General features: G+C 42.9%; 3 protein-coding genes across 11 annotated transcripts; 2 read left to right on the top strand and 1 right to left on the bottom strand.

The window, feature by feature from the left end:
* Window positions 1–13994: 13994 nt before the first annotated feature.
* On the bottom strand, window positions 13995–35900 carry COTL1 (coactosin like F-actin binding protein 1). Of its 2 annotated transcripts, none has more exons than XM_075101253.1 (4): window positions 35441–35900; window positions 35077–35207; window positions 25038–25195; window positions 13995–15372 (listed from the first exon to the last, which is right to left on the bottom strand). In XM_075101253.1, exons 1-4 carry the CDS (start codon window positions 35515–35517, stop codon window positions 15262–15264), a joined length of 477 nt encoding a protein of 158 aa, XP_074957354.1. In that variant the 5' UTR covers window positions 35518–35900; the 3' UTR covers window positions 13995–15261. The 2 variants fall into 2 exon arrangements, with proteins under 2 accessions (XP_074957354.1, XP_074957355.1); XM_075101254.1 differs by having other exon boundaries at window positions 35077–35159; window positions 35441–35547.
* KLHL36 (kelch like family member 36) lies at window positions 35539–56453 on the top strand. 4 transcript variants are annotated; one of them, XM_075101251.1, is made up of 5 exons: window positions 35539–36114; window positions 40527–40605; window positions 44482–45555; window positions 46392–46549; window positions 53009–56453. In XM_075101251.1, the coding sequence occupies exons 2-5, from the start codon at window positions 40546–40548 to the stop codon at window positions 53562–53564; spliced, it is 1848 nt and encodes a 615-aa protein (XP_074957352.1). In that variant the 5' UTR covers window positions 35539–36114; window positions 40527–40545; the 3' UTR covers window positions 53565–56453. The 4 variants fall into 4 exon arrangements, with proteins under 4 accessions (XP_074957352.1, XP_074957349.1, XP_074957353.1 ...); XM_075101248.1 differs by having other exon boundaries at window positions 40524–40605; XM_075101252.1 differs by lacking the exon at window positions 35539–36114 and adding an exon at window positions 39533–40246.
* A 5436-nt stretch (window positions 56454–61889) lies between these two features.
* USP10 (ubiquitin specific peptidase 10) lies at window positions 61890–118679 on the top strand. Of its 5 annotated transcripts, none has more exons than XM_075101257.1 (14): window positions 61890–62051; window positions 83025–83093; window positions 86252–86297; window positions 91095–92120; window positions 97920–98011; window positions 99566–99675; window positions 100135–100190; window positions 101610–101713; window positions 102485–102584; window positions 103900–104080; window positions 107728–107893; window positions 112955–113099; window positions 114393–114458; window positions 117581–118679. In XM_075101257.1, exons 1-14 carry the CDS (start codon window positions 62031–62033, stop codon window positions 117766–117768), a joined length of 2370 nt encoding a protein of 789 aa, XP_074957358.1. In that variant the 5' UTR covers window positions 61890–62030; the 3' UTR covers window positions 117769–118679. The 5 variants fall into 5 exon arrangements, with proteins under 5 accessions (XP_074957358.1, XP_074957361.1, XP_074957362.1 ...); XM_075101259.1 differs by lacking the exon at window positions 61890–62051 and adding an exon at window positions 76128–76151; XM_075101260.1 differs by lacking the exon at window positions 114393–114458.
* Window positions 118680–120639: the final 1960 nt, after the last annotated feature.

Genomic DNA, 120639 nt, shown 5'->3' with positions numbered 1-120639 from the left:
CTTTCAGCTCCTGTTTTCTGGCGGTTTGGGCTGTCGGACAGTACGTGAGACCTTGCATATTTTTCACTTTGCCAATTTTCCTGCTTGTGAAGTGACATACAAAGCCTAAAGATTTCCTCTCTGAGACACGGATTGCTCATCTGAGGGGGGAGTGATGTTTCTGCTTGATGTAAGCCACAGCTGAAGAAAGGACAGCAGAACCATGTCTCAGGAGAGCCCAGCGGGCTTGGCTTTCCACGGGCACATGTGCACACAAGCAGGACACTAATATCACTCGAGGGCCAGAAATACCTGGCCAGAAGCACCTGCTGAGGGAAAGCGTCAAAATGTTTCATCTCGACCTTTAAGAAAAGAAATTCTGAAGGCTGGAGACTGTGCTCAGCAATTATAAGATGAAGATAGCAAATAAATAAACAACTCGACTACCAAAGTGCCTTACATGAACAAGGGCAACTCTCCATAGTACAGAATAAAATGCAAACCGGTACCGGTACAGACCCTGCAAACTGTCTGACACACGCGCGGCTCCTTTGCTGGTTCAGTCCGGAGCAAGACACGGAGCCAGAAAACGCGAAGTCGGTCAGTTGGAGAAGCCGAGCGCAGCTACCATTGCCTGTGGCTGGGCAAAACGAAACCCTCTGATTCTGCCAGAGCCAAGCCACGGCCCTCAACCTGGGGACCTTTCCGGAACCAGCGACCAACTGAACTCTCGTGTCAGGCTGGCAAATTACGTTCCAGTCAGGCCCACTCGAGATAAGTATATTTGCACATGTGAGGATACACCACTCATGAGGATCTTCTGTTAAACTGGAGGAGGCAAAGCAGGTTCCTCGGTTACTTACCCTTGCTATTACCACCAAGGGGTGCAGGCAGGCAAACGAAAGCTGTAGCACAGGCCTCAGCTCTTGTTGTGGCGCTTTAGCAACCGAAATAAGCTGAAACCACCCTCAGACAGATCTGAGGGGGTGCAAGGACGTTACAGGGTCAGTGGCAATGACGTGGAACAGAATAATGAAATTCGGGGGTCTCCAGATGAGCCTCAGTGATTGCCAGAGTCATATATCACACATCACAGCTGCTCCTCGTCGCTTGTGTTCGGGGCAGATAGTCTGGAGCCCTGTATCCTGCCCTACTGAGAAAGGGACTAGGATGATCAAAAAGGGTTTTTCCACATCTAACTTCTCTGATGTTGTTTCTTTTGAAAAGGACTGTAGGGTATTGCATTATTTCCACCTTTGTAGAAAAATCTTATCTTAAAAAGATTCCTATTAAATAATCTCCTGCTGGGATTGAGTTACAGGGTTGGGTTATCTGAGCACTGCAGAGTGCTCTGAAAATAGAAGCAGGAAAATGCTTCAATGAGGAAGAAAATGCATGCCCGTTCGTAAACGTTAATGTGAATTTTCCTGGAGTGCTGCACACACAGAGAATTGTGGCTATTGAATTATTTTTCTCACTAAAAATCTTCTAGTTGATGCCAAACAGTCTCTTTTACTCATCTGTGTTTCCAAAAGTCTTCTGAAGATTTTCTCTTCAAAACCAACCTTCCTGCCATCTCCTCCTTGACCACCTTTGGTGATGCTGTCGGGGTGAGTTATTTTTTCTGAACGCGTTTCGTTCCTTTGGCAGGCTGGCTCGCGTGTAACCGATGCTGTGCCTTCCACTGAAAACAGGCATGGGTTGTGAAAGCATCTCAAAGTCACTCATGAACAACACCTATGTGGTTTAAAGCATTGTACAGCCATGGAAAAGTAGTCCCTCCACCAAGGAATTTGTGATCCAACCCCCAATCAGGAGTCGACCCCTAGACCCGCTCCACCCAGTCTAAACCTAACAACCTCATTTGCAATACAGGATGTCAGATACAAACACCTAGAGACAAATTTCTGATTACGTAGCCACAGACTGCCTTCAGTGTGGCATGGAAGTCTCACTTTTAAATCTGGGCTGCTGTAGGTTTATGTCATACTAACGATTGAATCCTTGCGTTGGTGCTTAGAAATATTCAAGGTGATCTGGTAGCAGCGTCTGCACGTACTGGGCAGCTGGGCTCGCGGGGCAGCACTTGCCTACTGTGGTGACGTTGAAGAGGCTGTGCCTCTAGGAGTTCAGTTTGCTCTTATGAGCTGAGGGGGTACGTATGCCGGCACTCTGATCTGTATCGTTTTCCTCACTCATTTTGTCTTACGAAGGGAGAAAATGATTGAGTAAATGGCCTCCAAGGACACCCCTGCTAATTGCTCAAAGCTAATCTGAAACGTGGGACAGGAGATATTGAGGCCTCTGATAAAACTGCGTATTGCTCATTGCTCCTGAAGGGAATGATTATTTCCTTTTGATGAACTGCATTGAGAGCTTTGGTTTTTATGTGTGTCTTCAACACTTTGGGGAAATGGACTGATCCCTAACCGTGTCAATGTCCAAGCGCTGAAGTTAAAGAAAAATTAACTGCTAATTTAGAGGCTCTTCTTGTGTTCTCTGAATCCAGCTACCTCCCGTCACTGATCCATGGGTGAGCTGAGGCAATTAGCAACTAGAGAGGAGGGTCATCCACTCTGTGCCATCATTTGTCCTGTGATGCACTGTGATGTCCAGGTGGGAAGGAAACATGGGAACTCTGTATGTCCTCTTCTTTATCACCAGTATCCTGGTTTCGGCTGGGATAGAGTTGATTTCTTTCACTGTGGCTGGTGCAGTGCTGTGCTTCGGATTCATATGAGAATAATGTTGATAACACACCGATGTTTTAGTTGTTGCTAAGTAGTGCTGTCATGGTTTTAGCTGGGATAGAGTTGATTTTCTTCTCTGTAGCTGGCATAGTGCTGTGCTTTGGACTTAGTATGAAAACAATGCTGATAACACACCGATGTTTTGGTTGTTGCTGGGTAGCGCTTGAACTAGTCAAGGACTTTTCCAGCTTCCCAGGCTCTGCCGGGGGCACAAGCCAGGGCGGGAGGGGGCACAGCCAAGAGAGCAGATGCCAACTGGCCAAAGGGATATTCCATACCATGTAACCTCATGCCCAGCGTGTTAATGGGAAGGAACTGGCCGGGGGAGGGAGGCAGCAATCGCGGCTCAGGGACGGTCAGCGTCGGTCAGTGGGTGGTGAGTGGTTGTACCGTTTGTGGTTTGGGGTTTTTTTTTCCTTTTTCCCTTTTTATTATATTACCATTATTATCATAATCATAATTATTTTAATTATTAAGCTGTTCCTATCTCAACCCACAACTTTTCTTACTTTTGGCCCTTCCAGTTCTCTCCCCCATCCCACAGGGGTGGGGGAGCGAGCGGGCGGCTGCGTGGTGCTCGGTTGCTGACGGGCTAAACCACGACAACGAGGTAGCAAGCAAACACAGAAAATATTGTTGTTCTTTAAAGCCTTTCTCATAGGCCTTGCAAAGATTGATGCCTGAAGAACACAAAAAAGCATCTTATCACTCGTACATTCTTAAGTTATCCTGAAAAACTATTTTATCGTGCAGGATACTTTTCAAGGAACTGCATCAAAGAGGAGATTACAGCTACTAGAGAAATCGCACTGGTGGAGATGACCCATTGTCAATAGTAAGCTGCTCCTTAAGTCAATATAAAGCCGTCACACTGAAAGAATGGCATAAAAATACAAACACACTGCAGTGATGAAGCTGTCAAAGTCAGAGCACTATAATACATTCTTTTTAGTGATCGTTTCTTCCTGAGCTCATCAAGTAGAACATCTTGGCTCAGTGATCTTGCTGAGAAACACCATATAAATTTAATAGATACCCAGCATGGTGCCCAACCTCCAGCCATCGTTTCTGTAGCACTCGCTGCTTGAAAACTAGTTCAGGACACCTGGCCCTGTGCTCTGAATTAACCTGATCTTGTTTGTAACCAGCATCGTGGGGAAGCTCTGCAGCGTCGCAGATGTGTGCTTGATGCACTGTGCGAGTGATTTATTATGGTGAAACCAAATGTACCTTCTGGTGTGAGAGGAGGTAGAGGAAAGATAATGTTACTTCTGAATCCAATTATCCTTCTTTTTTATACTTAATTAAGAACACAATCTTGCTCGAGGCTGAAAAGCTTTGGCTTCAGTTTACACAATGTTGTATCTGTCTCCCTGTCCAAATTTTTTACCCTTCCATATGACAGCAAAATCTCTGTGCCTGGTCCTATGAAAATTGGTGGCAAAAAGCCTATTGACTTCAGCTGAGCAGGAGCCAGTAGGTGCTGATTTTACCTGAACAATGTTCTTTAACAGATGTAGCTCAGCAATAACTCATGTAGTTGAATCCAACATAAAACTATGAATGCACAGTAAAAAAATCATTGTTCTGAGTCTGGTTTTTTCCTTTCCACTTAATCGACAGGAACAGAGAGAAGGGCCAGATGACCTGTAACAAAAGGTCTTTATGATTGCTTCTGTACTTTATTGCCGAAATGAACACCATCTTTCTCTCTGAAAGAGCGAGAGGGTAACACAGTACCCTATCACTATTTATAAGGCATTTTCTTTGGTGACACTTTTGCCACACTGCATTTGTAACGGTTGAAACATGACCTGGATCAGGAAGCCTGGTAAAGTGAAAAAGGTGGTCGTTCTGCAGAAGAGGGTGGGGAGGTACCATTTCAATTACGGGGCAACAAACAGCTTGTGTCAGACAACACAAGGATAAGAGACATTGCTGTAACTAACTTACCTGCACGGAGTAATTGTGGAATTACTTCAGTTACGCACCCTGCGTGGTATCCAGCCGCAGGGAATCTGTAAGTGCGTGATGAGACAGATAAGAGTTCACCAGTTCTGTCCTGGAAAATACTGGACATCCCTGGGACAGTCTTGAGTATTATCAGGTCTTTTCAGGGCTCCATGCATGTTTATCCTGAATCCATCTCACGCACCGATCGATCTTGTACGCCAGGCTGCTGAAGCGGGCGCTCGCCGGTCCTTTCTGAACGGTCAGTGGTTTCTGAACTGGGTCTGAACATAAACCGTGAATGTGTCTTTCCCCCCTCCTGTGAAATAGAGTGGAAGGTCAAATCTGGCTGTGTATTCAGATAGTGACTTTCAGGTCGATCTGTGATTTATATTGGTCTGTCGTGCTTGTAACATGAAAAGTACTCTGTTTAATGAGAAAGTGGACCCTGTTCCTATTCCAGCTCCCATATCCCTGATTCAATCTAAACCACATTTCCCTCACAAAGAACCTTTCAAAAGCAAAGAATTTCAAAAATCACTATGAACGCTCCAAGAACCTACATTGTAAAGAGGTCCCCAAATGATCTATAGCCGTTGTGGATTTGTTTGTTAGCTTGGATTTCTTGGTCCAGCAATGGGTCAATTTTCACACACGTACAAAAAGATCTTTTGTTTTCTCAAGTATGTGTGAATCTCATGGAATCTCCATTTAGCAAAAAAGCATATCTTTAGTTTCAAAGTGTAACATGGCAGAACCAGTTGCTTTGAAAGATTCCTTGCCTCTAACGTATTCTTCATTAGGAAAATGTATTCCCAAACTGAAATTAGCACCAGTTTTCAGGAAGGACTCAAGCGTGTTCTTGCCTTGACATCTGTTGGTGTAAATAACATAGTAAAATGTGAATTCAGAAGAATTATTTGTGTACATTTGAGAAGGTAACTTCTAACTGGGTAGTAATTCTGACAGCCTGCTTGTAAATGCAGAGCTGTACTCAATTCAAATACTAAACCCTGCGTAAAGGGACAATATAATTATTGCTGGATCCCACTTGCAGATCGGTTTTACAAGTTGCAACCAAATAAAAGAGAGAAATTGCAGACTGGCTTGGAAGTGTCACCAGGGAGCAACCTAGGGAACTGTTAAGCTTGGAAAGGAGGTTTACAGTGAAAGCTGTTTTGTTGTTGTGATTTGCATTTCCAATAAAGCTAAACCCCAGGAGGATTTTGGCCTGTGGGGGGTGTTTGCAAGCTGGGGAACGCAGACTGTGGACTTCCTCTACTAACCAGATCTTAAAACTCACCAAAAAAATATCCTTGCAGAATGAAAAGCTGTAAGTTGTGCATTAATATTAGGGATACTTGCATTAATAGGTCAATATGAATAGGCAGTTGCCCTAACAGAACTCTTCTGACCTTACTTTAAGATTTAATCATTATCATTTTACACAGGATTCGCTATGCAAAATAGCTAGTAAGCAACCTCCTCCCTCTTCCTCATGTGCCGCATAGGGATTGGTAAGTAACACCCATTCTTTCTGCAAACAGTGAGATTGACTTGTCGGGAGCAGTTCGAATGCTTGAATGGAAAAGACAGAAACTTGAGCGTACATTTCGCTGCTTTTACTTCAATTTTTGAGCGTTGTGCCCTCCTGCCTTGAGCGAAGGCTCCTACTTCGTGGTGTCCGTAGCAAGATTATAACCAGAACCTCTCCACCCGGATCCACGGGCACTATTTGGGGTTGCTGCTCCGTTTTGTGCCTCTGGGTTAAGTGAAGGCTTTGTTCTTGCTGTTTATCCTGTTCAGAGAGCTTCCGTTTCTATTAATCTGCTGAGAGGAAAACTCAGCGATCCGCACGCAGATTCGGAGGCGGTTGTCTGGGGTGGCAGCGTTTGCCAGGAGGGCAGAGCAGGTGGCTGGGGCCAGTGACCAGTTCTATACCTTGTTTTAATCTGCCCTTATGTTTCTATCAGAGCTCTTTCCCAGCACATCATTCAGAATCTTTTTTTATATTTTGGTCTATCATGCACTAAACCCAAACTTTCTTGGTTTCTTGCCTGGTTTGGATTTGAGAGGATGAACTTGTGCTGGTTTAATTTAATTCTACATCAATTCTTAAATTCTTGTCCCACTAAAGGCTTCAGCTTTTCTGGCTGTGTTGAAAGTAGCATTTGGCATAAGTCATAAACCCTACTTCAGACAACTTAATTTGTTCACAATGGTGCTGAAAGGGAAAGAGAGCACTATTGCAAACAAAGGCTTGTGTATCCTTATCGAAGGCTGAGAACCTTATGGCTATGAGAGACAGGTTGTGTCTCTGCAACCAGCTGTAACACTTTAAGGCATTACTATTTCAGCTATTTGCTGCATCCCTCCTGTCTAGAGTAGAGATGGCTTATTTATGCCTTGCGACTGCGAATGCATCTGAGTTCAGTGAAGATGCACTCTGAATCAGTTCTTGTGTTATTGTACCCGAGGCAGTGAGGATGCTTGAAGTTCAGAAGAGAGATGAGATCAAATCTAATCATCTGCGCACAGCAGACAACTGTATTCCCTGTTTGTTAAGCCCAGTAATTGGAGTTTCGTTCAAGCATCTATTCCAGAAAGAGAACGTTCTTGCTTTGTGTAGTAGAAGTGGTGAACCAGTCAATTGCCTTGACTGTTTCTTCCCGAGGTTAATCACCTTGCCGTATAAAAATGTGCGCCTAGTTTGTTGTTTCGACTGTTTTCAGCCTTTAGCCACTGATTCTCTCTACGTCACGCTGCGCTCAGCTACGAGATACCAGTTCATCCCCCCGCAAAACATCGTCTTCTCTCTTCACCCCCCAGCACCAGCTGGTGTGGTTCCTATTTATATAGTTCGATGCCCCATCACAGTAGGTTTTGTTAGTTGGATAAAATTGTCAGCGGAATCTCTTCGATATCGCAGGTCCGTGATTCTTCTTGGAATATGCCATCCCATTCACTGCAATTAAATTACCAGCTAGGGCAAAAATGTGCTTAGTTTATGACTGACTCCTCCGTGCACTCGTGTAATAATCCTGAGATAAACTGATCATGAGATTGTACTGCTTAAAGCCAGTGTTTATCTTTCCAAGCACTTAAGGCATTAAGTATCAGTATGAGAGGAAAATGAAATGCTGACAAGAGAGTTTTCAAAAGCAAACATGAACTGGAATATTAAGAGGCTTGATGCAAGAAGGGCCATCCAGCAGATTTATGGTTTCATCTGAGAGGTTCTAGCTTTTAAATATGGAAGATAAAGATAATAAATTTTCTAGTGTTTCTGATTTACAGCTCTGATGTAAGATATCTTTTCCCTGGAGACATTCACCCCCCGCCTGGACGCGGCCCTGTGCCCCTGCTCTGGGGGTGCCTGCTCAGGCAGGGGGTGGGACGGGATGAGCTCCAGAGGGCCCTGCCAACCCCTGCCAGTCTGGGATTCTGTGATACGCTCCTCTGTACAGATCATGGTTGAGATTCTCCATCAGATCACTCCATATTTGCATCCATATTAACCCGGTGGCAGCGCGATTCCGGAAGCTTAAGGATTCTTCAGAAAGTTTGCCTGAGTGTGTTCGGAGGAAGATACAGCTAGATGTATGATGCTTCCTGGAAAACAGCTTAAAAGAGAAAGGAATTGGTTATTTCTGACTTGAAAAGCTTTTTGTGATTCTGTCTGAAATGTTTTCTGTTAACCCTGTAATTCCACCCAAACCAAACGTGTTTGGGGAAAAAAAAGGCTCAGCATTTTCAAACAGAATATGGTATCTGACAACAGCCAGCACAAGAATGCTGAAAACTGCTGCTTCTCTGTGTAGTACATTGCTAAGGATACTGAAACCCTTTCATTGCAAAATAGACAAGAGTCACTTTTAATCTAGAAAAGAGTATAGTGCTTCTCTCTAGTCTTACTAGCTATTTTCAAATGGTTTTAATAGCCTATGGATAACAGAATAATTTGTCACTTTATAACACGAATATAATTTTATGATAAAGATTTACGATTCTTCTGAAAGAATGCTAGTAATTTTTGCCTAAAACTTTAGGGGGTTTTGCAGGATTTCTGCTCTCAAGAGTTGTGAAAGCTTTTATTTCCTTTGGTTTGGAACCCAGCAAAATTGAAACATTGAAATTTTAAGTTAAACACACTTTTCGTGCTCTTTGGTATGGTAATGCACCCTTTGTTGCTACATTCTAGATGGAAGAGAGCTGAAAATTCAGTCCTTGTCACAGCACACTTTAAGTCTTTTCTGAGCCCTGTATTCTGTAGTCAGATTTCATACAAGTTCCTTCACATGAAACTTTTCTTGGTGCGTAGTAACCTAGAAATCAGTGTGAGAAGGCAGCATTCACACCTTTGCATAGGGGCGATCTCACCACAGCTCCTTTGCTCCCAGGGTCTCTGACTCGGCCAAGGACACCCCTGCGACCTGTCTGATTTCTGATTTTGGTGAAACACTTCCTCCCATGAAAACCGACGTCAGAATTAACTTCAGTGGGACAAGATTCAACTCTTATTATTTTTAAACCCTGTCACTAATATACTTACTGGAGTCTTGCCCTGGGTGTAATAAAACCTAGTTTAAATTGCCGAAGGGTTCAGCTGCTGCCTTGAACAGCTGCATTGTTGTAATTTGCCAATAGGATGTATTACATCCCGATTAGAGTTTCTGTTGAGTGATATGCCAAAATTACAAGGCAGAAATGTGGCTAATCACGATAAAGGCGATAAGTCTCTTCATCTACTGCCCGCATTTAGGATTTGCAGAACAGATGCTGTTTGTTCCCCTTCAGCTGCATTTGCTTTCATTCTGAAGATGTCTTAAGGTTAACGAAAAAGCTTATTGGACATTTGGATGGGGGAGGAAGGGAGAAAGGTGGAATATCTTGGAAGGTTTCTCTTTGTTTCCCAGCCCTGATAAAATTCCACAAATCAGTCATCATAAGATGAGCAGAACGAGCTATTCCAGGCCAGAAAGAGATGTCTGTGAAAGCTGAAGAGACCACGTTTTTAGCATATGGATTGCCAGCATAGGTGCAAATCACACCAGGAAAGACTGTGCCACTCCAGGGATTAAGGCTTGAGTGGGCTGTGAATGGTCTTTTGTTGCACTCATTGCCACCAAGCCGTAGGCTGTTCATCGCGCTGCAATTAAACCATCTCCCAGTGTTTTGCCTCATTGGTCCATAAAGCCAAGCCTTAGACGAGGACTGCATTAACACATTGCCCCCATTATACAACAGAGAGGTCCCAAGCTTGTGAGATTTGGGGGTGGAGGAGATCTCACTTCATAGCTCAGTAAGAGATATTATATTCCGCTCGCACCAGCCCACAGGTCCAGTCTGGGGAAATCTGTGAGGGATGTCCCAGCTCCCTGCTTTCAGCCCCCACCCCAGCACCACCACGACTGTAAGAGATGCAGTGCCAGGAGTAAGCGGAAGCACGTCCACCGGGGACGAGGCAAGAAAATGAGCTGTTGTTGTCACGCCTGGAACAGAGCTTATAGCTCATGTACTGACGGCGATTGAACAACGTCCCTTTTTGTGCTGTGTCGCGGAGCACTGAACTGAGCCAGACTCATACTGTAATGCACAAAGTATCTTGCATCTGCCCTTCACCCCCCTCTCTGCAGCTCCGCCGGTGCCTTGTTGCTAAATAACTGCAACAATTCAAGCTGGAGAGATTAGATCACCCCAGGGGTCCGTACAGCAGAGCCTACTTAACACCAGCCAGTAATCTGGCATTAGGCACTCTTTGGGACGGCAGTCTATAAAAACACACGCGGAGCACGCCGGCGGTGCCCATGGGCCGGTCTGTGCGGCCAGGATTGCCGGGTTCAGCTATTTTCTGTTCTGCAAAGGCCCACCTACTCCTCGGAGTGAGAATTTGCCGTTCACGTGTTGCAGCCTGCTGTGACTCAGAGCAGCCTTGCTCTCTCCCATGCTCAAACCACGACTTCGCCCCTGGCAACCGAGCCTTCTTCTCCCGGATGGCGACCATGGCCTCCTAAAAATCTCTTGGGGGTTCACCCTTTCAACCCCTCCCTTACTACCATCTGCATAAAAGCCCCCCAGTCTGGGCTTGCTAAAATGAAGTCATCTGCCCTGTCTGACTCTCGGTATAAATCAAGATTTTTGAGAATATTTTGCTCAGCTCTGTTGCTCCTTCCCTGCTAAACGTGGATGCTGCCTGGTGTCTGCTGCACTCGTAATGTGGAGGAATAGAAAATCCTTCGGCGATGCCAAATATAAAGCAGCCGTTGAACCGTTTCTATCTGTTCCTTGCCAGACACAGCCCCCAGTGTGCTGTCGCCACCGCTCACGCTCTCCCTCGCTCTGTTGGAGGCAGAGCAGAGCCTCCCCGGCCCCGAGCCCCAACACACGGCAAAGCCCCCGCCGGGCTGCGGAGCGAGGGACGCCGCAGGCTCCTGTAACGCAGCCCGCAGGCCTTTGTGCCACAGCAGGTCTTTAAAGCCTGATGAAATGGCTGATAAGGCAAAACCAGGCTTTGAATACTAAATGGGCACAAAACAGGGCACCTGGCTGTATAAAAATTACGTTCAAAATGAGAAAGAAAACCTATGTCTCATATGGTCATTAGCATAAATCCCAGGTTGGAGCATTATCAGCATTGCTCTTATAAGGTGGGGAATGCATATATTAAGAGGCTGACTCCCCAGGCCGGGCTGTGGGGCCCTGTACACATAGGCTGCTATTTCTGCTTCAATTCCACGCTAAAAGGCCCTTTCCTAAACAAGGGTATTGTGCTCCAGGAACGTTTATGGTTTATACTATTTCTGAAACACTCTGAGACCTCCTGATGAGAAGTATTACAGAAAAAAATAGGTATTCTTAATTCCTTCTTTGTCTCCACCATGCCGGGTGCAAAATACAGTGCATAATAGAGCCCCTAATACATCCGATCAAAGTATCAGCCCCTTGCAGACATTCAGCTACGCTAATGTGCTGCGCAGGATGATACTGAGGAGGCCTGGAGTCTGAAAATAGAGACAGTTTCCAATTTGTGTTGTGTTATTGTGATATGCCAAGCGTGAGATCCCAACCGCACCACGAATAATTGGTCTTACGCTTCTACTCTTCGTGTCCCAGCCTTCCTTCTCAATTTTTGTCAATTGTTTCTTGCATTCTTAATCATTAGCAAGGAGGGATAACGCATGCAAACACTGTGGGGTAAATACTTTTCCAGCCAAGGAACAGCAGACCCCAGAGATAAGTTTCAGCCTGCAGAGCAGATGATGAGATACCCCAGGCGCATATAGCCCCTGTGACTAGCCGAGCTGCTCCTATTACAAACAAAAGAGTTGGACACAATACCAATAACCTCACTCTCTTGAGGAAAATGAAGACCATTTGGTAATGCTGAATTATAATCAACATTTTATAAACAGAGCCGTTTAATTTCTAATTCAGATTACTCTTACAGGAGTGATGAGTAGAGAGGGAGGGAAGCACTGAAGTCTTGAAACACGCTTTGCCCCAAACACTCATAGGCAGCCACCTGGGATGTACGTTCGTCAGCCTGGGCTGGGGTCGGGCCCGGGTGTGTTTCCAAGACATTCTTTGTGACAAAGATAATCTTATATTCGACTGAGGGTTCAACAAGCAAGTTGATTAACTTGGCTGTGGCAGTGCTGTTAAAGGAAAAAGACTGTACAAACAAGAACTCCCCAGTGGGTTTTTCAGAACCGACCTGGTTGTGCTCCAGTGAGGCCAGCGGCAGACCAGCAGCAATGCTTTTGCACATCTCATCCTGGTTTTTTCCCCACCCAGTTCTTCAGAGCATTAGCAAGATGGTGTAGCCAGGTAGCCTGCCCGAGAAGATGAAATTGAGGCTGGAAACAAAACCAAACCCCACTAATTCTCTGTTATTAGTGTCATTCATTAGGCTAGTTTTTTCCATCAGGATTTGTCCTGATGTCTTATCACAAACTAGCAATTCCTTCTCTTCCTCATTTTTCTCACGTGTATCTAATGTTGCTCATGCAGTTGCTGTACTATTGACTGCAAGCTTGAAATTCCTGTGGTCAAAATGGGACCACGCGTGCCAGTACACCACAGAGGCCATTCGAAGAGGGAATGAAGGATCTTACATGTTCTGCAAACTGGACTAAGGGCAAATGGGATGGTTATCTTGTACGAGTACTTTGGAGTCTCGCTCCAAACCACTGCAGAAGTCAGGAGAAGATCCAAGGGAGGGGCAAGCCCTGTGTCTCCCCTCCCAGCTGGTCCAGCTGCCACTGGTGAGTCAGCCCCAGATTGTACAATCATGGAATCATTAAGGTTGGAAAAGGCCTCTAGGATCATCAGGTCCAACCATCAACCCAACGCTACCGTGCAGGGCACTGGGCGCCAACAGCGGCTCTCACGGAGGGCGCGGAATGGGCACGCCTGGAGAAGTTACCCAGAGGAGACGCATATTTAGAAAAGATTTAGAAAGCCTTTACTAAAAAACTCTATGGGAGGCATATGCTGACTGAGGATAGCAAAGCAACCAAAGAGGCCATCCCTGGAGCCAGCTCACCAAAGGCAGCACAACTGCTCCGCTTTGCCTTGCTGAGATGCCTTCAAGCAGCCGAGAAAGCTGTTTTCCCTCTGTGCTGAGCTCTTTCTTGCATCAAACCCCACAACACAGCTGATGAATTTCTTGAGATACTGATGCCAGGCTTCAAGACCAGACTGAGATTGTTGTCTCAGTACCCCACAAGGTGTCAAATAGAAGTTTATCGTGGTCACTGAACCGGGAAGGCAAAGCCTCAGAGCATCGCAAGCTCTCTGCAAAGCTTCTTCCCATTAGTTATGTCTGCTCCTACTGTCAGTCCTGCAAAAAAAATAACCATTTCGCTTCTTTCAGGGCAAGTGTTAATAAGTTGAGTCCAGAATTGTAACGCCCCATGTAACCCTGTGCAGGAAGCTGAAAAAGTTCACTCTGGAAGTGTCGTTCTCACTCCCAAATCTGTTCCTGACCTCTCTGCATTTATTTTATGTGGGTGTGAAATTCTTTTTGACCTAATTACAATTCCCACTTGACATTTTGGCACTGGAAATTTAGATGTAGAGCTGCTGAACAAAAAATGTGTCAGATGCACTGTGGTCACCTCTGCCTTTCAGAGCAGAGACAAGCAGACAAAAGCTGTGGGCACCCAGATCATTTTACATTTAAGCCAGTGTTTAATTCTCCTAATAGCCCCAAGATTGCAAGAGCTCAAAGACTTACACCCAGGATTAAGAGACCTCCTAAATATAGGCTTCTTGTTGCAGGGAAGGGAAAAGAACAACAGAGTCGGTGAGAACTGTTCTTGAAAAACATTTATTTCTGTAATGGGTTTATAGCGCTGACTCCCAAGCCCCACTACATCACAGTTTCCCCCTACACATAATTCTGGGGACAATTACCTTTGATGGAAAAGAAAAAGAAAGCCATACAAAGAAGCCCCCCAAACAAACAGCTTGGTACCAAACAAACTGTGCCCGGGTTATCTCTGCTGTTGAATGTTTCGTCCCGACTGGGACGGAGCTGCCCTGCTCCATCCCTCGGGCTCTGCTGCAGCGTGGTTCACTGCCCGAAGGCCCCACATAACCAAAGATGTTGTGTTTAACTGCAGAAAACCAGCGGGCGCATGGGCAGAGAAGTCTATTAGGATTCAGCGGCTGCTATTTTTGGAGACATCATTTAAAAAGAAAATCTATGCTTTTCAGTTTCACCTCCTGAGCCCCAGCATTAGGAAAGTCAAATACAAACCCAGAGACCAATGTACACAAAATAGTGAACAAGTGCCCAGCCGTTTCTAAGCCCCTCACTTTACTGTGCCGTGACACGTCCAGAAAACAACAAAACCTCCACATTTGGATCATGTTGGATCTTATTTTTAAGAGGGAGGGGTAGAGATGCAGCACATAGCATAGCAACTGTCAAGCAATGTTTAAGGCAAATTTATTCCCATTTATTAAGAGTTGAAGAATTTTTTTTGTTGGTTCGCTTTGTTTTTTAAGCTGTTAGATAAGACCTCCGCTGGACAATTAAGCTTAGACAATTTATTAAGAGTTTGAGTGAAGTCAACTCAAGTTGATCTGAGCCTAGAACAGCAAAAAACATTATTCCCAAGAATATCAGTGAGAACACATTAAACAAAAAATGAAAATAATCGATGTTCAGAACTCCTCCAAAACTTTCTCCCCTCAGAGACCAGGTTGAGCCCAACTAAAACACACAGACACGCATGCATACGAAGAAGGACACAATGGCAAGCCTCTACGAACACAATGCTGAACGGGACCAAAGCAGAGCCAAACCTAAATTCCGCAGATGAGAGAACATGGACAGAGTTATGAGTAAAAAAAATGGGAAGGGGGGTGTACGGGGGGGACCAGAACCCCAGAGAGGGATGTTTCATGAGATGGAATGGAAAATAAAAGTCCGCTGTACGCAAAGGAAGGGAGTTCTTAGGTGCACACACAGAAAGCTGGGGATTTCAGTTGCCTCATCTCTCAGTTGTGTTAATTTGTTGTGCCTTTCCGCTCCCTTTGAGATCCAAGTGATGGTGCCAGGAGGTTCGTGGGTTTACTCAGTCTGTGCATCATAATTAGCCCCCCCTGCTTTCTTCAGCTCATTCTTGATGTAATCTTCATCCAGCTCTTTGTGGTCACTGATCACAAATTCTTTGGCAAAGTTCTGCAAGAGATAAAGAAAAAGCCTGTTTAAAAAGCGGATACTCGTCCGAGTACCTGAATAAAGAAGCATCATCCAGCTTGCGTGGTTGTATGAGCTCTATACCCTTATCTGCTGTGGTAGGGATGATAAATAGAAAGCTGTGGATGAGACAGAAGACTAGTGATGGCAAAACCCAAGACTTAACCTGGAGAAATGTTATGTTTCTACTTCTACTGTCACTGGCTGCAAGCCCCAATCCTGCCCTATGCAACAACTCTTCCTAGCGATAAATGCACAGGCTAGGCTAGGTCAAGTTTCCTAAGTGGTATGAAAACAAAAAATCTCAGAATTGTTGACCTTCTGACTGCCACGAACCATCAGCATAATCTTCTGCAAGTCACTAATCCCGTCTGTGCCCTCGTCCTTTTTAGGAGCCCTCCTCCCAAAGCAAGAACAGCGCTACACTACAGTACCGTACCTCACCAGCTGACGGGAGGATGCTTCAATTAAAGATTGAGCAACACACAGATGGTGCCAGGACCAAATAAGGCTACTTCAGTAGATTTACTGACTCCTCCTCTCAGCTATCTAACACGCATCATGGCCAAAACAAAGATACTGTGCTAGACAGGCTGCTGGTGGTGTTAATAGGCTCCACTATGCTCTGTGGTCTAACCTCCAAAGTGACCTTTGGGGACGTACTTTATTAATACACTGGTGTACTGCAGGGCAGCTACCTAGCTTCTTGACTGCTCTTTGCAACTTCGGGGAGCTGGGCAAGCCCTAGGCAGCAGGCTGCGACGAGAAGCTGTGAACAGAGAAAACCTTTCTCAGAACAGATCGCTGTGAATGGGATCCCACGGTGCCTTTAGGGCACTTGTCACGGCAGTGTCACTACAGTCAGGGATTTGTTCCGTTGTGGGGGCTGTCCCTCCTGCCTCCTAGCAAGGGTGGCATGCATGTGTGTGCATGTGTATTTCAGCAAACACGCACATTTGCTTCTTGCTTTAGTGTTTTCCTTCCCTTCCTCACCACAACTGAAAACACTGCATGTGTCTTTCCCTTCCCCCCAGCCCACAGAGGTTTTAGACAGCATGAAAAACACAGGCATTCATTGCACTCTGCAGGGCCAGGGACAAACTGACGACAAAAAAAGAAAAAAAAAGAAACAACCCAGAATTAAAATCCCAGCAGCCCTACTGCAATGTCTCGGGGCAGCTGCAATGCCTGGCTCCCTGGGCAGCGAGCTCCCCGAAGGGTGGCAGAGGCTGCCTGGGAGAATGAGGCGATGCTTTGAGCGAGAAGCAGTTGTCTTGTCCGGGTCTCTCCGGCACTGGACCAGCCCCGGCACAACCGCGGAGAGGGGGGTTCTAATTGGTTTCAGACTCTAAGCCATGGGAGAGCTCTTTATTTGGCAGCGTCTCAAAGGTCTCAGTTTGGGATCAGAGTCGAGTAACAGAGGGGGTGGAGAAGGATTCAGCTTGAAAGAGCCTCAGCACCTCTTTCATGCGGTGGAAGGAATGGGAGGCAGAGCAAAACAGCTCCCTCCCCCACGCCAGTCTCCCAGGCTGCGGCTGATCCTGTTTCACACTGTAGGAAATCCTCACTACGGAAGAGTTGCTTGCGGGGGGGGGGGGAAGGCTTCTAGCAGCCATGAGAAGCCTTGTCTGCTCTGCTTTAGTTTGTCAGCAGCTAGACGAAGTCCTACGAAATAACAGCTGCTTCACAGTACCATTTTGCTCCATGCTTCAACGGTCAGCTTCTCTGGTGTGAGGACAGACGGACATTACAGGCACTCATCCATATCTTAGCAGAGTTCAGGGAAAATTGGAAGGAAACTGTTTATTTAGAGAAAAAAAAATCCTTTTTTGAGATGGGAAATGAAGAGGCAAACTGCCCAAGACATCAGACTTGGTCGTGCTCACAAGTGTCCCGCTTCCAGATCTGTGTGAGATCTCTGCAAAGCTCATCTCTTGCTAAGAACAAACAAATGATTTTCAAGATGATGCTCACTGAGGTGTGCTACCTACATGATTTTTGAGCTCAGCCTTTTCAATTTCTTTTCTACGTGCTAACACGTTTAACAAATTTTCCTTAACTCAGGCAGCAGATTATCCAGGACTATCTGACTTCAGTGCTAGCCTTTGCCCTGACTTTAGGGAGAACTGAGACAGGCCCATAAAATCATTTCCGAGAAGGATTCCATGAAAAGTGTGTGTGTTTTATAAATGCAGAGAGGGTTTCCTTCAATGCCCTGCAGAATTCAGCTGATTCTGAAATTAAAACTGCAAGCGCACTCATGCATGAACGGAAGGGAACTGAATTATATGTACGACAAATTATAATTACTCAAATGTCTTCTCAACTAGACAGTTACCCAGATGATTCCTGGGTGATGATCTGTGGGCGCCAGCCACTATTTCATGTCAACGCCACTGAGACACCTTGCTAGGTCTGAACAGTCTCCCCCCAGCAGTGGCCAGATGGGTTATGTTCCCAGCCTCTCTTAAATATCCTCTTAGCTGACTGGGCCACCTCTTGTGCCAGATTTGTACACTCGGAGTGCAATCTGGGTCACTGCTATTAATAACTCTTTGCTTTATTCCTTTCTGCTGGCAGGTGCTGGCAGGGGCTTCTTTGGTTCTTCGCACTGGCTCTTACCACCACAAGGTCTCATCGAGCCTGGCCACAGAGGGAGAAGATGCTGCTGGTGAGTTTGCTGCCTGGAACTCCTGACTTCAGTACCCTGATTGACCCTTCTTCAGCCATAGCCTCCCTCATCACTCCAAATTCACTGTTTGAGCTCTTTGGGGTTCAGCTTTCGTTCAGTGCGCAAATCATAAGGTAGGGGAGGCATATAAGTAGTTTAGAGGCACTTCAAACCGGCCCCTGTATTGTCAGGGCAGGAAGACAGGAGGGACTCCGGCTCTCAGATCAGGAGACTGGGCACCCATGATCACCAGCAGCTCTTCTCAGCCAAGGGCCATCTTATCCAGAGTTCACTTTTTTTCTTGTCCCCACTGAAACTGCCAGAAGGTAAAACTACTCCCAACTGATTTAATTGGGTCTGATGTTAGCTAGACCAGGCAGTGGTCCTTATTTGGCATGACTGTCATCTGCAATTAGAAATAACCGACCGTAGCAAACAGGCTCCTGCAAAGCAGCAGGAAAAGTCCTAGCTTCAAGCAGGTAACGGCAATGCCAACTGGCGCCTGGCTTCAGCCAGATCTCTGCTCTGCCACCTGATTTTCTTTCTGCCCTTAAGAGACTGGGATGGGGAAAGTCCCTGCTTGCTCTTCTCTCACACATACCGATATCTAATGCCTTTCAAGAGAACTGCAGAGGTTATAGCTGCCTAAGGCACAGCGCATAACTCTGATGCTTGGGCCCTCGCTTTGCTGACGTGCATCTTCATTTCACATCCTCCACTTCCTTTTTCTCTTCTCCTCCCCTCATCCCCAAGCTTTTTACAACCGCAGCAAGCCCTGCGAGTGAATTCTAGCCTTTGTATTCACCAGTCACCAGCAGCCTACAGATAACAAAAACAATAATGCCATTTATCTTTATCACTCTCGTGACACAACAGTGACCATAGCCTCTTTGCTTTGCCTCTCAAATCATGGAACATACAATGTTCAAGTAAGGTTTACTCATGGTTTTTCAATACACCTATCTAGCATGTGCCTCACTCTGTGCCTGAGTAGCAGAGGGTCACCATTTTGCAGTCAAGTCCCCTGTGTCAAACCTCATGTGACACTACAGAGAGAAAGGGCTCCCACCATGCAGGTCAGGCTGCAAAAAGTGAGCCTGCATCCCTCCCTGGGAAGCACGAAATCTGTACAGCAAGCTCAGTCCAGCCTTTCTCTTCCAGACAACTTTATGGAGGGAGAAAAAAAAGAGGGTGGAGTAGATTTTCTTCCTATTCCAGGCCTTCAATGTTTAGCATATGAGGCCATAAAATTTCCCTAAGCTGGCCAAGGGAAAAATCTGTCTGGTGCAGATACGGTACCAAAAAAGTCTGCAGAGGCCCTTATAAATCCCAGCACGGGTAGGCCTGGAGCCAGAAGGAAAATCCTTGTATCGTCTACAGGCACTTGGGTTCTTAGTAGCTAGGGACGGTGCCAGGTAGCTGAGCAGCTTCTTGCTGTTTTTGTTTACGTTGGGGTTTGCAGCAGCCTCCACGGATATTCAGAATCCTCAGTTCCACTGTGCTTAACGTCCTCACACCCATCCTCTGCTCATCTTATTTTCAGTGCAGATGCAGTACAGAGGAGATGGCATCTCCCATGTTTCCTTTCCAGCACGGTATGGAGTCCTAGACCTGGGGTCATGGGGAAGAAAGGACATATCCTGTGGCTGCAGCAGAGGTATGTTCTAGCAGGGCTTCTCTTGAGTACAAGGAGAGCTATAAAGTGACAAGCGCCTACAGCAATACAGTACCATTGCCCTCCACTCTACTCTGGCTACACCAAACCCGGTCCTGCAATCAGCTGTCAGAATCCAAGCTATCAGCAAAAACCCTCTTTTCAAATTTACTCCTTGCCAATTTTTACATGGACCAGTTCCAGCCACTGGGAGAAGCCAGCCCAAACCTCTGGCAAACGCATCTCTCGGCAACGGGAGCTACATTTCAGCTGATCTGCAAATTCTTCCTATCTGTGCTGCATCCCACTGGAAAAGTCACAGGGCTGTGTGTCAGATGTGGGGGGATGAAAAGCTGCTTATTCTGGCCTGGAAAAGTTACTTATAAAGTTACCCCCTTCTCTAGGCTTGGACTAGAGGTTCTTGTAAAGCCATACCCATTTGGTATGGTCATTACAGTAAACCAGAACAGGAAAAAACAGTCAAAAAGAACAATTCTGTTCGTCTTCCCAGCAGGATCTTACTCACCCTCCTGAGAAACCCTGTCTCAAAGCCACCATGATATAGCTGTTACCGTATGAGTTTGATTTTCTGACTGCCTCTAACAGTGTTATTAAATCATTTCTGTTTAGCCCAGTGTACTGACGTGAGAAACCTAATGCACATGCATGGAGTTAAATGTGTTGCGTCTGCCCCGAGACCAGGGACAGTAACGCCGTAAGTGAGGGACCAGCACCGTGCAGTGAGGAATCCAGAGGAAAAGACAAAGGTGAACAAAAAAGATCTGGCCATGAGCTCCAAAGCAGGAACTCAATAAACTTGTTGGCATCACTAAAGCCAGGCAAATTCCTCACCAAAGATAATAATGAAGAAAATGCCACAAATATTTGCTTACATAAACAGAGCTCTCTTACTCTGAACATGATTTAGGCAAATAAAAGAGCACATGACTTTGTGGGGGCAGGAGTGCTGAAGAAGGCAGAGAAGAATCAAAATTCATGGAAAATAAGACAAAGTGGCAAAGGTTGGGCAGTCCCTTTGCTGAGACAGCCCTGCAGGGGAATCCAGTCCTGTCAGGAAAAAGACCTCCATGCTGCCTAATGAAGCATTAAAATCTCCTGGTGGGAAATTCAGTCACGAAGGGCCACAAGTTCGCAGAGAGGAAGCAATGCTCAGAGGGAAACCAAGTCCTGTTTTCAGTTCTTCAGCATTTACATCGAAACCAGACCACTTCAGCACGGGTTCCCACTCCCAGCCCCACCGGCTGCTGTGCCTGGCCTTGTCCTTACTAGAAGAAAAGCACCATAACATCATCCCTCTGCCTCTCTCCTCAAAGCGAATGGGGCCGTTCACTGGAAGGCCTGATGCTCCTGTACTTAAAACCCACAGCTGCCAGGTTTCACCTTGCAGGAATTTTTATGGCTGCGCTGAACCTCATACTGGCAGCCGTTCCTAGCCATGACAAGCGGCTTACAATAGCCTTGATTTCTGGGCTTAAGCTGACCGACCTGTTTCTCCTGGGCCTCTGGAATAAAAGAGGTCAAAACAACAGCCTTCAGAGCACAGAGAGTCTCCTGGATGGATTTGTGCTGAGGCCGAATGAGCCTCAGCTTGTGTATATAAAGGAGGTAAAAGGCAAAACCATCCTTACTGCCAGGGACGTAAACCATGGGTTTAAGATCAGCTTTGGATGATCTCCTTTTTAGCCAAGTAGAAAACTTGCCCAAAGCCCTTCCGTTCAGCTGGTACGTGCTGGCAGCTGGGTGCAGCCTTGGCCCGACGGCTAGTGGCGCACAGCGATGCGGCCGTGCAGCGGACACAAACGCGTGGGTCTGCCGCATGCGCGGCTCACCGCAAGCACCCGCCGCTTCACCCACGTGCACGGGGTAAGGCACGCTACTGCCGGCGACAAAATAGATGCAGCCTTGTAGTTTAAGTCATCCTGGCTTACTGTTTCATAAAGCTCCCCAGCTGTTAGGTTTGGATCATTCTAGATCTAGGTTTAGGATGTACCCCTGAGATGAACTCCTGAGCACCTCAAGCAACAGTCTGCAAAGCATGGGAGGTTGTGTGCTACTACCCCCACCCCTAGGTCTGTCCTTGGCCTAGGTGGAGCTCAGAGGAGGAAAGATGGGATACTGCATCACCTTACTCCATGTCTTCATTTACACAGGAAAGTCTCCTCACATTAGCACTTAGCTATACCCTTAAGAGGATAGAGGTAAATACTTGTTCCCCATCCTGGCCTTACTTCTAACCCGCTCTCAGCTGAACTACTCGGACCACCTCACAGGCTTGATCCAAGATTTCCAGTTGAGGTAAAGAGGAAAGCATTGAAAAATAGTGGCTGTGAAAAAAAGCTACAGAGTGATCCTTAAATGCAAAATGCATTTTTCTACAATCCAAAATAAATACAATAAACGCAAAATCCATTTTCCAATAACATTAAAGAGGCAATAAGTCCCAAATAAGAAAGAAGACCTGATTCTCAGCTGGTACAGATCAGGAGAACTATGGCTGTTTGCACCAGACGAGATCCATCCCCGTAATTTTACAGTTATTACAGCTAAAAATCAATTGTCCTTTCTTCCTGAGAGATTTTCTGGCAACCTCCTCCGCTGACTATCAGCACTGCTTCCCAAGCCACCTCCCTAGATTTCACAGCACCTGCTCCCCCTTCCAAGGGAGGAAAACAAAAGCAAGGGCAACCCAGTTCCTCTCCTTGCTTTATAATATTTCAGCCTTTTGTTCACAAACCCATAATCTACTCTTCAACAGTTAATGTCCCTTACGTTTTCGGTACGCAGGTGCTTCTGGGACACCCTTAATAATCACCATGTGTGAACACTCTTTATTCTACCGTCGCAACGTTGTGGGTTTTGCTTGCTATTCAAGCTGACTGTCTTTCACTTTGAGTGTCTCGGCGGAAGCACAATGCTTACTGGCCTTTGCTCAGCTTTGAGCAGAGCTCAACCGTAGCTCATCAACGCATCTACAACGTAGCAGAGAATACAAAGCAGGCCTCCCCTCACACTGGAGCTTTGGTCTTAAATAAAGAGCCACAGTTAGCTTTTGCAAATATTACAAGATAGTGAGAGCCCTTCAAGTTTTACTGAGGGCTTCTCAGACTGAAGAGCTGTTGTTCTGGAATCCCAACCAATCACTTCTACAGATCACAAAATCAAAGCTGCTACCTGCTGTACGGAAACCCTCCTTGTGCCACCCTCCCTCGGAAGGAGGGCCACGTCGCACACGCCGGGTGCACCTTCGGGCCGTGCACGTGACTGACGCTGCCGAGCCAAACTGCATCGACAGCCTGGATTCTCTTCAGGGTTTGCAAAGAAAAAAAGTTCCCGCTTTAGGGCACTACTTATTCCAAATGATGAACCAACACTGAGTCAGATGTGTAGTTTACCATTACAGCAAACAACCAACTGTATTTTTCTATGTATAGCTCATATCTCAGTCTCTGTAAAAATCAGAAGCAGTGGGGTGACAGGGAATGCACTTGAAGGTCAAGGGAACTAGTAGGAGTGAAATAGCTCTGGGATAAATTCCCTCCACTAAATTTCAGTTGGACTGTCTTGTCCTTTTTTGTTCCGACAGATTATCTGCAAGGTTACATGCATAAAAAGAAAATAATTCTCACTCCACTCAGAGGGATTCAGCTGCACACGTAGAACTATTCAAAACAGTTGTCAAGGTAATTTCTTATGGAAAGGAGATCACCGGCGACATTACATTCAGAAATGCTTTGGAGTGGGTTATAGACGTGGCTGCTCAATACAAGTGTATTAAGCGCAAGTATTGCTTTCATATTTTAGTACAGATTAATTGGAATATGAAAGCTTTTAAGCAACATCCAAGAATGGTTAATGTTCCACCAGATTATTAACTCATATAGACTACTAATCAAAGATGAAACAAGTGAAATTGTAAATTATATGTAACAGACCTGAGGGACAGATCTTGGAACAGCATTCAGGAGCGCTATTCAACTCAACAGGAATCAACTGTCTAAACATATTTTTAAAAAAAATCTTGGGCTTAGTGACTCCTCTATGAATCATTCATTAGTACTCTATAATTTCATCCTCAGCTACAATTACGCAGTTTCAGCTGCTTCACACGCACAGAGGTTTGCTTTCCTGTCTCTCAGGTGTCGTTACAGAAGTTTCTATTCAGAATGGACCCCTCTGCGTAGTTGTCATTTTGAAGGATTTAGCACCGGTGCTTATCTTCTGGAAGGGTAGCAATTTGTTATATCCTTCATGCTTCTTACTGAAATATAATCTTCTGTATCACACAAACTACCAATGAACTGAGGAGGACTTCATTCTCATCCTTCATATTGTCCTACTGGGAGATTTTCCTTACATAAGCAAGAACACAGTTACTGAGGGAGATTATTTCAATGCTCAGCCTGTTCTCCAAGCACATAAGAAAGACCACTACTCAGGCACTGGAGAGCTGGCCCTAGATTTAGTTGAAGGAGCTAATCTTGCTTTAAATAATTCTTCAGAGGAAACATGCTAGACATTAGCATCTTCTCCACTGAAGCCATCCTTTTGGCAGCAGTTCTTTGCAGCCTTCCACAATTCACTTCTCTCGTGGCTGTGGCTTGCTTTCATTCGCTTGGACTGAGCTTGGAGCCCAGCAGAGCGAGCCCGGCTCAGGGTACCCTGGGAGGCCTCAACAGAGTTAAATGATGAGCTCAGCTGGGGCAGGCAAATCCAAGTGAAGCCTTTCCAAGGTGTGTACTAAGCCCGTTTCTCTTTTTCCCCGATACGCCCAAAGCCAAACAGAAGACTATTCAAATCTAGTTAGCTATTAAGAGCTGTTAGTTAATTGGTACTGATAGGGACTTCAGACTTTAGTTGATTAGGTCCATGAATTCATTGTGTTGCGATAAAAGACCTCAAGAGAAAAGTTTAAACAAGGGCGTGGGTTTTTCTGTTTAATTTTACCTGCTTAACTTAATACTGCCTTGTTCTCTACCATTCAATATTATGTTATTTCCACATTGAGGAAGGAGATGGCAAACATCTTAATGGGGACAAGGAGGAGAGTGCATATATTCCCTCTTCATGAAATAGTTTAGACAGCTTTAAGCTCAAAGGTGCTTCTTTATGCCTGAGTGCTCAAAGGGCAGATGTTAAGTCTTTCTAATAGGAAGACGGGCAATAGGAAACCCTCTTATTTTTAAAGGATTAACTACTAAGTTGAAGGATGATCCAATCCTTCCCCCTCTCTTACCCTCTGCTGGTGTTTGTAGAGCTAAAAGCAATGAGAACTGGTGGTTAGAAGCAGAAGGAAGAGGTTACCTGTACTACTTCTTTGACCAGAGTCTTGTCGGTCCCAGTTTTGGCTCTCTGCAGGCCACTGACATCCTCTCCAATCCAAGTGATGAGGGCAAACTTGACTCGCTTGCTCATGGCATCGCCGGTCGTGAATCGGACAAAGCCAAACAATCGAACATCATCTGGAGAGACAAAGCAACACGGGTAAAGTGACTGGAAACAGAAACACCCGTCTTGCCATTTGCCGCGGTGAGACTATTGCTCTCAACTTAGAAGACCACGTCAAGGCACTGATCCTCTGTTACAATAGCATCGTTCTGGATTAACAGGGTCTCTTATCACACGCCCTTCACTTGCAAGGTTCACTTTGCCAGTGTTAGGCCTGCCTCTTCCAGGGGTGCTCCGAGTTATTGGGAGGAATCTGGCTGTGCCGGCCACCCCGCGCCACATTAGCGTGCAGCTAGTGAGTCTGGAAATGGCTAAATACAGTCAACAGGCAGCTCAAGAGCACAGAGCTACCCGCCCCGGCATTCAGCCAGATCATTCATCTGCAGGTCGCTGGTCAAGAAGGGAAGAAAGTGACTTCCCAGCATCCCTTTCTTACAGGATAGCAGGATTAGGGTAACATTTTATAACCTATACCCAGGAACTGGCCATTGTGCAAATCTGATCCTTTCCTCTCGTTCCCTTCAGCAACTTTTCTGGCTCACTTGTGATATGAGTTTACAAGGAGGGGTGGGGGGACAAGGAGCAAAAGAAAAACCTACAATGACTTCCCCAGATGTGCTTTTCTACTCATTCCAAACGCCTTGGATTTTAAGACTGTTCTGATTTTTGTTTCACAGCTGGTTTCTGCTATGTCACACCATGCTAGAGTTATTTAGTCTGGCCATATGTGTAAAAACCCTTGTAAACTCCTTGTCTCAAAGAGTTCGTTCCTTCATTGCAGGGTGACTCATCAAGCGAGGCAGTTGGACGCCTTCACAATCACAGGCGCTTAGAAAGCGTGTGATACCATCCACTCATATCCCCAGCCTCGGTGGCACGCACGATACTGGAGCCTTCAACCAGGATTGTGCAGAAAAGCAGAGCAGATGGACAGTTGTGCAATCGTGGAATACACCTAATCATAGCTACTTCATCTGTTGCAAGTCACTCAAGACCTTGTAAATGAAATGAGATGACTCAAAACAGGAGAACAAACTTGCTGTTTGAAAAGAATCATGTTAATCCTGGTTACACTTGTTGCGACCAAGTTCAACATGTTTTATAGTTATTTGCTGTCTCAGCTCCTGCAGGCTCCAGGTGTAGCAACGTCTGCCCACGTCCCCATCCCTGGATCCGTTACAGCACGCTCCGCGAACGGTCAGGACAGCCCCGGGAGCGCCGGGTACAGGGGCGAAGCAGCCCTAAATTGCTCATCCTCAGAAAATAAGCTGCTAGAAATCAATGCAAAAAAAAGGGGGATTTTCTCTGAAAGCTGACAGATCTCAGAGCTTCTGTTAACACTTTGTTTTGCCAAAGTGCGAGTAAAGACAACTTCCCCTTGGTAAAAGGTTAGAAGTTTTTATGTCTGAAAACCCCCCACCTATGCTCCCCCTCTTTTGTTCTCTATGTACTTTTTGCCACTGACTGGAGACTACTAGGGAAAACGGAAAATGTATGTAGGGGGGTATGTGACCCAGTGCAGTGTTTAAAACAAACTCCTCTAAAGATTTCAAATTTGAAACAAAGAGGAAGAGATCTTACTCAAAAAAAATATCCAGATGGATCTTTGGAAGGAGAATGAGAGTCATATATCAGCAGTGCAGGCAAACAAAACTTCTCTCTCAGATACCCTATTACTTTTAAGTACAAGAAACACACTGAGAGACTCCTGTTTCTACCAGTAAATCCTCTTCCCAAGATTGATTAGAACCATAAATGAACCGACAACCAGGAAATACCCAAGGTGAAGAGAGACAGTAAATCCCCTAACGTTACTATTAACGGTTCTATGAAAAAACCTTGCTTTCCCAGATCTGACAGTAAAGGAGGCCACGCTCTGCTAAGAATTATGCTGTGGTTCCTATGGGAACACAGCGCTGAAGGCACTTTAATGTCATCAAGTCCTGGCCCCTACAATACTGTAACCGTGTCACAGCCCTTCCCAGGGACCCATCACTTTCCACCTTGAGTGTGTAGGCTTTTCATCCCTGCCCCTTCTACCAAAGGCTGTTACAGATCCTGAAGACTGCTTTGGAATATTCCCCTTTCTTATAAAGATAATGCAAAACCATAATGAATGTGAAGAATTCCAAGTTTTTCTGCAGTGCTTTTTCATAGCGACATAGAAAGGAGGTTGAAGGAATTTATCTGTCAGCATGAACTTTAATTTGACCTGAACCCACAGATCATGGGCAGCAGCAGGATTTGCTTCTCAGCAGAAGAGTTTGAGTGCTTTCCTGTCCCGTCTGAAAGCCGTGGCACCACAGAGAGCCAACGCCAGCAAATTCCACACGGGCTTTTATCTATTAGATCACCTGCTACTCAGTGATTATGAGCAACTCTTACTTCATCGTACTAAATCCCAGTAAGTGTAATGAGCAATTGAGGTTGGATGTGGGGCTCTGAGTCACTTTCTTGGGCAGAAGTTACCTGGGGCAGGTTTACCTGTGGGGGCTTGAAAGGTTACGCCCGAGCTGCCGCCTTCTCCTGCCTCCCCATGGAGGTCGTATCCCCACGGTAGGCAGAACAGGCTCTTCAGCTGCCAGTTTTCAGCCCAGTGTATTTAATATAAACTACCAATACGTGATGCTTTAACTTCACGTGCCAGTCTGTGACCTGCAGTAGCTGAGGAGCATTTCAGCAGCTGCAGATACAGCCCAGAGGGAACGTGAATTGCAGCCCTTAGCAATTAACACGGCTCTGGTCCTAAAAGGGCAACAGGGACAGACATAGAGAGTTTTAGCACTAGTTCAGCCTGGGTATGTGCCTCTCCAACTACTGCAGGTCAAAATCCCTGAGCAGGAGCGATGGACAATTCCACAATTATTCTGAAGCACCTTCAGAGCAATAACGGGATCGAAACACAAGTTCTTTTATACTCCCAGATTTGCTCTTTCACAGTAAATCGGTTCTACCCTACCAGAGGATCTCGCTGCGCTGGAAGCCATCAATGCCCTCAGTGCCAACTCCCCTAGAAATCTCAAGGCATTAATATCCACCAACCCTCACCCCCAGCCCTTTTCACACAAAACCACTTATAGTGGTTTCAGGAATTGCTGGGTGTGTGTGTGGGGTCCAACAAATCATAGAGAGACAGTAGATTTCCTCTGAAAGAGGAAATCCTGCCTAGCTCTATGCAACCACCTTCCTCGTCGCTAAGCCTGGAATTTCAGGGCAGAGAGAAGCAAATAATAGATCTGGATAGAACGGAAATAGCGGCTTTGCTTGAGAAGATCTCACAAGTTACAAACAGCAGAAATTAACGTTAATTCCTACTAATATCACTACTCCTTTAACTACGGTTGTGCAGCAAGACAATAGGGCTACACAAACAATGAAAAGTACAATTAATGCCTTAATGAGCATCATTTAGTGTTTTCCTCCAAACCCCTTACTTAGCAGTAGGCAGGATTTTCCAAATACACTGATTAAGCTGCCCCTGGCTGTCAGCAAAGCTCGACGCCAAGCTGCAGAGATTTCCTTGACGGTATTCTCTTTTTCATCCCCTCAAACCCTCTGGTTTAGCTGTACTACAAAAATTCCCCATTAGATTAAAATGCACTGACTCATCAGTAAAAGATAATAGCTGCAGGGAAGAAATACGCTGTCAAGAGCTTCACGGTTCTTAGTCTTACGGCTCTGAATGGCCAAGCCAGAGACATGCCAAGATAAGGCCGCCGCTCCCGGCTTCACCTGCCTGCTAAATCAAGGTCACATACAGCAAGGCAGCTGACGGAATGATCTGCTTTTGCGTTCTGTCCAACCATGAATTACTGACAGCGTGCGACGGATTTCATTGAAGATTTGTTTGTTTCAATCAGATTCATTTTAGATTAATTTGTCAATTTTCCATCTCTTCAGTCACCCCTGGCTGGAAGTGTGGACAGAAAACCTTCCCTACCTCTTACTACAGTGTTTTTTCCCTCTCTAACCCCGTACTGGTGTCCATATCTCTCTGACGCAACGCTGCCTTGCACCATGCGGACATGTTCATAAAGTCATCTAAGATAAACACAAAATGTTTGACCTCAGGACCATAATAACCACAGGGTGTCCTGCATCTGGGGCACCAAACCTTTCCCGTGCAACCCGGGGGGGCTGACATGAGTACAGGCTGCTCGGGACACAAGTGCGTGGGGAGGATGAGCTCCCCCTGACTTGTCTGGTGTTCTCTGGTCCCATGAAGGCCCCAAAACAAAGGGCATGCAAAAGATGCAACGCTCCTCTTTACCTGCTCTTACGCCTAGCACAGGATGGTAAAACGCAGACCCACAGCCATGCCATTTTAATTAAGCATCACAAAACTAAACTGAACGCGAAGAGTTACTATTTCAGTGCAGAACTCGACCTGATATGTTACTCCCACAAAAATGAATGAGAGTATTCCCTAAACTGGCCTCTGGTGCAAGGGACGGTCTAAGCCACAGCTCCAGCTAGCAGCCAGGAGATCGCTGTCAAACACATGCCTTCTCAGCTGACCCTCCCAAGAGCGAGCAGGGAGGGCACGGGGGCAGGGGAACGCTGCAAAGACAGAGCAAAGAAATTCCCGTAAGCCACCCATGGCCCCAGGTCTTCCTTTAAATAGATGTTAAGAGAAAGCAGACAAGACAAACGTTAAAGAGGGAAAAAAAAAAAGCAGTCGGAGGCTGATTTACAAAGCCCATTTTAGCAACTTAAGATGTAGCCAAATGCAGATAAGCACCTATCTCATTATATGTCCTCGCGCATTTTTATGAATCTTCCCTACAACCCACGGTGCCAACGTAATCTTGGTGATCTCTCAACTCGTAGCTCCTAAATTTTCTATGCAGGCCAGGCCTTATAGGGCAATTGTCATAAGCCCAAAAGAGATTGCATTTGTCTTAGGAGCCAATTCTATTTTCTTCCTAATATTTTATGTCAACCAGAAATTATTTTATAGGGAATTTATTTCAGACCAAAGGTTTTCAGTTCTTCCTCATGCCGAATGCACAGTGTGGTTTTGGTCTGATCTTTTCAGACACATGAATAACTATCCCATTTCATGCTGTCACTGCAATTATTTATCTGGACCGGGGCTTTCCAAATAAAAGGCTCATTATTTCTTTTGTCAGAGATGCACTGAAAAACAACTGTTCACATGTGGCATGGAGGGGAAGCACAGTCTTCCGACCTCTCCATTACTTAATGGCAGAATACGCTCTTTAAAGTAAACCACAGACGGAGACAACGCAATGCTCTGCTGCTTCGTAATAGAGAAACTGAGGCAAGCTGGGTGGCGTAGTGAGGTATTACTGACACACACTAAAGTTTAAGTGGATGTTTTTGGCCTGACTTTCAGTTCAATATCTCAGTTGTATGTTGTTCTTCTCTTCTCAGCAACAACATCACCAGCCCAGTTATGAGACTTTGAAATGAAAAACAACAACAAAAAACCCCAAGAGCCTTCACATCCTTCTGTACAATAACCTTCAACTCTTGTCGGTGTTTCTGGCTTCAAATCCACCAGCTCAGCTGTTTTGTTAGAGGTGTACTGATGGCACGTACTGCTAAACACCAAATTAACGCTATGTCTGGATCCATGCCATCTGCAGAGGCAAGAGCTGGAACTCTGAAGTAAAATGGATCAAAAGCCATGAATTAAGTCCTTGTTTAATGCAGAGGTAGTCTGGGCTGTTAAGCCCATCCAAAGCAGTCCTTAGCCAGAAGACACAGGGGGTGCCCACACCATGTGTTTAATGACCCTGACGCAATTAGCATCCTCAACTTTGGTCTCCAGACTCTTTGGGTCAGACAAAGGCCAATTCAGTCAAGTACGCTGGTCATTACGCAGGGCTGCAAGAGGAAGTGCCACCAGCAGCCACCTCCTCATCGTATAAGGACTTCACTGTGCCAGCGGTTGAAACCAACCTCCTCGACTTTACTTTGGGATAGGCTGGAGGAGAGGTGTTCACGCATCTGGGGCTGGTCTTTGGAGGACAGAGCAGACTACTGCCTGAGGCTAAAGCAGAGTCTACTACCTCCCATCCCAAGTGTTCGAGTCGTGTTGTGGCTTGACGCAGGCCTTGACAGCAACAGCATGACAGCGACTGATATGCAGAAGTCCAGGGTTCAGCCTGTGCTTACAGCATAACCCTGGGACCCTGAACAAAAGGGCACTGAAGAAGCTTTTCTTACCATGTTTTCTTCCTTTAGCAGTGGCAATTGCTGTCCCCAAACGGTGGGATGGGAAAAGGATAATAGTTTGATTATGCAGTTCCTTGAACTTTTCTGCTGGTACACAAAGCTTAGCAAAGAGCTTGGGAAGAAAAGGCCTCCACCCCAGGATATGCAACGTGTAGGTCTGAGGTGCAGCGCGCGCCTGAGAGTAGAGCAGCGCGGGATGAAACCCGCACACGGCAGACCGGGTGCAGCAGCAGTGCCTGGCTCACGCGCCTCCGGACCCCCGGAGCTCAGCACCTCGGCCTGTCGCGTGTTCATTCACCGGCAGCCCACAGAGCGTCGCCGGAGGTTTGCAGAGAGCTGGTTTCCAACACGGTATTTTTGAGCTGTTCCTTCCATTAAAAGAAGCAATTTCAGTTTCTTGCTTTTTCCCTTTGTCCTCAACCACTCTCGTTCCCCGGGGAGGCTTGCAGGACCAGTAACAGGCTGGGCCGTGGACTGCATGAAAAGGGTTATGCATGGGGGGAAGAAAAAGCAAACATAGAACCCTGCTACCAACAACCCCCTCCAGCCCTTCATAACCTCCGTCACTGCAGGAGGAGGATACCCACCACAGGCTTCCCAACTGGTACAACACACCTTCTTGGTCTCAGAGCCACATGAATTAGCACACGCTGACACCGCCTGCTCTGTAATTTCATGCCCTGGAGGGAAGCAATATGTACCGCATGCCCAAGGTGCTTTTAATAAGAATGGTTATTAAAGAAAGCGGGGCGCATAGACGTTTGCCACTCAGAACGGCACTGAAAGAGGCGGTGCAGAAAGTAGAACCGAGCAAGCTCGGACGGAGGGGCTTGGTGGCACTTTGCACACTGAGGTTTTCAAGCCCAGCTCCCGCTCTCACCTTCAGTTGCCAAATTACACTCAGCTTCTAACAGAGGCAGCTGCAGCACTTTGCGGCTTTCAGGGCAGTGTTTTTCACAAAACAGGAATTTGAAACAAGGAAGGAAGTTTATTCTGATGCCATTTTTTAATCTTTTAATCACATTTTCTCAAGCTGATAGTAGCTTTTCTCCCCTCCAGCAAAACGTAGAAGGAGGTGGGGTATAGGCCAGGAGGGAAGAGATGTAGCATTGGGAAGGAATAATGTTTAGCAGCTCTTCCCATCCCTTCCTATTCTTTCTTACTGACTTTGTTTCAAGTAGAACTATTCCAGCCAGCTCTACTTCATAGTAACATCTGGTACCTTTCTTCCAGATGGGAAGGAAAGCTCTAACTTCACTGCTGGCACGAGCCTTGCTTTCTGACCACGTCTAGCAGTCCAGGCGAAGGGTTGCTGCACGGATGGAGGCACCGAAACTTGCATCTCTTGCTTCCCCAGCTGCTGCACCGTAATTGACAGGTGGAGGAAGATCCCTTCCAGGACTTAGCCAAGCACCCCGTACCTGAACTTGCCTAGTTCCTTAGGCCTCCAGCAGCTGTGCTCCAGGGGTAGGCTTGAGGATAACCTCTTTCTTGCCTCTGCTGTGCCGAGGAGCAGCCCATACCAGGTGCGTGGGGAGGAAGAGGGAGAGAAGGAAGACGGGACGGGAGCAATTGAGTAGCTATAAAGGACTTAGCTCCACATTAATGGCTAACAATAGGCCACAGCCTACCCCACAGATGCCCTTTATTTAACTCCTCCATCTCTGTGCTTACGCTTAAAATATGCAAAATTTCCTTTTTGCCATGAAAAAGCTTCAGTATTGGGGCCAGCTTGGCACTTTGCTGGTATAAAACAAGGTTTCCTTAAACCCTGTTTTAATACCCTGCTTATAAATAGAGAGTTTGGCACATGCAAACGATGCCAAGAAAACAAAACTGGCCATATTCCAAAGTGCAGTATGTGCCTCCATGAGTTGTTACACGCACCCTACCCGGCCCAACCAGTGACTGCTCTCTGCCAAAGCCCCTCTGCCTGCTCAGCCACTCAATAAAGGTGCTCCCTTTGCGACAGAAGGGAAGATAGGAACTGTTCTGGAGAGGGCACCATTGCAGACAAAACATTAAAACTCAGTTCAAACTAAGAGACGGACTCCTTCAAAACAAGGAGAGAATATAAATGGGGAAGGGCTTCCTCTGCAAGCCTCAGATGTCTGGAGGCGCTGGAGATGCTCACTTATCTTGGCCACAAGAGCAGACAGGGAACATGGCACCCGGATACTGAAGCTGTTGCCCTCCCAGAAAAACTACTAACCCTTTAGATAACATTGGCATGAACTTCTGAAGTGCTGAGCCCTGGGTTTCCCCGCATACCAGGGAAACTACGTTTTCCTTATGTTGCCCATCAAGAAGAGCTGGGTGGGAAGGGGTTCTTGCGCTACAGGGCGTCAGCTCCTCTGACATCAACTACAAGAGGATTCTTTTCGGTTTTGAGAATTTTCCCTGCAAAGGGCCCAAGAACAGCTGGAAGCGAGTAGCCCTGTTAATCCTAGTAAGACCCCACTGCAAATGTTGTGGCAGAACAGACTAAACCTTCTTGATTTAGTGGCTACTTTCCACGGACTAAACCATATTTTTCTCCTGTGATATTTATTGACTAGATAAATATCAGTCCAGTCCTGTCCTCATTTGAGGTACTGAAGTCCTCCCCTACAACTCGGTAGAATACAGCCAAGCCCTAGGACTTGGCAGGCCAATCTGGACAGGCACTAGTGATTCAATAGCTGTAGGACTCTGACTACAGCGCCTCCAGGACTCGCCCCACCTTGAGAAGGGAGAGACTGCTCGATATGCAACTCCTTCGCTGCACAGATCCATAATTCTAAGAACACAGGTTAACTGCAGTACTTGACTGGAGAGTACCTAGATGAGTGAGGAAGGCTTTGTTACAGTCCAGTGTTAGTTACAGATGCTTCATCTCTCATGTCACTTGGTGACATTGTCAAATAGCAGCCCAGACAGGGGGAAAAGCTATACAATTCCCCCCTTGAAGTCATTTTGAGAAGAATCAAAGCTCGCTTTTGTAAAACACATCAAAAGTTCTGATCAGATGAAGTTAAATATTCCTCAATTTATTTTCATTTTCCCCAGGCTTTGTTTCTCCTGTTAATATCCTACAACCGACAGTTAAACGATCAACTGCCACGTTTAGACCCGGAGCCGCAACCCTGGCGGTTGTGCAACGCCACATATACGATTGTTTTCAGCGCTGTATTGTTCGAGCCCATCTTCGGCATAACCACTCTCTTCTCGGGTTTCACGTTCTCAGAAAATCCGAGCAAGCCTTCTAACTGCGGTTACTTTAGCGCTATGAGTACAATTTACAGAAGAATTCCATTGAAGATGATCTGTATGAATGCATCTTTTTAGCCACCAAAAAAAGAAAAAAAAGTCTTTTTTGCTCTTCAGCGGTGATTTGAAACTGCGGCGCTGAACAAGGGGACCGTTGCTAATCGAGCGTTTTACCTCATTTATAACCCAGAAGCAGTGAAAAAAATAGGCAAAGTGGGGGAAAAAAGCCCAAAGGACCTTAAGCATGAGGGTGAGACAAAGGAGCGGCTGGACTACGGACTTGAGTGAGTTGCACTCCGTGGCGGCTGGAAACGCGACCATGCAGGACAGGGCAGACACGGGGCAGCACCGGCACTGATTTACCCAAGTTTTCTCCTCTCCCCCCTCGCACCGGGCAGCGAGAAGCGCGGTAAGGTGCCAGCGCAATCGAGACGGAGCTTACCTGTGCACTTCCTTTTAAAGGTTTCATAGTCTACCCCTTGGTCTCCGGGGACGATTGTAGAGCCATTGTATTTAAAAGTCACCCTTTGGGAAGGGGAAAAGAGAAGGGGAATAATACATTTAAAAGTCACCCTTTGGGATGGGGGAAAGGGAAGGCAAATAACATATTTAACAGCATTTGGGAAGGGAAAAGAGGCGGTGGGGAAGAAAACACTGTAAAAAAGCGTCGTTTGGGAAGGGGTGGGGGGGGAAGAGGGGAAGGGGAATAAGGTCTGTACCAGTCACCCTTTCGGGAGGGGACGGGGGGGGGGGACGGGGGTCCCGGAGCACCGGTGCCCGTCCGGGAGATGCCGGGGGCCACCTACCAGTTCACCTCGGTGGCATCGTCCCTGACGAGGTTGTACGCCTCCCTGCACGCCTCCTTGTCGATTTTGGTGGCCATGGGGGCGGCCGGGCCGGGGGAAGGGGCGGGGGGGGGGAAGCCCGCTGCCGGTGCCGGTGCTGCTGCTGCCGCCTCCGCTCCGCACCGCTCCGCACCGCACCGCCCCGCGCCGCGCAGTGCCCAGCCCGCCGCCCGCCGCCCGCCTCCGCCCCGCCGCCGGCTGCCAATGGCTCGGAGCCTGCGCTGGGCCTGCCCCTGCGCCCGCCCCCCCGGGCCCGGCGAGGGGCTGGGGGTGATGCAATAACCGGGGGAGCGCGGGGGGGAACACGCAACCCCCGCCGGGGCGGGGGGCACCGGCCGGAGGATGCGCAGCCGGGGCGCCGCCCGGGCCGGGGGGCGAGGGGCTCGTCCCGGCGCCGAGGGCCCGCCGCCGTGAGGGGTTCGTGCGGCCGCTGGTATTTTTCCAACACACGCCCCCCCCCCCCCCCCCCCCCGCGCTCTCCCGATGTTTTTCCAGCCCCTGACGGGCGGGAGGAGGAGGAGGAGGAGGAAGGAGGGAGAAGCGATGCGCAAGATGGAGCAGCCGCTGCCGGCGCGGCGGGGCCGGGAGCCGGGCCGGGCGCACGGGAGGTAGCCGGGAGGAAGCACCGGGAGCAGGTAGGCGAGGGGCCGGCGGGGGCTGGAGGCCGGCGGGCGGGCTGGGCCAGCCGCCCCGGCCGGGCCGGCAGCCGGGAAGAGCTCCCCGCTGCTCCCGCATCGCCCCGCACGGCCGCGGGTGGGAGCCAGGGAGCGGGCCCCCGCCATCCGGGGGTCTGCGGGGGTGACCGTGAGTCGTGACAGCTCGCTGCTGCTTCGGGGGTGTGGGGGGTGTGCGGGGGGCCTCTGCCTGGGAGCCGGTATCTGGGTGCCTGCGCCTGTGTTTCACCCCGATTCGGATGGAGCGATCTCCCCCTACTGGGCTGCACTTCCAGCGCTGCGAATTAAAGATACAAAATCTAACCCAAGTCGATACGCTGATGAGAAATGGTGGGTTTTAGGCAAAAGTCTGTAAGACTGCACTTCAGTCCTAGGTCCTGAGAGACAAGCCCTTTGCTTTGCAGAACCCGGCTTGAAATAAATGTCACCAGATGTTCCTGTGCCCACGGACCGGAGGTTTAAAAACCAGTCCTTAAACTTGTCAGGGGGTTTCTACCCTAAACGTAGGGGGCCAGATACTGCAATTTTAATAAAAAACTACATTCCGTGATAAAAAGTATCACATTTTGTTTCTTTTCAAGTTTGCAGCGGGATGTTAATCATTTATTTCACGTCAATAGGTTGTAATTGTGAACCGAACAGTAAGCAACCTCATTACCACATACAGTTACTCAGTGTTTCCAGACATCTCGAGGAACGAGGTCGCCCGAGCACGCGTTAATTGTCAGCCACATCACTCCCTGCCGTACCGTCTGAAACCCTAACCCTGCACGAAGCTCCTTGCAGAGAGCCGCTGACTGCCGGGGGGTTCCCTGTAGGCTCAGGGCCCAGCCACGGGCGGGCTGCTGCAGTGCAGCTCTGCCGCGTGGGTGAGGTCATAGGGAAGAGGGAAGTATTTCTCAAGTCGGTACAAGTGCGGGACACGGCATCCGGGTGAATCGCGCTCAATACCTCTGAGATCGCAGGCTCTAGATGGTAATACAATCACACATTAACAGCTCTGAATTTCTATCGATTTTTCTTTTGGAACTGTCTTTAGGAAGACTTTTTCTTTTTTAAAAGCCTTTATGCTGACCATTATCTGCTCGTATTTTTTTTTTCGTAGTCTGCATTTATCATCCTTTGGCACTACCTCGCTGTTTATACCTGGAACAACTGCTGCTTGTCCTTGTCTCCTCACACTTGTTCCTCAGCTCCTGAGGTTTCCTAGGGGAGAGGTGGGTGACTGAAATGTCACTTCCCTTAGAAGGAGAAAACCTCAACCTCGTTTAGGTCTCTGTGACCCAGTGGCTGGAGCGTTCGAATTATATTCTTTAGGGACTTCGCACTTTCCAGTGCCAGATTCAAACCTCAGAAGTGCACACCTCCCTCGTGGGACCACACCTCTTCTCTTTGCTTCTCTTCCTTGTCTTTGACACATTTTCATGTTGGTTTTTTTTTTCTTTTAACACATGGAGGAATAAACATTGTGCTCTGTTTCATCAGGCTGTAACTGGAGAGGGGGAAACACCTACTTTTCTGGCTTCGGTGAGCTCTGACTTGCTTTTCACTTGGGGGTTTTGAGACCTCCACCTTCCGCACATGGGTCTTTTCTTCCTGTGCAGGAGGATGTCACCAGCCTGGCAGGAAGAGCAGTCCATCTCCTGGGAGTCCTCGGAGGGGAAGCCCAGACAACAGAGAAAGTGAAAGGACTTAAAAGAGCACTTAGGGACTTCCTCAAAAAAATGTCTCCAGCAAGCACAAAGTCTTGGATATCTGGACTGACCTTCAGCTGTCCAGACTGTACTAACGCAGTTCGGGAAGGGGCTCAGAATCTGTGGAGGGAGCTGAGGAAGAGGATGGTTCAGCCCAGCCATGGTCCCCCAGGAGGCTTAGCTGCTCTCCTAAAATATACTGCTCCTGTGGCTCTTTGCCCTCACACCTTTTTGCTTCTTTTCTGATCTTTCTATATGGCTGTCCCCAATCCTGCATCTCCATCTGTGTCTTTTCTGTGCAGGAGCAGAGAAAATAATGGAGAGAATAATACCCCCTTCCAGGAGGAGGCTGCTGTGAAAATTCATAGATTCACAGATCACGGTTAGCGTTAGGGTTGTCAGCGGAGTACGTTTTTCACTCAGACAGTCCTGGAATTGTGGGTCTTTATCCTGGGTCCCTGTGGTCACAAGGGCTACAGGAGAGACCAAAGCTAGCAAAAATGCTTCTCCTTTTCAGACTCCAAAATCAATTAGGTTAGTAGGAACCCATCATCATCGCCAGTTTCTCTGGGGTGGCTGAAGAGCAGACACAGATGGCCGCATGCTACTGCCCCAGCGCTGGAGTGTCACCTGCAGCGCGGGGCTGGGGGACGGCTGTGGTAGTATGAAGGTGCTAACATCCCAGGCAGCCCTGGCACGCTCCCCGTGTTTAAAATTGGCTCTTCCCTGTTGTGCATATCGTCTTCTGGCAGCAACCGCTGCCCCGTCACCGTGCGGGACACGTGTCCGAGCTGGGCTGTCCTCGGTGAGAGCGGACGGAGCTCGGATGCACGCACGCTTTTGCTGGCTTCTGCTGTCCTCGATGCAACTCAGTGCACACACTCCCCCCCACTGCACAGTTTATCACCGCTTTACAGAACACGGCCAAGTATCCCGCGCTGGCTCTAACGAACACCCCTGGCTCCCCCTCTGCTCTGCCCAAGTGAGGCCACATCTGGAATACTCAGGTGTGTGCTCCAAATGTTCCACACCGAAATTGCGCAGGGCCGAGGCACAGCCCCGCCGCCCAAGTCATGCCTGCCCCTGAGGGGTCTGGCCTCCAAAATCTAGTCATGCTGGCGGTGAAAAGGAGACGGTTTTACCTCCAGCAGCTGTAGCAAGAACTAGCAGTCCAGTTCTGGGCCCCCCAGTTCAAGGACAGGGAACTGCTGGAGCAAGGCCAGCGCAGAGCTGCCAAGGTGATCAGGGGCTGGAGCATCTCCCTTGGGAGGAAAGGCTGAGAGACCTGGGCTTGTTCAGCCTGGAGAAGAGAAGGCTGAGGGGGGATCTCATCAGTGCTTATAAATATCTGAAGGGCGGGTGTCAGGAGGATGGGGCCGGGCTCTTTTCAGTGGTGCCCAACGCCAGGCCAAGGGGCACCGGGCACAAGCTGGAACACGGGAAGTTCCACCTGAACATGAGGACAAACCCCTTCCCTGTGCGGGTGCCAGAGCAGGGGCACAGGCTGCCCAGAGAGGCTGTGGGGTCCCTTCCCTGGAGACATTCACCCCCTGCCTGGACGCGGCCCTGTGCCCCTGCTCTGGGGGTGCCTGCTCAGGCAGGGGTGGGACGGGGTGAGCTCCAGAGGGCCCTTCCCACCCCTGTCACGCTGTGGTGATTCTGGCACAGACCTAGCGGGGGCCTTGGCAGCACGGCCACGGGTGCCGGCCGGGCTCTGCGCTCAGGCCGTGCCCTCCGCGCCCCACGAGCGTCGCCCCGGCCCTGCCCGGCAGCGGCAGGGAGAGCCCCGAGCCCTCCGGGCGGCCCCCGCCGAGGGCCCGGCCGCCATTTGCTGCCGGCGGGGTCAGCGGAGGCGCCGCCGCGGCCCGGCCCCGGTTCCCGCCCCGCCTCGGTCCCTCCCGCTGCCGCCAGCCGGCATTTCCTGGGCCGGCAGAGCCGCGGCGGGCCCCGGGGGGAGGCCGGTGCCGCCGCCGCCGCCTGAGGGGACGCTGCGCTGCGCCCACCCTTCGCTCCCGCCGCGGGGGGCGTTGCGGCTGCAACGGTGCGGGGCCCCTGCCCCCGGGCGCCGCTGCCGCCTCCCGAGGCTTGCCGTTGCTTTGGGGGGGTTTTACTCCCCCCCCCCCTTTTTTTTTTTTTTTTTTTTTTAAATTTTCCGGGTAAATAAGCGCTGTGGAAAAGCGCAGCCGTTATGTAGCTGCCGGAGGAGGGGCCAGCGGCGGGCGGGGGATGAGCTGCCGCGGCGGGGCTGCGCGGAAACTGCGCGGAAACTGCGCGGGGCCGAGGCGCAGCCCCACCGCCCGGGTCACGCCGGCCCCTGAGGGGCCCTGGCTCCGAAACCTGGCCTTGCCGGCGGTGAGAGGAGATGGTTTTACCTCCGGCAGCTGTAGCGAGAACTAGCAGTAAGTAAATAACTCATCGTCGATAATGTATGTGCCGGTCTGTGTGCCCTGGCACGCGCCCGACTTGTTGACACACCAAGCGTTAATAACACGAGAAAACGACGTCAGGGAGCAAAAAAAAAAAAAAAATTAATCCTTTTTTTTTTTTAACTCAGACATTTTCAAACTGGATTAGCATGCGCGGGTCTTAATTGTGTTATTTATTCAGCACGATATGGGTTTTAGCAGTCTGAAAGGATTGGTGTGCTGCTAACATCTTTCTTTGATTTTGTTCTAGAAGTACCGTGGCTCAGCCTGTCATGGAGGGAACCAGGCAAACCAGGATCTGCCGTCCACACAAGATAAGTGAATCCTCAAAGGTTTGTACGTTTTGTGTTGCCTATCAAAAAAATCAAGTTACAGAAATAACAAGAAGGGGTGCAAAGGCTCTCCTCTGGATGGACTGTTTTGAAGCGATGTGAATATTCTCAGCGTTTAAAAAGAGGTTTGAAAACAGTGGGCTACCTGCTCAAATATTTTTGGTAGAAGTTGCTACCTAGTGATTTAAAAAAAAATAGAGAAGCAGCAGCAGCAGCAGCAAATGGGCATCTGCTCGTTGTGACTCATAACTTAAAAAAGAAACCCACATCATCGCAGCACAGTATCTTCTCTACACCAAAAATTCAGTCATTAAATGCGATGTATTTATTCTGGGGATTTTTCATACTGATCCATCTCATAATATCCAAGCTAGTTACAGAAGCAAAGCTGGGATTACTTTTTAGATTTAGTCTTTGTTTTGTACAAGACGGGATTCTTGATCCTGCGAACAGTAGTTACTCAAGTGACCTCGAGATGTTTTCTTTGGTTTGTGAAGTTAATTTTCTCTGTATAGAATCTGTCTGTACAAATACATAGGCTTAGTTGGGAATCCACACAAGTCCATCTTAGGTAGCTCTTTATGCAGGTCATCAGGATGATGAATTAAGATTTATAAGATGTTAATATCAGCTGTAATTATTATGTTCACTTTGTTTCATACCAGTGAAAACTGCTTTCCTGTTCTAGCAGGAGCACAAGGTTGTATGTAGGTACAGATGCTGCAGGGCAAGTACCTTGTACTGCCAACAACAGCTAGAAGAGGAAAACTTCTCAGTGCCCGTATCTGTCTGTTGCTTGAGACAGATCTCCTTTTCTTTTGCATCACTGACGAGCAGTGGTACTGCATTAACAGTCTGAAAGAAATTAGATCTTTGAATCCGAAATAAGTTAAAATAATGCTCTAATACAGTTGATAAAATAGGACTGATTTTTAAATGCATCCCTACCCATATAATCTTTCCCTGAGTGCTGATCCTGTCTACCATTTAAATGGCTTAGTCTGAATGTAATAATAATTCATCACATTAAAAATTAATTAACTTGACAGCATTGTTTTATTTTCTTGCTTAGGCAGCAGCTGCCACTATCTGCTAAACTTAGATTTACTAGATAATGCTAAAGCTGTTCTACAGAATATAAATAGCTTGAGAAAGATGTTCGTGTTTAGTATAAAATTAGTCTTGGTTTTGAAATGTGCAGCTATCAGCTTTTGTTATTTGCTCACTGAACGAATGAACTTGCTAAGTGGCTGAAATATGTTAATAGATTCTGAGTCCATCCAGAGGCGTACGTAATGATTTTATGCTCGGTTTCTGAAGTAGCAGCAGTTCTACATGGCAACAAGGATTTTAGGAGCACAAGTTGTCAGGCGCATTTGCGGTCAGGATTATGCTGCTGACTCGACAGCCAGCTAAGTAAACAGGGATCTCTGGCAAATCTTACATTCCAGTGTAATCTTGTTATGCACGATGGTGGTATTAGAGAATATTAGAGAGAAATGATCAGCCAATTTACAGAGATGAGAGGGGATATGGTTTTGGTTTAATCCAATAACTGTCCCTCACGAGTCAGATTCAGAAGAGGGTGCTGTAAGATGTTAGTTATTGTCTGTTCATCCTCTTCCCTTTATCGTAGTTGTCACAAATGTGCGCTTTGTCTTTTGCGATGTTTCTTCTTCTTCCCACCTCCTCCGTCCCCTGGTCTCTGCTTGGGCTCCTGTGTGATATCAGCGCCTCTCCACCTCAGAAAATGAAGATAAAATACTTGGCAGTCCTTAAGCCCCCGTATTCTTTTCTGCTACAGATCTCTGGTAGTTTTGTTCCTCAGTGGAAGTTACTTTGTTGCCTGTGCCATAAATCCCTTTTTAAGTTCAGAGATATGATGAGGCGATGAGTATAAGGCAAATTAAAAGAGTTTTCGTCCAGAAAACTTATAATTATTGAAGCCTCTTCACTGAGGTCAGTTTAACTCTGCACACTTGCATGTACAAAGTCACTCCAACAGGCGGCTTTTTGGCTGCTTAGTCTCCATTGTTTAGAGAAGAGCGTAAGCAAAACTGAAGAGAAACCACTGGGATATCAGGCTACGAGCAGCGCTTTTGGTTATTAATGTGGATCTCATCTTTGGCGGTCTGCCTGTTGCCATACCACCGGCTGAAAGGCAGACGTGGGAGGTCAGGCTCCCAAGGCTGGTATTAGCTCAGGATGATTGGCCGCCATCACGTCTGGACAGTGGTGAGCTGCGTGCGTTAATCCTGGTTATCTCATCGTGCACAATTACCAAATTATGTATGCAGAGTGCGTATCTAGAGTGAGGGTTGCGTGCAGGGGAAGGAGCTTGGCTCGAGGACTTGAACCTTTCCCATCCAGGTGGGTAGAGAGGTTGTCTCACTGTGATTTAACCAACCCATTAATGGCTTAGCCAGCCAGCAATAATCATGTGCTTTCTGTTTGGGAAACCAGGAAAGCCACAGATCGTTAGGATTTCTAGGAGAAGCAGCAGTTTGGTGATGGAAAGGTTGAATGCCTCAGAGGCTCGAAGAGACCTCGGGTCATCTGCGTGACTGTTTGCAATGTAGATATGGACTGAGACACCTTTTCAGGGTGTCCCTTCTGGGAATGCAGCCTGAGGGCGTAGAACTGGGCAAGACCCTGGGTCCTACAGCCAGAGCTGTTCAGAGCTAACTTAGGCACAATACAAAGATGTGCTTCCCTTCCACCTCCTTTCATTTCTCTTACATGTTCTTACAGGCTCTGCAACTCTGCCTGTTTTGGATTTGGTAATTAAAATTATGTATTTGCATTTAACTTAACCTGGCTTTTATTAAGAGAGATCACAAGGTAACTGACTGTACCATCAAGCATTCCATTCCTCCAGAAGGATGGTCCTAAAAGCTGCATTGCTTGCCATACTGGGGTGACCAGTACATGTTCTGCAGGACATTCAAGGGGTAACAAAACGTTTCCATTTTGGTTCTTCTTAAGACTGGTAACGTGAGTCTGTGAGAAAGAGGCGAATGCTGGTTGCCTCAAAAGCCCTGTGGCACGTACAGAACTGGTGGGAAGAATGTCTGGACCAGAGGGATCCCAAGAGGGCACTTAACAGACATGTTCTGAGGGCATTTTCCCCTTTCTTGAAAATAAAAATATTTAGTCGTATTCATTAAAACAGAAACTACCCTGGCTTCTGGAAGGAAGTAGAAGTCTTATGGGAATAAGTTATCCACATGTGTGGCTTTGCACATGAATAAACAGCTAATATTTTTGAATGCAGCGTGTGTGCCTGGAATAATATGGAAAGAAAGAGAGGGACTTTACCCTAACGAGCTTAGAAATGCCGAGTTCTGAAAAGATTTAAGAGGGGGTAGCTGTCGAGTAAGCACTAACCCAAACAATACATGGGCTGAATGAAAATCTGGCATGCTGCTGCATGTGTGTCTCCCACTCCGAATATTTAGCGAGTAGCTGAGTTGAGAAGAACTCTGTAAGGAGTCATTTGGGGGACAAGTAAGAAAGGAAATGTCAGCAAGATGTCTCGAAGACAATGTGTGGAAGAGTTTCAGAAAATTGTGCCTGTATAAATCATCGGGGAGGAGGTTTGGATTCAGCATTGTGGAGGAGGTAGGAGTAAATTAAAGGGAAAAAAAAAAGGGAGTAGGAAGCAGTAAAAGTCTGCAGAGGCCTTTCAGAGTGAAGGTGAGGAGCTCGGGCTCGTACTGCGCTTGCCAACTGTTTAAAGTCAGAATTTATTTGAAATGTGCAACACAAGTAAGCTCTCTCTCATGCATGCCTACACCTAACGGGAAAAGACTTTGTGCACACTGAGATTTATCTTGGTGAAGATAACATCTGCCTCACACTGGCTGTTTATTCCAGGTGTACAGGTGGGATGACCACTCTAGTCTAGTTCTTCAGAGCCTGAATGAGCAGAGGCACCGAGGCCTCTTCTGTGACATTGTCCTCGTGGTGGATGAACAGAGAGTTCCTGCCCATCGGAACCTCCTCGCTGTTTGCAGTGACTACTTCAACTCCATGTTCACCATCGGTATGCGAGAAGCCCACCAAAAAGAGGTTGAACTTTTTGGAGCTTCTTATATTGGTCTCAAGGCTGTGGTGGATTTCCTTTATGGCAGCGAGCTGTCTTTAGATGGAGGCAATATCGACTATGTGCTCGAAACAGCTCACCTGCTGCAGATCTGGAAGGTGGTTGACTTCTGTTGTGAGTATCTGGAGAATGAAGTCAGCGAGGAGAACTATTTGTACCTGCAAGAGCTAGCCTCTATTTACAACCTGAAGCGCCTTGACTCCTACATTGATTCTTTCATCTTGCAGAACTTTGGCACGCTGTCTTTCACCCCGGACTTCCTGCAGAACATTTCCTTGCAGAAGTTGTGCCAGTACCTGGACAGCAGCAACGTGCAGCAGGAGTGCGAGCACGACTTGCTGCAGGCTGCCTTGCAGTGGCTTACCCAGTACCCGGAAAGGGAGAACGAGGCTTACCAGGTCCTGGATAACATTCATTTTCCCTTGATACCTAAAAGCGATCTCCTCCATCGAGTCAAGCCTGCTGTCTGCTCTCTTCTTCCCAAAGAAGCAAACTGTGAGGGGTTTATAGAGGAGGCGGTGAACTACCATAATAACGTCACGGCCCAGCCGGTGCTGCAGAACAAACGCACAGCCTTGCGGACCTGCGAGGAGAGGCTCCTCTTTGTGGGTGGGGAGGTTTCCGAACGGTGCCTGGAACTGAGCGATGATACCTGCTTCTTGGACATCAGAAAGGGGCAGTGGGTAGCAGAAACCCCTCTGCCAGCCAGGCGAAGTCACCACTGCGTTGCAGTCTTGGGAGGCTTCATCTTCATAGCCGGAGGCAGCTTTTCAAGAGACAATGGAGGGGATGCAGCTTCAAATCTCCTATATAGGTATGATCCCCGCTGTAACCAGTGGATAAAGGTGAGACTTAAGCTGTATTATTTCTCTGTTTAAAGTCCTTAATGTTTAGAGCTTTTTCTTCTTTTTGGTGGAAGGACAGGGCTCATTAGAATAGCCAACATAACAACGCTTGCAACTGGAAATTCAAGTTATTTGAGTTGAAAAAGCAGCTGCTTGAATCCTTTGTGCGAATGCTTGAGTTACGCACACAGCAAAAGAGTCTGGGGCAGATTTTCAACTTCACTTGGGATTTGGGCATCTCACGTGTGACATTCCTGGTCAGCATCCACCTACAACTCTTCAGGTTACTTTTGGGAATAATGCTAGAATGGACTTACAGAGGTGATTGCTTAGTTCATCTTTCTCAAGTAGGAGCACGTTCAACTAAATCAAAAATGGGTCTGATGTAAAAAGAAAATGTCTCTGACAGTTGTCAAATGTCTCTGTGCTAAATGTCTCTTAGAACAAGCTATTCACTTCCAGTCCCGCTGTAGATCCCTGCGGCCAGTGCAGGTTCCTACATGAGCCAATCCTGTGTGGTTCCGTTGTGGTTTTGAGTGATTCCAATATACGTTTTTTGCAGAGTTTTGCAAGGAGGCCCATGTAACACAAACATTTATAGAGTTACTTGTCTCTTAGATGCTTCCTGTTGTCCCCTTTTTTTTGAAAATGAATGGTATGTAACATGCTACTGCAGAAAACCAGAAGTATTTTATGAATATAACGGTCAAAACCAGTAGCTCCCCTTTCTAAATAAATGGGAAGAAGCAACTAGCCTATGCTCAGACGTGAATGTACCTTAAGTCAGCTTGCCTACCAGATGTTTGAAGGTGTCAGCGTGTTATTTTTTTTGACAGGTTGCCTCCATGAGACAACGCCGTGTAGATTTCTACCTGGGAGCTATTACCGACATGCTGGTAGCTGTTGGTGGCAGGAATGAAAATGGGGCGCTTTCTTCAGTTGAGACCTACAGTCCTCAGAAGGATTCCTGGTCCTATATAGCAGGCTTGCCCAGGTAACAGCGGTGTTTGGAAAGTTATGCTGTGTTTGAAGAATGGTGGTAAAGGGAGCTTGTGTGACCTTAGCTCATGAGTGGGTATCACTAGAAGGGAGGTGGGGGATATACGACCAACACGGCACCAGCAAGTAACACACCATTCCAGCATTTGGTGTTTGAGCGACCGTCTCCTCCAGGCAGCGTGCCTCCTGTCAGCTTGATTGGGTTTAACTTTTGTCCTGAGGTACATCTGAAGGATGGAGGGAGAGCTCTCGTAATTTCGCTCTACTCCTCTTAAAATATTTTTCCTGAGGTCACTCGGAGTTGGATCTTTTCAGAGGCACTGTTCAGATCTTGATCAAAGGCTTTTATAATTTATTTGGCCTTATTTTGTCACCTTGGTGTGATTGTTTTCCTTGTAAGGTGCTTCTGTTTGGCTGCTCAGGTTGGCTGTTGCAGATAAACCACATTTACCTGTATTGCAAATAGGTAACCCCAGCAAATGTGACTTTTCTTTCTCTCAGTCTGAGTTAAAACTTAGCTGCTTTACTTCTGAGAGGCTTTAGTGCTGCAGCTCCTCTCGTAACAGCAGCACAGGACATTGCTGGTATTTTGAATCATCGTTTTGAGTGGTGACTTTGTAAGAATGGTACGATAGCATTTCATTTGCAAACAGCTATTCAGATTTAGTAATATTTCACATTCTTGGAAAATACAGGAATATTGGCTACACGCATGGTATTTTCATGGTGTCTGAAACCTGTAACTTCAGCAGCGGTGCTTGCTTTCCTAGTGACATCATGAACAAGATACTTGCAATTTGATTTGAGAGTTTGGGTTTTCTTCCCTTATTCCCTTAGCTGCAGAGCTGCAGAGCCACAGGCAGCCAGTGAAGGCACAGAAGCCTGTTGCCCAATTCTATTTTGGGTAGGTGCTGCAATGCGAGTCTGATCCAGGCTAACAGCTGGGCTCGAGCGCTCTTCAGAAGCGGGATGCTTTTTTCCATTTTATTTCTGCTCGCACAGGCAGATCTAGCAGTTGAGGCTAAACACCACAGTCTTTCCTGGGAAGCTGTGTATGAGAGTTCCTAAGCCCTTCTGTTAATTGGGGTGACCTGTGAGATCCCAGTAACATCTCCTAGAAATTGTAGCACAGCTTTTCTTTTTTTTTCCTTTTTTTTAAAAAACATTTTTCAAAGAAATGTACATGTGCCCTGACTACCTTGTATGTTGTTAGAAAAACACTTGCCTTAGAACCGGTATGGATAAGTTTTTCCCAGCATATAAGTGGTCCTGGGGAAGCTTGCAGACTGTACGCTGTCCGAAAAGGGGCGGTTTTTCTCCATGTTCCTACTGCTACCTGTGTGTTGGCTTCATGAATTTTGCTGCTGCAGCATTTAGAAGTGAACTTTGACACGAGGAGTGTTGATTTTTTGTTAGATTGCCTAGCCGATCTGCTTGGACTAGGCAAGAGTCCCCCTTACGGGACAGACGCCCCTTACGCTGACTTGGTTGCTGAACCGCAGGGTTAGGCTCTGGTACAGTGACTATTTTAAGTGATTGCTGCATCCCAAAAAAATAGTTCTGCATCCTCTCTTCCTGCCTGCTCTGTCCTCGTCCCATGCTCACTGCGCCCTGTGCCAGCTCAGGTCTTTGTGCAGCTGCGTAGCGAGCTAGATAGTTTCCCACTTTTCCACATAGCTGCTCTCTTGCGTGTTAATATGTCTTTAGTTAGATCTTAGTGGACACTTACTACCTTCAGATTTTCTGCCTTCTCAGCCCTCTTTCTCCTGTTGGAGAACTCCTGCATCAGGCAGTATATTGTTTGCAACAACCATTTTTCTACACAGAAGGAATAAAGTTAAAGGAGCCTTGCGCAGGTTGCAAAAGGCAAAATCGGCACAGAGGTGGATGATGGGAAGAAACTTTCTGAACGCTGGGACAAGCGAATGCTGCTTGAGCTCAGAGAGATGTGGCTCTGGCAGGTGTGGGTGGCTGCCCGGAAGGATCTGGGCAGGCCTTTCCTGGCGTACTTCAGGTGGATTTGCTGACAGCAGAGGAAGGAGGAGAGATAATTTTGTGATAAATTCAAGACTAGAAGGAAGCATGCTAGCTACAGTTGCTTCTGTGTCCTCCTGTCTTCCCTTCAACATACTCTTGATCTGATCCCTGTTTTCCTCTCAGCTTTTGTTTCTCAAGCTGATTTTAGTTACTGTTTTCACCTAAATAACAACTTCCCCAGGTCTATTCTAGCAGCAGGTCTTCTCTCCTTGTGTAGAGCAAATCGGAAGGTCCAATCCTCTGCTTCCTGATTGCCCGATCAGGCAACACATCCCAACATAGCCGCCTTGTTTCCTGCATTTTTCTGTCCTCTTCCCTCTGAAGAGAAAACATGCAGGTTTCTTGTCCTGTTGGGTGCATGGCCGCCAGAAGCAGGCTCCCTGCCCGCAGCTCTGGTGTTGTTTCTGACTGCTCTAATCCAGCAGCTGCCTGGAAGGCTGTTCCCTGGAGTGATAGGCACATGTTGAGGTCATTCTGGGGTGTAGGCTTGCGTAGTTCGATCTGAGCTGTGTGGGGTTGGACTCTCAGAGATTATATTTATTAAAGCTTCTGCTCTGAACATGCAGAAAATGTTTGGGGTTTTTTTTTTCTTCCCAAGAGTTAGAGCTTGCCATGTGTGTGGAGATTTTCAGGGGAAAGGCAGTGGTTGCGTCCTTGCGTACACATGGCTCCCATCCACTGCCAAATCCTGTGTCCGTGTTGCTGTACGCAGGCACAGTCGTGCTCCTCTAAGGAAGAGGTTTGCAAACTCTTTTTTTATCTCTTCTTCCCACCGCCCCCTCCTCACCCCAGCGTGGTCAAAACAACACGTTGTTTTCCCTAACCACTTTCTTGGAAGGAGCTGCACTGTTTTGACTGAAATAATGCTGCCTTACTGAAGAAGAAAACACAGCCTCTTGAGGCAGATGCTTAATGTGGAGAACTTCAGCCAAACTATCTAAAGGGTGGACCTGGTCCAAGTTTGCTACAAGTACATTTTGCCTGACTCTCATTAGGGTCCTTGGCTGTGGGATGCGTTTCCCATTCTTCGGAAAGGTCGTATATTTTTTTTTCACCATTTTCCCAGGCTTTTTGGGAGCAGTTGCTGCCATAGTTTCTAGCCCGGAAGGGAGCAGCGGTGGCTGACAAGCTTGGCAGAGCAGAAGTTGGTGCAATGTGTTCTCATCTTGAATAGACCATGAAAAAGTCTGCCGCAGACATGAGTGAAATTAATGGAGTGGCCCTAGGTTAAAGTTTGGCAGAACAACTGAAAGCAGTTGTATGAGGAAATGTGTTGGAGCAGGTTAAGGAATGATGGTATCTGCTCTGCTAGTTGTGTCATGAATAATCTCGCAGGGTTGCCAACAGGTGGACACTGAGATTCAGAGCAACCACAGCTCGCCTGGACTTCTGCTGGAGTAGGGGATTCCCAAAGCTTTATCGAGTTAGGCCAAGTGTTCTTCTGTTTAAGAAAAGAAATGGTACATTTTCTAGCATTTACTGAATGGTGTTACTGTGTCAGAAACTGTAATTTTTGCAGCAGTGTATCTTGGTGTGCTGGTTTTGGCTGGTCATTCAAAATTGGCAACTGGCTCTAGCAGATGTTGTGACTAGAAACATCCTTCTCCTTAATGCCTCTGTCTCTGGGCACTCTTACAGACAACGCTGCCAGAACGCTTGCTGCTTTCTGTTGGGGGATGTCTGGACCCACTGTATTGAAGTGTCCTGGTCTGCTGGACTTTTAGAAATGCCCCTCTTTAACCACAGGGCTTGCAGAAAGGATTCTTATTGATTGTTTTCAATTTGTGCATTATATTTCATGCAGCTTTCTATTAATATGAAGCAGGCTATGTGCAATTTCAGATGAGCTTTTCAGAAGTCAGGCAAAGTGAAGCACCTCTAGCGTATTTCAACGGGTAATCTCCCTGTATTGAAAAATAACAAACTGATGGTCAATTTAATGCTCCAAATATGATTGCCTCTTTCAAATTACTCTTGCAGCTATTGCTGCTCGCTAGACATACCCATTGATTGAGGCAAAAGAAATGCATCAGTGTTTTTTCTGTAGCTGTCTATGCTAGACTGCTTGCATGCTCTTGAGAGAAAATGGCTATTGCTTGCTTGTTTACCTGTGGAGAATTCCACTTTTCAGTTAGTGTAGGAAAACATTTAACCTACTTTGCCAAAGGTCACTCAAATTTTTCTTAACTTACAATCCTTTTTTTTTTTTCTTTCCCAAATGCTGAATGTTATGTGGCTGCTGTCAGCAGTACGATAACCCTGGGCTTTGTGTTGGATTCAATGTCATTGCACCCTTCTGCTTCTCACTCCTCAAACTATCTCTTATCTGACACTACCTCCACAGTGGAGTCTGCTGCACGTCCTTCAGGTAGCTTCCTGGTTAAAAAGCTTCCTGGTTTAAAATCTAGTGCATTTTGAGAAAGGAGATGAGTTCAAGTTGTCCATCCCACTTCCCAGATAGGTAGTCTATCCATAGCCACATAACATTAAGACCCACTCCTGTGCATATAGAGAAGCAAAAATCTCTAGCAACCAGACCGGGTGCCACTGGAGACATACGCTCCTGGTTCTTGTCTGTAAGAGCACAAACCAGGTAAAGCAGCATTTGTGGCAGGTGTGAAAGCCGGAGTGCATGTGCTTAGGGTATTTCACATCAAACAGAAGCACCGAGCATGAGTTACGTGCTTCCATGGTTAGGCAGATTGTGAGTTATGGAATTTTTGAGTTGCCTTTTTGGATAAAGTCTCGTAACTATGCCTTAGTCCTCTCTTTTTCTTTCTTTTTCCTGAGTGGCTAAGGAGCAGTGCAGTTCCGAAGTCACCTCTGTAAGGTCTCCGGGGATCGTGCTCCGGCCCCTATAGTTGAAAGGTCCGTCCGGGTCACTCAGCATTCTTTTGCCAAGTGTGTCAAGGATTTTTCGGTTTCTTGTAGCTAGAGCCTGTTAAAATATCTGATTCAGACACTGGTCAGGGATCAGAAGCTTGGGTAGGCATCTAGAGTAATAAACATCTTTTAGCTTTTCTCAGAAGTGCTGTGCTTTCAGGGTAAATGTGGGTTTTCTTTTCTATTCCACCTTTTCCCTTGGCACAAAAGTGCTTGGCACTTAGGTGTGTGGAAGAAGTTATGATACCATTTGTGTAGCTGAGAGAAACTATTACCATGTGAAATAAAAACAGCTCAAGGTTCTATCCCCGTTGAGTTTTGAGCATGTTCAGGCATGGTTCAAAAGCATTCCAGGCTAAAGTAATGCTAACGTAGGTTTGTCTGCCATAGAGGTTGAGTTGTCCTGAGCCCTTGACTACAAAGGATGGTAGTAGAGGCTCGTGAGTGCAGCAGGATGAGCATATTGCTCCGCAGCCCTATGGATATTAAATTGTTTGGGCTCTTTGTACTGGTGTGTGAGACAGTTTGCTGTGGCTGGTGCTGCAGCTACATTTTTTTGACACCTCCCCGCACCCCAAAAAAGAAAAAAAAGGCATGCGCAGGAAGGGTATGTTCAAAGAAGCCGAGGCTGTCCCTCGCCTTAGCATTCCAATTCTAAGAGCTGAATGGGTTTGGTGAGGATTATCCTAGTGTAACGTTAAGAGCAGCCTCAAGAATCAGGTTTGTAGTGGCGTCATTATAGCTGATCAAAGGGGTTTTCTCTCTGCCCTGTGGGAGAGCATGCATGGTGTTGGTTCTGCCATCTCATTTTGTCTTACTTCAAACATGGACTCTGAGCTACAATTGACTGAGGTCTGTTGCCTCGTCTTGGGGTGACCAAAGAAGTCATCACACGTATAGCAGAAGTGGTAGAGCAGATGGGTAGCTCGTGAAAAGGACACTGCATGTATCGTGACTGTAGATAAACTGGGCTGTGACACTGCTGGGTAAGAAGTGTGATTCATGATCCTGAAGCTGCGGAAGGGGAAGGCAGCAGTAGTTTTCTTGTTGGGTTTTCTCCGTTAATCGCTACTGGTAAGTCTGACAGGCATCATGATTATTTCCTCTTTCTGTCATAGAAACCCGTGCTGAGATGTGGATTTTTTCCTCTCTGGCCCTCTCAGACTGATCCAACCCAAGCACTGGAGCAGGAAAATGGGAGTGAAGGCCATGCCAAGTAGAGCAGGATGGGTTACTTCTGTTGTATGACACACTGTAGAGGATGCCTTAAAAAGTGATTGTCATACCTTAGCGCTCGGTAGTGACCAGGTATGAAAAGGATGCCTTAAAAAGTGATTGTCGTACCTTAGCGCTCTGCAGCGCAGGGTGAAGCAGTGTGAATAAGAATAGTTACTGGGTAACTAACAGGATTAGGGATTCTTCTGTCTTTAGTTACTGTTTATCTTCTTCTGTGGTACCAGTCCTTGTTGAATGCTTGTGTATCCTGATAAAATCCAAAGTACTAAGTCAGATCGGTTTTGTTTGCCTGTCCTAGGTTTACCTACGGCCACGCTGGAACAGTCTACAAGGAATTTGTGTACATTTCAGGAGGCCACGATTACCAGATTGGCCCCTATAGAAAAAACCTGCTGTGTTACGATTACCGCACAGATGTTTGGGAGGAGAAGAGGCCAATGATCACTGCCCGAGGGTGGCACAGCATGTGCACCTTACAGGACAATATCTACTCCATTGGTGGCAGCGATGACAACATAGAAACCATGGCTCGTTTCGACATCCTGAGCGTGGAGTCGTACAGCCCTCAGTGTAATCAGTGGACCAGAGTTGCTCCTCTGTTGCAAGCAAACAGTGAGTCAGGGGTGGCAGTTTGGGAAGGCAAGATTTATATCCTCGGAGGCTACAGCTGGGAAGAAACGGTCTTCTCTAAAACAGTCCAGGTTTATGATAAGGAGAAAAATAAGTGGTACAAAGGCACTGACTTACCCAAAGCAATTGCTGGTGTGTCCGCATGTGTCTGTGCATTGAAACCCAAAACAGAGGACAAAAAGAAAAAGACGAAAACAAAAAAACATCAAGATCGAGGAAGATGACTACTTCTGGATAACCACCCTTCGATGGTGGACTCCAAACGGACCTTGCATTTAGTCATTTCTATCTAACCTTGATTCTTTCTCTTTCTTTTTAAATGGGGGGGAGGGGGGAAGGCATCTTCTGAAGCCTCAGAAAATGTACAGTTGAACATGGTTTTTGAATTAAGCTCATGTTTAAGGTAAAAACGACAAAAGAAACAAACAAACAAACAACACCTCCTACTGTATGAGGGGTGATACAGCAAGAAGGGTTATGCTGCTCTCCTGAATATTAAGGCTTAGTCTTTTAATTCTGTGGTTTATGGCATTTCCACATAGATCATATTATATCAACGTTTTTCAAATAAGGTTGAATCTGTGGCTGAGACGATAACGTCGGGGGGGAGGGGGGCAGAGTAGTAAGGGTCTGGTTTGAAGTTACAGAGCAGTTCAAAGGAGTTCAGAAGCAACTGCTAAGAAAAAATGAAATGGATCTTTGATGTTGGAAATCTTGAATTTTTGTAACGTTAAATTCCATTTACAATACATTCTTGACTTGGTAGTATCAGATCTCTGGAACACATGAGTACTCAGAGAGAATATTGCTTTTGGTGAATGCGGATTAGATCAGCTTGAAGAGCAAATAACTCCACTGTACTCTTAATATTAAGAAGGCCTTACTGCGTGGCTAAAGAATAGATGGGCTTGACTTGGGCTTGCGCTGATAGCATTGTGAACTTTAAAACCTGGGAAAGGAGAGATGCCTTTTGCATCCCCTGTTGTGGCACTTGTCGTATCTAAACACAATAGCAAGTTTTTTCTTGGGCTTTACAACATACCCCAGAATGAGGACAAAAAAAGTCTGTTGAAGAACTTGAAAGAAGATTTGAGGATTTGGATGGAAACAGTTTGCCTTGGGCTTCAGAGCAGATGGAACTGATAGAGCTCACTGTGCGCTGGGGTTTGCTGAATAGGGTAATGGTGGAGAGGAATGGCAGGAGCATCCTTCAGGTGAACTTGAAGCAAGATGTCCCTCCCCAGCCCTACCAGGCTGGAGAAGCTGGGATCCACTCCATTTAACTCTCAGCGGTCACAGCTAGCAGCCAGCGTGAGCAGGGGCCCATACTAGAGTTTTCTGCTGTCAAAAAGCCTATTAACTGAAGATGATTAATTGGGGTTCTGTAGTCCTGAAGAAGAGCATCTTGGATTTTTTTACCTGAGCTAATAGCTCACACTTTCCTCTTTTTTTTTTTTTTTTTTTAAGTTCAAAATGTCTTTTCACAAGCGCAGCCTTTTCCGAAGGGTTTGTGTGGGACTAGAAGCCACGGCTCGTGAGGCATGCAACCCAACACCTGCCCCGGCGAGCCAGCTTTGTAAGGAAGAAACCCAGAATACACTCAGGACCGTGTTTGGGATCTAGACAGTGGGACTGAGCTGAAAATCGTCTGTTAGATCCTCTGTGTCACACCACCCTCTGCATACCAAGTAAAGAGATTTCCGACCCAAGTGTTAGTCCACCCTCTACAAACACAGCTGATTCTGCTGCAGGTATTAAAATTTCCCAACTGTCTGGCCAGCTTTCAGGCATTCGCCCTGGGGCATTTCACAAATGCACCTCTGATTTGCAGGAAGGCGATCACCAGCAATCTGATACAAGCACTTCAGTTATTGTAATAATGCCGGGCCACAGATTAATAGTCCTCCTTCGCAAAAGAAGAAATTTTTAGAAAGTTTTTAAAAACAACTTTTATACTTTTTTATAACACATTTTGCTAACTTAGTCTCTTGTTTGCCATGTATTATATTATTTACTGTAGAAGCCACTGCTCTGCAATTGTGACCCTGTTGTTGCCGCCAGGAGCTCATCATTTGATGGATCTTTAGTCTCTGTGTAGTTGGTCGGGATGCGACGCAGCTGTCAGAGCAGCGGCCGCATTCCCAGCGTTGTCAGGCAGTCAGCTCTAATTGTGACTATTGTACGGCCTCTTCCCCGAGAGTCCAGCTCGCCAGACATGCTCATAAACACACTTTATTTTCAGCTAGTGGGGATCTGCTGAGTGGATTTCAAGGGCTTTGCTTTAAAGTTCTGCTGGGAACTGTGGATCGTTGCTGTTATTTCTTCCTCAGTCCTTATTTCACATCTCCCTTATGCGCCGTTTCAGATTTGCCTTTCATTTTCCCATCTGGTGTACATACAGTTGATGTCCTGCTACCCTCCTTTTTATTTCTTTTTTTTTTTCCCCCCCAACTATTTACCTCAATAATTGGAAAATACTAAGAAAACATTTTTGCACTTAGATTAATTTGAAGCTCTTGTAAATTAAAGAACTCTTAGATATATTACAAGAACATATTTGTACTGAAAGAGGTAACAATAAATTGCTGGAGTGCAAGGAAGTTACAGGTTTCTTCTTCAGTGCTAAGAAAGGATATAAGAAAACTAGTTGAAATTAACTTTGTGAAACTCCTTGAGGTTTTATTGGTGTTAAAAAAAAAAAAAAGCCTCAGGAGTTAGTCTTTCATTTGCATTAATGGATTTGTTTTAAAGCCTTTGTAAACTGCATGAGGTAATGGTTATTCTTTTTTATCCTAAAAATAAATTATAAAAATAAAACCACAAAAACCAAAAACAAAACAAAAAAAGACCAAAACATTTTGGTTACGACAAATTCATTAATGAGTTGTTTGGGGTTTTTTTATATCTGAAACCCTTGCTACGTTGACTGACAACTACTTAACTTTTTGGGACATTTTCATGTGTAAGTATAGAACAAAAATTTCCAAGACTTGCTTTGGTTCTGTTAATGGGTTGCTTGTTACTATATCTCCCCTTTTAAAGTGTTTATGTATTACATTTAATGGCTGGAAACAATAAATCCTGTTTAGAATATTGTGTTCATCACCATCTGACTTGGGTATTGATTTAATTGAGGTTTTCCTTTTTTGATAAATTGGAAAGAAGTAATTCTGTTATTATTTTCAGGTGGCATTGATAATGGTGGAAACAGGTTAATATGCAGAAGATACATGTAACAATATGAAGTAGAAATACAGCTTGTTTGGCCAATCCACCTTTTCTTCATCATATTCCAAACCAGAGTGTCAGGAATTACTTTTCCCATTTTTTGCAGCTGTGAGAAAAGGCCCAATTCAGTTTATATAGTGGTTTCAAAGATAGTATTTAATGGGGAGTAGAGAGATACAATTATGACTTCATAACATTAAACTTAATTGCATAGGCAAAATATAACCTCAGTACTCATCAAAGCAAGCCTTATTTTTCACGATCCATTTATTGGTCCTTCAAAAAGAGAGGCTAGAGGTGAGTATGGGACATCTTTCACGGTGTTAGAGGTCACTGGCGTATCGTACCTGTTGTGGCCGTAAGCATTTTCCCACTATTAAAGGAACAAATGCTTTCCATTTGCACCTATGAGGCCCACGGTAGCCAGCATTGCTAAAAGCAGAGTCTGGCAGAGTGCCCTGTTGTGTTTTGGATATAGTACACCCAGAGTGGCTTATCGTCGCTCGGAAAGCATTAGTAGATAACGCACGATGCTTGAAAGTAAGTGCAGCTCCTAAGTGCTGAACTGCTTTGTGAAATGGGTCTGCTGGAAGTGAAGTGCAGAAATGAAAGGGCGGGTGGATTCCTACTCTGGTTTCTGTGCTGCAAGCAGCCCTCTCGGCGAGTAATTAGGATGGGTAGGGAAAAAGCAAATCCTAGTGGTCTCTGCTCTTAGAGAATCAGGCCCCTGCACCTGTACACGCCACTGCCTTCAGCTGTAAGCTTTGTAAAACGTTTTACTTCTTGTCAGGAAGCACAGCTCTTTCTTCCTGCCCTGGGGAAAAATAACTACTGCTCTACCTCATTTTTTTATAAAGGCTCCTATTGCCAAAATCCGAGCAAAGCTTGTTTTACCCGACACAAAACAGCTACCAATAACCTCAGGTTTTCTCTTCCCACACTTCCATGCCTGTATCTTGGCATCAGCACGTCGAGGAGCTGCTGCTGCTAACACTGATGTTAGATAACATAAATCCCTCGAGATACCCTGAGGAAAAATTACACCGCAGCGCGAGATGCAGTTGTTTTGAAGGCTCGACAAAGAAGCTGGAAATATTTTTGTTCTCAAGTCAAAATCTTAAATTGAGAAAAATGTGCCTGAGTGTCTGCCTTTCTCTGTCAGAGATCAGACCGCTTTCTTCCAAACACTGCCGTTCAGGATTTGGTATTCTTAAGTGATAGTGTCTCACGTCTAGAGAATTTAAATAAATAATTCAACCTTTAGTATGCTTTTTCAGAAGCATTTTAGCTTGCAGGAAAAAAAAGTCTGTGTTCTAACTGTGATTCTTGTCTTGCTCATACGTTGTAATGAAGCTCTGACCCGTAAGAAGTTTCTACAGAAAAAAAGTGCAACAAACTTTAGATATTATTTTGTTTAAGTTTCTGCCATAGTTCAGTTCTCTTCCCATGAAGGTAGAAATGAGCGAGAAGCTAATTATGCCTTCGTGAACTTAATGGCGCTGGGTTGTTTTATGGACCAGGTCGGGGCAGATGCATCCCACCCAGGCGGAGTTGTTCTGTCGCTGCTGCGCGAGTCAGGGCACAGACGAGTTCCAGCTACTTCCAGTTTCCTTCTGCCTTCTGGTAACTCTGCAAGTAGGTGAGCGGCATGCAGCCCAGCAGCCTGTTTGTTGATACCACATGCATTATTTTAGCATCGCATAGGCTCTGTCTGGAACTCAGAATAGCTTTGGGGAAAAATGTACCTTTGTTTTTATCATGATAGTTTTGGTGACAGAATGTGAGAGGAAGGTGAGATAGAGACCTGCGGGTTCCAGAGTGCAGCCCTAAAATAGATGATTGCATGGGAAGAGAGGAGGCTTGTCTTTAATATAAGGATGAATAAGACATAACCGATTCAGCCAAAAGGTCTGTGCAGATAACTGAAACACAGAACATACTGACTCAAGCACCCACACGATCTACTAAAGGCTTGTCCGGGCTTCAAATTTGTTTCAGCTTAACTCGAACTAGTCCAAGCTTAACATCCACAAATGAAATAATGAAATGAATTTGTCACAAATTTTCAGCAACTTTAGGAATACAGAGTTTGAAGTCAGGTTTGCATTAATGTACTTTTGGAATGAAACACCTCCTACTGTTGTCCTCTTGCTGCTCTGCTCCTTGCTTCTACCCACATAACCCTTCCTGCGCCGCTGCTGGCTCAGCTTCCCTTCCTAAACTCCGGGACGCCTGCTGCTGGCCTGTGCAAATCGGGCAAACACAGAAAGCCCAACACTTTCTCTGCAAGCCTGTTTCAGTACGCAGGGTACTCCGAAGTGTGGGGCTTGGGGAAACCTCAAGAGTGACTACCCAGCACAAGCAGCTGTCCAAAAACAAGGTTCGACAAGAAGGACATAAGCAACTTCTATCAAGGAAGAAGCCCTCAATCAGGGTTATAAAACCCAATGGTGTTTTAAAACCCGATTATGTTTTACTATAACCACATGCAGCAAAAGGGACCTCCTTCAGGAATGATTCCTGTTCCTTCTTCATAGGTTCATCACGTAACAGCTTTTGTGCCCCCAGGACCACTGTGAAAACAGCTCGACTTACCTCTGACGACGTTCACGGCGTCTCTGTGGACCTGAGGCTGGAGCAGCACCGGCGCAGCTGATTTGATAGACGATGCTGATGGCACCTCTGTGGACGCTTACCTACAGGAGGCTGGTTTTCTACTGAAAACTTAAAATACAAGGAGCCACGAGCAGAAGCTCCTGCCTGCGATCCACACAGGGAAGATGGCTGCTGCTTGTAAATACTTCATGGTAGGCAACGGTGCAGATGGAGTGAAAGGAGCTTCCGCCCCAACACTATTTTTGTGCCATTATGGGCACGAGGATGGTACCACTATGGTCCCTTGACTCCTGCTGCTTAAAATAATGTTTCTTGTTTTTCTCTACACAGCAGCCACCTTACCTTTCTACATCTTGGTCCCTCCAAAACACAGTCTAGTGCTGACTGTTTTTTTTCTTCACAGTTGAATCTCATTACCAGAATGACTGGAGAATTAACAAAGCCCTTATTGTACCTAGAAAAAAGTCTTCAGAGCTCCTAAAGCTCTTAGCACTTGGAGGAAGCTTCACAGGGACAGCAGTAAACCTCCCGCAGTGATCAACCAGGCCTTGCAACACTGCAGGAAGATATTCCCTTCTGCCCCTGAACGAATGGATGCGAGAGTCCTGCTGGCTGCTTCGGGAAAGTCAGATGTGTAAATCCTTCACCTCCTGGGCACTGTCATGAGTGCAGCTCTTATGATCTAGTGAAATCATGAGGAGCACAGTATGGAAGGGTGAGCCATTCCCAAGCACTTTGCATTTACAGTAGGGTAAGAGCAATTACAGTAGTTACTGGGAGGCAGCTAACTTGGGAGTAGTTTATTCAGCTCACTAGCTAATGCCAGACAATCATTTATTTTCATAGCCATGGACTTCATTTGTTGTTGATCAATTCACAAAAAAATTAAGTCAGTACCATGTTGTTAGGAACTTTGCTTATGTTACTTTACTCTGTGAGTCTTAAGAACACTGAAAGAAAAATACAGCACCACCTTTTTACCATCAAAAAAACAACATGTTGTTTGGGAGCTATAATTCATGGCCACTGGCAGAAAAGACTGAAAAAAATAAAACTGATTTGGGCAACGCAGTAAGCAATAATGAAGTAACAGGCCATTAAAAATGGCAAAAAAAATGAATGATAAAACAGAACCGAGGTGGAAACTTTGCAGCAGGTAAGTTTCTACAAAGCATGCTTTGCACTAAAACTTACAAAACTTACATTATTGCAAAATATTGCGGTAGAATGTTAACAGACATTACAATGAAACTGTATTTAGACAGGATAAAACTGAAGGTGTAAATGTTGCTGAGCTACGAGGCAGTGGCATCCTCTCTGCCCACGTCAGTTTTCACCATCAGCTACAGCTTCGGTTAACTTTGAATTAACCGGTTTTCAGGCGGGAGGCACTGTGCTCATTTGTATTTTCAGCCATTTGAAGGGGCAGCTTTTCCAGCAAAAACAGTCAGTTTACTTAGGCAGTATTGTGGGCAGAAGGGAATTTTGCCTTCAACCAGATGAGCTATGTAAGGGTTTTCACTCCATTATTTACCTTGTAAATTAGATTCCCGAGGGAAGAGGGGGTTTCAGATGTTTCAAATGCTGTATGCAAAAAGTCTATACATTTGTGTCCCTTTTTTGTTTCTCTCCTTTAATATTCAACAGCCATTTTCGCTGCTAGTTCTGCGCCTTAGGACAGAAGAGCTAGAAACAGAAGAAAGGGAGCGGCAGCAGGGTGTGTCAACTAAAAGCTGATATAGAGAATCATCTACTGTCATTCCTTCCCATTACTGTCATGAGCACATGTTAACTGTTGCACTTCATAAAACGTCCTTAAAAAGGAGGGAAACGTCCTTATCCTAGAGAGGTGGATGATTCTTCTTTCCACTTTTCAGCAAACCTCCTCTCTGAACAGCCAAAGACACAAAGTATTTTATTTCCTTTTCTTCAACTCCCACAGTAACGCTAAGCTTCCTCTAGCGCTTCCCAACTGAAGCAGACTTTTGCAGGATTTGGTAGTGTGTTTAAGGAAAAAAATATGGAGTAAATTAGCAATTAATGTAATGGATTCTTGCCTGGGGGTTTCAGTATTCAGCTATGACTCAGTCCTCTCAAAATCATGAGATTGGCTTACTAAATTTTTTTTCCCTGATAAAAATGCTGAACCCATGCCCACTCTGCTTATTCGGGACAGATGTGGGACAACCTCGCCCTCCCACACGCAGGCACGCAGCCTTCCTCTCACCTGCCGGAGTAACCCTTGGCATGCGGCCTTTCACTGAATTTTGAGGTGAAACCATTAACTCCTTGGGGGCAGCCTGGCTGCTCGCATTTTTTCAGCTGCGTCCCGCCTGCACGGGGGTAGCACAAGGCCGCATAAGCTTGCCTAGGTTACTAAGCCAGGGCTAACGGCCGCAGCGCCAGCAGTGCGGGACCAAACTCCCGCCACTGGCTCGGGAGGCGCCTCAGCCTGGGCCCGTCTCACGGCAGCGCCCCCACCCCAGACGACGCCCGGGGTCTAAAGGCGAGGGTGTTTGGCGGCCTCACCCCCCTCTCCGCCCCGCTCCCCCTCGGGGAAACATGCCGCCGCCCCCCGCCGCCGGGCCCCTTCCTCAGGGCCACCCCGCCCCCGGCGCCGCCGCCACTGCGCCTGCGCCGCCACCACAGGCCGCCGCCGCCAGCCCCGCGCGCAGGCGCATTAGCGCTCCCGCCCCGCCCCGCCCCTCCCCGGCGGCTCTGTGCGCAGGCGCACTGCGTGCCGCCTGCCCGCCCGGCTGGTGCGTGTGAGAGAGAAGATGGCGGCGGCGGGGGCAGCGGCGTGAGGCGCCCGGGAGACGCCGAGCTCCCCACGGACGCGGAGCGCCATGGCTGTGAACAGCGCCCAGGTACTGGCCGCCCGTCGTGCTGCCGGCCTGGGGCTGCTGCGGGGGCCTCTGACGGGCTCGGAGGGGCGGCCGGGCCCTGTAGCGCGGCTCGCCGAGGGGGGGAGCGTGGTGGCCGGGACTAGGCCCAGGGTGATTCTGCAGCTTCATTGAATCTCCTCGGGGTGGTGGAGGGGCCGTGCCGCTGGCCGGGACGGCGGCCTCCCGCGCTCCCGGAGGCGGCCCTGCCCCGCGGAGGAGCCCAGCCCGCCGGGGTTCGCCCCTTCGCCGCGCCGGTGGCACCGCGCCTGGGCCAGGGGGAAGGAGCGGAGGGGAGGAGGCGGCCTGCAGGCGTCCTTTGCGGGGCGAAGTCGGTGCGGTACCCTCATCTGAGTTTTTGCGAGGAGAGGATGGTTGGAAGAGAGTCGATAGGTTAGCTTGCCTTTTTTTTTTTTTGGTTGACGGGGAGAGGCAGAAGTGATTCTATAACGAGAAGGGAATAAGGAGATTTGTAAACTAATCCCCTCCCTCCCCCCGCCTAAACACTCAATAAACCTGAATGCATTGGGGTGTAAAGGGCTGACTGTTGCAAGATTGCTATGCATGGGGATGCGCGTACAGTTTCCCTGTCTCTCACTAACTAAACCAGCCGGAAGATTTGTGCACGGAGAAGAAAAAACCAAACCAAACCAACAAAAAATCCCTCATAAAACGAAAGAAAAAAAAAAAAAAAAGCCGTGCAATCGTGGTAGTTTTTCGCTGGAAGTTAAAAGCGCAATTCCTAGTGTGTGCTTAGAGCAAATGATTGAATGAGTTAACTTTACTATTTCTTTTCTGTAAGTTTTTTTTTTTTTTCCCGAAATGGTTTAAAGCAAAAAACGTCAGGTAGGGTGTGTGGTGCACTGAAGTGTTTTTTTGCAAGACTTCGTACAGCGTTGTTTGTATCAAATAATAAAATCTAGAAAACTTTGATCGTGTTAAAGATAATTTTGTCAAGAGCTATGTCTTTTTTGTGGTGGAAAATACCTTTCATAAAATTTAAGTGGTTTAAACAAGGTGATGCTTTATTCTGAAATCTGTATTTTTTTTTTCCTGAAGGGCAGTTAAGGTACACATGTAGTAAAGTTGTGCACCAGTGGCACTGACAATGATTTTTCCATATGGAAAAGTTTGTAATCGGTGAAAACTGTCATGGCGTTTCTTGACCAGCTTGATTTATTTGAGAGAAAGAGGGACGGACGTGATTTTGCTAACGTGGGTGTTCCGAGGGCAGTTGCAGTTTCTGGAGTTCGTTTAAATTTAAAATTGTTTTAAAACTTTGTATCCTTCAACTTTTCTTTCAAAGTGGAGGAAACTCACTTAGTTCTGCACGTTCTTTTACTGCCCTAAGAATGAATGGCACACATATCAAAAGGATTCAGTGTCCAGCTCAGAAGCTGTTTTACTTGCTACTTTCCCCTCCCCTCAGTACTAGTCAGCAGTGCATGCGATCAGTCTGATAAGACTGGGTTTTGCATTCCTGCTTTTCTCTTGATTTAGAAGAATTAAGGACGTTCTTGTGTTTGTACATAATTAAGTTGGTGTACCTTGAAACAAAAAAAAGAGTTGAGCTGCTGATTTAGTTTATGGTGACGCACTGCATAGCTGTAATTAAACCTAGACTGTGAATTCACCTTTAGTAGTAACTCATACATAGACCTCCTCTCTAGGTAAAGATAGATACTTAGGTCTCGTGAGGATTGCTGCTTGAATTTGTATATAATTCAGAAGCAAATCTGCAAGATAACTTTCAGTTAATGCTTGCTTTGTGTCATTAAACACAGCCTATTCTTGTGTTTTGGTTTTCCCCCCCCTAATGTAAACGTTTTATTTAAATGTTGTGTGGGTTTATGTGAATATATATTCTAGAGCAATGCAGTGCTAGATTGCTGAAGGTAACAATGTTTTGGACTTTTTTGGATGGAGAACCTGAAAATAAGTTCAGGGATGCAGTTTGACATGTAGGTGTTCCCTTTTTATTTTAGGATGGTAGTGTTGTGGATCAGTAGAAAAATGAGAGAGTTCTGATAAAAATTGCCTGTTCTGAACACAAGACTGAATAACATTATTTAGTCAGTATGTTCATGTCATAATGCAGAGTCCTAGGCGAAAGTGCTTAGTTTCTCCGTGTGACTGTAATTTGAGTGTACTGCAATTGAGACTTTTTTTTGTCACTCGGGGGGAAAAAAAAGCCTTCAAGAAAATCATGCTCTTCTAAATAGCTAAAATGCATAAGTCAGATTTCTGCCAATTAATGAATTTATGTAATAGTGGGCAGAAATATTTCATCAGTCAGTTTGCACATTCTAACAAATGAATCCTGAAACATGACCATATCGTGTATTTTCAAAGGGGTGTTAATTTTGGATGGCCAGCTAGTCAGCAAGCACATGACTATATAGTGACACAGTTTAGATATTGCTGATCGTTTGTACTGCTGTATTCCATGTCATTATTTCATAATCATCTAATGAGATATTTAAGTGTTGCTGTCAGTTTTCTGGGTGTGCTCTGAGTATATTAAAAATGTAATATTTTTTTTATTAAGGTGAGCTAGAAGTAAACCTGTTGTATCACTACAGGTTTTGTGTGACACTACAGATGTTCAGCTGATTTAGCACTGGATATAGCTGAAACCATTTGTCAGCAAGGTCATCTAAAAATCTTGGAAAAAAAGAAAAAAGACATCTAAAAAACTGTTTCCCTGTTTGGAAAGATTAATACTCTGTAGGAACTGTATAAACAATTGTTTTAGCCACTTTTCCTATTGTTTTTCATAGAAAGAATTAATACAAATGCATCATTTGTAAGTCTTGTGAAAACAAGTTAAGCAAAAGAAAGGATACCATAGCAGAATGAATCATTTATGCTTGTTTTGTTCTTTCACCATTACTGCGGTGTCAGATTAACTCAGTGCCATTTTAAACGTACTGTATTGCCCCAAAAGCCAGCTGAAGTAACAGCCAGTAGAGTTGGAGTTCAGAAAAAGCTGAACAAGCTCATAAGCTGCTCATCCTCACCCAAGCCTGTGTCTGGCCTGGCAACCAGAATAACTGGAACTCGCAACATGGCATGCAATCCGACTCCCTGAAATACTGCACTGCAAACTACCTCTTTTATGGCTGGCTTGGAGTGTTGCTCCCTGGCAGGGTGTAGTTTGATGTTCCCTTAAGCCAGTGCTGTTTCTGGAAGGGGCGGGGGGGGGGAAGCAGCATTCTGTAGGCATTTGTTCTGTGCTGTCTTTGCAGTGTATTGCCTGATGTTTGTGGGTGATCTTGATTAGGAAATCGATCTGTCTCTGAAATAATCTTAAAAAAAAGTGGTTGTTAGGCAGCTGGATGTGTTTCTTGTGCTAGCTTGCTTGCATCCCTGCAAATGTGTCTAATGGTACAGTGTCCTTGCAGGCAGAAAGAAGTGTTCGGAGAGAGCGCAGTGTGGTTTGTCAGGTTCCTGAAATACGCTGAAAAGTGGCGGGCACCCTGAACACAAAACGAAAGGCGCCTCTGGGCAAAGGCTGCCCCTGGGTGGATCTGGAGAGAGGTGTTTGAGTGTATCATGCTGTAGCTGCTGCTTCTCCCATCCTGCTCAGTTGCTGTTCAGGGTTTTAAAGGAGTGAAGAAACTGGATTTGTTCCTCTGCCCCCCCGCAACCCCTTTTTTTTTTTTCCTTTTTGAGTCCCACTTCCATTGCCCGTAAGGGGCTGGGTTGGTCCTTTTGCCAGTGGAGTGAGTAGTGGGTCTAGGTTTCTGTGGTCTGGGACATTCAGGCTGCAGCTGAACCTACGAATTTAGGTAGCCAGAAGGTATCATTTGTCTTTCTAAAACGTGAACGGTGAATCCATGCAGAGTGCAGCGGGTGAATGTGGGTTGGTTAGCTTGAAAGGAAGCCTGGGAAAACAGACATGGAACTTAAATTTGGAACTATATGGCAGCATGCAAATAATGGAATAAACCGTACAGGTTTTGTGAATCACTGCTGTTTATTCTGTGCATTCTAGACTATAGCAGTAATTCGGAGACTTTTTAGAATGGATCCAGCCTTTACTTATTAAGAAATCCAGTTTTTATAGGCAATTGCTTAGGCACACTGCTTTTTCCGTTCATGTAGGTGTTAAAATACCTGTAAAGTTAAGTGGGGTTTTGTTTATAGGTAAACTAAGCAGTCTGATTTCTGTTTAGGGATATATATGCAACATGCTGTGTTGTACAAAACAGCCAAATCTGTTGTAATAGAAGTTGCTGGCCCTGGGCCATTGGATTATAGTCATTTGTCACTCTAATGCCATTTCAGCAATGTAGATGTTCATTTCCAAAGAATTAAACATGCTAGAGCTGCGGTTTTTCTTTTTGATGGAAGTGTTTTATGTGTGATCATTAAACATGCAACTGGGGATTATGGAACAAAGGGTTATGCTTCATGGTGGAAAAAAGGGGGGTGTGTGTGTATGTGTGTATATACATATACACACACGAACTCTCCATAGTGGAGTAGTCTGGTTAAAATTGGGATTCTAAACCCTATTTTTATTTTATGAAATTATAACATATGTGTTCAAGACTACATGTTTTAAGTATTTCCAATAATTGTGCTGTGCTGATTATTTTTAAAATACTTTAAAGGATTTTGTTAGATTAGCGCTTACGTTAACATATTCATTAACGCTCTAGTAGAGTGAAACTTTGAAGTACATTAGTCTTTTTCATTTTGTATTTGACTCTCTAATACCTAATTTAATTGCAGATGTTTTTGATATTTTAAATACATAAGAACTTTTCCTCCTTGTTTGGCAGTGTAAGATTTCTTGACCTTTGGTGCATGCTACAAGATCTTTTTCTCTTTACCTGTAGTTAGGCAGGAGGTAGCTTAAATCACAGTAGCCCTAACAAAGTGTTTGTGTAAAGCTTATTTAAATCATAAACCTTATGGAAAAGCATGTGTTTAACATAAAATTAAGCAAGGCCTTCTTGAGATCCTATGGTAGTAGCAAATTTTAGTGCTGTACAAACTGAAAGAAGTGTGCAGGAGTGCTGCTTATAGTATTGTACGTGAATTCATATCATGTATGGAAAAGAAGCATTGTGTGTTATTTGCATTGAAATCATAGTAGGAAAGAAAGGGATATGGATCAGCTTCTGCTGAATGTAATGTTAACACAAACTGGAAAATCACTTAAGGGTGCTTTAAGTTTTTTACTTTGTTAAAAAAGTAGGTACCCTGATTGGGGTTCAGCTTTGAGGTGGAAGAGAAAAATGCCCTATCTGTAAGAAACTGTAAAAAAATAATGTATCTCAAGGTTGTGTGAAAACATAGTTATAAAAACATACAAGAAAGGAGGTTTTCTTCAAAGAATTCTGTGTATGAAAGACCTCTCTCTCTCTCTCTCTGTTTTGTTTGAACCAAACTGAACATACTAGCAGAAATAGCTGTGCTGTATTCCCTCAGTGCAGCAGGCATGGTTTTTCATACAGCATTTATAGCCTGCTGTAGTGATTCACAGATTTCCTGCCTCGTTTTTCCCCATGAATGTTGCAAGCTGGCAATGGATTTACCAGTGTAACTTAAAATACAGGAATTGTATATCATTCATGCAAAGAAGTGAAGGCTTTGGTCATGAATGTGTTTTGTCTTGTTGGAGTGGGATTCCTTTGTAGGTGGGGTAGCAGCATGTTACCAGTAGTGATTCTTACAGTGTCGCGGTAGTGTTCTTATTTTCATGACTACTTAACAGCTTTGCCATATGCCCATACCTTTCTCAGCAGGAACATGTATGTGGTTTGTTCTTTAGCCTGTATTGCAAAAATATGCATATGTGTTTTAAGTTGGTTAAAGATCACCTGTTATTAGCATAGAAAACTTCTAGAATGCAGGTAGGATTACCAGGTATCGGATGACAAGGGTGACTTTAGATGTGCTGGCTTTCATTGTGTGAAGGTATCAAGACTTGAAATGCTGCACATGGTATCGAACCACAGGTATTCTCGCTCCTGGTTGTCTGGTGGAGGAGAGTTCCTCTTGCACGTGGCTCTCATTTAAACAGGCTGAGTGTAAGTTTTAAAAAGGGAAATTATTTCAAAGCTAACCTTTACAAGGTGGGAGGTAAAGAGATGACACTGACAGGAAAAAGGGGGAGTTAGAGGCAAGATATTGATAATCCCTTTGATCCTTGCCGCAACCATTAGGATGGATGGAGAGGGAAATGGGAACAGTTCAGTTGCTTACTTTAATGGTAGCAAGAGGCAGTCAGATGAATCGTATTCAAATAATGTTTTTGGACCATGCTACTTAGGAGGGTATTTGGTTAAAAATGATGCTATACCAGTACATAATATGGGATAGTCTTGTCATTTTAAATATGAGTAGGTATGATAAAAGGAGAGGGAAATAAAGCAGAGAGAAAGAGAGTCATAGTCAGCAGAAGTTACAGCTGAATTGCAAGAAGAATCAAGTTCTCTGGAGTTCCTGTCTACTTCAATCTATCGCTTAAATCATATGGTCTCTAATAATAGCTAGCTGTTACCCAAGAAAGTAAGAAATGGTACTGTAATGTCATTAAAGCATGGAAAACCTCAGTTTCTGTTCCTCTGCTGCCTTTGGGATACAAAACCAAAGCTGCCACTGTTTGAAAATTTCTGTGGAGCACTGTACTTAATTGATATAAAGTTGGAAAAAAGTCAAAGACAACTTATTTAGGCAATTCCCAATACTTCTTTTCTCAGCTAAAGACTGTGACCATGACCATAGGCTGTTGCCCCTTAAACAAGAAGTTTAAGTTTCCACAAATCATGAATAGTGAAAGCTCCATAACAGAACTTAAGATAACAAAAAAAGGGTTTATGCTGTTAATATGCTTTCTTAGCAAGCAAGAATGAGATATATAAAATTATCCTGGCATTGGAAGTGACAGAAAATGTAAATGCAGCAGAATCATGAAAGTGTGAAAGAAGAGTAGTCAGCTTTCCGGGCAGGAGAAATAAAGCTGTTGAGTTTGCTCATGTCAACAAGTTTGTGTCCTCAGTCTTTTGAACTTCACCTTTGTTCAAACAGAACACTGAATTGTGGTGGTCACTCTTGTTGCTGCGAGTCAAAACGACTGTAAATACCAGATGCTGGCATGTGGTGTTTCAGACGTTGCCAACGACTCAGAGTTTCCTTAATTGGGGAGGATAAAGGCAATGGACATGTATTACACTTAGTACTAACGACTGTCACATAAAGGTCATTATGGTTTTCTGCTTTGGTGTAATTGCATCCTTAAAATAGAGATTCCTCAAGTTGTCATCAGTATTCACCTGTGGAACGATGCGTTAGGGCAGTTGTGCATGGTTTTTCTTTTCCTTTGCTTTGGCTGCTGCTAGTAATGGAGGGTATGGCAGTCAGAGGTTGCAAGGGGCTAGACTGTGTGCTGAGCTACATGTCATGTGCATGTACAGTATTTTCATGGTAGTATGACTTTATAGTTTGATTTCTTCACAGCTTTTTTCTAGCCAAAAATCTTTGGGCTTAGCGAAGAGCTAAGGTATTTTATAGCTGTTTGGTTTGCATAGCAAATTTTGTATAAGTGTTTGTGCTTCAGATTTATTTATTTTATGATAGCCTTTTTTTTAAAAAAAGGGGCTCGTAATTAGTGAATAATTGCCTATTATCTTTGAAGGTCAGCTCCAGGTATGAATGTCCAACACATCCAGTGTGTTTACTGAGTAGCCAGAGGTTGTCCTGTTTGATAATGGCAGACATCACTAACTTGAAACTTAGCTCAGTTTGTATTTTCTGTTTTATTTGCAAAACAGCCATTTTGAGCAATGGTATGAGTGACTGATTGTGTTTGCCAAATGTTTTTGTGATTTGCAAGATTTTTAAATTGGATTTGGGACCAAAGGAGGCAATGTACAGCCACATGAGAAGCATGTTCTTTCAAAAACTGCCTAAATTGGTGGTGTTTGAAAGTGGAAAGTATGATAAATTCACAATACACAGGCTGAAATATGAGGGTGTGGTTTCATCGATGTTGCTCAACCTTGTCAACATTGCAGATTAGATGGCAGTTTACTAGTATTTACGTGGGGTCCCCTAAAAAGCTCTTGCTCCTTTGTACCATAGATGGATGAGGGTGAGGCTAGAAGGTGCTGGAGCTGCAGACGTGCTGCTGGTGCTGAGGGGTGTGAGCAGGGACGCTGCAGACAGCAGCTGCTCCTGCCTCTGTCCTTGCAGTGAGTAAGCTGAAGAGCCAGAGCTGCGTTGTGTTTGTCTCCCCTGCCACATATCGATATTCCCGTTTGTAGGTGGCTGGATGTGCTGGCCGAGGAAGTGGTGACTCCAACTCCTGCCTGGATGGAGGTGTGTACATGAGCTGTTTGGGGGTACATGAGCTATCGGTTGTGTACTCTGATCTCACAGCACTGCAGGCTTTGTAGTAATATCATGTCAGAGTACACTCTGGTTTAGTCCCTTCCCCCCCCCCCCACCCCCCCCCCGCCGAAAGCAGGAGCATTTCAGTGTCTTCAGTATTGTCAATGTGTTTCGAGAGCTCTGTTTTGTGTTCTGTTTGTTGATATGCGCAAAGGAAATCTGAATGCTAACAGAGGACCTTGTATAAAGAAAGACATAAAGACATCAAGTAACACCATCAGTGTTATTCTTTTGAAATGAGCTACCTAAAAAAACCCCAAAAGGTCTTAAAATTGACAGCATTGTTTTCATACAGTAAACCTACTGTCATATTCCAACCCAGTTTTTAATGCTGCCATTTAAGAATATGGGTGTTTAATACGCTTACTATCTGTGTTGTAGTTGCGGAAGCGTATTAATCTGTGCATTCATTTTAACAGCTATCTTGCATCTACACAAAATTGTGTTGCAGATACTTAAGCTCTAAAACCATCTCAGGAGGAGGTGGCATGTATGTGGTGTCCCAATTTTCATTTCAACTTGCATACCACTTCAAAGTACAAAGTTGCTGTCATGGGCAGTGCCAGATCCTCTCAGGTTTCCACCTGCCACTTATCCCATGTCAGGCTGGCCAAGGAGATGGCTGGCTGCATATATACTGAGAATCAAAACAATAGCTGGTGTCCTCAGTTTCTGTCTGCCAGGGGACATTGAGCATACATGTGTGTCATGTGGTGAAGTAGTGTAAGGGGCATGAGTTCCTGCAGAGGGAAACTAGCATAAAAACCTTTGTAGAATTACTCTGAATCTTAAACAGTTACAGAGCTTAAAATATAGGAGATTTTATTATGTGGTGGTAGTTGTGTTTTGTTTCTGTGATCCCCGTGAGTCATTTACCAATCACGGTGTTTTTCACAAGTTCTCCGGTTTATTTTTGGCCGTTTCTCACTAAGATTATAACCTATTTTTGGCATGTCACAACTTGCAAAGGGGAAAGTCTAATTCTCTTTTGCTCCTAGCCACTTGCATCTTTTGCTTTATGCTGGTTCCTCACCTTCTCTTACCCCTTCTTCCCCCAGTGCAAAAAAAATATATCTGGATCACTGTATCTCATTTTGAGTATAATCATCTCATTGATCAGTTCAGTGTGTGCCAGAACTGGCACAGGAGAAGAGGTGGGATTGTGAATCCAGCAAGATAAAAAGGCGAGTAAAAACTGTGTGGCTTTGGTGAATGGAGCAGGTGGTGCTTGTTTTTAATGATCAGCCAGTGTTTTCTCTTACTGTCACTGTTAAATGTGTGGTGCCTTGCTGGGGTGGTTACCCCTGTATAGGCTCTGGGTATCATTAGCTTTTGCATTCTTTTTTAATTCTTGGCAGCCGGTGTGGTTTTAATAGGACTTTGCACCACATTTATATTAATACTAAACTTCCTAGGTTAAATCTCACTCAGCTGTAGTTCTAAGCATTCAGCACTAATGAAATTTAGGGTTGAGATGTGAAGTTAGGCCTTCAAGAAGAGGCATATCAGACCTGGGTAGGTGGGCTGAACTGCATTCTGAAGGTGCTAATCTGTATTCCTTGTCAGGATGGAGTCCAGGTAGCTAATTTTTACCTCACCTAATCTTAGCCATCTTAAATCCTGCCCTGAGTAATTGCTTGTGAAAAGCACTGTGTGGGTGACTTGTCTAGCCCTGGTGCTGTTAGGGATAGATTTTAGTTTTCCACAACATTTAGCTACAGTTATTCAGAGGCTATCCATTCTTTTCCTACTTTTCGTTCTCTTCCAGTGTATTTTTCAGCTTCTGTGACCACCTGGCATTGCAGTCTCCTTACTGCCCAGGGTGGAATTGTCCCCTGGGAAGGGTCTGTACTGATTCTCTGTGAATAAGCAGAGAGAACATCAAACGTATGCAAACTAGTGGGAATCAAATGAAGATACAAGCAGTCTCAATTTTTGTGCAGTTTGCTTTTAATTACTTGGGTTTAGAAGCATATTTTTTAGTGTAATTTCTTAAATAATAGGGTACTATCCCGAATCTTGCTGTATCTGCAAGGTTAGCGCCTTTACATATGTGGAAAGGGTATCTGCTATTTAAACACACGGAACAATTCACAAGAGAGGGAGTATTATTAAAGGAACTGACATGTATACTGCTGTAACTCAATTAGAGAGTTATGGCAACAGTAGAAGGTTTATGCTGTTCCAGAATTTTGGGTGATAATTCAGCTTTTGGGGAGGAGAGTGGTCTGGCAGGCACAGACCAGTTCTTTCCATTCCTTTTTTTTTTTTTCCTGTGCTGTCTCTCCCACTAACTTCAGATCCTGTGTCATCTCTTCTTCTACCTCTTGTTCCTCATCTTTGGCCTCATCAAGCCTGTTGTTGTCTCCTTGAACTACTTAAAAATGTGCTTGTATTCAAACTTGCTTAATTTCTTAAAACTCAGGGTCCTGCTGCACTTTTTCTTCCCAGAGCTCTACCTCTCTCTTTTCTTTTTAATAATCTGATCCAATTCTGTACGTATTATTTTACGTTTTAAAAACATGGATTTGAAGGATAAAAGTTGCCTGTGAGGTAAATTCAGGTATGGTAAGGACAGAAGAAAGGCTTTCCTCTGCCAGGGTACTGCCAAGCACTTCTGAAGCTTGCTAGCTGGAAGCCATTACAGGGAAAGCCTGTCTTTGTTCTGGTAGCCCAGAGCATCCTGCCTTGCCGGGGTAGGAATGTACTGGCTCTTCCATACTACGAACTATGCGGATAGTAGGAGAGATAGTGCATGTGCAGTTCTTCCACCTGGAGGAATTGCGAGAAGCTCATAGAAAACAATCCTTCAAAATCTTAGTTGCTAAAATACCTGCTAAATAAAGATCCTGTAAACTTCAGAAGAATGCTGATTTATATAGCATGTCTGGAATTTGGGTGGACTGCTGTGAGGTTTTCAGAGACAATTTGCTATTTAATGTGGCCAAAGCGGCATTCTCCAGATGCAAAACTGATTTTACTGCAGTGTTCTTAGAAGTTTGTTCTGCTGCAGGAATCTGGCACAAGAGGTTTCAGCCCTAATGATTTTAGTCTGTCAGGAAAAAATGGCTAACACCAAGGGTTTTCTGCTGGGAAGCATTAGATAAAATTAATAAGAGATTGTTTTGCCTGCCCCACCTGTAATAAAATAGTAGTTTAACTGGCTGTGTTCTTGAGTAACTTCATGTTCCAACTTCTCTCTCCTCAGTGCTTATCATGCTAGAATAAATGAGAATAATTCAGGTCTTAATTATTTTTGTTCTTTGTTATAGGAAGAGTTCACGATTTGCACATTAGACTCCGTAACTAGTTCAGTGCAAGCAGAGCTTGCAGAGCTTGAACTAAATGTGCTTGCTCAATTATGAGCAACCAGCTTGAAGCTGGTGTTTTCAAACTCTTTGAGGGTGCAAAGATAGAGGCTGAGCAATAGGTATTTTACCGACCACTGTTCTTGAGTTCAAAACTGAGGAAGGACCAATCTACCCATTTTGGAAGTATTTCTTTTGACATTTGCAAGGACTGCCTGCTTGGAGAATTGAATAGGAAAGTATTTTTGTTTGGCTTTTATTTTGATTTAACATCGCAGGAAAATAAGTTGGAAAATATTACTACTTTGGATCACTGGCAGATGTTCTGTGGGCTTGTGGTGGAGCTGCTGGTTTAAAGGTGTCAGAAATTCCATCTTTTGCTCTCTAAAGAGCTAAGATTTGATGTAGTCAGCTCTGACAATTCAGCTGTCTTCCCTCTTGCTTGCTGTCTGGAATGCACTTTCCAGATAGCCTGCTGTAGTCCCAAAATGACTGCTCTTCACTGCAGCTCTTGCTTGTAGAACAGATCAACGTATATTCTTAATGTGGGTTCCAGTGGAAGGTCCAAGGAAGGTATTTCTTTCTGTCTGAAAAAGAGTAAAGCAAGAATACTTGATGCTGTCTTACGGGGTGCAAATTAAATAGTATATAAAATGTAGATGTAAACCTCTTGTCACTGGGCCATTGCTTTATGATTGCATATAAGAGATACAGCTGCATCATCCGCTTTATACTACCAGTATTTACAAAATAAGATCGTGGCTTATTTTGGGAGTACTTTTGTTGTTGTGTGTGGAACAGAAGAAAAATACCAGTTGGGGAAAGCTTTAGATGTGAAACAGCAGAGGTTTTTTGTTGGGGCAGCCCTGATTTGGAGACCGGAAGCTAAGAGACTTTTTATGGTTGGGGAAGGTACACCGCACTCAAATGCAGTGGTATCTGTGAAGATGATGGGTTGTTCTTTATTCTTCAACCTCCTTTCCCCCCCTACTGACTACAACCAGCACTCTATAGACAGCTTCCTTGGGCTGCTCGCACTTTGTGGCAGCTGCTGTTTGTTTGTAATGGAAAAATGCCAAGAAGCACCTCATTTTTGGTAATAGAACGACGAGAGGTCATAAACAGAATTTCTTTGGGTGTAAGAAATCGTCTGGTGTTTTGACAGTTTTCGTATGGTTATTGTTCAGTTTGTTGCTCTTATTTGAAATATGTAATTGATGAAAACTAATATAATGAAAGAGTACAACCTGCTCTGCTTTTGTGAATGTTTGAATTAGAATCCTCAGGATAAGCTCTTCTGATCCATGTTGTGCCCCCATGATAGTGTGAGGCTGTAGGGGCCGTTCGTTCGCTAAACCTGCCCTTCCAGTAATGCTGTGGCCACAGCTGAGATTTCACCAACTTGTGCTTTCATACTAGCGAGCAACTTGTTTTTTCCCCTGATCAGAAAATGAGCTTTTGAGAATGATCGTTCTCTTTTTTTAATAATGGAATGAATTCCCCTCAGATTAATTCATGTAAAATGTGTGGAAAATGCCTAGCTTTCTTCAGCTGTAAGAATTCTGAAATAACATCCAGTAAACCCTGACTTGGAAGAAAAAAAAGAAGGAAAGTAGTCATGCACTATATTTTTTGAGCCTTTGATTGCTTAAATGGTGGGCAGGCAGAGTTGCACTGACTCATGGGCTTAGCTGACCTACATTTACCTAGCTGATCTTTCTCCAGGCACTGTGTAGATTCGTTACTGTTCTAGTTTTAAGCTGCAGGCTAGTGATAAAGTACCGTAAGCTGTACTAAGAGTTTGCTCATGATTTGTTGCATTTTCAGCTGTTAGAAGCTTTAATATGCAACTGCTCTGCCTTAAAGTACAACTTTATTTCCATACATTTTTATTTATAAAAATGGACTTTATTTTTCCGTAAAGATGATATAGTAATGCAGGATTTTTTTAGAAACTGGTTTGCCTAAAATACTACTATTTAGGATGTGATACAGCTGTAAATATATGGCCAGTGGTCTTTCATAGCTCCTGATTATGGGTTGTTGCTTACAAATTCAGAATCTATAACGAAAAAAAGACGCAAACCCTGGTTTTCAGGGTTTCAACACACACTGTTGTCTCTGTTCTTATAAGCATTTTAGCAACAAGTTTCTTGGGATTTGGAAGTTCAGAAAACCTTGTTGTATCAAAATGGATAATTGTCTGTGTACTAAGACTTAATGGATTTTAGTCTCAAAAGGAAGGAGAACCTGAGGGAAGATTGTCTTTCCCTATACTTTCCAGAAAACAAAAAGTTGACAAACCGTGACAAAGCAAGAGAGGAGTAAAGGCTGACGGAGAAATACCTTACTTGCTGCTGGGATGACTAATGTAAGAACATTTTCTCTGCTAATAAAATCCAAGTGCAGTCATATGCATGTGCCCTTTTTTCCTTGCCAGAAAACAGACTTCAGTCTGAATGGTTCATTTTCTTCCTCTACGCCAGCCTATCCTGATAGCTGTAAGAATAGGTACGCTTTGTGGAAGTAACTCGGTGAGCAAGATTGTATAGCTTTTGGTATACATAAACTAATAATTTCAATTTATAGGTGAACTAGTTTTGACTTGGTAGGCCTTCTGCTTAGATACAGTTGAATTATTGCTTGCCACCATTAAGTAAAAGCTGTATTTTTAACTCGTTTGTGGAAAAGCCGTTGAAGTGGGAATATTTGCAGCTTACACTTATTTGACTGGAAGATCTGAAGCTGTTGGTTATAAGATGAAAGCTACGACGAAAGCTACGTTAATGCTTCTTGAAAGCAGAAGTTGACACTTCATTTTCCTAGCTTTCTTGTAGAACAGGTGATGCCAAGATGATGATGCGTCAGCAGTGCTATTTCTGCCCATTTTTCTAGGACAAGCAGCTGTGTAACACGTACTCTTCCTCCTTGTGTTCCGGCAGGAGAGCGTTCGTGTTGCTAGACTGCAATGCCAGAGGAGATTTCATTACAGGCGGTGGGGTAACATTAGCATTGATTTTTTTTTTTTTTTTTTTTAAATTAAAGTGGTTAAGGAGAGCACAGCAACAAAACAGTCAGCATGAGGAGAGCTTGCAGGTCAGGCATTTTAATGCTTTGGGGTCTTTGGGGAACCCTTTTCCCCCTTCACAGGATTAGTTCTGTTGCTGCTGCTTTTGTCTGTGGTTGAGATGTTTGGTCGGTTATGGTCATCCGAGTTATTGTACAAATATAAAAATACCCTTTGTTCCATCATTGTGTGGTAGGAAACAGTTTTTCTTGTGTAGATTTATTTGGTTAATTGGTTTTATGTAATTTATGTTACAGCCTAGATGCAGTTAGTATCTTGAAGATGTATAGGTGATGTCATCGCTGAAGTGGTTTGTTCAAAGTGGTGTAAAATCTGCTGAAGTGCAGACATATGGTATGCTATTATAATCATATTTTAGAGATTAACTTAGAAACTGATTCCATTTTTGTTGTGACTGGAAGCACCAGTGACTGACAATCAAGAGGGTTTGGGGTGTTGCTCTGAGAGAGGTATTTAACATGGGTTGTTGGTTGGGGTTTTTTGGGTGGTTTTTATATTTTGTTTTTTAAAGAAGAACTAATGTTGGGAGGCAGGTACTCAACGCAGGGCCATTTGGTTGCAAGGCGGACTGAACACTAAAATTGGTGACACCAGCTCACTAGTGATTTTTGGAAACGCAGGCTGAAAGTCCTTCCTGCTGTACCAGCTTCAGTAGTCTCGTTCATTCAGTATTCTTAACTTGTACTATAGAAAAAAAGATATTGCCAATGTGATACACTTTTTAAAAAAATTCTCATCTGCAGAGTATTTGTGTAATGTTCTAGTCTCACAATTCTAAGTTCTTCAAGAAGGCGGCAAAGGTACAGGTCTGTCAATGTCCTCTCTTCAGTCACACAGGAAGGAGTTCAGAACTGCATTTGTATCTGGTTCTTGCAAACTTTTTTGGGGGTGAGGGGAGGAATACTTGCTAAAGCTGTATGAGAATGTTTTGAAATCAGTCCCCGAACTTTAATTGCAAAGTCTTGGTAGGTGGAAATAAGGCAAATAAATTAAATCTGTAGTGCTGGTAACATAAAGTTTCATTAAGAACTGGAGCACCTGTGCCACCAGTGACCTCATGTGAAAAGAGATACCATTTTAGAATTGCACAAAGTATATTTAATTTTGCATTGATTTTTTTTTTTTAAATTTGTGCTAGTTGTGGTTAGTGCCAGTATCTGAGAGACTTTGTGTTGTGCACCATCCCACCTAATGCTGTCTCACTTTTAAGGTTTGTTCAAGCATTGTTTACCTTTGCTTTCATGCTTGGTCTCATAGATGTGAGCATCTGCAAGAGGCAGTCACACTTGAATACTCCCAGAAGTTCAGAACTTGGTATCTTGAAACCAGTATGTAAAAAAGGGTGGAAAGCAAGCCTTGTGAATAACTTACTTCCTTTTTAAAGCTATTTGTTGCTAAAACCTCAGTATGAAAGATACTAGATGGAAAAAACATCCCTTTCTGATCAGGCAGTGTAAGAAAGGCATTTTGTTATGTTGGTTTGTGTTTACTCACATCAGTTAAAATCATGTTGATTTTAATATGTTTAACATATTGTACGCAAATGGTGAAATTGAGTTACGGTTGAGAATTTCAAAATGGAATAGATCCCTCAGTATGTTTTATGTTTACTATTTTGTTTTTCCATTCCAAAGGAGAGGTTTGGAAACACTGACAAGAAAGAGGAAAGGTGGTCGAGGTAGATTCGTGACCCCAATTCCACAAAGCCTTGTCCTCTCCACACCCCCACTCCCCCGCCTCCCCCCAGTGACTAGTATTTTCCATCAGTTTTTCTTACACACCTGCAAGTGGAAGATCATTAAAATTTATATGATACTGTTTTGACATTACTCTTAATCTAGGCAGAAATCAAGCTCACCAGACTGAAGTATCTTAAGGGATCCTTGAATACGCTTAATGCAAGGTTAATGATTGCTCTGCAGAGTTAAATAATCTGGGGAGTAGCGGGAGAAATGCAGTGTGAAATGTGTGCTCCTGAAAAAGCGAGAGAGGATTCCTTCCCAGGAGCCAGAACAGAATGCCTCTATGTCGGTGGCAGAGATGGTTTGAGAAAGAGAGGGAGAGCAGATTTGACTGTGAATTAAGCCTCTTAGGGATTATGTATCTTTAAAAGCAAGTCTTGGGGTAATGTTACAATCGGAAATTTTCAAAACTTACCCCCAGTATTCTCTTAGAGTTTTTCTTCCAATTCCAGTGCCAGCATAAGCCTGGAGACTCTTCTCTAAGCATCATTCCTGCTCTACCCTGTGAGTTACTGCTTAGCCATTGACTACTATTTAGCATGCTTTTCAAGCAGATGCTATTTTTTGTCAGAGGATATGAATCAACATTAATTTTTGAAATATGTAATTGAATGCTAAACAGTATTTTTGCTTGGAGAAAGTGTGATATTTTTTTTTTTCCTTAAAATTAAATTTGTGTAGAGCTCTGAGGAATTAAGCTTCAACTTTTCACTGGTAATATTTCTTCATATTTTGGGTTTGTATGGTGCCATACATAGTTTATATATTTTTGATGGTATAGGCATGGGTTTTGCTAACTAGGCCAATTGAACTGTCTGTTCGTATGCATTGTCATGGCAATTGTGCTCGTCCTTTGCTCAGGTAACTGTGCAGTCGTAGTTACTGTACAGTAAAAGGCTCTTGATGCACCGACAGGCCGGTAACGGTTGGCATGACAAGCAGCTTACCTCCAGGCAAATCTCAATCTCTTGCCTGTGTTAGGGCCGACCATAAGCAGTCTGCATCTGAAACCTGCTTTTGCCTTAGAGCTTGTGTGGTGGCGTCCCAATCTGTTACCTGCGATTGGGACTTCAGAGTGCTGTGAAGTACACACAAGTTTAGAGTTTGAAACATCACAGGGCAGATTTGAGTTTGGCCTTTAAAGGAATAATTTTGATGCAGTCCTAATAGGTATGTCTGTTTCTTACGCAAATGCATACCTGGAGATATTAAAATTGGAATTGAAATAATCTGAAACAGCTTTGGCAAAGTTCTAACACATGCTAGTGTATCTCTGCTGTGTTTTAAATGTTGTTTGCAGAGTGTGGGGTAAACTAATGCTGCTTGTAGCATGTGTGGGAGTTGTGTAAATAATTTAATTAAACTTTTGTTTGACTGTTCCAAGTATTTGATTTTATTTGTCAGTTTGGAAAAAAGCTAACTCAGGCTTTTGAAATTATGTGGAATAACTTAGAGTGTACAAGCTAGGTCTCCAAAAGCTCCTACTGCTTATGAGATTATTTCTTGCCATGGTGTATTGCTTTTATAAAAAACCAGTGCTCTCTTGCTTGAAAATGCTTACTCCTTAGGCATTTCAGTTGCAGGGAGAAACCTTTTAAATTTGAATTAATGGTTCAGAGTAAGTACTGAAGTGATGTCTTCCTGAAGCTGTTTCACAGCTAGAACAAGCGTGTTCTTACACAGAGATGATTTGCATAGCGGCAGGCACACTGATTCATTGGGGTGTAGGATGGACCAACAGCAGGCGTGGAGCTAGCATTTCCAGTTGCTTAAAATGCAATGGCTTCCCAACTGCCCCCCACATCCTTTTCTATAGAGATTATTATACTCTCCAAGTGATGTAATATCTTGCTTCTTATTCATGTCAGCATGTAGTGTTGCCTTAAAAAGGGTAGAAAATTCTGTCGTGCTAGCACAGGGTGCTGTGTGTGCAGCTTGCAGAAATCTGTTCCTTGAGAGTCGAGGCTGACTTGGGAGGCAGTGGACAGGATGGGCAGTTAAGTTGGGTAGGCTTAATGTCGTCAGTCATGGCCTAAGAAGTTTATTTTGAAACAGTATTTTTCTCAGTTTATTCTGCGGGGATCTTTTAACTGGTTTACCTTGTGTTTGCAGGTATAAAGCATTGTTAAATAAAGCGTCATAAGATGAAATAAAATTCTGGTTTCTTCAGGCCCAAGCAGGATGGGGTTTTTTTGCGCTGTAGTCTGACCAGGATTAGTTTTGGGGTTAGTTATTTGTAAATTTTTCATGTCCTATTTTAAAATATGAAGAAACATTTGCACAGGCATAACATTTCCCCATGTGAATACATCATTGTATAGTAAACCAGTTCCGTTAAGATAGTATGAATGATCATTGTGTTTAACTTGTCTTGTGTTCCCTAATTAAAAAGTAGCACTTGCTTTTGCTCAGAAAGAAGTATCTCAGGCCTGTGATACCTTGGTTAAAAACGTTGGTAAATGAGAAGACTGAGCTAGTACGTGGAGGAAGTAGGGTTGAATTTACAGAACTTTTAATAGTCTATAGTTGAGATTATTGGTTTTATTGCATGACTGCATCAAAAATATATCCTAAAACATAATTTAGTTATGAATCAGCAAGTGGGTTTTGTAGGCATGTTTCTGGAATATGATAAATTCTAGCTGGTAAGTTACTGAATAAAAATGACTTGCTTATATTGAGAGCACAAGCTGAGTTTAGGCCCTGTGCTAAGAACTGTGAAGCCATTCATGCAAGTACAGTTTAGGGATCCTGATCTGTTTAGGTGTTGCATTGTCTCGGTAATTAGCAGTTCATTATGTGAAGATTATCTAAAGCATTGGCTGTTTCACTGTGCTTCAGTCGTTTGTATCACAGATGTTCATTTGTTTTGACTGTTAGAATTGTTTGACTAAACCAGATGATAGTAGTCTTTGTTTAAAAACACCAAAGGGCAATAAAATGGTTAAACTCCTTCCACACAGAAAAGTGATATAACTCACTTTTTGTGTAAGAAGGCTACATTTTGTAATTGCTGTGGAATTTAGCTTAAACTTAATCTTTGAAATTTATGAATGTAGATGGCTGTGAGTTATGCAAACAGCAAGTACATGAGTTTTATTGGAATAAACCACCTAAAGTCTAAAAAAACTCCACTGTGATTGAGTTACTGTACAGTTTGTGCCAACAGCCTATACTTCACTAGAGATGAAATTTAAAATTTTGAACTTTTTTCTATGGTTCAACTCCCAATTTAGTTAGTTGTATCTTCATACAGTCAAGCTAAGGATTTACCATGCGCAAGACTTGACACTGATGAAAAAGCTGGTGTCTGCCCCGGTTTTCTGAGGGAAGGGTGGAGGATAGCAAGGAATTGTCTTAAATGACCATCAGAGTACGCTGAAGATGAGTGGCAAGCTGTAAGCACGGGACCAAACAGACCTGCTTTTATCCATAGCCATAATATTTGTGACTAGTAACTGTTAATATCCTTCCGTATGCCAAGAATGTGGTGTTAGTGATATTTTCTAGCCCTTTTGTCTATTGTCAGTGTATTAAATTCCTAGTTCAGCTTCTATCTATCCCAGTATCCCTCTGCTGTCCTGAATGTTCAGGTGCTATTCAGCTGACTACAGCTGGTGGTGGAAGGTTGTAGAAACTTCCAGGTACTATGAGGTGCCAACACATCAGGCTTTTTACTGGAAATGTTTCATTTTCTGTAAACTAAATACAAGCTCTCATTTTAGTGTGGGCTTTTTTTTGTGGTCTTGTTAGGTACTTACTTTTTCCATAAAAATACAGACGCAGAATATCTAAAAGGGTGTAGGAAGATAACATAGGACAAAGATGTTTCATCTTAGGTTTGTTTTGCAGAGTTTCAGGCACAGGGGTAACAAAATTCCTAAGAGCAGCTGTACCAAACTGGGTGATGTTTAGATCTTGTGTATTTTTCTACACCTAGGCAGTTCCAGTTCTGTGCTTGCGCGCTCGGGTAGTGGTACCATTAGTTTCGTGTAACTTGTTAGTGTAGCAGAACCCTGGAGAAGTAATTCTTGTTTTTTTTCTGTTGTGAAGGGTAGGTATCTGTGGTGTTTCAGAAGGTAAACCAGCTTGTGTCTGGGGCTTAACTGATGCAACTTCTCACCCTATGTGTTGGTTTAAAACCAGTCATGGGATGAGCTGCAGTTTGTGCTGTGATTACCTCTAGTGGGAATTTGAAGGAAAATGCACTGTGTACCTTTCTAGAGCTAAAAGTACTTTGCTAAAGACTTGGGAAGGAATTAAGGTGAGAGTTGGGATGCAAACAGGTGAGTTTCTAGCTCCCAACACACAGGTCTCCTTGAATGCCAGTATTTTAATACATTTTACTATGAATGTATTAATTATATTGGAAATAAACCCTTCCTTAACAAACATTCTTCTCTTTTATTTTTAGTATATTTTTGGGGAGTTCAGCCCTGATGAATTTAATCAGTTCTTTGTGACTCCACGATGCTCTGTTGAGGTAAGATCTACTTTAAATCTCTTTTTGAAATAACATTTTAAAGCTACATCTCTCTGTATATTTGAAATATAAAAACACAAGGATTTTTTTTATCATTCTCTTAGTTTGCTAGTTTACAAAGTGAAGATATTGAACAGGATTCTTCTCTCTATATATGTGGATGTTAAGTCAATTTTTAGAAATAAGAAATAAATTACTCCACCTCCTGCTTGTCATCTTTCAGAGCTGGCATAGCAGCCATTGTAGCAATAGGCTGTTACAAGTGAGTTATCCAGCCCTACTACCGTTGCTTTGGTGTATTTTTTAATTTTTATTTTTTAGAGGTGGATATAGAGGAAATTTTTTTCAGCAGTGTTCTTGCTTGTAAGCAAGGTAGGCTTCTAAATCTCGCGAGCCTTTTGAAGCACACGGATTTTTAATGTTTTTTGACAGGTGGAGCACTGCTAACCATCAAAGCTATGCTTACAAAGGAGGCTGTGCGTGAGGCCTGAGAAATGGATCAATAATGAACTAATTACGGTGGCAGTGAGAACCAGAGAGTGGAAACAGTTGTCTGTGTGTGTTTGAGTGTGTAACATACTACAGATAGTACTGTAGACTCTTACTCTCTGTAGTTCTTGGTAGAGAGTGAAGAAACCATTTTCCTGTGTAGGGAGAAGTATTATGCCATTGTCCTAATCTCCAGACTTGAAAAATAATTTTCCTCTATGTCAAGTTCTGGTTTTCCTCCAAATATTTCTATTCAAACATTTAAATCCTGCTTCTGTCCTCCCCCGTCAACATGAAGGAGATGAACAATTCAACTGGGGATGGGGAAGTCCTTTTGTTGCATTTTACACATCAGACAACCAATATGACTTAATTTCTTGTAAATGAATTTTCCAAGTATAATTAGTAGAGTATGTTGCTAAACAATAAAAGTGGGGTGGCGTGGGAGGTGGGGATGTTTAGAAAGAAAAAGATAGCTTCTACCTGCCTTTAGGGATAGCTTTGTATCTTCTCTGGTAGGTGGGAAGTAATGCAGAATAGATCTTTAGGTAATACAGGCTTCTTCTGATTATATTGCTGTTTCCACACCATTAAATACAGTAGCAGCAGTATGACATTTGCATCCTGTGTAGTGTCACCTGAAGTGTCCTACATCAGCTATTCTAACGTTTACTACATTGTGGAAGATGAAAATGTCATATCTTGACTTCTATAAAGCTATTCTCGTAAAATATATTGAGGAAACGTGAACCTACAGCATTTGAACCAGTCTTACTTCATTCTATAACTGTCTCAAGTGTACCACTTACTGGTTAGCTATCAGAATAAAAAACTGTGTTGAACAATGTTCCTTAAGTTTGTCCTTGATCTGGTTCAGTTCAATGTTTTAATTATCTGGATGATGAAATAAAAATTATGCTTATTAGTTTTACACTGTGGAGATACTTCAGAGAAAAGTTGTCTGAAAAAAATAGGATGAAGTTCAAGAAGGGCGAGATCGAGGTTGTAATCCTGCAGTGGCATTTGACATGCATTCTGCTGGGGGCAGTGCCAGCTCTGGGAGGCCCAGCACCTGTTGATGCTGGTGTCCTTCTGAAGTCCCTTACCTATAGACTGAAGGGTGGACTGAGGCAACGACTGGTTAAAGCTAAAAGTTGTCTAGAATGTGTCTTTTTACATGGCATTTTTAATACACGTTCTATCAGAAACCTCCTGACTGAGATGATTCTGATGACCCAGTTGTATGAAACAGGTCAGCTAAGAACTCTCTACTTCGCAAAGGTGCTGTTGATTACCTAAATATGTAGGGGGCCCATAGATGGACTCTTTTTGTGTGTGTATTTTTCATTTTCCTTTTTACTTTGTATTTTCTTAAGCCCTTTGAACAGGAGAAAAACAAGAAATACAAGTTTTATTGTAAACTGTTGACTGTAGACTTTTAGAGTAACTTCTTTAGTTCTAACTATAAAATTATATTGAATCTGTGTTCAATATTAATATGATATTTTAAAGATACATAAATATATATAAATATCTATAGATAAAAAGATAAAGTAAGCCTCTTTCTGACCCATCGATTCTCATTTTTGACCTGGAAAGTTGATGTATTAAGATGTATTATGGTTTATAAATGGATTTTACAGTGTGTGTTCTTTTTATGCACTTTTTTGATAATGGAATTTTAGGAATATTTTTCTTGCTGCTTCCAATGCACTGTTGTCTACAGTGCTTTAAGAAGGCAATATGTAAGTATCCATAGCTTTCGAGAACTGAAGACTTCAATGGAGAAGTCTTTGATATTTCTTACACCATTATAACCAATATTTGAGAATACAGTGCAATTTTAAAATGCTATTCTAAAGTTTTATGTCCCACTGCAGAAACAGTTCAGCTGTTCTCCGGGGAGCTGCTGGACTGCCATGTAGCAATGGCTGCCAGTTCGTGCAGGCATGGGAGGAGGTTATCAGCTGCTTGGGGGAGTTTGGGGGCAGGCAAGGGGGCATTAGAAATTGCCCACCTGCGGTTACACACAAGAGGAGGGTTTCTATCCACGAGTGACTCCATAAAAAGGTGCCAGTGTTTTATACTAGACATCTTTACAATCCAGGTAGAAACGATGTGCTGTGGTTACATTATGCTTAGGCTGATGATAAAAAATTTTTTGTTTTCATTAAATGTGATTAAAAATATACCTTAGCTGAAACTTTTCAAGGGCAGCACTATAGCTGAACCAGGTTGAGAGTCAAAAGGTTTAGGTGTGACTATTGTCTGTGAAAAACTGTGTTTCATCCTTTCACAGGTAATTTGGTCTATCTTCAGCTCTTGTCTAAAAAGAGGATATGTTCCTCATTTTAAAATCGTGGTGAGTTACTGTTGGTGAAGGAAGATCCTGATGCTGTGAGGTGAATTGCTTGAGAAGTTGATGACCCTGTGGTGTGTAACCAAGATAAAGATTATCTTTCAGTAATTGTGGTAATCTGCAAGGACACTTGAAGCTATGGTGTGGGATTTGATAAATATAGAAGCACGAGTTCAAGGCATACTCTCAGAAAATCAAACCTTAAAAATGATGTTGTTTTTTAAGGATTCAGATTTTTCAAATGAAACTGATATCAAATGTTAATAGATTTGGTTTATCTTTAAATAAGTTTCATTTCTTTTTTGTACAGCTCCCCCCGTACAATGAAACAGTTTCATGTGGTATTAAGTCCACAGGTGAGTTTCATGATGGTAAGAAATCAACATCCCTTTTTTTTAAAAAAAAAAAAAATAAATTTAATTGTTGTGACACTTGCCATAGATTTACTACAAACTCTCTTTAAATTTGATCTTTAGAGCTGATTCAGCGGGTATATATGCATATATGTAGCAGGTTAGTTGTTTTTAAACACCTTTATTGAATGAGATCCATGAGAGTAGTTGAAAGTACTTCAGCTGATTAGGATGGACACACTTACTCCTCCTTGACTGTGCTACCACACAGTCCTAATGTCTTGCTGAAATACTGTAGGATGTAGCTATAAAATGTGGGGCTGAAGCTTGCTAGAGAACTTGTACTGAAGAAATAAGTAACTACTGTGGCATTCAGCTGGCCCTCCTGTAAGAGCCATAGCCTGAAGTATTTTCTGGCAGTTGCAACCTGAAGACAGCTCTGTGAGCAGTGCTTTGTTCAGTGTTCCCTTTGACTCTTGTTTCTGTCTGGCTCAGCTATTTTTCTGGAAAATCCTTTTTTTTTTTTTTTTGGGTGAAAGTATGATGCTTGGTGTAAAAACGCATTACAGAGTTCCCCTTTTAAAGCTGCGGCATTCACAGGTCTACTCTGTCTCAACCCATATGCCTTACAACCTGGCCTTACTTCATAGTTTATATAAAGTTGCAGTTAAATAGGAGTTGCCATGTGATCATTACTCTGTATAGTTTAAACTGAACTTTCTCAATATTTTAAGCAGCAGGTAAATTAGTATTTGTCTTTTTTTTCCCTGAACCAGGGGAGAGCGAGGAAGCTGAGACTTACGCAGATGTATATGAGAGTGATAAAATTGACGTCCAGATCTCCTTCAGAATAATACAAGTGTCTGACTGGACATTTCTCAAAAGTACTTAAGAGGACTAAAATGCACATATTGATGTTTAAGAACACCTGATCATTATGCTTAGCAACTTTGGCCTTGTATTTAAAGGTAAATAAGATAGATAGTCATAAAGAAGGTCAACAGGTCCCGTCTGAAAGCAGGTGCACAACATTTTGGAAAATTTAGAAACTTTATTTAATACAAGGCCAGTTTTAAGTAGGAGTTTGAAAAGTTCATTAAAAGGACCATATGGTACGAATTGCTGTTGATGACAGGGGCGTCCAGTGATATATTCCTTTGTCAAACTATGGATTTAAGTTCTGTTCTTTAAGACTGAGCTTTTAATGTTCACAAGCCATACAGAAAGATGGTTTGTACAAATGTTTTTCAGATCATTCCTAGACCCTGAGTGAACCCCTCCCAGCCCTGAGATTAGGTAATGACAGCAAATTAGGTTTTGCCTGAAAAATGTCTTTAACGAGCTTGCACTGTACTGTGCATGCATATTATCACTGTGATGGCTGCATAAGAAGCTGTGGAAACTAAATGGAATGCTGTGCTTATGCAGAATATTTATAATTATAATGAGATGACACACACTGACCATGTTGTCACCCCCCCGGAGTCTGATTTTTTTTTCCTATACTTATCTTCAATGTTTAACTTTATTACAGAATTAGAAGATCTGTTAATACTTACTAGGCATAATCAAATCACGGCTGAAGCTCTAATATGCAAAACTGTTCATACCAATTAGTGCTATTTATTCACAGCTTTTGTTATTGTATGTAGGCTTTGTCCTTGGAGCATCTGTTGATACTTGTTTCAATATGTGTGTCATGTTGTTCATGACAGCTAATATCCGTTTCAGTCCATTCAGAAATAGCACTGTGGACTAGATTGAAACAAAGATGCCCAGAAGCAAAGTGGAAAGTCAAAACAAACAGAAAAAATCACCTCCCTCTCATTTTTTCAAAGGAACCTGACACAATCTTACGGCAAATGAGCTTCTGCCAGTCATCCCATAGACTAACTATACAATAGCTGCTGGTATTTATTATTCTAATCCTGCTGTAAGGTGTAAAGTTTAATTCTTCAGGTGTAACTTGCTAATTCGTATGTCAAATGCTAGAATAACAGTTATGCTCTTGGCAAGATTTTAGCCTATGATGTTCGTGTTGCACCTTCAGCTACGTTACCATTGTGCCATAACTGTAAGGGATATGTTGTGTTTTCTGCTCCCCGCTTGCTCCGAGTTGGTCTTGTGATTGTCTAGCGTACAGTAAGCTGATAAGTCTACCAAAACAGAAAAAGAAATACTGGCTTGGATTATGTTATTTTTGCTAGGTTAGCTTTCATTAACACAAGTGCTGGGAGCTTGCTGGAGTAGTGGAGCAGAACAGGAGTGTGGTGGAACTGAGAACTCTCACTTTTGGCTGTGGTAGACTTAACTTGCCCACAAAGGGAAGCTACGTTCTTTGTTTTGAAGCAGTTATTTTTTTAATGGGGATTTTGGAAGAGAAACAGAAGTCCCAGATGATTTTGAATTGGTAGGGATTTGAAAGGTGCCCAATAATTCATTCTTATTGTGGTTGGAGGAATATTAGGTGTTACCAGTTGTTGCTTGTGCTTTTTACTGTTGCAAACGGTAATGAGCTAGCTTTTAGTTCACGCTCGAACTAACAAGTTGCTCCATAAGTAGATGAACTAATGAGGAACAGTTTTGTTGTGGATTTGTGTCCCATATCCCTTAAAACCCATGCCCTGCGTTGGCAAGCAAATGAAGCCGTGGCTGGTTTCAAGCTGTGTGCTGTCACTGCCAGGTCAGCCAGTATATCGCACTGATAGCCAGTTCGTGTTGCTGCTGAACAGTTAGGTGATGCCTGAGATCTCCCAGCCCTTCCCTCTTTAGTGGGTAGCAGGCGGCAGCTTTCCACCTCCCTGCACTTCAGCTGCTGGGTTTTTAAAAAAGAAACTTAAACCCTCCTTTCTGGTTGGTGATAGCTCGTCAGTGATTGCAGAAGTAGTTGGTGAATGGTGGATTGACAGGCATGGTGTTACGAAATGTTTTCTCATGGCTGTAGCAGAGAGGTGCAGGAAATTTGAAATTCAGCCTCTTGTTAACATGATTTAGAGAAATCAGATGAGTATGGAGAGTTTTTTCTTTCTCCTTTTTTTTTTTTTTTAAAGTTTCCTTTAGTCTGACTGGCAGCAAGACTGATATGTGAAACGTGCTTACTTCTGATTTAGTTAGGTTAATAGATCAAAGCAGAAAAGCAATTAACATCTGTATTATGTATCTTTGTTCATTAATTCGTAATATGTTGGTATTGCATGTGGAAGTCAGACCTCAACACACACTGAATGTTTGCTACTCTTCATTTGATATTAAAGAGTATATATACTTGTTTCTTTCACAGTTTTTTAAAGCCAAAATTTTCATCAGTGGACTTTTCTAGAAAGTATTTGGAGAATTTCAAAACAGTAATGTTGACAGTTACGTATCAAAACGTCCTCCACTAGTCTGGCCTCCCACAGGATTATTTCCTTAGGTGTGCGAGTGACTCTTTTCCCTTAGGAACTGTTACTTGCTTTTTATTGTGTGGGTTGTTTTTTTTTTTAAATAAAACAACAAAAACCAACCTCATTTTCAATCAGTGTGGTATATTTGAAAATATGCAATTGTTGATGTGTCATACATAACGGAAGCTGCACAAAATCTTTAAAGTTTAGTGGTGTATCCACTTACATTCCTTTGGAAATAGTATCTTGGTGGTGTTTGGTACGTAGCAACAGTCCTAAAGATTTGAAATGTGGTTTTTAGTCCCATATCTTTGAGGAAACAAAAATATTAAAATTAATGTCTTTGAAACAGTAGCATAAATATCATAGACCTAAAAATCTTTTATGTACTAAAATGTGAGCTTATCTTTAACATTCCTGAGACTTAGTTTCATTATCTCTTTATCCGATAGTTAGGGAGGTAGCTGTAACTGAAGTATTCAGTGTTACGAGTTAGCACGCATGCATTATAAAAATAAGTTCCATGAAATGGCAGTACTTTGTGACTGGCAATATTTTGTGATACTGCAGCCTGCCATGAGAACATTTCTTACTGTTTCTGTAGAGAGCACGTCCAAGTTCCAGGGGAAATAATAAATAAATAAATACATACCAACAAAACCCAGACCAACAAAAAAAACCCCAACCCAATCCTGTTCACAGATTTTTTCTGTACTCCTTGTATGTGCAAGTTAAACACTGACATATGTTGAGATGCATCTGTTGTTTCCTGTCATAAAATCATATAGTCAAATATATTCTCATATAGTAGTAAATTCAACTGTGATAAGATATTAATGAGCTCAAGTTTCAAAAGCTGTAATTGCAGCGTTTATGTACAATTAAGAGAATATTTTTTGTTTATTAAGGATTATGATAATACCCTTTACCCACCAGGAAAACCAAACCAAACAAACCCCCCAAAACCCAAACCCCGTGTGTGGAAATTATTTTAAAAAGTTAAACAGGTAAAGGCTTGGATTTTGTAATTGTCAGTGGGAGGCTGGCTTCAGAAGTAGTGTGGAGTTAAAGATTGCACCATATTTTGTACGTAATTATCCAGTAATTTATGCCGAATAGTGCTAAAGTCATTGGGCTTTTATAGTTCTTCTTAATAGGTGAATTTAATAGATATTATTTGCAGGAACTATGCTGTGATTCATACTCTGTTTAAGAAAACCTGAATCTCACTCTGTGGTCTTTAGGTAAATTATGTTTTGAAATGGCCTTCATGTTGGAGATAGAGAACAAGAATTATTTTAGTTTGAGGGAATGTAGTTTTTCTGAGTTGCAGGAAAATATGGGGGTTTTTTTCTAGATTTTGTAGGTTTTTGATTAGATGTCATTCACTAACTCCGATTTGCTTTCTCTTGTCCAGGGGAAGAGTATCAGAGAATTGAATTTGGTGTTAATGAAGTTATTGAGACACAGTCATCTGTACTAAATAACACTGACTACAGTATTTCGAGTACCCTGAATCCTCAGGCTCCAGAATTCATTCTCAGTTGTGCACCTGCTCAGAAAGCCCCTGATGATAGTCTCAGTGAAACAAACTACAACTCCATTGACTGCCAGTTCACTGATCCAACCCTTGCTTTGGACAGCGGTTCTAACGCTGAAAACGATGGCTTGTCTGGAGGCCTTGGACAAAGGGAGCGTAAAAAGAAGAAAAAAAGACCGCCTGGATACTACAGTTACTTGGAAGATGTCAGTGACGGCATTGCTCCCACGGAAGCTCTTGTAAATGGCCACGCAAATTCATCGGGACTAAACAGTCTAAGCACGGAGGATACGGAACTGACAGGAGACATTCACTGCCTGGCCACACCAAGGACTTGCAACAGCCCGGACAATTCTGTGGACTTCATTAATGAAGCTGTCTCTGATGATTCTGTTTCTAGCGCACTAGACAATACCAGGACTGCAGGGCAGCCTGAGGTATGCCGTGTTACTAATTCTGAACAGTTTTGCATCCCCTCAGAGACTGGCAGAGATAGCCCTTTAAGGACAGCTGTTGTACAGTCTTATGCTGGTACTGATACTACTGAAAATCTTGGCGTTACTAATGGACAAACACTTGAATCCTCTGGTGAGGACACAGCTGCCAATGGGGTAGAATTGCACACTGTGGAAAGCTCTGACTCAGACCAAGCTAAGCCTGAGGAAGCTTCACCTACTACTGAGGCAACAGTCCCGGTTGCAGGATCAGTCCCTGTTAATCAGCCTGCAAAATCGTGGGCTAGTCTTTTTCACAATTCCAAGCCCTCTGCTTCCACATCTGTGGTCTATGTTGAGACTAAGTATACCCCTCCTGCCACATCTACTCTGGTCCCTGAAAAACAGGTTGAAGTCAAAGAGGGACCTGTTCCAGTTTCAGAGGATCCTGTAGCCATAAAGATTGCAGGTATTGTTAATACACACGAGTGGATGTTACACTGGAAGGGTATTAACTCTGCTTGTAAACAGGAGCATGCGATATGGATAGAGAAGATTCCTCTGTTAATGTTCTTAATAAGATGACTGTTCAAACGCTGCTCTGAGATGCAATTTAAATAAGCTAGTTTTGTATCCTCCTGAGTAGACATTCCGATGAGACAGTAACATGTCATTATCCCAGATGCAGTAAAGCTATTGCTACTTGTCAAACAATATGTTTAAGTGATCTGTGATTTTTAAATAGGTTGGCTGCATTCTGTGTTCTTGCTACTAGAGTAGCACACGTTAGAAAAGTTTATTCCGAAAATGGCGTGTTATCCAGTATTTATGATCTTGTAATGCATTCCATTACAAGAGGAGGAGAATATTGATGTATTTGTGCCAAAGTAGCTGCAATTCCTGGAAACTTGCACTAGCTTAAGTGTAATGTCTAAAGAGATCCTGTTTCAGAAATTCTAATTCAGGAAATAGTTTTTATATTATTGATTTGCTATTTGAGAGATCTATCTCTCAAATTTTGAAGAACTACCCTTAACCATTATAAACAATATTATGTTATTCAGAAACAATGCTAGATATTGCCTGTTCAAGAATAACCATAAGAAACTGCCCAGAGGATACGTCAGGAAAGGCCATACATGATATAAAGGCTTTGACTGTTGGTTCTGTCATATTTGTGGTTCCAATGAGAAATGCTAGAATGTGCATGGGATTGTTTTTGCAGATTCAGTCAGAAAATATGAAGAAAAATACCCAGTTGGTTGCATTTTGTGTCACTGACTTATAAGTGTTGTAACAAAAAGTTGTTATTTTGAATCCGTGAAATGGTCTGTATGTACAAAGGCTGGTGCAAAATCCTGCTGTTCATGCTACAAGCTAATTTGCAAATACAGTGGCATTTTGTCTGGCAGCTTCAAGTCAAAGTTTTCTGCTCTAACAAGAAGCAGACCTGGAGATTTCTATTCAGAGCACCCAGAAGTATAGGCCTGCCCCTCATTCCCTCCTTAATAATGGTTTCATTACTTAAAATTGTCCGTTGAGAGGAAAGCTGTCAGAATAACTTGTGTTTCTGTGTATTTTTCACTTAGGTGTCACAAAGGCAGTTGACCATGTTTAAAAATGTGTATAAGCAGGTGATTATGGTTTGTACGAGCACATACATGCGGAGTATGTTGTACTCTTAAAATCTTAAGCTATCATTTGGTAATGAATTTTACCTTGAAACTGTTTTGTGACAACCATAAAGCTAGAACCGCTTGCCGTAGATGAAAAAAGGTTTTTGCCTTGTCCAAGTTGTTTCAGCTTTATTAACTTTGTAGACTTTTACTGTTTCTGTACTATTTTTTGCCACCAGGTGGGAGCAGAGCTTTTATTTTGTCTTTAATGTATTAAAATAGCTATGTAATTTTTACACGGTTTCCTTCTGCACCTTCACTATTGGCTAGCTGTTTTTGCAGAGGAATAATCTGAATATAGATCCTTTTCCAGTGAAAAGGAATTAATCTTCTCATGGCAGCTGATTTATGTAGGAATTATATTGCTGCAATTTCTGTAATTCAGATGCTACTGATTTTGGTATGAAACGTTTCCTTGAAGGTCTGAATGCCATGATACCAGTGCTTTGCTCTGGGGAAAAAGGCGACTTTTTTCATTGTCGTTTTTTAAAATGTTCTCTGTCCCGTTTGGGAAGTAGGTACATTAGTGCTTTGTTTGTACACCCACACTCAGAAATATGTTAGATGAGTTTCAGTGTGTCATTTCCAGACAGATAGTTTGCTCTGTTCCGTACACAGATCATTTCAGACCTCCTGCCCAGGTTAATGTCACTGTATAAAGGTATAGAGCAATCCTGCATGTTTTCCAGAGTTAGCTGCTGGTGGTGTTCCTTGTTTTCTTTGTGGCCGAGTTGGGAGCCTGTTGTTTGATTTGCTGGAAATTCAACAATTTCAACTCATGCCAATGGGGAATGAATTTTTTACCACAACTGATACAGAGTAGTAAACACGGGTAAAATCTAGACCTACAGTATCTCGAGTTTAGCAAGCAAAATTAGCACGTCTTCTGACTTCTGACTTAATGTCAGAGCTCTGAGGCCCTTCTGGACAGTGTTTATTTCAAACATGTGCTCAGGGCACAGGAAGATAAGATACTTTTCCAGGGACAAATTGCTGATTTGTGCCTTAATTTCACCAGCTGTTACAAGGGAGGTTAACGATTCACAGGCACCCTGAAGATAGTTTAATGCTACTTGACTCAACCTGCAAAGGTCTGTGGTTTCTTAGTCCTCAAATGTAAATGAAAGCTACCAAAGATAAGGAGATGACGATCAGGACTAGAGAATAAAAAAACCAGACAGACAAATTTCGTGTTAGCCTTGATGAGAAAAAAATACTGAGCAGTTAATTTTAGCAAGTGGCTAAGGTGTGTGAGAAAAGCTTTACCAGCAACACGAATGAGCAAGGTAAAGGAACTTCAGAAGCAAAGTATGAACCATTGATGTTTGTTTGGCAAAACTCAGGCAGCTAACATCAGAATGGTAGAGAAGTACAGGTATGGCATTTGCATATTCAGAAAGGGACAATTGTACTAATTATACACCTTAGCCTAACTTAGATGCTAGGAGAAATATTTTAATAATTCATTTCTAAGGGATAGTAAGGCTATAAATGGTCCATATCTGTAAAAAATATGCCTTTCAGGCTTCACTTGCTGTGTTTCACAGTTACTGCCCTCAGATGGATAACCTGAGGATCGTTAATAATGCCTTATGTAGTGTTCTAAGTAAGCTAGGGAAATAAGTGATCGGAAAACCGGCTATCCTCTGAGTAGTCTTTCAGCTGTTCTTGGTAACTTCAGGGAAAACTTTAATGGGATAACTTAAAAAGATTCTGAACTGTGTTTTCACTGTGGATGATAGAATTAACAGTGCATGTAAAATTTGTTTACAGCAGGTAGAATTTCAGATGAAGAATACAAACATTTAAGATCTGACTAAATCTGGAATGATTTTAAATTAGAAGGTGGGGAGTCCAGTAAATGCAAGTATGGAATGATACACTAGAACAGAAATCAAATGCAATCATGTGGTATGAAGAACAAATGGTTGGTAATAGTATTAGAGAATAAAAGGATCTGGAAGCTCTAGGGAGTTGATAAGTGTCCTTAAAGCTGAAGAAGACATTTTATATCCAGTGTGTGTTAATAGCAGTTTGCCTGGGAAAGATGGGACATAAGTATGATTCTGTTATTGCTGTTGAGGACTTGATGAAAATGCCGGTCTTTGGGCATTACTTCTCAAGGAAGATGTAATAGTGCAGCAGAGAAAACAAGTAAGATTTGAAAACTATGCTCTTTTGGCAAAAATGGAAAATGTGGGTTACTTTGTCTCAGATGAGAATGTTGGAGTGATCGTGGATGTAACTTCAAATATGTAAAACAAACTCATACAGGAGACGGTGATTCACTGCTCACCCGAGACTAGTGAACAAGGCAAGAATTAGTTTAGTTTGTAACAAGGTGTTTGTGTTACGCAGTAAAAGACTTTTATTTCTAAAGCTGGGTAAGCACTAGAGCAACTAGTTGTGGAACGGAGGCATGCAAGGTTTGGGGGTTTTTATAAACAACTTCAGAAATTTAGGCTGTTGTACTATCAAACTGCATTCTTGCAGAAACTGATTGCGTGAAGGCTTATCCATCGGTGTTGTCTGGCACTTTTTATCATTGTCCAGATTTGAAGAAAGGCCTGAGTGACGTAATATTTGCCAAATAATGGTCTTAAGCAAGCATTAAAGTGCTGCCTTGTACCATGTGTATCTTTTCAGGTGGAGACCATATCCACGTGGTTTCTCTTTCATTAAACTTTGGACTTGCATGGATTAGGAAATTTCAGGCTTTTATAAATTTGACAGGTATTTGTAATAACACACCTAGTGAATTAACTTTAGCAAAATATTTTCTGTTTACCAACAGAAATTTCTGAACATGATAATATTGTTCTAGCTTATGCTTTCAAATCAAGGCCTTGTTTCACAATTCATTATCCACCAAAGGGAATGGGAAGTCTTCCTGCTTAGTGCCGTGTACTTTATAACAGGTTTTGAAATTTTAACAAAGTTTTCTTATGGTTGCAAGTGTATTTTTCTTCTGATACTTTTGTAAAAGTTCTCTTAGTTATTGTGTAAATGTTAGATGTGGATGAAAATGTGGTATTAAATGTAATTGCTGTACACAAAAATAATCCTTTATGTTAAGAGAAACAAAACTCACTGTAATTACTCTAGGCGTTGTTTACAAAGCAGTTTTATGACCACAAGAGGATGCTAACGGTCCAAATAATATTTTTTTAGTATGATACAAAAATGAGGAAGAATATACTTAACATAAAAAGCTGTTGATAAACATTAAATACTTCTTCCATTATTTTAATCCTAATTTTCAACGGTGTTTAGTTACATTCACAGCGAGATTGTATGTGTGCAAACCTGTTTCAGACTTTGATGCATTAACAATGTATTCTGAAGAGCGTTAGTAATTTAGTAACAAATATATTCCAACATTCACAGAAGGATTTTCATCTGCATCTGTGCTAGGTGCTACGGCTTCCCTTTTACATCTTCTTGCTGTCTGCCCTTTCCGGTGTCAGGTTCTTCATGTAATAGGGGACTGATCTAAGTATCACCTATGTATTTTGGTGTGTTTTTATTTGGTTAGAACTGGTGTTGCCAGCAGGAAATATGATCTTTAGGTGAAGAGATAGTTTGGAAGTAGAGGGGCGTGGATTTTTTTGTGGTTCTGCCACCTCCCTGCTTGCTTAGAGTTTTGCCTCTGCTTTTGCACCACTGTCATGTTCCCTTGTCTGTTCACATAGCTGTTAGAGTGAAGAGGTCAAATTCTTACGTTTATGCAGTGTAGCATCTGAGGCCTTTAGAGGCCCTCACAATTATAAAAATAAATAACCCCTTTGGTAGACAATTGCCATGTTTATTTGCATTTTGATTGTCTTGTACACCTCTTGTCCTTATTTCACAAATTTAAAATATACTGGATGCAATGTTTTCCTTAAACAGTTTTTATTTAGGTACCTAAATAACAGGTCAGCCTTCCTGGAAAAGCTCGCCCCATTGCTCTCAGTTTCACAACTGAAACAGACTTATTTATGTGCAGTGGTTTCTAATTTTTAAACTTGGGCCATTGCGGAAGCTTTTGAAAGCAGGAAAGCAGTAGGCATTATCTTATGTAAGCCTGTTACCTTGTAGATTTTGGAAGTCTTAAAGCAGTAAATAAAACATACTCTTCAGAAGACCATGTTAATGTCAGTCTGCACTAAGATATTTTTGTTGTGAGATAGTGTATGTTGAAACTAGTAAACTGAGACATCGGCTTCATCTCTCTTCAAAGCAGAGTAATTTGGGAGATACTGTGTAAAACTGGTGGCAAGGGATTAATTATAGCAGATGAGAATTTATATATCTATCCCTATAAATAAAAGTATCTAATTTTAGTAAAATAAAAAGAAATAGGTTTCCCCAGTTTTGAAATGACAATAAGTTTTTGTACCAGCATCCTCCTGACCCAGATTCTTCAGTTGAAGAAACACATCTGATTTGAAATATGAGCAGTGTTTACATGGAGCGAAAGATCTTTGCGGAAGTTTTTGGGAATCTTGTTAATTGATGTGCATTATTTTGTAATGCATCAACAGATACTTGTTTTGATGGCTAGCATGTGTGTTTTATTGATGCTCAATTTACTGTTTCTCATTCTGCAGAAATACTGGAAAATGTAAGACTAATACATAAACCAGTGTCTTTGCAACCGCGAGGGCTGATCAACAAAGGAAACTGGTGCTACATCAATGCTGTATCCTTACCTTGGAAAAAATTAATACACTTAGGTTAAAATTTGTATATTATATCTGTCAAAAGTTTTTCTGGATTATTCTGGTAAGTATTTCATAAAAGTTCGTCTTCCCATATCCTACTACTGTGGTTAAAATGTTTAAGGATAGCATCTAGAAATCCCAGGGTAGTTTGGATCATTGAACCCCACGTCCAGGGTTCCCCTGCAGTTGGTTGCACAATCCTGTTTGCATTTTGGCTCTGTTACCTCCTCCAAAGTATTTCAGAACTGTAACTTTCTCAAGACCGAACACCTTCTCGTAATTCCTAGTTAAGTTTACTCATGTCTCTTTGTGCATCAACTTAAGTGGTTATTACTCTTTTGTACTTGAAGTAACTATTCTTATTCTTAGGTGGTGTTCTGATAATTTGGTAAGTGGATTGTTGGGTTTTCTGTTGATCAGGCTGTTGCTGTCATATCATCTGTGTAAATGCAGTGTTTAAAATAATCCTTTTACAACGGGATGGAAGATTAGCTTGCTCTTGATGTATTAGAATTGTATTCCCCTCCAAAAATAACTTTTATCCTGGGTAACAGAAATATTCCTTCTTCAATGCTGTATTATGATAGTTTTATTAATAATAATTTTTCAACTGATAAATCCATATCTCCTATGTTAGCAATGGCTTACTGCAAGTGACAATTAGGATACTTTAACTGCTAGAGGAAAATATTAAGACCAATTTCAAGACTGATCATTGCAGAGCCTAATAACGTATTTCCAGACCAGCAATTGTGCTTTGAACTTCAGCTTTTGTCTTGTATAACTAGTTCTGCACTCATCTGGTTGTATGTGTTAGCCCCCATTTTTTCATTCTTAAAATGTTACGTGCGAATTTCTTACTCAGTCTTTGCATGCTGTAGGGATCGAGTTAATATATTTCTCTAGCTGTTGAGATTGCTGCCTTTTTTTCCTTGCCCTCCAGTCTTCTAATATATTTCCTGTGTCCACTGTTCTTGCCAAGTAACATGGATTTTGATGTTATTAAAGCATTTTCTCCCAACACACACTGTAGTTTCACTGGTTGCTCCAAACTCTTCTTTACACTGTGGAATGTTTCACATCACAGTGGTTTTGTTTTTGGTTTCGTACGGGGTGGATCATCACCTTTAACTTGAAGGCTGTCAGCTAGCTTCTTCCATTCTTTTCAGAAAACATGTTATAACTTGCCAATTTTTAAATTGTTAATTTCATAAGTCTTTCCTATGAAAGTTTTTTTTTTCCCTCTCCTGCTCCTAGACTAAATGTTTCCTTCCGCTTTAGTTAAAGTTTTGGACATTATTAAAATGTCAGTGAAATCACTGCATGTTCTGAGATGGCGGGGTTTTTTTAGTATAACTTCTGTACCTTACTAGTTAATGTTGTGATAAAAGTCCATCCATCTGTCCCAGTTTAGTTATTGGACTAGTCTACATAAGTTAGCTTTGTTTTGCATATAATTATTAAATATAATTGAACATTTGGTTAATAGGCAGATTACATTTCCTGAATATTTCCTTAATGCCACTGCATAGACCCTGCAAGCATTGGTCGCTTGCCCTCCAATGTATCATTTAATGAAGTCCATTCCAATGTATTCAAAATCCCAGCGGCCGTGTACCTCAACACCAATGATAGACAGTTTGTAAGTAGCTTGTTAAAAATAAAACCTGTGATCTGACTAAGCTCATTCAGAAGTATCTAACAAATGATTGTTTACTGCAATTGTTGAAAGTTGCTCTGTCTCCAGAAGACTTTTTGTGCCTTTTTTTGGTGACGTGTGGCTTTTATAATGAACTTGATATTTTACGATTGCTTGGCTAGTCAAGGAAGATACTTCCTGTTGCCTGAGGAATATCGGTTTTAAGAGATGCTTAATATGCAAAAATGATCAGTGAGACCTGCAAGAACTAACCTAACACCTTGGTTTCATGAACAATGATCTGGTTAATTTTTGTCTGAACTTTACTCAAACTTCATTATGATATTCTATGGTTTTTTTCTTTTTTGGCAGCCAATAATGACAAGGATCTGATTGTATTATTTGTCCTTCTAAGTCTAAACTTGCTGCTCATGTCTAGTTGTTCCTTCCGTTCTGTTTCAGTGTTCGTTTAATGAATGAGTTCACTAATATGCCTGTACCTCCTAAAGCAAAACAAGGTGAGTAGGAATAGGGGGAGAAGAGTCTTAAAATCATGATAAGAAGGCTTTGGGGTAAGGATCTGCATTGTGTGATGCGCTTAAGACCTTTAAGTAGTGGTGCTTGATCCCCTTCATGGCTCCTTGGGCTTTTGGGGTTTCTTGATAGCTTAAAAAAAAAATTTGCTGCTGTTTTTCTGTCGGTGTTATGGTTTTCCTTATTGGCGATTCATGTCAAGAAGTCAGAGGTGTTGCACCTTTTTATTTATTTTCTTCCATTTGGTAGACCAAATGTACAAGTGCAATAAAAATAGTTTTTGTTGAAGGCTAGCTTAATTGTTCAGATGTTTTCTAAGAACATGCTCTTTCTAACAAAATCATTTGATACTCGCTGTATTTTACTCCACTTCTTTCCTTACGTATTTCTAGCTGTTCGGTTTATCAACTTGGTCAATTCTATCATTCTTCCTTAAATACTCACATTAATTCGGAACAAAATGGGGCCATAACAGGCCTGTCGAGCAGGTAGAGATTGCCTCCAGGCATGTTATCACGGCTTTTAATTCCTCCCCATCCTATATATCAGTGTGAAAACTTCAGAAGTGTATGATTCCTGCTAATACGTGTTTAGGATCAATGATGATTATGTAGTGAGGAACAGAATATTTTTTTAAAATGCAAATAAATTATCTTGTAGGTTCCTTTTTTTTAATCTCTAGACCACGTCTGTTGTATTACAAATTTATAGAAATAAAAACCAGTTTCAGGAATGTGTTTATGTAACATTATAAGAAAATATCAAGAGGAGCTGGTTGTTCCAGTGATTTCCAAACAGTTCAGACATTTCTGTGGTTTGCTGCTTAAGTTTTGTTTCTGTAAAACAAATCTTACTGTCTTATGCAACTTATTATACTTCTAGGTCATTTCATTCCATTGTGTAGTTTTCAAATATAGTTTCTGAGACCTTGCATTGCCATTAGGTTGAACATTCTGTCAGTCTGTATCTTGGTTGAGTTTTGGGTTTTTTGTGCAGTGAGGAAATGTGATCTATTAGAATTACAATTATATAAAAGATTTAAGGAAATCTTTGAATACAAAACAAGTACAAAAATTTAAATAGAACCAGAATTGTCCTTTTTATGGTGGCTGTGGATATTCTTGTTAATATTCAGAGTGGTGACTATAAAGAGAGTACTAACTTTTCCAGACCATCCTTAAGGCTGTGTGGGGTGATGTAAGGTGGTTTTAAAAAAAAACGTTTCCAGGTAAGAGTCATATCATATGATTTCTGAGCTTGAGTCACTAAAACTGTAATAAAACTATTAATACAAAAATAATTTTGGATTGTAGAATCTAGTGATGTGTGAAGAGAATGTTAAGGTGTATTGTAGAAAAATTTCTGTGTATTGTTATTGATATGTACTTCCCTTTGCCTTGCAGCTTTAGGCGATAAAATTGTGAGAGACATCCGACCAGGAGCTGCCTTTGAACCTACATACATTTATAGACTTTTGACAGTTATAAAGTCAAGTCTGTCAGAAAAGGTGTGACTTGCATATTTTTGACTTTTGTAATGGCATTGTAAGGCAGTCACTGCCATTAAAACAATGCAAAGCCATACACCAGGTTCTGTGCCTAAATATTACTGAAATCAACTAGTTGATAGTTCATTGTAATGGAGCGAGACTGTTTTGGGACTTAAACTATAGGAGGTTGTTAATTATAAGTTTGGAAGTTTGTCAGAATAATGAAAAAATTACAACTGGAACGGAACATCTTTTATAAAGAAGATACCTATTGATTTGTGTTTAAGAAATGAGTAGTTTGTTTCTGCTTGGGATTCAGCTCGGAATGGCTGAAGGTCCACAGAGACTGCAAAATACTCTTTCAGGTTTAGTTTCAATTTAAAGAAAAGATAATGGTTCAAACTATCTTTTGATTTGGCCTTGGTTTGACACCAACTCTTAATACTGCTTTTAAAAGGAATACCAAACAAATAGTATTGCCAACTCACCTGTTAAATTAAATTTGTATTAAGAATGCAGAAATTCTTGTATCCAGGTCAAGCTTACGTGTGTACTTGCTGTTTATGGCAGGTTGCTAATTAATGTATAGGTTCTCTTTGAACTGAGTAAAAATGAGGGGTAGTTATAGCAAAATTTGAACTGTATTTGACTTTACATCATAGACTGAGTAGCTGGTAAATCAGCTAAATTAATAGGAGAAAGCTCGATGTTCAGTGACATGAACCTTCTTTTAAAATGAAAACACAAAAATGCCATGTAATAATGGGAAAAAAAACCCATTTTATTCAGGGCAGGCAAGAGGATGCTGAAGAATACTTGGGGTTTATCCTCAATGGACTACACGAAGAAATGCTGACCCTAAAGAAACTTCTCTCTCCACATAATGAAAGTTAGTGGATGTTTGTTGTTGTTGGGTTTGGGGTTTTTTTTGTGTAGCAAACTTAATTTCTTTCAGATATTCTCATTTTTTTGTGATGATTCTGTAATACAGAGAAGTGTTTGGAGTGGGTGTTGAGAAAGGGATATAATGCCATATTTTAGGGGACTCAGACATTTACAAATAATCGTTTGTTAAAATCTGTCCAAAGGATAAAATCAGTCCATTCTGTCCAATTTACAAATGGTCTGAGGTGTTCCGGGGTATTTGGAAAAGCATGATAATTCTGTAAATGCTCTGAATGACAATAATCATGTCATATACCTGGTCCTCCTAAACAACAAATTTCTGTATTACAAATTTTACTGAGATCAACTGAGCACTGTTTGAGGCTAACTCAAGTTGACTAGCCTTGTCTTAAGCATAGCTGTGTTCCCCATTCATAGCACCTGCAACATCAGTTATTCGTTGGGGCTTTGGCTCTCTCCGTGGTAGTTTAAAAATCAGTGTGTTTTTTCACTGATCTTTAAACCACTGCTGATTAAGGTCATTTTTTTGGAGTGGAAACTTCTGGACTAATGGCTAATATATATCTAATCTAAAACAGAACATATTGTCAATAAGAATTTTAAAATAATTTATTGTTGGAGAAAAATTTTCTTTGGAAGACGTATTAGAATTTGTATGCAGACTGAAAAACTATTTCATTTTACAGTGGTTTTATGTTTGGGTCCCCTATGAAAAATGAAACAAAACACCGCTAGTCTTAGCCAAATATTAGCCAAGTATAGAATTAAGATCACTAGTTATCCAATTTCTCTTCAGTAGGGTAAATTTTTAATGATATAAAATGATCATTCCCTATTTTGTTCTTTAGCTCTGTGCGGTTTATAGCCTCCTGAGTTTGGCACTCTCAAAGAAAATATTTGCTAAGCCTTGGGTTCCCTCTAAAATACCTGTGCAGAAAAGGCGTTGTATTTAATAATGGCATAATTATATTTCCAGAATAACACTTCACTTTCTAATTCTCTACCCCATAAATTTTCTACTAAAAATATATCAAACTTCGCTGGAAAACGACATCTGTTTTCTAGCAAAAAAGCATCTCATCAGTGAGCTGCTTTCTGTTCATACCTGGATGTGTCCAGCTATGAGTGAGCCTGGAATACACTTGTCCTCATTTACTTTATCAAATCTATGATCTATGAAAATATTTTATTTTCTGGAAATTATTAGTATTGTGGTTTTTTCCCTTTCAAATTCCTTATCTGTATACATGTTTTATTTGTAAAGAGTCAAACACATTTTTTTTCTTCTTCACTTGAAGAACTCTCAGTGTCCAATGGCCCTGAGGCTCAGACTGTTCACGAAGAAGAGGAGCAAGATGAGCAAGGGGAAGGCAGTGAGGATGAATGGGAGCAAGTGGGACCTCGCAACAAATCATCGGTCACTCGACAGGCTGACTTTGTTCAGACTCCAATTACTGATATTTTTGGTGGTCATATAAGGTATAGTCGTTTTTCATAAAAGTTGTTGAGACCCTAGGCTGCTTTGCTGTTACAGATAACCTTTTCCTCTGCTTTGCTTTCTGCATTTTTTACTGCTGTTAGGTGGTTGGATAGGAGAGACTGTTACACAGCTTGTTCAGGCCGGGAGGGGTGAACATTCTACCATAAAGCATTTTTTATGCAAGAGAGGCTTCAGAAGATGGACCAGAATGATCAAAGAGATTGATCAATGATCAGGCGATTCTATGACTTATTGTTGAGTCTGAATCTTGTGAAGTGTCTTAAGAGAGCAGATTGTTCAGAGAACAAAAGCCCTGAACTGCCTGTAGAGGAATTTGAAATGTGTATGCTTTGTATATTAACGTCTAAGAGTCCCAAAGAACTTCAGAGCTACCTAATTTTTGTGACCTCTGAGAAGTCTTAACTCTTTTTGTAAATAAGGGATAGTGAGATTTACTGAGAGTTAAATCTGGTCAGTAAACTAAGAATGAAATAAAATTAAAAATTGTAGGCTTTTGGTTGTTCAGACACTTTTGCTTCCGAGAAGTAGGAAAGTTATGTGTAATAGATGATAAATAAAATGTTAAAGGCCAAAGAAGTTTGGAAAATGTAAATTACTGCAAGATGTTGCAGGAATGAGAAGAATGTGGGACATGACTTACATTCAGGTCTGATACCAGATGAAGGCAGAAAGTAGATACTGAAAGAATATTTTTTTGAAAGGAAGCCTCATGACTTGTTTGGAGAAATATATAATTTAAAATGAAAGCAAGGTAAACACTTGCTAAAAACATATTCCAAAACAAAAATGCCAGGCTTGAAGAATTATTTTTAAATTGGAGACAGACACTTAATTGCTAGTGTTTGGCTCCCTGTGTTGCCAGGTATTCAGTCTAGAAGTGTGAATACTGTGGGCTAGTGCCTTCTGCCTATGAAATGCACTGAAATTATTCTTCTGGGATTTGAGTCAGACAGCTGGCAAATAAAATGATATTTTCCATAGAAATTGGCAGACAGATGTTTGTACGTATTGATGAAATTCCGCGTAAATGGTAATGTTCACATACCCAAGGTATTGTTAATATCCTTAGTATATTTATCATGGTCAGAATTGTTTAGATCTGTACATGATTCCATCAGTTTTTAAAAATACCAAGAGAATGCTGTCTTCTGTAGATGTCCACAGAAAATGACATAAAGCAAAGGTAATGCTGAAAAAGGGCAAAAACTTGTACTGAGCAACAGAGCCACAGGGTCCAGTCTGACATCTGTTGTCTGCTGTCACCACACCCACTTTGTTTAGCCTCCAAACCAGGTCACACAATTTACCTCAGAAACAGTATCCCATGTTGTGATGTTGGAAAGCTTCATCCTCCAAGGCTGAGGGTGGAGATAGGAAGGACTGAATACACAATTGCCAGTAGAATTCCACTAAAAGAAAGCGTCAGAAATTGGAAAACTCAAATGGAAAAAGATGCTAGGAAAACATGGTTTGAGCTGGCATCTTTTTGGCTTAGGAAACTTTAAGCTGTCCTCTCAAGGCTTTAATTGACTATTAAATGCCTATTTCGGCATAATTGCTTTAAAAATAAATAAATAAATTAAAAAAAAAAAAAAAAAAAAACAAACAACACAAACCAAAAAGTCTTCCTTAAGCAATGTGAGACTTAAATGTGTAATTATGAAGACAGCCAGTTCTATCAGGATCTGTTTTGTTCATGTGCGGGAGACCCCTTTTGACTTCCAGCTTGTGTGAATTTCAAATATTTATTGTGCAAGCTAGCTCACAAGCCAGTTAGAAGTCTGCTAAATATTTCCATAAGTAGTACCAACTTTTCCCTTCAAACAACTTTTATTTTTAAAAGAAAATACATCGATTACTTTGCTACCCTGCTTAAACTACAACAATGGGCAGTGCCTGTTTTCCTGAGGAATTCTTACTGTAGCGTTTTTACAGTACCCAAGAGTAATTATTCATGGAAAATGATACATTTTCCCGTGACAAATTGAAATTTGTAATTATTCTAATAATTGATATTGTTATAGAAAATCCTAGTCCGGCAAAGGTTTTGCTATCAAATCAATTTCTGCATATCTTTTTTGAGGAAAATGCTTTGAAGAAATGTTACGATTTAATTTCTAATAATTAAAAAAACCCTTAATGTTATATTTTCAGAATATTATCCATATTAATTAGATCTTTAATACAAGGACTTGAAAGCAGTGGGAGCTGCTAGCGTTTTTCTGTCGATTATTGCACTAAATAATGGTTAGCTTAAAAGAGGTTTGGGAAGTGTGTCCAAAAGCAGGAAGGCTTGCACAGTGGAGGGTTTGTTTGTTGAAACATCGTGCTTGCCATGTGTTGAAGGTTTTGTCCTTAAATATAGCCAAGGAGGAAGTGTTCAACTGAAATAAAGATGCTACTGTTTTTCACACGCTCCCTTTCCTCTGAAGGAGATATATTTGCCAATATAAAGATGCATTGGCTTTCTGTTGGTGCTTCAAGGCTTTGCCTGAGTCAAAGGGGCTCTTTTGATACGAGTTTGCAGTACAGGCATTAAACCTGTATGTTAACGTTTCATACGTGACCTGGAGAAATTTCAGCACGCTTACGGGGATTAGAGAAATGTTAATTATCTTACTACTTTCAAGCTTTGTAAGGTACTATAACAAGCATAACAATATAAGAAATGAATTATTTCTTTGGTTGTATAAAACCACATTTTTGTAGCAGCTGGAGCTTTTTAATGTAAGCACTGCTTTCAAAATAAAAAAAAAAATTGAGCTATGTTTGGTTTTAAGTTTTCAACGAAGTTTAAGAAAAACAGAAACCAGGAAGAGCCCACTTAGTGCAGTGGTGCTGTGGCCGAGGAGTGTACTGTCTTGTTGCACAAAACAATGATCACCAAGTCTGGCTACTTAAAGACTGCAACTGAAAACACTTCAAAGAAAAAAATAAACCCAAAACACAGGAAACATGTTCTCATGTCCTAGGTCATTTCTCCTGCCAGTTTTCCGAAAGACTCCAATTTATGTACAAAGGAGTACATGGGCAAAGCCTGGATGCAAAAAACGATGGGAGGAAAAGGAAATGCTAGTCCTTGATGGAGCATAGTTTATATTTTCTATGGCAAGATTTAAGCAAGCAATTTTAAATCACTGTGAAATTGCTCTTAGTGAAGTGACTAAAAAGTTTGTGTACTTTTATTGGGTAATCTGGAATCAGTTGTAATTTTTACAGTAAAACATATGGTTAGATAACCACTAGTACTTTACACTTCCAAAGATCTGTTGGAAAACATAATTTCAAAACTCTAACATGAATAAAGGCATCATCAAAAATGTCACTATTTTGCTTTAAACTGTTGATGCTTACCTAGTAACTGTTTTAGTCCTTGCATAAATAAACCCATTCAAATATAATCCCATTCGGTATGCTCGAAGTGGATGCGAAAATCATTTAAATGGCAGCAAAGTGGATTCAGGTTGTTGGAACTTAGGCTTGACCTTTGCATTTGTGTGAGGGTGTTTTTGGATTAACTATAAATTGAGTTACTAAAGTTGGCTTCAAACCGTTCTTACTGGAAGGTTCTATATTGTTGAAAATTACTCTGCTGTATTACATTTTAACTTTTTTCTTTCTGTAGATCTGTTGTTTACCAGCAGAGTTCTAAGGAGTCTGCTACACTGCAACCTTTCTTCACCCTGCAACTGGATATCCAGTCAGACAAGATACGCACAGTTCAGGATGCGTTGGAAAGTCTGGTGGCAAGAGAGTCTGTCCAGGGTTATACCACAAAAACCAAGCAAGAGGTGTGTTGACCCCTTTTTACAGTCAAATACTGAACCTTTTAACAGGGTTTTTACACAGCTCTTGCTTTACAAATAGTTGCTTGAACACTACTACTTATGTTAACAAAATAGGTACTAACCTTTTCAAAGTGTCCTGCAGCAGTAAAACAAACTGCACTTGAACACATACACTGAAAGGAAGGGAACTAACTCTTAAACAAGACCAAGCCTGTAAATTGGTGTGTTTTCTGGGTTGGTGTAGGAATTGGTTAGAGATTTTACTGGAGTGTGTGTTAAATTAACAGGGTGAGCTCTGGTAATAACACGTACCATTATGAGTAAAATAGCTTTTAGCTGATCTTAGCCTACTGATTCCTGGGGTTGCCAGGTGTTGTTAGTAAAGGAGGAGCTCCTCAGAGTAGCATTTGAAAGCACGCTCTAGGTTGAAGAAGAAAACTCTTGCAGCAGAGCACTTGCATGGTTGTCTGTGTGGCTGCCCTTGATGGGTTTTGATTTACACATTTCACTTACAAATCAAAAACTAAAATATTGGTGGTAGGCCTGGCAGAAGTCCATCTAGAACCTCACTAAAACATCTGATGATCACTGTCTTTCTCTATGGATTAATAATCTGAAATCTTTCAACAGCCAGTAACGCCTCCATTCAGTGTCCTTGGCACTGTGTAGTTGACTGGTTTGCTGTACACAGCCCTAAAATCCCAACTTGTCAGTAATACTACATTCAGGTTTAGGTCATCAGTTCAAGAAAAATGTTCTTCACAGTTGGGAGAATATGTGGAAAAGAGCAATCAAAACGAAGGGCAGTATAAAAGCTGTGATGTAAAGGGAACAAATGAGGGGAAGGAGCTGTTCAGCATCAAGAGAAAAAAAAACATGGAAGTGGAGAGATGGAACCAAATGTAAAAGTTAATATGTCAAAGCTGCTCTGAAAAGGGAAAGACTGATTTTTCTCAGTGATACTCCAACAGTGAATAGGAATAGGACCTAGACTAGGTGTTACCTGTCTGCTTCAAGAGAAGGTTGCAGAAAACACCAGTCAGGATTTACACAAATCTTTATAATTGATTCAGAGGGGAGGGAGTAGAGGACCTCTGAGATCTCCAGGCCCTGTGATTCTTTGTCACTTTAAGTACCAGGAGATTTTATTCTGTATTCTCATGCAGCTGTGCAATTTTTTTAATCTTATTTTTCAAATAGTACAATACATAATAGTAATAATTGCAATAGAAAAACACTTCACAGGAAGAAAAGCATGCCTTTGGCGTTACAGTCTGAGAACTTGTGATGCAGGGTAATAAATGAAACTTTTTCCTACTAAGACGTCGCCGTGCTTCTCATGGTGTGCTTTAGTAACGAACATCTCTGGTGTGCGTGGATTGCTCAGGTGGAAGTTTTGCCTACACCGCTCATAACTTCTTTCAGCAGGCCAGGATGGAAAGAGGCTCTTGAGTTGTAGATGATGTCTCTGACGTTCATCTCTGTAATATTTCTAAATACTCCAAATGAGAATACTGTTACATAAAGAAAGGATGGAGCGTTTTCTTTGAAAAGCTGAAGATGGATAGCTGAAATTTCTCTGCCTTGCATACACAGTAGGAGCGTAAGAGAACGTTTATTTCCCCAGTTGTCTTCCATGTGAAAGAAACATTTGCAATGCAAGCTCATCATCATTTGCCACAGAGATTTGTTTTTGCTAGTCAGTCATTTTTTGGTTTTTACTGCAGATGGTTTTAACTACTTTCCTGACAACGCAGTGTTCAATTATGGGCTTTGGAAGAAATGGGTGTTCAAATTAGGTGCTGGAGGTTTGGTCTGGCTTATATTTTAGAGTCTCAATGGAAATACAAGCATTCATAATGCCGTTTAGATCTTTTTTCATAAGAAATTCAAATTGAAATAGCTGTTCTTGTATTAAAATTGTAGTGAAAACACTGAACACATTGACTGTAGAACAAGCATAGGACTTCGCAGATAGTAATTTTCAAAATGTGTTGCAAAGAAGGATTTCATCTCCATTTTACAGAAGGGGAACTCAGGACTACTGATGAAGCTAAAAATTATTTATTAGGAAAAAATATTACTGTCTTCTGATTGTTTTAATGTGGATAGTATTATTTACAAGTTGTGGGCATAAGCAATTGACATGAAAAGAGTAATCTTCCAAATATATGTGGACGATTTCTCTTAAAAGTTTGTTTTTTAATCACTTTGAGCTGATTTTGAATGTATGTGTGTATAAACAGGAAATCAGATTTTCATGCAGTGTTTAAAATAATTAGGCATTTGAAAAGCAAACAGGTATTTAAAATGGAGTGGCCTTCTCTCGCTGTTTCTGACTCATTTTCACTTGCTCACTAGCATTGGAAGAAAGTTGTTTTAGTTCCTTCTGGTCTTGCAGATCAGTTTGTTAACTCTTGAAGACATCAACAGTCAGTATGTTTGGTTGTTTTTTCAAAGGGCTTAATTTTTATCCTTACTTGAAGTGATTCTCTTTTCAGTCTCTTATTTCTATTTGCAGACCTGCTCATGTTTTCTAACAAAAGTGAAGACTCTTGAGTAACAAACTAGCTTTACCTTATTTACTTTTCCAGGTTACCTTCCACATACTCCTTAAAAGGAGTCTTCACATCCCCTGGAGTTCTCAAACTGCTCCTTGAGGATCTTAGAAGTATTTTCTTGGGACTCTGACTCACATTCACTAAACAAACATTTGTGGTACTTCCAGCTGCTAATGTTGCTGCCGGAAATCAGGGCCCCTTCACAGTTGGGACAGCAGAACATGCGCCTGTTCCTCAGCTGCTGCTCTTCAGTCTGGCACCATAACACAAAACTGCTTTGATCTGTGATTTAAGCTAGTACGGAGCCGTGCAGCTGAGGTGCTGGCATCTGTTCCCATGTGCCAGCCCAGTTACTGACGGTGGAGAACAGCAGCTGCTTAAACCGCTGCAGTGACGCTCTTCAGCATCATCCATTCCTGGTCTGGTCTGGGAGCTGTTAAGTTCTTTTTGCACAATACTCAAAGGCTTCAGATTTGAGGTTAGAAGACTCAATACAGGAAAATCTTGAGATAACAGTAACAGGGTGAATCAAGTATATATTTTTTTTCCTCTTTATAAAACCTCTTTGCTTCCTAAAGGCAGAAGCTCATGCTGAGATGCATGGAATGTGCATGTTCTCCTGAGTTCATCAAAGAATTGTGTGAACTTCTTGCCATCTTCACTTTTAGACTTCGCCTTCTAACTTCTTACTCTGCATGGTATTTCGAGGGTATTGAGGAGATGAGCACCATTAGGCACTTGCTGAATGGAAAAAGACAGGGTTTGGCTTGCTGGTTTAAAAAAAAACAAAAAACAAACCCAAAATACCTCTGTTCTCAGTGAAGCTGCCACTGTTGCAGGGGTTTGATGGGTTGAACCGGTAAGATGCAGGTGAAACTTTACAGTTTGTAGAGACTATTTCTGTTTTAAATGTAGAATTACTTCTTGTAAATTAGATCAGCTCAGATCCATGAGGAAATCAAGTACCCTACAAAATCTGCTTGCTTCAGCGTCATAAGAGGTTTTACTTTTCAAGCTTGGAAAAAGGTAACAGTTTTTCCCCATGAGTTTCTATTCCACTCTTCATAGATTCTAGCAGAGCTTGGGCCCTGTATTGAAAAATAATATGCTGATCATTTAAAATAAAGAGATTCTTCTCAATTAAAAAAAAGCCTAAAGCAGATTTTTTGAGATTTGGGGGTTTTCTGTCATAATTTCTGGGAAGGCAAAACATTTTTGTTCTGTAATTCTGAGTCCAACTTTAGGTTTTCAGACAGTAACTTTGTGGATTATTTGGTTATAACTATTGAAAAAAAAAAGATTTAGTAGAGAACAGTGAGGTTGTAACTCATTTTTCTCTCTATTTCCTTCAGAACCTTTTTCAAGAACCCAGCATACTTTTTTTTTTTAAACAAGAGAAGTCTTTAATTGCTGATCGCTTCTGTTACAGCTGATCGTGATGGCAAAATCACTTTTACATAACCCACAACAGCTCACTTTGTTTTTCAAGGAACTTCTTGAATGATAAATATCTTCTGGTTAATGGAAAATAATTTTTTAACTGTTGCAGTACTAATCTCTTACTATATTAACCATTGTCGCCCCTGCTGTGAATGGGTCTTCATTTTAATGATACCCCATTGTGGGAACGTGTTTCTTCAACAGTGTTTTAGGATTCTTTTGATGAGAAGGGGGGAATAAAGGTAGTGCCAGGTTAAACTGGAGAAGTCTGTCGTAGAAACTAGTACTTCAGCGGGGAATGGCGACGTACGCTCAGGGCAGTCTTGAAAGCGACACAGCGTTCAAACCTTTTAGCAGAGTAGTTGCTTTTGCATTTAAATCAGTAGTTCTGGAGTGTTCAATGAAATTTCTCAAGATAAACGTGGATTTAGGTGTTTACACCAAAATCTTTTATTTTAGTAGTTTCCCTTTGCTTTATAGAGAGTCTTCTTTTATTGTAGTTAATTTCCCTGTTGAAAGTTAAGAAGTGATTTGGATTAGTTCTTGTTTTTCCTTCTATTTAGCTTTTTGTAACAAGGCATCAGCTTTTAGAAATGAAAATAGCTTTTAGAAAATAAAATTTTTGCCTCAGGTACTGAGGTGTGATACTTTGTCTTCTACAGTTCAGAGTTCTCCGAATTCAGCAGCATGTGGTATAAGTTACTGACCTCTGATTAGAGTATAATAGCTTGCTAAATATTACTAATGACTCAACTTTCATGAGGAGTTTCTCCTGGGGAATCTCTGGCAAGGTGCTTTTAGTACTGCAGTACCTAAATGTCTGTGCTCATTCTAACATCTTAGCTTCTACTAAAGAGTATTGGGGTTCTCCTTAAAGACAACAGTTTGTGCTTTAAGACACAAACTGCAGTGTTTACCATAAATTAATACTAATTTTAAAAATCTGTGTGTTTTCTGCTAGAGTATTTAAAATTAACTACTCATTCCTCTTTTAAAGGGAGTAATTTTGAGCAGTTAACAAAAAAATTAGGTTTTCTTCATCTTTGTTCTATGTCTGTGATAGGTGGAGATCAGCCGAAGAGTGACATTGGAAGAACTCCCCCCTGTTCTTGTTTTACACCTCAAGCGGTTTGTATATGAGAAAACTGGTGGATGCCAGAAGCTTATCAAGAATATTGAGTATCCTGTTGATCTGGAAATTAGTAAAGGTAAAGATTTTTTTAACAGAATTTCCCCCTCTCTAGGGAAAAGATAATGTCGTGTTTCCTAGGGGTGTCTGTGTGTGTTTTCTTTGCTCCCAGCTTTGTGCACAAGATTTCTCCATTGTTGTCTGGAAACTTAGTCATTTGGATGAGTGTCTTGTATGCTTCTTTTTCCTTTGTGTGTGGTGTTTTGTTTTTTTTTCTTCCCCCTTCATAAAAAGAATATATTTCGGTTTCTGGATTCAGTTTTGCCAACCCTGATGTTGCCTGTGTATGAATTTGGACATTCATTTTGCAAAGAACGTTATGCTGAAAGATCTTAGAACCTTTGCCTCATCCTAGACTTTGGGTTGGCCAAATAAGAGGTTCCTGCAGATTTAAGGAGGAAGGTTATATAGACTGCTACGGACAAATATCGGAAGTGATCCTGCTGAATGAGGGGCATGTCCCTACACACGGCTGTTGCTAAGTAATAGATACTTTTGTCATAAATTTCATTCACAGAAGTGGCAAATTATTGTAATAACAGTGGCTATTGAAAGGAAACTGGACATTTTATAGAAAATGCAGCCTGGAGGCAGACAAGTAAGCCGTAGTTCAGAGGTTAAACAACAAAGTTCTTTAACAAATATTTTAAGAGACGCTGATTTTATAAAGTGTGAGAGCTTGCATATAATCCAGCATCTGAAGCTCGCCAAATTAAATGCATTTTGTTTTGATCTGACAAATTGGCTGTTAGCCAGCCAGGAGTTCAAATAGGAAAAAAAATAAATAAAATTAGTGATTATTCATATCTCAAGTGAGATGTGTACTTGGTCGGACAGTACCCTTTTGTTTTACTTAGAATTTTTAAAATAAAATATTTTAAAGAATGGATATTTGTAGAACTAGTTCAGTTTACCTTGACTAACAAAAATGGTCGTAGTATGACTTGTAATCTGAGATGGATTTTGTCATTGTCTGACAGCAGGAATGAAAGGGAAAAAATGAGTAGTCCGATCTTTTGCCCTCTAATTCTTCAGGTTGTTGTTTGTTGTTGTTTTGGCGGGTTTTTTTGTTTTGTTTTGTTTTGTGGTCTTTTTGAGCCTTCCATAAATGTTAGTGTTCAACAAACCTCAAAATTCATTCCCTTGATTACCAGCTATCAGAACCATTCTTTGAAGGCTGCAGAAGACATTCTAATTAAAACTTTCTCCTTTATGGAAGTGTTGGTTTCTCTTAGAAAGAATTGATCCCTTTGAAATTTGAATTTCTAAGCTTGCTAACTATTGCCTTTGTGACTTTTTTCCCCTCCTCCAGAGCTACTATCTCCTGGTGTGAAAAGTAAAATTTTTAAAGGCCAAAGAACCTACCGGCTCTTTGCAGGTATTTACTCTATATGCCTCTAGTCCCTGTATTGCAAATACAAATTCTGCATGTAGAACGCTAGAAACACTGGAGTTTCCTGGCTTAGATAAAATAATTTCTTTAAAATTATGCTGAAGTAGCTTGTGGGTGTCCAATTCTTGTATTTAGTGGGGTTTTTTGCATATTTACATGCATGCATATATTGTTATATCTGTATTTATATATCACATTGACCCAGCTTTGTGCAAAAACAGTTCTCTGACCCACCCTGCAAAATATCAGCAGAAGCTGAAATACAGCTGTAATATAACTATGCCTAAAATACACCACGTGTTCTCAGAATCATGTTTCAATGATGGCTTTGCATCCCTTTGAACCCTCAAGATGAGTATTGCTGGCAAGGTATGAGTAGCATGTTGTAGGTGGAAAAGTTTAACTTGGAGTAGATGATTTTTGTGTGAGGAAGCGATGTTTTTAAGAGCGTCTGCAATGTATAGGAAATACCTAATTGGTAGTTAAGATTGGAAGCTCACGTAAGAATTCGGAAGGAGCGTTTTAATATCGAACGAAAAGGTCTCTGGGCAGTAATTAATTTCCTGAAGTTTAAAACTCCTACGCAGTTTATGATTTGCACCTGCTTATTTGTCTTGGCGTCAGGAGAACATAAGAAATGGGAGAACCGGAGGTCTTAACTTCTGCGTCACCAAATCTGTGCCCGTACTGGTGGCCTTGTGTGACTTGGTGGTTTGGATACAGTTTTGTGACCGCTGAGGTTACAGAAGGAAACAACATACCTGTCTCTTGTGGAAATTCAGGACTGTTTCTGGCAGTGTAAATTTTTCTTTATTGGTAGTGGTTTTCATGGGGCAAGTTTAGACGGTGTATTTAAGGTGGCTTGAAGAAAATGTGTTACTGCCGTAATTTTTTTCTAAGTCCTTCTATGGAAAAGTACAATACTCCAGTCTTCTGCCAGCCTAGGACTTCTCATCCACAGAAACTGAGCTTGGTGGATGAATTTTAAATTACTAAAGCAAGCTTCTGAAGAATTAAGTTTCAGATTAGGATTTGCCTAATTATGTAACAATTTTAGGACATCAATAATATAAGTTTAAGCTACTGTAAAAAGATCTATTTCCTAATTTCCCCAAAACATACAGATTAGTATATTCTGCCTTTTTGATTTGCTTACATTATTCTAGAATGTTTATTTTCATAGAAGTGTGACTCTAGTCTAAAAGAGAGTAAACAATTCCATAATTATATACTTCTGCTCCTGTGTCAGTTACGGCAATTCGTTCAGCTCTTTATCCGATCTTGTGAAGCATACGTTATGGGCTCTCACATGCCTAGAAGGAGCTAAATGCAGTTTCGTACATGCATCCTTAGAATTCCATCCATAAAAGAACTCTTCCATTTGGAGGCCGTTGCCGCACCTAGCACTTGAGAGCTCAGCGTTAAGCTTTGGGTTTGATTTGTGCAAGGTGAGCTGAGACATCTTGCCTGCAGAACGCTTCTGACAAGGGAGATAATTGGGGATAGAAGCCAGTTTGATTCTGTCTTGGAAGTAGCAGCATTAGCAGTTAATCAGAGGTGTTCGGTTTTATTAAGGAGGTTACCATGAACTAATAAATGTGAAACGTATAGATTGGCACTTCAATAGATCCTATTTTCAGAATAAAATTAAGACAAAACGAATGGTCAGAGGGGGAATAACTGGCTTACATTTTTAATCAATGCTGTTTGAAAAGCCTTGCCTGTTTTTTTTCTATAGACTACTACCTAGTTATACCTGATTTTTTTTTTTCCCCCCACACAAATAGTTTCAATAAAACACTGTTGCCATCAGCAGACAGAGTGAATGTATAGCTTAGAATACCTTGCGAAGCGTGGCAGTACCTATTGGAAGCTCTGAAGGGTGTGCTGTGCTCTTGCGATGGCCTTTGAGGGAAATCCTTCCCAGACTGCCCTCTAGGAAGCTACAAAAAGCAATTTGGTGTTTTTGATTCTGAATTTACATAAACCTCCTTTTAGAATCATGAGATTTGTCATGCTGAGGAAACATTACTAATATTACATAGCATCAAATATAACCAAGCAAGCACTGAACGCTTTAAAGATTCTTGCCTGAGCCAGATCATACAGATGATCTGCAGATGACACCAAGTTGGGTGGGAGTGTTGATCTGCTCGAGGGCAGGAGGGCTCTGCAGAGGGACCGGGACAGGCTGGATCGATGGGCTGAGGCCAGTTGTGTGAGGTTTAACAAGGCCAAGTGCCGGGTCCTGCCCTTGGGTCACACCAACCCCAGGCAGCGCCCCAGGCCTGGGGCAGAGGGGCTGGGAAGTGCCCGGCGGAGAAGGCCCTGGGGGTGCTGGCTGACAGCCGGCTGGGCATGAGCCAGCAGTGCCCGGGTGGCCAAGGAGGCCACCAGCCCCCGGGCTTGTGTCAGCACTGGTGTGGCCAGCAGGGGCCGGGCAGGGATGGGGCCCCTGTGCTCGGCACTGGTGAGGCCCCACCTCAAATGCTGGGCTCAGGTTTGGGCCCCTCGGGACAAGAAGGCCCTTGAGGGGCTGGAGCGTGTCCAGAGAAGGGCAGCGGGGCTGGGGCAGGGTCTGGAGCACAAGTGTGCTGGGGGGCAGCTGAGGGGGCTGGGGGGGTTTAGCCTGGAGAAGAGGGGGCTGAGGGGAGCCCTTCTCGCTCTCTGCAGCTGCCTGAGAGGGGCTGGAGTGAGGGGGGGGTCGGTCTCTGCTCCCAAGTCACCAGTGACAGGACGAGAGTAAATGGCCTCAAGCTGCGTCAGGGGAGATTTAGGTTGGATATGAGGGAAAATGTCTTCACTGCCAGAATGGTCAGGCCCTGGCACAGGCTGCCCAGAGAGGTGGGGGAGTCACCGTCCCTGGAGAGGTTCAAAAAACATGTAGACGTGGCACTTCAGGGCATGGTTTAGGAGACCTGGGGCTGTTGGGTTGGTGGTTGGTCTTGATGATCCTAGAGGTCTTTTCCAACCTTAATGATTCTGTGATACCATCTGTAAAACCACAAGTATGCTATGAAAAAAGCATTATGTGACTCTTTCCCTTGATTTACTTTTTCAGTGGATATTTATGTGTGTATATGCGCATCACAAATTTCTCTTTGCAGTTGTCTATCATCACGGAAACAGCGCAACTGGTGGCCATTACACTACAGACGTCTTCCAAATTGGTCTCAATGGCTGGTTACGCATCGATGACCAGGCAGTCAAAGTGATAAATCAGTACCAGGTGGTGAAGCCGTCTGCAGAACGCACAGCCTACCTCCTGTACTACCGCCGAGTTGACCTGCTGTGAAACTTTTCCCTTTTACGCTGTGTGTGCAAGATACCTGCTTTGTAGAACGCCAACTATCACTAACTTTTTTTTTCCTCCTGTAAATGCTCTTTTGAGTGAATCTTTTTTCTTTTTTCTTTTTTTTTTCCTTTTTTCCCTAGCAACTATGGGATAGAGTGATAAAGGAAACTACCTTGGGTTTGTGCACAACATAGTTTGTGTTGACTTTTGACTTTGCAGAATGAAGTCACTTGGTTGAAAGACTCAGTGTTGTGAATCAGAAAGAAAAAATTATCTGAGTTAATGCTGAATCCTAAGATAATAAAAGGGGATTTGCATTTGATTCCCACTTTCTAATTGCGTAGTAGAAGAAAACCCTGCACCAGCAACAGAACTTGTAGATTTCTGTGAAAATGTTTTATCTTTACTTAAGTAAAAAAAAATTTTAAAAAAATAAAAAAAAAAAATAAAGCGCTCTCTGCTTCCCCAATAGTTTTTGATAAGTGGTAAAATATGAGCCGATGTGTATGAGACAGAAATGGTCCTACGTGCTTCAAAAAAATGTACAAACGTACACGATGCAGAGTTGCTGGTTCCTAATAGGAAGACACATTTTAATAATTGTGCGACAAGAAACTGCTTAAGTACACATTGCAGATCAAATATTTGGAGTTAAGATGTTAGTCTATATAGATGGGTGATTGTAACTTTATTGCTATTAAGAAATTTCAAACTGCATTTATGCTTCTGTGTACATGAAATTTAAAAAATGGGCAAAATAATTAAGATTGATATTTCTTTAAGTCTGCTTTGTTTAATTTTGCTGTCTGCTCTCCTATAATGTTGAGTTGAGTTCCTAACTGTACACAGTTTAGTGATATCTAGAAGTATAAAGTCGTCGCCCATCAATAAAAGTCACAAAGTTGGTTTAAGGTGTGTGTGCGCGTGGGTTTTTTTTTTTCCTCACGTGTAAATTCTACCCTTGGAAACTCGAGAAGTCGCTGTGTAGCGCTTTTACAAGGTGTAGATAGCCGTCCTCCAACAAAGGGTAGGTGATATTTTTTCTTTTACAACTTCTTGTAACTTGAGAAATGCTCCCGTCCGGCCTTGCGGTGGAGCCGCCCTCTGCGGGGAGAGGCGAGCGGTCAGGCGGGAACAGGAACGGCGCCTGCCCGCGGGCCGTGGCGGTCCCAGGCCTGAGCCCCTCGGCCAGACGAGGGACCTGCATCCTCCGTGAGAGCCCTGCACGGTTGTTTGAGGTACATGTTGTGGTGTTGGCCTCTGACTAAAGTATTCTCCTCTTCGGCCAGCTGACATTTCCATTGAACACTCTGGTAAAAGTATTTCCTTGATCAGGTTCCTGTTGCCTTCCCTGATGCTGAAGATGATAAAAATACATATATTGATTAATCCTTAACTGGATGATGGTGTTTGTGCCTGGTGCACCATTGCAGGAGTGTGAGGATTGTGGCCGTGAAACAGGGCTCGTTTTAGCACAGAGTGTCTATGAGAGGTTGCGCTGCGTATACTCTGACCCAAGCACTGTTCGCTTTTTTTAAGGTACATATAGGAAAAAAACGTTATTTTCTGCAAATCTATGGAAGTAAAATTAGCTGCATTAATTTTACAGGTACCGTGTTCCAATAAATTCCTCTAGCGTTTCTTCAAACTGCTGGTTTCGTTTAGCTTAAACGGCCTGTCTGTCCGGGAGGTGGGCGCAGGTCTTCGGTGACAAGCGGTGTTGGCTGTCGCAAGAGAAGCAAGCGGCCGGGAAGTGCCGTAGGTTTCGGCACGTGCCCATTGGCGCGGGCTTCCCTTCTGTGATTCCTGCCCGAGTCCAGCAGCAATTAGTCACTTTCCAGAAGACGGGAAGGTCGTTTCCGGCCGCTTCCTGGAGCGAGTTGGAGCTGGAGGTGTGAAATCATGGCCGCAGTTTGCACAATTTCATTGTGGTGGATGAAAAACCTTCTGCAGAAAGCCCTGCTGATTTGCCCTCTGACACTTCTACCCTCTCATGGGATGGTGGAGAACTTGGGGTTTTCCTGCCAGTGACTCACTCCTGGCAAGGCTGTTGCTCGTAAGGAAGGGCTGCGCTGCCCGGGCTCCGGCAGCGAGCGGGAGCGCCGGCCCCGTGGCTGGGGTGAGGCTGTTCTCTCTGCTCGAAGTTGAGTGATCCTCGGGGATGATCTTCAGTTTCATTCTTGAATTATTAGGCAGCATTAACATCGTATCGCCACTGCAGTCCTGATGCTGAGAAAATGTTCTGGTGCTCTGTCAGTTTTGGATATCCAAATGTATAGGGATTTTTGTCATTGATCGGTAAATCTTAATATTTCCTGATCCGAAAATTATGGCTGAGACACTTCTTGATTTCAGTGACATTCCACCGACTCCCAAACCGTTTTCTGTCCAAAACTTGTTTTGGTTTTGGCCAGTTGCAGGGAAAACCTCAGCCCCTGGCTGCTTGCCGGGCACGGTGCCCCGAAGCCAGGGCTGCCGAGGCAGCGTGCCAGGGGGCTGCCGGCAGCCGGGGGCGGCCGGGGTTTCCCAGTGCAGGGCCGCCCGTGATGGGGATTACCCCGGAGCCAGTCCTGGTGTGAGACACTGGTTCCGCTTTGAATTTGAAATCTGGGGAGAGCGGGGGGGGGGTTGTTCCAAAGAAGAAAGAAACAAGATTTGGAAATTACTGGTTTGTACTGGTTATTATTCACGTCCTGTTTCTGCACTCTGGTTGAAACAGTTTTCTGTGCTGCAGAAATCCTTTTTTTCCTTGTGGCTGTGTTGAATATTTACCTGTAGCTCCAGTGCGCTGTGAAAGGGTACATTTCTGATAATGTAGGCTTACCAGAATATTCTGGATAAAACTGCAGGTGATGAGTGATTAATACATGG

Source organism: Phalacrocorax aristotelis, chromosome 8 (assembly GCF_949628215.1).
Source record: "Phalacrocorax aristotelis chromosome 8, bGulAri2.1, whole genome shotgun sequence".
Classification (NCBI taxonomy): domain Eukaryota; kingdom Metazoa; phylum Chordata; class Aves; order Suliformes; family Phalacrocoracidae; genus Phalacrocorax; species Phalacrocorax aristotelis.
Note: the sequence above shows the minus strand (reverse complement) of the source record. Positions and strands in the feature narration are given on the sequence as shown.

Coding starts and splice junctions, on each gene's coding strand:
- COTL1 (XM_075101253.1), bottom strand. CDS start 35,517: ATGGCCACCAAAATCGACAAGGAGGCGTGCAGGGAGGCGTACAACCTC. Junction 25,196..35,076: donor CTTTAAAAGGAAGTGCACAG/GTAAGCTCCGTC, acceptor TTGTCTCTCCAG/ATGATGTTCGATTGTTTGGC. Junction 15,373..25,037: donor TGGTCAAAGAAGTAGTACAG/GTAACCTCTTCC, acceptor TATCTCTTGCAG/AACTTTGCCAAAGAATTTGT.
- KLHL36 (XM_075101251.1), top strand. CDS start 40,546: ATGGAGGGAACCAGGCAAACCAGGATCTGCCGTCCACACAAGATAAGT. Junction 40,606..44,481: donor AGATAAGTGAATCCTCAAAG/GTTTGTACGTTT, acceptor TGTTTATTCCAG/GTGTACAGGTGGGATGACCA. Junction 45,556..46,391: donor GCTGTAACCAGTGGATAAAG/GTGAGACTTAAG, acceptor TTTTTTTGACAG/GTTGCCTCCATGAGACAACG.
- USP10 (XM_075101257.1), top strand. CDS start 62,031: ATGGCTGTGAACAGCGCCCAG. Junction 98,012..99,565: donor ACTGGTGCTACATCAATGCT/GTATCCTTACCT, acceptor GCCACTGCATAG/ACCCTGCAAGCATTGGTCGC. Junction 104,081..107,727: donor ATTTTTGGTGGTCATATAAG/GTATAGTCGTTT, acceptor TTCTTTCTGTAG/ATCTGTTGTTTACCAGCAGA.